We start from the raw sequence: 144,179 nt of genomic DNA on the forward strand, positions 1-144,179 counted from the left end.
GCGCATTCTGCCTCGTCAAGTGACGCGGCTGACTCTTTCGATCTCAATTCTATTGTAGCAAATTGAGGTATTCCGGTAATTTCTTTTTCTGTAGTGGTCGAAGTTAGGGGGACGATCGCCTGCGTTATCTTAGAATATTCATTGGTCAGTAGATCAGCAGATGATTTTTTTTTCTTTTCTGATAACGCCGGGGCAATAGTTTCACGATCACCAGTCTCTGTTGGACGCATCAGACTCATTAGTATGGATGATTGCTTTAGGCAAGCAGCAATCGATGTTATCAAGTCTTTCTTTTCCTGATTTTCTTTTGCCATACCATCGTTTACTTGCTTTTGTATCTGTGAAAGCACTATTTTTTCAGTTTCAAGATTGTTTTGTAACTGTAGAATAAGATGTTCTTGTTTGGCTAATTTCTCCACAATATGCGAAAGCAGCCCTCCGTTTGATTGAAGCGCCTCATGTAAATTTTCATATAGTTTGGTGAATGGTAATAAGGCGACCGACGCAGCGGCTAGCACATTGTTATGTATTTGGAGAGCAGCGGCAGCCGACAGGTTTGATTTGAAGGCTGCCGCTGCATCACCATCTGTGTTTCCATCAGATAGAATCGACGGAGCCTTTTTCTTCTTTGTCCCCGTGTCTCCCGATCCCACCCTTTTGTGGATCATTGGATCAAAATTTGACGGGGTGCTCGGGGTCAAACAGGGAGATGTAGTTATCAACTGCGAATTTTGGCAGTTACTGTAGGCACTGTCCCCCCCTAGGGTCTCGAGCCATGATACACTACTTTTGTGATGGCTTGTTACTTCAACTGTGCTCCTCTGCACCTCTCTTGGCACATGATGAAACAATTGTGGAGGGGAAACCGTTATGGCGTTGTACGTGCCGACGGAGCGTGACTTTGTGTTATAATTGTCAAGGGGCTCCGTTTCAGTTCTTGAAGAGCCTATAGACAGGCGTTCCTTCATTGTTTCGAAGTCGACTTTGAGGCGTTCCGCGAGTCTGGCTTCCCGCCCTGCTAGATCTAACACCTGAGTCGACTTTGTGTTGCATACAGGAGAGTTTGCAAAAGAAATTTGTGACTCAGCAGTAGCACGTCTCTCTTTCCGAATTGCTTTGGCTTTATTCAAGTTATTCGCAATTTCAGCACTTGATCTTGGCATGATTGTCAGATTGTCTAAGGTATCTTTGGACGATAAACGACCAGATCGCTCTTTCACAGGATCACGGTGTTCACTGCACATTACGGCCTCAAGTTGATGATTATCGCAGTTAATCACAGGGTTCTTGACTTCAAGCGTTAAAGCATCAACAGAAACCAGCACCATTTCTCTCTCGTGCTCGATGAGTTCGAGATCTGTCACGTCGCACTCATACAGCGGCTTTTCTCTTTTTTCTTCAACCGCATGATAAGAGGCGTTCATGGGGGGGGTGAGGGTGTTTCTCTTCAGTTCACAAGCTTCAGGGAGCAGAGTTTCCTCCTGGCAAACCACATGGTCAGGCGGTACTGCCAGTGGGGCCAGGGGCAAGACTGTTGCTGACTGTATAGATGGCGCATTCAATGAAGAGATTACACCCGGTACCGCTACCAAATCTATTGGTAGCGCTATGAGATCGTTCGCTCGTTCAAGTGCTAGTTCGGGTGCTAAATGCAAACCTCGTAGTGTAGAAGAGCAAGGATTGCAGGAAATTCCGCTAGTGCTGCCGAATTTCTGTGAGTTGGATGACACGTAAGGGCTCGATGGACTTATGGAGCGGACAACGCTCGAACATGGGCTAATAGGTAATATGTCCTCAGTGTTTGACCCTCTCAGCCTCTGTTGTTCCCATTCATGACTCGCTGTGGATCCAACTGACGACCCCTCTTTTATCATGCATTCTCTCTGGGAGGAAATAACAGTCAATGAGTTGGGTTCTAGAGAGGCAGCCACTTCCGTTAGCTCAAGCTCAACCAGGCATGGGGACTGAATGTCTTCCACTCTGAGTAAATCTGACTGTCTATTGGCTTGTAATGTTTGTCTAGACATGGCACGGGTCAGTGGCCCTTGCTCTGCCATAATGACAGCTCTCTTACCTGCTCTCCGGCAAGGCTCCTACCGCCTGGTGGACTGCCTGAGTTTCAACTGCAGCCTCAGCAACGTTCAGCCGCGGACTGCCGCAGACTGAACTCTGCCCGAACTCCGCGCGCGCTCCGCGCTCAGGGCTAGTTTTTAAGTTGGGTTGGGCTTCTTTTCTTAAAGGGGTAGTGTGTCGAAGCACAAGACACAACGCCTCCAAAACACTGAGTGTAGCTGCAGCTCCTCACAATGACCAACCGCTCCAGCGACTGCCGCAGACTGAACTCTGCCCGAACTATTGTAGTATAAAACCTGAAGTGAGCCCCTTTTTTAACCAATTTATGTAACCACGTTTATGATAAAAAGTCAAGGAACTGTAACCACGGGTATAATAAAAGAAATGTTTCTGTTTATTTTATTGTATTTGTCTATTTATATGTCAAAGGTAGTCCTTAAAAGCATTGTTTTGGGGTACACACAGTGTAGTATTTTAGCACATCTGGAGCACTGTTTTGATGTTTTGAAGGAACACTGCATTTCCTTCATCAGTTAGTTGTTCTCTGTCTTGTCTATAGAAATTGGCCCTGTAGAACTGTATGTTGTTGTTCGAAATCCATAATTGTTTGTGTTCTGTCATGAATGCTGTAACTGCTTAACATTTCTCCAGGATTTATCAATTTTACCATTAACATGGTGAGAAAAAATAGTTCCATTAGTTTTTCCAAGTCTTGTTTCATCATTAAAGTAAGGGCACACATTGTATATTCCCCAAATCATTGCCACCACAATGAATTAGTATGATGTCTGGCTGCCCTGTACTTCTCAGACTTTTTGGAAAAACTTGGAACCAGTGCATTCCGCGAAATCCACACCATTTAATTGTAAAATCTCCCAAAACAAGGTCCATGTTAATATTTAGGTTCTCACAAAAAGCCAGCAACCAAAACGGCCAACTGTCTGCAATTAGCCACACAGTTTTCAAGCCAGCCATGATATCTGCAGTCTTTCTCTGTTTCCAGAAAAATTATTCCTAGTTCGAATTTTCTAATAGTTTGTATGAGCAGGGTGCGTTTGATGTGTGTGTTTTGAAGATTTTGATTGGTTAATGGTACTGTTGTGCTCATCCACGGCAATGTAGCAGCCAATCTGTGCGCTGCGTTTTTACCCACATGTAAATGTGTACAGTTTTGCAGCCGCAACTATATCATGGCAAACGGGATGTTGTGTATTTTTAGACGTGTCTATTGAAAAGCACGTTTGTAGGCGCATCATTCCTATCCAGTGTTTTATTAGTTGTGGCTGGAACCGCAGGTATATTTAAAGCCATGCCTATAAAGATACATTTACTGTGCAATAATCATATTTTTATGTGGATGATACAATACAGAATTTTTATTTGGTTGTGTTATTTTATTAACTTAGTTATTCTCTTATCTGGGTTGAAGGGCAATTTAGTTTGATTTTTGGCTTGCAGAAAAATGGACGTATAGCTGCGGATAAAAAGCAAGGTCTGCAGCCGCGTGAAATAGTTACGGCTATAAAAGAGGCTGGCTGGGGAACAAAATAGATTTCTGTGAGTTTCATTGTTTGTTATTGGTTGTTGTTGCTGTTCTATTTGTGTAGCTCTTTGTGATTGGTTGTAGTGAACATATGTCATCTATTTTATTACATTTATTGGTATATAGTCCTCTTTTTTTGGTATTAATTTTCAAAAGTATAAAAGCCACCATCTTCTGCAGTTGTATCCTTTTGATTCCAGAAATCTCACTGTGCACATGGCAGGAGTGTGGCTGATTTGAAAGTAAGTATTAATAAATATTTACATGTTTGAAGATTTATTTGCAGTGTTGTGTGTGTTAGTTATATTGGTACCCGGCGAGGGCACAATCAGAATGAAAGAGCCATTCTGATTGGCCCTCGCCGAGTTATTACCAGGCCAGGAATCCCTCTGTCGGGATTCCACGGCCTTTGTCCCCGGCGGGGGGGGCATGGCAACCCCTCAGCCAATGAGAATGCTCGAAGCAGGGCCATCCCCGCTCCGAGCCTCCCCACGGCTGAGAGGCTGCCTTTGCCCCCGCCGGGGACTCAGGTAAGGCTTGAGTCGGTAATGCCCCGGCCGTGAGGGGCATATTGCTTAATTTATTAATGCTCTCAAATGATGTTTATAATTTTTTTCATCTGCTCTGATTGTGTGGCAGGTATTTTGTAATCTATTTTTTAACGTTCACTAACATGGACCTACAAAATTAGGTTTGTCAATCAATGCCATTTATATGTAGATATTTAGTTTGTGTATTCATGTTAGGGAGGTTGAAGGTTTATTTGATTGTATTTGTTGTAATTTTAATGCAGTTTGAGTTATGAAGCACTTTTAGCTGTTTTGAGTTTTCTGTGAGGTAGTACAATTGATGGTGTTTTGTAAGTTTATTTTAGTCATTCATTATTTTTATATTGTGTTTTAGCTGTATCGTTTCATCAACCGAGTGGATTTGCACCAGACGTTGGACAGTTAACTTCAGTGAAAGGTCAATCTATATTCAAATCATAGTGGTACTGCTGGAGATGGGAGCAGCACATTTGCAGACAGTTTATGAAAGCCTTCTTTTTGAACCTGTCTAGCATTTCTGATGATTCTTGAAAAGGAGTGCTGCAGGTGTTTCACGTCTCTGGTTGTTGTTGGCAGCACCTTTAATGTTTGGAGTTTGATTATGCACAAACACTGCTCACACCCAGATTTTTAATTTCTTTTAAAAATCCAAGTTGGATTTCTTTTTCCCAATGACCCAATGATTAGTATGTGGAAAGAAAACAACTGTGTTGTATGCACAACTGTTGTGTCTTATATAGAGCATGAATGTAACCAAATCCTTAAGAAAACATGTAAGCTGCAATTATGCACAAGATCATGACTAAGCACTTGACACAGCCTTAGCCACCCTAGGATTCGTCAACACCATCACTGACCCCACACACGCCCTAGGCAGTTCACTAGACTGGATCGCCCACCACGATTGCCCCATCACAGTCACAGGCAATACCCCCACCCCATGGTCTGACCACCACACCATCACCTTCAACATCCCCACCACCACAACCACATCCCACCCCCCATACCCTTACCACCAGCCCTCACCAGAAGTGCCCGTCATCTGACCAAAGAAAGACTCTTACCCTTCTTACAGGGACCTGCCTTCAGAGCCCCCTTCACCAACGACCCAGAAACCCTGGCCAAAAACCACGATACTGCTATCACGGCAGCTATCAATGCCATCGCCCCACTTAAACCACGCAAAACCAAACCCACTAGACATGCCAATGTGTGGTTCACCCAAGACCTTCTAAAACTACGCACTGACAAACGAGCAGCATTAGCTCTATGGGAAACTTCTCGGGATGATAAAGACAAATTTAACTTCAAATCCCTTGCAAATGAATACAAGAAAGCCATCATCAAAGCTAAAGCTAAATCTTTTGAAGATAGAATTGCGGAGGCCAAATCGAACACCAAGGAAATGTTCGCCATATTCAGGGAACTTGAGACCCCTACACCCACCCCCCAAAACTTCACCAAGGATAAAGAATGGTGTGACAACATCCAAACAGCCATGCGTAATAAGATTAACTCCCTCCAAGCCAAAATCCTGAACACCAAACTAGCACTTTCCACCCCCCCTACACACTGCCCATCCGCACCACTCCCCCCACCCACAGAGGCCCCACCCACCTTCTCATTTAAAACCATCCAAGAGAAAGACATGATCAACATCATGAAAAACATAAAACCCTCCAATTGCAAAAGTGACCCCTGTCCTGCCTCCATCATCAAAGACTGCGCAGACACCCTGGCTCCTTTCCTAACAGCCTTCGTCAACGCCTCCTTTACCACAGGGAGAGTCCCCTCATGCCTCAAGGAAGCATGGGTCCGACCTCTCATAAAAAAAACACACTTGACCCCACCTCCCCTAATAACTTCCACCCCATCACCACAGTCCCATTCCTCCTCAAGATTCTAGACAAAGCAGCCTACCTGCAGGTCCAGCACTTCCTTGAAGAGCAGAACCTCCTTGGACTGAGACAATCCGGCTTTCGCCCCAGGCACGGGACAGAGACCTCCCTAATCAACCTCAAAAACCAAATGGACGACGCAAGGGACCAAGGCAAACCTGTCCTGCTCCTTCTCCTTGATCTCTCGGCAGCTTTTGATCTTGTAGATCACAACATTCTCTGCCACCACCTCTCCTCCACAGCCAACTTCTCACAAGAAGCCACAACATGGTTCACCTCCTTCCTCCAAGGCAGATCCATGCAGGTCTTCTCTGGCCTAGCCACTGTGTCACCCACCATCATGCTATGTGGGGTGCCCCAAGGCTCCTGCCTCTCCCCTACCCTTTATAACATCTTCACCCCCCCCTCTTCCTCATCCTTGACGCCATGGGCATCTCTTACACCAACTACGCCGACAATACCCAGATCCTTCTCACACTGACAGGCGACTATGACACGGACTGTGCTACTCTCAACAACATCTACAACACAATCCAAATGTGGATGGCTATCAACGGCCTCTGCCTTAACTCTGACAAAACCGAGCTCCTGACACCCTCAAGAAACTTAACGCCCAGTTTAGTCACTTTACCATTGACTCAATCAGAATCCCAGTACTAGACACAGTAAAAACACTAGGCGTCTCCTTAGACTCCAACCTATCCATGATCAGACAAGTAAACGCCATCACCTCCTCTGCTGCTTACCATGCAAAACTCCTCAACGCAATCAGACCTTATCTGTCAAAAGACACATGCACTAACATAGCCAGGGCCATAACTGGCTCGCGGCTGGATTACTGCAATGTTCTTTTCCTAGGGACCTCCAACAAAAACCTTGAGAAGCTTCAAGTAATACAGAACAGTGCCCTGCGTGCTGCACAAGGCATTGCCAAGAGAGAGCACATCACCGCTGCTAGAAAAGCTTCCCACTGGCTCCCCATAAAGGAAAGGATCTTATTCAAAGCGCTAAGCATCACCCACAAATGCATCCATCTCACCGCCCCAGTGTACCTATCTCAGAGGATCCACCCGGGCTCCTCCACAAGAACCACTATGTCACCCTATGCCAACATGCTCTCAGTACCCAGGGTAAAAAGAGCCAGAGCAGGGGGCTCCAGCTTCCCGTACCTCGCTGCCTTACACTGGAACACCCTTCCTGCCTCCCTGCGCTCTGAACCCATACTGACTGCTTTTCGTAAAGCCATGAAAACTACCCTGTTCACCTAACCAACACCATACGACCAAGCCCTCATGAATATCATGTATGATGTATTATGTTGTATGATACCACTGATATCTGATCACAGGTCACCGCCTCACTGTAACCCACGGCGCAACTGTACCCATTGTAACTAAGTCTCCTTACAAGTAACAGTGCCACAATGCCCCTGGGCTGCCTGCGCGCTATATAAATGTAATAAATAAATACATAAATAAATAAGATGAAAGTAACCGGATGTAACCTACTCCCCAAGCAATTTCCTATGAGCAAGTTTGAAAGTAACTGGATATAACCAACTTCTTGATGCCCAAGATTGTATTTGCACCTGTAACCATATTCTTAAGAATGTAATAAATAAATGCACAGCATACAAAATATGAAGGTCATAAAACCTTGAGTATTAAATAGTGTTTCTTAAAGTGTGTGTGTTTTCTGATTATATTTTCTTTTTTTCAGATAGAAAGATATAATTTATTTTTTAAATATAGGTGGATAACCGCATTTATGGCATAGCCCAATGGACTGTCGAATATTGGAGGCACGGTTAACCATAGCAATGACTGGGGAGGGTTATAGCCGCGGGTTTGTTGCATCATACGAGTGGCTATAGGTCTCAATGTGCAAAAAAGTACACTGTTTATACCTGAAAGAGTCCCTTCTAAGACTAATCTATTATGTATTATATTTCTAAGACTGATCTATTATGTATATATTTATTTAGAAAGGCAATAATCAAAACAGCCAACGGTGTCCAATCAGCTACACAGTTTCCAAACCAGTCATGATATCTGCAGTCTTTCTCTGTTTCCAGGAATATTATTCCTAGTTTGAATTTCTAGTAGTTTGTATGAGATGGGTATGTATGTTTTTGAGTTTGTAATTGGTTAATGGTACTGTTGGAATTATCTGCTAATTGTGCGGCATTGCTACCCGTGGCTATATTGCGGCAAATGGCACATCGTGTGTTTGTGGACATGTGGTAGCCACGGCTAACCGACATTTTGGGTGTAGTGGCATCATGGATGTATTGAGGTTTTTGGGGGATTGGGAGAGACCAGGGGAGTGGAGGAAGACCATTGGGAGTGGAGGGAGGGACGGGTGATATGTGTGTTAGGGACACTTGTTTGGAGTTTGGAGGAGTGGAAATACATTTTTTAAAGTCGTCATTTTTGCAAATAGCCGTGACTATTGGTAAAATGGTCATGTATGGGTTTTCTATAACCGCGTGTATAAAAGAGCACGTGCGTTAGCGCTTAAACACTTTTCGTCTTTTTATTGGTTGGTTTCGTGGGCGTGGTTATATTTATAGCCGTATATATAAACATGCATGTTTTGTGCTATAATCATATTGTCTTGTGGATGATACAGCACAGAATGTATCTGTGTTTGTTATTTTGTGTGCTTAGGAGTTCTCTTATTTCATTTGCAGTTTGGAAGGCCGGCTTAGTTTGATTTTGAGTTTGCAAAAAAATTACGTTTAGCCACGGATACAAAGCAGCATCTGTAGCAGAGTCGAATAGCCGCAACTATGAAAGATGCTGGGTGGGGGGAAATAGATTTCTGTGAGTTTCATTGTTTGTTATTGATTGTTGGTTCTTTCTTTTTCTGTAGCTGTCTGTGATAGGTTGTTGGAAAATGTGTCATTCATTTTAGTAGTTTTATTAGTATGTAGTCCTCTTTCTTTTGTGCTCATTTTGAAAAGTATAAAAGCCACATTTTCTGCAGTTTTATCCTTTTGATTCCAGAACTCTCACTGTGGAGAGGGCAGGAGCGTGGCTGTTATATTTACCAGTGCTATCAGTTGGTCATTATGATTGTTTTAATGTGCTTTGATTGTGTGGCAATTATTTGATATATTTTTCAAGTTTTAGAAATATGGACCTATAAAATTTGATTTGTCAATTAATGACATTTTCATGCAGGCATTTAGTTTTTATATTTATGTTAGTGAGATTGAAGGTTCATTTGATTGCATTAATTGTAATTTTAATCCACTTTCAGGTATGCAGTAGTGTTAAGTCTTTTGAGTGTTTTGTGAAGTAGTTGAAGTTACAGTGGTTTTAAAGTTCATTTTAGTCATTTTGTGTGTGTATTTTATTGTAGCTGTATGGACCTCATCATCCCAGTGGACTTTCACTAGACGTTGTACAGTTTACTTCTGTGAAAGTTCAACCTGTATTCAGAACATAGTGGAATTGTTGGACATCGGAGCAGCTGGTAACATTGAAAAAGTGCACTTCAGACTGCTGCAGAAGTTGAGTCTTCATTCAGTGTTGGACATGACTTGTGGATGCAGGTACTGGAGATGGTGCTGATTTCTGTGCATGTAATGCATGAGCCCCATGCATTTTTATTGGTGGTGCTCATGTGATTTTTGATAGCCATCATCTACATCTTTGGAGTGGATTCACATCAGATTGTTCTTCATTATTTATGTTCCTAGGCTTTGTGATGGAACATTAGAAGGGCACTGTCGTAGAGTTGTATTGCGCAATGTTCATAATACGTCATTTGCCACTTTTTTGTACAGTCTTCTTTTACTTCTGCAAACATTGGGAGATTTTGATTTCTGAGAGTGCATTAAATAAATTACAATAGATATTGTAATACATTTTTGCAGTCTGTGTTCAATTTTATGTATTTTGTAACTTAACTTAAAATGTGGGCTTTAAAAGGGCCATTTTGGGAGCTGGTGCAGTTGAGACCGCTGCTGAAGTTGAGGATTCATTTGCAGTTGGTGATGTTGCTGCACTGTTGTATGGAAGTGCTGCAGACGGAATATTGGAAGGACTATGGCGTAGAGTTTTGTTGCAGTATGTGCAAACTACCTCCTCTGACTCTTTTTTTTAGAACAGTGTTCTTTGAACCTAAAGAAGAGCCAACTGTCAGCAGCGGTTTTCATCTCGGTTGCCTTTATCCTCAGTGATGATGGATTTGGAACCGAAATGATAATGTCATCACTGCTGTTTCTATTATGGTTGGACATGCTGGAATATTAAATAGGGGCGGGGGATATGTAACACAATAAAAATGGAAGCACAAAAAAGACAATTCTTCAATATTTCCAACTATTTATAATGGTCTTCATTTTTTTACAAAAGTATAGTACTAGTGTTTCTACCTGTATGATTGTTATCTTTCCCTTGTTCTCCAAGTTTCCTTATCCTTTTCTATTCTCTCTTGTTCTCCAAGTTTACTTAAACTTCCCATCTGATTCTGATGGCGCAATGACTGGGGGGCTTTTAGGAGCAGCTTCGATGAATTATACCCGTGGCTATTGCTGCGATGCACAAAAAGTTCACTCTTTATGGACTCTTTTTTACTGTTTCTTTTGTTATTCATATTATACACTAGGTTAAGTAAATGAAAAACACACTCAAGTCTTATAGCCACGGCTACAAGATGTGGCGCTTCATAGGGTTATTTTGTAACCACTGCGATACAGAATTTCTTTTTTTTTTAAATTAAATGTGGAACATTTTTTTAAGGTGCGTTGAGTGTGGTGTTTGTAAATAGTTATTGTAACATATTGAGCACTTTTTATACATTAATAATTCATATAAGTGTACATATTTGAAAAAGGTAAATAAATATGCAAACAAAGTTTGCTCAAAACAGGTTTATTTGGGTGGGGGGGTGGTTGTGTGTTTTCGTTTCATTTTAAGTGGAACACATGATACATCTTCTCTTAACCAATTATCTGCATTCTTACTGTCCATGATTTGTTTTAAATTTTGAATGTCCCTTTTCATTGATTGTATTTCTTGTTGAACATTAAGTAATAGTTATTTTAGTTCTGTTAAGTAATCCATAATAATATTTGTGGGTACTTGTTGTGGTGCTTTCCGCGTGAAACTTGAAGCATAACACACTTTAAAAATATTTGCGTTGGTTGTATAAACATTTGATAGTTTAATAGTAGGTGGATAAATTATATGTGTCATATTTGTTCCTTTAAATATAATTGTGTCTCATTTTTAATGAATATATACATTGTACTTACAAAATCCTGATTGTGCTGTATTTTCTTCTGGTGCATTCTCTTTGGCGTCTTCTTTTTTAATTTCTTCCTATGTAGGATAATTGTCCTCCAGCCATTGCATGTAGTTTTCCATTTTAGTGTGGTAGATAGAAATATTGCTTGTTAGTCCAGATATTAGAATTAGCAATGGAGGAAGGGTATATGAGGAGTGAAGGTGGAATGTTTGTATTCACTTTCTGATTGGTTGTTCATTGTCTGTGTGGTGTGTGGCTGCCAATAGGATGTCAAATACTTCAAATGCTGTTGAATTGTTGAACCTATGAGAGAATGCTTTTTAGTGATCTTTCTTTATGCCAATAAAACTGTATATTATACTGTATGACTGTATTAAGACAGACTTTTTCTACATAGAAATATTTTATTGATTGAGAGTAAGGTGTAGTTCTAGTAGATTGTGGTATTTTGGGTTTGTATTGTTTGATTGGATATTGTGAATATGTAGCCAATTTCAGAAGGTGTGTATTGTGATTGTTTAGAGTACTGTGGAAAATTTGAGTATTTTGAGAATGGAGTTAATAGTGATGTTGAGGACATAGGTGATATGTTCTTAAAGCATTCACTTACAAAGTTTGAGTGTTTGAAATGAGAGGTTCATGCTGCAATTGTGGAGAACTATTGTTGACAGGGAGTACAGGTTTTATTCTATTCGAGAAAAGGAAATTAATTAATCATCTAAAGAAAGAGCACAGAGAAATGCTCCAAGATTTTTTTTTGTAATAGACTTGAAGAGTATTTCTCTGATTGAAAATATATTTATTTGGTTATACATTGGTAAAATAACTGAAAGGCTCTTTTAAGAGCCACCCAAAGAACTTTTAAAGTATATTGGAAAAGGAAAATACTGTTGATGCATTTTTTGTAAATAGCCACGGTTACGAGAGCAGCCAATGAAACGTGCCCTGTCAGGAGTTTTATAGCCGCGAGTACCCAACTGGCGGATGGATTATGGCTGTGAGTACCATTAAGTCAATGGGACATTATATATTTTTGGTGGGTGTAGCCGCGTCTATGACTATTATTTTAGCCATGAGTATGGCGATTCCAATTTTTGTGCATTGATCATGTTGTTCCATTGATTTTACACTACACAATTTCACATGTGTTTCTGATTCCATGCCATCATGTGTACCTTTATGTTGTTTGAATTGTTTCACCCCATTAGTATTTCTTTTTAGATCTGTAAAAATGTTACGGGTAGCCGTGTTTATTGGCGGTTGACTGAGGCTATGAACACTGCAATCGTACATCATACGCGGATGTAATGTGTAGGTTTTACCCGTGTTATAGCTGTTTGTCTTTTGGCGTCGTGATCATATTACATTGTGGGTGTTTTAGCACATATTTGTACATGTGTTTCTGTTTGGATGTTCTCATTTAAAGGCTAGTTTGAATTAATTTAGAAACCTTTGTAATATGTGTTTTTCAGCACATTTGAAAAATGTACGTTAATCCGCGTCTATAGGTGGGTTTTCATTTTGTAACCAGGGTTAAAACCGCGGTTATGTAATTTGTCAAATTAGGGAGGAAAACTGTGTTTATATAGTGTGTAATTGTTGTATAAAGTATTCTTTGAAAGGATTTTTTTGGGGTTAATTGATTGATATAGGTTGTAATAAAAATGTGAGCATTTTACTTGTTTGCTTTCTACAGTTTTCTTTATGTGCTATTGATTTATGAAAGATATAAAAGTGACCTTTTGCTGAACATGACACATTCTGGTTCCAGGAGTGAGAGTGTGCACATGTTCTGTTTTTGGCTATTGTGAAGATCTATTTATGAATTGAAGCAGCTGAAGGTGAGTGATAGTGTGTTTTTATATGTATATTTTTATTGTTGTATTTGTAAAATAAAAGAACTGTGTTTAGGTGTCTAATTTCGTCAAGTTTATAAGTATTTTTTGAAAAGTAGGGGTTTCTATATTTTACTTCAGTGTTTTTAGGAGATTGGTGAAGCAGTATGACATGGTATGCTTTGCTTATGTGTGACAAAAAATATATTTCCAAATAAAGATGTTTTCACACTGACATTGGAAGATATGCATGTGTGTGCATAATAAACTTTACTGTGAAGCAAGTAGTATAGGTCTCCACTTGAAAAATTTGGTTGCTGTGTATGTGCTTTGTAGTTGGATATTAAGCTGTTTTTGTATGACCTTATATTGGTGATGTTGTACTGTTTTAGACGTTTCTCAGGTTAAGAATGCTATATGAGCTGTTCAATAGTATTCCACATTAGTCAAGCACTTAGAAGAGCAGTGTAGATGGGGCATTTGTTTATATTGCAACATTTCCACTCTCATGTAATTGTTGGTAGTAGTTTAAAAATAATCAACAACCATATTTGGCAGTTTTACAATTTGTTTGCAAAAGGTGTTCTTTGGAAGGGCAGGAATCTGTTTGGGTTTCATGATATGTAATGCAATATGTTGTTAGGCAATGCACTGACATGGGAAGATGTAAAATAAATAAGGGTGCATAGTGGGTTGGGGAAACAGTATTATAGATGAGGTTCGCTAAAATAGCTTTCTGGGGCTGCGCAGGGCACTTGGTTATTGAAACCCTATTGGAGTGGGGATGGGCAGTGAAGGGCGGACGTGCATGCTGATATATTTTGTTGAGTAGTAGTAGTAGTGATTAGTTTGTAGGTAAAAAGTAGAATGGTGGGTCAGGCCATTGGCCCTAAAATAGTTGAGTAGGTGGAAAGAGGTGAGGCGCTTGACTTTACATGTTATTTGATGAGGATGACTAAGAATGACTGATTAAATGGGTTGTAGGAGAAGGAAGGTTGTGACAGGGCACAGTTATCCGACTAGCAGTAGACTGAAAGCTGTGTCTCTGGAGTTGGCCTACAGTTCTTAAAGAAAGGCTTATAAGGTGTTAAAACTGGAGTTGGGTGAAACAACTAAGTGGCAATGCATTATTTTGCAGCTCTTTTCTCTTATTAGCTGGTTCATTAATGGCGAACACAGTAGAGATACATAAATGGTTGCTGCATCAAAGGAAAGATATGTTAGAAATCATTTTGTATCACCTTTATAAATGTGAATGAAGGGTATTAACCTGCTTTGTATGACCTTATATTGGTGATGTTGTACTAGATTATGTATGCTATATGAGCTGTTCCATACTTAGAGGAGAGGTGTAGATGGGGTATTTTCTTTATACCATAGCATTTTCACTCTCATTTAATTGTTGGTAGCAATTTAGAAAAAATAATCACCAACCTTATTTAGCAGTTTCCCAATTTCCCTGAAAATGGTGTGCTTTGGAAGGGTGGGAATCTATTTGGGTTTCTTGGTATGTAATGCAATATGTTGTTACGTAATGCACTGCCATAGGGATATGTAAAATGAATAAGGGTGCATAGTGGGTTGGGGAAACAGTATTATAGATAAGGTTTGCTAAGATAGCTTTCTGGCGCTGCCCAGGGCACTTGGCTATTGAACCTCTGTTGGAGTGTGGATGTGCAGTGAGGGGAGGACATGCATGCTAATATCTTTTGTTGATTAGTACTAGTAGTGATCAGTTTGTAGGTGAAATTTAGGATAGTGGGTCAGGCCGTTGGCCTTATGATAGTTCAGTAGGACAAAACAGGTGAGGCCCTTGACTTTACAAGCTATTTGATACAGATGACTAAGAAGGACTGATTAAATGGGTGGTAGGAGAAGGAAGGTTGTGACAGGGCACAGTTATCGGACTAGCAGTAGACTGAATGCTGTGTGTGTGGAGCTGGCCTACAGTTCTTAAGGAAAGGTGTCAAAACTAGAGTTGGGTGCAGCAACTAAGTGGCAGTGCTTTATTTTGCAGTTCTTTTCTCTTATTACTGTTCTCATGAATTGAGGGTACACTAGAGATGCGTGAATGGTTAGTTTCTCCATGAAAGCAAACATGTGTTAGAAATTGTGTTGTATCAACTTTATGAATGTAAATGATGAAGTGATGGAAATGTATATCATGTTGTTTCTATTGAACATTTCTTTTCTTTAGAAGTTGTTTGGGAATTGTAGTCTAACGTTATGGTTAGAGTATGTGAGGTATTGCTGAAGAAAATGTATAGTGGGACGGGGCAATGATATTATCCATGAGGTTTGCTAGGATACTCTACCGAAAGTGGGTATGGGCAGTGGAGAGAGGACATACATGCTGTTATGTTTTGTCGAGTAGCAGTAGTAGAAATTAGTTTGTACGTGAAATGCAGGATAGTGGGTCAGGCTATTGTCTTATTATGCTGAAATAGATGGAACAGTTGTGGTGGTCTATTTTACATGTTTGTTTATGAGGATGGCTCAGGAGGACTAATTACATGGGTGCTGGAAGAAGCAAGGTTGTGGTAGGGACCAGTTATGTAACCAGCAGTATAGTTAATGTTGTGTGTCTGGAGTTGGCGTAACAGTTGTTAAGTAGTGGTTTCGAAGGTGTGAAAACTGGAGCTGGGTGTATCAACAAAGTGGCAGTGTGCTATCTTGGTGCTATGTTCTCTTATCACACTACTTATACATTGAGAACATACCAGAGATTAATGAATAGTTGTTTGGTATATGAAAGCAAAGATGTGTTGCATATTATTTTTGAACACCTTTATGAATGTAAATGAAGAAATTACAGCCATTGTTGTCATGTTTCCAGCGAACATTTCTTCTATTTAGAAGTTGTTTGGGAATTGTAGACTGAAGTTATGTGTAGTGTATGTGAGGTATTATTTAAGAAATATATAGTGGTATGGGATTACAGTATTAATGATTAGGTTTGGCTGGTAGCTTGATGGGACTGCCCAGGGGACTTGGCCATTGAAACTCTAGTGATAGTGGGGATGGGTAGTGGAGGGAGGATAGATATGCTGATATGTTTTGTTGTGTAGCAGTAGTAATGAATATTTGAAGGTCCCTTTTTGAATTTCGTTGGTCAATTTGGAACAGGTTTTTCATGGTCACTGTCATCCAAAAAGAGACATAGGGGGTCATTCTGACCCTGGCGGTAGGGGGTTAACGGGGCCAGTAGAGGAGCCGGCCCCATTAACCCCCTACCGCCTCATTATGAGTTCCGCTCACGGGACCCGCTAAGGATGTCGGGCCCCACGAGCGGTCCAGCATGCTAACAATGGTCCTGTCGTTAACGGGCCCGTTGTTAGCATGCTCCCCATTCCCATCGAGCCCTATGGGGGCTCGAATGGGAATGGGGATGGGTTCCTGGAATGGGGAAATACCGGGTCCTCCAAGGTCAGAAATGCCAGTATTTCCCCATTCCAGGAACCTAGACCTGGTACCCGGAATCGGGGTTGCCATGCCGCAAATAGCGGCATGGCTACCTCCAGGGTCGTAATGACCCCCATAGTCTCTTTTTGATTTAAATGGTGGTGGCATTTATTTTAATTTATTTTTTTGATTCGAGATGAGCTGTACTTGAGCACATCTCCTGTCAGAAGAAAAAAAAAGAAAGCTATCCGCTTCCCAGGCAAATCCTGGGGTGTGAATAATTATTACATTTGGGCTCACGGGGCGATATAGGATTTTATGTCCCGCAGCCTTGACCGAGGCCCTTGTTTCACTTGGCCTTACAATGCCTGGTTTGGCAGGCTGTTAAACCCTGTCTCCGGCTGCCAACCTGGCCATGAAAGTTATATTATACATTGGAAATATAAAGAAACACAATGCGTGACCTTTACCATTTTAATATTTTCTTTACAGCTTTTTCGTAAGATGCCATCAAGAAAGCAAGAACAACGAGCCAGAAGAAAGGATCGTCTGCAGGAAAGTACATTTGTAGAGTATAATTTTTCAAAAAGTAGTATTGTTAAATCTGTAGATAGAAATCCTGGATAATACAACAATACCTATTATCGATAATACTTTTGAAAATCTGCAATTTCAAATAGGAGATGTGCCAACAGAATATATTGATGGAACGAAAATGTTTTTCTTGAAAGTAAAAAAAGAAAAAATATATCAAATGTGTTTCTAGCTAGTAAAAAAAGAAAGATTTTCAGAAGAAAACGTAGCTAATGTGCTATCAGTTTGAAACAGAGGAATATAGATATATATAGGAAAATGTATCACTCTCGTGTTTTTACAAATCTTTGGAGAAGGGTGAAATCAAAATCTAGATTTGTGATAAAGCGTTTTTTGCAAAAGAAAAAAGTAGAAATAATAAAGAAAGCTGTTGATATGAAAAGAAAATTGTAAATTTTCTTATTGAATAAACTTAAGAAATTACTTAAGGTGACTACATCATTCTATAAAAAAATAGAAACAGTTCCTGTACTTTCACGTGAAAACTTTTGTGCTGTGTTTGGTGCAGAGTGGAAACACACTTCTCATAAAGAAAGATTTTTTAATGAGGAGAGTTAAATTCAAAGAAATAATGTTCCTCTAGCCATTAATGAAAATGGATGTAGCTACGAAGTCCGAAATGGTGTGATTTCTAAAAAAGAAGAAATTTTACAGTGTAATAATACGGAAATAGAAAGTGTAGATCAGTCAAAAATAAAACCGAAGAAGGATTTTGAGTTACTGACATGCAATTCTTTAAGCAATATCGGTACGTTTTCTTGTAAAGTCTTAAAGAGATTTTTGCAGGTTTTGCACAAAAATGATAATTTGTAAAGGCATACCAAGATGCTATAAAGGATAGATGACTGTGAAGTTCATGAAATAAAAAGGACTTTTGGGTCACCCTCTAGCTTGTCTTGATAAAATAAGATGTAAGAGTCAGTTTCATCATATACGGATGCTGGCTGCACATCATACTAACATGAGATTCCTTCTAGTTAAACGGTATGAGTGCAAACAACCAAATATGTCTCTTACAGTTATAAATCAAATACTTATGACTGGAACTGTAGAAAGTGTTGTTTCTACAATGCAAATCATAAATATGATGCATTAAAAAAAATATGTGTATGTAAATAAAACATTTATAGTAAGTCGAAATGATAATAATAATGATAATGATGTGTTATTTATAAATGATGATCCTATGCTTTCAAAGGATGTGGTTTTTCAGCAGTATAAAAGAAGTTACTGCAATATTTGAGTTGTCTTCTAGTGAACATTGTTTGTGTATCTTGTCAACACACTTTTTATAAGTCTCAAGTGCAACTAGTGTACATTGAGGATAAAATTAAACACAGTGTTGAAGATGTTTGGAAAGAACTTTATCTGTATTTGTTTTTAGAAGAACAATTTGATACAAGAGAGGCACTATATGTTTGTAGACACTGGGCATCATTCCGAGTCCGGCGGTAACACTGCCGGTGCTACCGGCGGGTTGCTGCCAGACTAAGAATGATTTACCGGCACCAAGCTTCCTGGTATTACTGGTACATTACAAGTCCCAGTGGACCGGGAGCTAGGTTGGCTGTAAATTGTAAATCCCCATTACCTTGGAGTCTTATAGGAGTCACACAGAAGCACAGACACTGTTGTTAATGGTTCCAGTGCTTCTGTGACGGTCTGCCTATCGTGGCACAGCGGCTCCGGAAGGCAGACCTGTATTATGATGGTCCAGAAACAACAATGTCGGTAAGCTTACCGGCACCATTGTTTCCAAACCGGCATACTTGTAATGAGCCCAACTGTGTTGGGTTTTATAATCAAAGAAGTAATCCTCCAAGAAGTGTTTTGAATGACATGGTAGTGCCTGATATCCCTTCTGTGCTTCAAAAATGTAACATGTTTGAATTGATTGCATTGCAAACTGTTCATCCTTTCCAAGTTATTGTTAGATTGCAAACAAAGATGTCAAATCTGCCTAATAAATCATTAGTGCAAGATACGAGAGGCAAAGTTGTGTATTTACCTCTAAATTTGGAAGAAAATTAGAATACTGTAGGGGTGAAGCATGACATTCTTTGTTTGCATTAGTAAATGGTGCTTCTACTAAAGATAAGAGCATTTGGCAACAGCTTATAGATATTGGAAAAGTGAAAAATGCATTGGCGTTTCTATTGGAGGACAATGATTTTTGCAAAGTCAGTCTGACTGTACCAGACTTGTCTATGCTTGATGTTGAGTCAACAAACAAAATCAGTGAAGTACAGTTTCAGTGTCTATCTGTTGCAGAAGGGAAAAGTTTGTATGAACATTACACTATTCATCCTTTACATTCACGTGAAGTCATGGCCGACAGTTTAGAATTGTATCGAATGAAAGCAATGAAAGGTGCACCAATCAGTATCTGGGAAAAGACATTAGAAGCACGTTGTTTCCCTATACTTTTTTCAAATGGTACAGGAGGGAGATTGATCGGAAAGGTGTGAATCTCTGCTTCAGAATATCGTTGTGCAAGAATGTATTCAGAAGATTCACGATTCTACACCAATGTTGAATATATTTTTCACTGATTGCGTGAAAGTCAATGTTCAACATGTTATGCTGTTGCTCATACACTTTTTCTGAGAGTATGCAACAGGCAGAAGAAAAAAATTAAGTTTTAGATGGTAAACGTACACATGTTCTTGCTACAATGAGAGGAACTAAAGAATATTGGTATAGGAGACACTCCGAGGTTAGATGCATGATCAGCAACTTAGGCTCTCCAACTTGATTTGTGACTTTAAGTTGCACTGAGTATGGTTGGGATGATCTTGCAGAGTGGATCTGTGAAACTAATCCACGGAAAGAAAACATAGAACACATGACACCAGGAGAATTGTGTTCCACGGACCCTGTAAGTGTATCATGGTTCTTTCATCATAGATTTTTAGTCAGTTACACTTCATATGTAATAAAGAAAATGGTCCTTTAGGCACTGTGGAACATTTCTTTTGCAGGAATGAGTATCAAGAATGTGGGGATCCACATATACATATGCTGCTGTGGATTAAAGATGCTCCTCAGTTTGGTAAGGAAAGTGATGGCTGTGTGATGAAGTTCATTGAAAAAGATGTTACTTGTTCCATTCCAGCTCAGCACATGAATGCTGATCTGGAACAAGGTGGAAAACTTTCAAAAGCACTCCTGGGGAAAGTACTGTCAGAGAAAATACAAAAGTGAACACAAGTACTACAATAACTGCAGATTTGGCTTTCCAAGTCCTCTGACACCAGTTGGCTGAGGTGAACAGTTTAATGTCATCTATTTGACACCATGTTACAGGTAAGTCACCAAGAAATATGTGTCATTTAAAAAGAAGTTTAACAATTTTGAACAAGGGTTTTTCCTCTTTAATTTTCGGGGACTAGAGTGTGTGAGGAAGAATATATGTTTAAATACCAGTAATACTAGCTACCCTGAGATGGGTACTGCTTTGAGCGGTATTTAGTTACACTCAGCTGTATTGATCACAGTCACATCGGTATCAAAAAAACACACATTTTAATTAGTATACACATAATTAAAAAGACCATATGTAAACCAAACACTTCAATGGTCTAGCTAAAATGAAACAGACATCAGTGTTTTTTTTTGGATACTTCAGAATGCAAATCAAAGAGGACATCACATGCGTGATAGAGAAATAGTTGTGACAGCTTTCATTTTTTAAATAAATAAGCATCTGATTATTTGTATTGAGGCGGATGTGATGTTAGTACCATAGATGACATTGGTCAACATGAAATCATAACTCTTTGTCATGGCACATCTACACAGACTTGTGTTTCTGGGGGTGGAAAAGCACAGAAACCAGATAAATCTTAATGTTAGGTGTGTAGTCAACCCCCTTCTTCAGGACGCTATCAATCTTTAGACATACGGACAACTAAGCAGTTTGCACTGGACCATGTGCACTGCTTATTCTACCTTATTCTACCTACAAATGAAACATTAAAAACCACATTTAGAAACAAGGATACCTGTGTCATGACTGTGACCAAAATTATTTTAATGAACAGCACAAGGGGTAAACACCCCACTAACCTGCTACTTTCGTAGCTTCTTTGATGTGTGGGAGTCAAATCGCATTATTTGGCATCAGATTTGAGCCTCTGGATATATCCCCAGCTGAAAGACAGCAAAAGGTAGAGAGGACTGTATTTACTCTCTCCTTATTTTCATCTCTCATCTAAATCTTAGTATATATAATACCTACATAAACACTAGTAGGTATACCTTTCATTGGGTTGAAGTATCGTATACTTCTTGGTGCAATGTCGCCATGTAGTATTTTGTAGAGGAGGGCCGGAAGCATGTTATCTCGCCCATCAGGTTACACCACCTTATCTGTAGTTCTACCAGAAGATAAGAGGGGGCTGGGGGGAACTGTATCAAGATCTCAATTAGAATGTATGCATAGTGTAAATAGTGTATTTGGTGAGGTGACAAACTGTTGTTTTTGTTAGGCGCTGGCAGTTGGTGGTTGTCCAATGTTTTTTGGTTGTGTAGAACCCCAGTATAGAATTGTGTTTGAAAAATATAGACACATCATTCATGGGTTATTTCTGTACATGTTTTTTAATGTACAAGGTGATACGTGATAAGTTCTGGCAACATGAGCCATGTATGGTGAAACAAAAAGCTGATGCGCGTTTCGACCGTAGTCTTTATCAAGGCAAAAATAGGTACATGGCATGGATGCCAGATGAGAGGAGGTCCGTGGTCCACCCTGTTATGGGTGCCAACTGCAAGCTGGATAGCTTATCTGAGAGAGGTCTCTCTGTTGCTTCGTCCAACATGAGCAGCCTAGTGTAAATAGTGCATCACTATCCGGCACTTACTGGGTCAATTCGTAGTGCGTAGGTGTAGCACCGCATGTGAGCTTATTATAACTGGAGGATCAAGGCTTTACTTCCTTGCTTTCTGTGTCCTCTTAGAATCGAGACTGGCGACTGTCCATTGGTGTATCCTCACAATACAGTGGAGAGACCTATCGACAAAGAGTGGATCTGTGCCACCAAGAGATTAGCTGTTATCAATGTCCCATATTTAACTATTAGTCCATATTGCACTTACTGTTTTCTGGGCAATGGTCTTTGCTGCAGGAGCTGCTTCTTGTGTATAGCGGCAACCCGTGTTGAGCTTAGCGGTGCACATCTAGCCACCATATTGAATGGATGTGATCTTTTACGTCTACTCCACGTTGACGTCTGCGTGCATGCGCGTGCCATCGCCATTTTGGATAGGGACCTGCTCCATGTTGTGAAGACATCTTGGTGCGGGTCCTGGTTAATCACTGCCTTCTTTTCAGGCATATATTTCCACATATCCAATCTTAAAGTGGAGCAGCTCCTTGTGATGATGCATAACCGTTGATGCCCGGAGGTGATCAACAGTGTGTGTCTTTCGCATCTACTTTATGGTATGGAAGGGGCAGGAAGATGAATTGATTACCTTCTTGGCATGGCTGAATCAACAAGCCTCTACCATCAAATTCACCATGTCTTTCAATAAAGAAAGGGCAGCCTTTTTAGATCTAGTCATCTTTAAAAAAAAAAAACAACACCTTGGGAACCACACTCTATAAAAATCCCACTGATAAAAATAGACTTCTATTATATAGCAGTTTCCATCCTTTAAGTATGCGAGAAAATCTACCATACGGGCAGTTTCTTAGGATTCAACGTAACTGCAGTGATATCAATGATTTCAAGAGTAACAGCAATGAATTGAGTAAGAAACTCAAAACTCGTCAATACCCCTCAAAAACGATCAAACAGTCAATGAAACGAGCCCTTAATACCAATAGAGAAATCTGCCTGACAAAATGAAATAAGTCACAAGATGACAGAATGACATGCATCTCCACCTTCTCCCCTCTGAGTAATGATCTTAGAAAGATCATTCTCAAAAACCGGAGAATTATACAATCGGACGATTTCAAACCTACCACCCCAAGATTCGCATTCAAACGAATGCCGAACCTACATGACAAGTTAGTGCACACATACCCACTTGAAAAAAATCCAACCTCGGATCAGAATCAACTTTGGCATCTCCCTCTGGTATGTGGTCACTTCAAATGTGATCAATGTTCCGTGTGCCACGTGACGAGCAATATTAAACAAATAGACCTGAATGGACGCAATTGGAGGCTTAACACCTTTTCGAACTGCCTAACTAAGTGGGTCATATATGGCATTAAATGCCCATGCGGGCTTCTGTATATCGGAAACACAAAGAGAAAGGTCAAGACGTGTATATGTGGGCACCGATCCGCAATTAGAAATCACACTGCAGACAAACCATTTGTAGCCCACTTTGAGACAGCCAAGCACTCACACGATGATATGTACTGGTTTGTGATCCAAACAGTGAAGGCCTATCTATGTGGGGGCGATAGAGATCTGGCCCTTAAAAAAGTAGAACAAAAGTGGATTTATAATCTTGATACAGTCAAAATGGGTTTGAACCTGGCCGTGGAATGGAACTTATTCTTCCATTAAGTTGTAATGCCCTCCATGGACATTATCAAATGTAATGCTGAATTCAGACACAGCACTCACATAAAGCAAACCATCTTTTGTGAAGGCTGATGCTGCCCCTACTACTTACCATCCAGTTGGGGACAAGATGAGCAATATTGCCAAATACAGATATTACATTTGTATTCTGTTGATCATTTTCAGGCATGTATGGACATGTACCAACACAAGGAGCCATTTGTATCAACTTCACATTGGAAGTAAGTGATGCCGTTGACATTATAGACAGTCATTGCCACAAGTGCATACAAGAAACATTTAAACATCAGGCTGTGATCTATTTCCACAATGGACATGTGGAAACACAAACCCCAAAGGCAGGCAGTGATTAACAAGTACCCGTACTAACACGCCCCCGGGATATGAAGCTTGTCCCCATACAAAATGGTGACGACATGCGTACTCATGCAGATGGAAGCATAAAGTAGATGCGAAAGATCACACACTGTTGATTACCTCCGGGCATCAACGGTTATGCAACATCACAAGGAGCTGCTCCACTTTAAGAATGGATCTGTGGAAATATATGCCTGAAAAGAAGGCAGTGATTAACCAGGACCCGCACCAAAATGTCTTCACGACATGGAGCGGGTCCCTATCCAAAATGGCAACAGCGCGCGCCTGTACGCAGACGTCAACGTGGAGTAGATGTAAAAGATAATATCCATTCAATATGGCGGCTAGATGTGCACCGCGAAGCTCAACATGGGCTGCCGCTATACACAGCAAGCAGCTCCTGCAGCAAACGCCATTGCCCAGGAAACAGTAAGTGCAATATGGACTAATAGTTAAATGTGGGACATTGATAACAGCTAATCTCTTAATCGGTGACACAGATCCACTCTTTGTCCTTAGGACTTTCCTCTGTATTGTGAGGATACACCAATGGACAGTCGCCAGTCTCGATCCTAAGAGGACACAGAAAGCGAGGAACTAAAGCCTTGATCCTCCAGTTATAATAAGCTCACATGCGGCGCTACACAGACGCACTACGAATTGGCCCGATAAGTGCCGGGATAGTGGTGAACTATTTACACTATGCACACATTCTAATTGAGATCCTGATACAGTCCCCCCTCTTTTCTTCTGGTAGAACTACAGATAAGGTGGTCTAACCTGATGGGTGAGATAACATGGTTCCGGCCCTCCTCTACAAAATACTACATGGCGACATTGCACCAAGAAGTATAAGATACTTCAACCCAATGAAAGGTATACTTGCTAGTGTTTATGTGGGTATTAAATATACTAAGATTTAGATGAGAGATGAAAACAAGGAGAGAGTGAATACAGTTCTCTCTACCTTTTGCTGTCTTTCAGCTGGGGATTTATCCAGAGGCTCAAATCTGATGCTAAATAATGCGATTTGATTCGCACATGTCAAAGAAGCTACGAAAGTAGCACGTTAGTGGGGTGTTTACCCCTTGTGCTGTTCGTTAAAATAATTTTGGTCACAGTCATGACACAGGTATCCTTGTTTCTAAATGTGGTTTTTACTGTTTCATTTGTAGGTAAAATAAGCAGTGCACATGGTCCAGTACAAACTGCTTAATTGTCCGTATGTCTAAAGATTGATAGCGTCCTGAAGAAGGGGGTTGACTACAGACCTAACATCAATATTTATCTGGTTTCTGTGTTTTTCCACCCCCAGAAACACAAGTCTGGGTAGACGTGCCATGTTAAAGAGTTATGATTTCATGTTGACCAATGTCACCTATTGTACTAACATCACATCCGCCTGAATACAAATAATCAGATGCTTATTTATTTAAAAAATGAAAGCTGTCACAACTATGTCTCTGTGACGCATATGATCTCCTCTTTGATTTGCATTCTGAAGTACCCCAAAGAAATGCTGATGTCTCTTTCATTTTAGCTAGACCATTGAAGTGTTTGGTTTACATATGGTCTTTTTAATTATGTGTATACTAATTAAAATATGTGTTTTTTTTATACCGATGTGACTGTGATCAATACAGCTGAGTGTAACTAAATACCGCTCAAAGGAATACCCATCTCATTCCCTGTGTGTAGGGAAGTTGGATAGCTGGTGGTGTTACTGTTCTTTAATCATTTAAAAAGAAGTAAGGACTGCCAATTCATTAATGATTACAATCCTGTCATTGCTTAGCTATGGAATGCAAATACTGATTTACAGTTTATTGCTGATGATACAACAGCTGTTGCTCGTTATGTTACAACATACATGACGAAAGCTGAAAAGAGCAACAGCTGAAGTATGGGTGGATTTATCAGCAGATAACAGTCTTAGAAACTGTTAAGCTTTGGTGTGAAGATGCTTTCACATAGAGGGTGTGGTAGCTATGAAGCTGTAGATTGGCCAACTAGTCTGCATCTGTATGGACGTAGCATTAATGTAGTTTGGTAACATTTTCAACTAGCTAGTACTACAAATCAGGTACTGAAGCCTTTGAGTGAAATTGAGCAGTTAGGTGAAGTATTACCTGACAGTACAGAGATTTTGAAAACCAACTTGATTGATACATATTATCCAAATCAATCTGAAATGTTAGGGGATCTTTGTTTATATGAAGTAGCCCACCGCAACTCATAACAAAATATTGAAGCAAAAAGGGACAGAGGAAGGTTAAAAATACATGGATGTAATGGTTTTCTAGAGAGACATGAGAAGTCAAGTCTCATTAACCACATGAAACTGTTTTGTCAAACTGCAGAGAAAAAGGAATTCTTTTATTTTTTTTCTTTTGCAGTTGTTCTTCACATGGCGTGCAGAAAGTGATTTGCTTGGAAGTTTTGAAACTTTTGAAGAATAATTTTTTACAACAAAAAAAGCTTAATTACATATCCAAAATGTGAACAGTACTTGGAGTTACTGGAGAAAGAACTATGTCAAGAAGAACCTTTGGCAGCTGAATTGTCAAAAGAGACTCCTGAGGGAAGCCAAGATTCTGCAGTAGAAAGTCAAAATATGCTTGTTGAGCCCATTATGCAAACTGATGTTGAACTTGCCATGGAGGAAGTAGAAAGTGCAATGCAACAAAGTCAAGTTGCAGATGCAAATTGTGATGAAATTGTTAGTCAACTAAATGTAGAGCAAAATGAAGTATATTATAAAATTAAAGATAGGTTCATATATGGTTTACTGCATGACAAGCGTGAATGTTCTTGTGTGCAATACAAAACAGTATTGTTGTATGTTAGTGGACAAGCAGGAACAGGTAAATCTTTTTCAATTCATGCAATAAGAGCTATGATCCAAAATGCAGGTGTTACTTTACATCCTCTGTTGATGTTACCAGTGGAGCATGACAACAAACTAGAGTAGCGAAAATGTGTATCAAATGCATCACAAGAAGTAGGAAAAGTGCTTAGAAAATTAAATACATTGATTGTTGATGAAGTATGGTTGATTAAGTATGGTTCTAACTTAATGCTAGCTTTCATTCACTTATGCAAGAAGTTTTGAAGATGGACTACATTTTGTTTGGAGGTAAACATGTACTTGTTTTTGGAGACTTGTTACAATTAACTCTGTGGAAGGTCAATCCATTTTCCAAATTTCTGCAACATAAGGATACTCAAAAAGGTATAGGCAGTATTGGTCATTTTAACCTTTGGAATTGTTTTGGATTCCAGGAATTTACCATTAACATGAAGCAATCTGCAGACTAAGAGTATTCAGAAATGCTTACTAAGACTTCTATGGGTGTTCTTGAGGAAATATGAAAGCTTTCTTAAAAGGAAGATTGATTTCTAACATGTTTCATGCAGATAGCAGTCCATCTGATGTCATGTTGACTCTTAAATTAAGAAACATTTACTGTGTTGCTTTGATGTGATGTGCCCACTTGCAGAGTGTAGCAAGTTTAACTCTACATAGCTACTGTCAGAGAAGTGAAATGTGGAGATAAAATCATGTGATGTTTTAGATGGTCATTTTATGCCTTTAGAGTTGGATAAGAGAGCAAAAGCTCAATTAGGTCAACTAGAAAATTAAATTTCTAAAACAGCAGGACTGAAAGGAGTTTTAAAACTGTGCATCAATGCACAAGTAATGTTAAAGAGGAACTTGAATGTAGGAATTGGTCTAGGCAATGGAGCGATGAGAAAAGTGATTGTATGTCACACTTTTCCTCACAGTACAAATATTGAACATGTTGAAGTTAAGTTTGATCATGTAGAAAGAACTCATTTGATGTCTAGGACCTCTGGACATTTCATGCTTTTTAAGGATACCTTTGTAAAAAAAGCACAGTTTTCATTGTGCTGTGCTTATGTAATAAGTATTCATAGATCACAAGGGTTGACTTTAGAAGCAGCACTTACTGATATTGGGCATGCATTGTTTAAAGAAGGAATGTCATATGTAGCTTTGTCACATGTGAAAAATATTGAAGGTTTATTTTTAATAAACTTTGATGAAAGAAAAGTGTCAGCTGACATTTCTTGCATTGAAGAATATAATAGATTGCGTGTACTGTATGCTCCTCACCTGTACCTGCGAAGCACTCATCCAAGAAACATAAGGAGCCAGTGAAAGCTCATTCAAATGAAATCAGTCCTTGTAATACTAAGAAACAACAGAATTTAACAAAGTTGGAGAGTTATTCAAGTATAACATGCTGCCATTGCAGATTTAGTAATGAAACTGGAGTTGAATGCTATTGTAATGCAGCTTTGTTTATGTTGTTTCAAATGACTCCATTGATGCAAGAAATAGCTTCCACAGTAGATAAGCAGGTATGTGTGGAACTTTCATTTCTTAAAATATCTGTAGATGAAAATTGACACTGTTTACATTCGGCAATGTCAATCTGAAATGTAGTAGCTGTTGTGAATGGAAAACAACAATTTTCTCAAAATACACAGGAAGATAGACCAGAATTTTTAATGACTGTCTTCGATTTATTAATGAAGAAAACTGTTAGTGTAGATAGGTATGTAGGAATTAGTTACAAATGGTATCATATGTGTCCACAATGTAAGAAAGGTTATTTTACTGCAGATCTTTGTGAAAGATTAATTTGTGTATGTGCCTATCCCTGATCAAAAAAGTGTAAATGTTTCTGATCTTGTAACTAAAGCATTCCATGACATGCAATGCAGTGACTGTAGTTATATTATACAATCAATAATGCGAAATCTAGTTTTAAATAAGTATGTTTTGATTAAGATACAGTGTAGATGGTGGGAAAATTAACACGTCAATAATGAATTTGAAATTTGGTCAAGTTTCTGTTAGTAAGAAAACATTTAAAACACGTGCCATTATTTTTCATGAATGAGCATCCGCTGAATGTGGACATTTCATGACATGGGTGCGTACAGAAGTAGATTGGCTTGTTTGTAATGACTCTATAGTCACACACTAAACTAGATTAGCAAAGGGTTTAAAGAATGCTTACTTAATGTTGTTAGAACCAAAGTTTTAAAATATATGCATATTATTCTTTCTGAATATAAACATGTAAAATAAAACTATAAAATGGAAGAATAGTGTAATTCGTGTTTTATATAATGTAGGAGATGGATTGTTACTAGGATATACTTTAAAAACAGTATGATATAAATGTCGAGGTACTATTCTGAAGAATATATAAAATAGAAGAGAAAACAGCATTCTGCAATTTTCTACTTCTGTTTTATTGTGTAAAATAGTGTACATTTTAATATGTACAAGTGTCACCTATAAGTGCTAGGTTACATAAATGGTTCCATGTACATTATTATGAGTGTGAAGGCGTGTAGAAAGGCATGACTGTTTACATATGAAACAAGTAAACAGTAGGTGTAGATTAAAAAACCATATGGTACAATGTTTGAAAAATAAATAAGATGTAACTACTAATAAGAGTTTTAGGGAACAATTTAGATATACTGGGCCTCATTACAAGGTTAGCGTAAAAACTATGGTGTTACTGTGATGGCGGTAGTACCATTTCCATCACCGCGTGGTGGCAGAAATAAGGTAGAATCACGGCTTGGCAGCCGTGCGCACCAGCAAAGTGCAGAACGGAGCCACTGCCATCACAGTAACAGCAGCGGACACGGATGTACCGCCACCAATTGTGGCGGTACATCTGCCTCCGCCGCATACATGCCAGACATAGCGGCACCGCCTATGCGGAGGCGGATACACCAGACCCGGAAATACTGTTATCACCGAAACTGGAAAGAGAGCGACGGCCATTACAAAAATCACAATCCACTGCAATCCTCTGATTCCTAAAGGCATCCAGTTACTAGCTGTGTACAAAACCACTGAGGGAGATGTCTTCCAGAATTCCACTGAGCTGTCAGTGCAAACCCCCCTTCAGTGAAGTGGAACTCACCCTGCTTGTGGACCACATATTTGACAATGCAGGGGAGTTGTTCACATCGGACCAGAGGCGCAGCACGCAGCTCAGGCGGAAGGCCATATGGGCTGAGGTGGCCCAGAAGGTCTCAGCTGTGGGGGTCACAGCACATTTGGTCAAGGACTGCCACAAAAGGTGGGATGACATGCGCATAAGGGTGCGCAAGGTACTGTCACCACATAGACAACAGGGAGGTGGACTAAATTCCCCCCTGAAGCTGCTAACATGGGAGGAAAGGTGTAGCAGTGAGCTGCACCTCGAAGGCATCGAGGGAGTCAGTGCAGCAGAGGCTGGAGCAGTGACACCTGGTGAGTCTGATGAGTACAGTAATTGCGAAAACATGATTGTGAATCAAGGTAAACCTGCCCCCCCAAGCCACAGCAAGCCACGTATCAGAGTCCCCATCAACCCAAGCACACCCAGTAATGCCATGGACCCCCCGGAGGCAGCCAGATGGAGTGCACCCAAGTATGACCCCATACACACCCACATGACTGCAGCAGACAGTGCATGTAACCACAATGTGATGTTGCTTGAGGAACATGTTGCATCTAATCGTACTATACACATCCTGTGACACCACTAACAGCATGCCTTTCAATCTCCTAGAGGAATACCATCTGAGACTGATGGGGGTCAAATGGGGACGTCAAGGGGGACTGGATGTGCCCATCGTCGAAGATGTTAAGTGACATCAGGTGCTGGCACCTCGCCCACCCATGTCGAAACGATGGCCCACGTGCACCACATTGAGGAAAGCACCACCCCTGAAGCACCAGCAACCGAGCAGGCACCCCAGCCAAATACATCTGCTGCCACAGCAACCCAGCAGGTACCCCAGACAAATACCCCTGCTGCCACAGCAACCTAGCAGGCACCCCAGCAAAATACCCCTGCTGCCACAACAAGAACACAGGGAAGTGCAGCACCACCACCAGACATGTTGAAGTCAGATGGCGTAGACAGTGTTCGGGAGGAACAGTCCGGTGAGGCACCGGGATCAGACAATGAGGATAACCCCCACACCCCAGATCAACTGGGCACATTACGCCTAATGCCCCTCATGAGTCTTATGCGCTCCCCAACACAATCGCTGCAGGAGATAACAAGCCGTCTCCAGCGCATAGAGCATCGGCAGGACACGCTGGCCGCACTGGTGGAAAGACACATTGAGGAGACCAGGCTCCAACACGAGGAGTCCTGATTGCAGCGGGAGAGCAACTAGAGAATAGGCCTCAGGGTTGCATGTACCATTGGACATTGTGCCACTTCGAACATGTTGATGTCCCGAAGGGTCCGTGAGGACAACAGCATGCAATCCAACATCGCAGAAACAATGTTGCTGGCCCTGCAGGCCATCATGAGCCACCTACCCCCACAGAACCTCACTATGCCCTCCAGCAGCACCACTCCATCCAGCTTGCAGGCAGGCAGCCCCAGGAGGATGTCCACGCGTCTGTCTGGGGCAACCCAGAGAGACATATATGGGCCCAAGTGTTGGAAGATATAGAGTGTAGTGTCATATATGAAAGTCAAACATGTTGCCATATTGTGTCTTGGACCTGGGCGGTCGGTGGGTGGGTGGGGGTGTTCCATAGTGGGAATAGGTAGGTGGGGCCTGGGCGCAGGGGGGTACGTTTGGGGTGGGGACTGTCCATAGTGGGAATAGATAGTTCGTGTTGGGGCGGTGGGTGGGTACATTTGGGAGGTGGGGGTGGTCCATAGTGGGAATAAGTAGTTGGGGCCTAGGTGGTGGGTGGGTACGTGTGGGCTTGTATTCTTGTTGCACCTGTTCCTATATTACTTTTCATTAATACACTGGGTTGCAAATATGATTTACAAGTGGACAATCTTCTTTCGTGTGTGTATCAATCATTTAATGTAAGTGTTACAAACTGATGTGCTCATGTGCAGTAGAATTGAATCAGAAATAATTGTTGCTAATGCTCCCCGTGCATGTAGTCCATCCATGGCACCCCACCATGCTTGTACACCCATCCCATCATCATCGTCCTCATCTTCTTCATCCTCATAAGCTGGCTCCATGTCCAGGGGCAGTGGAATGTTCCTGCGTATACACATATTGTGCAGCATGGCACATGCCAGCACAATTTTGACAACCTTAATGGGCTGTACAGCAATGCCCCTCTGGATCGGCCGAGGCAGCGGAACCGGGCCTTCAGCAATCCAAAAGTCCTCTCTATCATGCCCTGTGTCCATATGTGTGCCCGGTTGTAGGCCTCCTCATGCCTGTTCCGTGGTCGTCTGATGGGTGTCATGAGGCATGGCGTGAGTGGGTATCCGGCATCACCTGCATGGGAGTGACAGTAAGGTGATAGAATGTTTGTGATTGAGTTATTTTTTGGCCAATGATGGCATGTACACAGTCTCTGTATTAGATCAGCACAATTTGCACTAAGTTACATTTATTGACTTTGAGCAATTGTTCGATATTACCCACTTGGGTCACACATTCCTACAGCGAATGTTTTGCCTAATGTCTCCATTTGTGATGTGCTGCTAGACAACATGTCACATTCATTTACATTTACTCAATTGCGTGTTCCTATGCACTAGGTGCCTCATGTAATGTAAGGTGCTGGCAGAATCTGCATCAGGCAGACGCAGCTCACACGATTGAAGTGAATACTGCGCAAACCATGATTTAAAGGCATCGAGCACGTGGGTGCACCTACTATTTGATCAGCAGTGGAGATACTGCCTTCCACATGTTGGCATTGCATGGTGTGCCACTCCATGGCTAGGTCGTTTTACATTAGCCAGTGTATGTAGTCCCGTGACATGGCATACTGGCATTTACCTATTGCAGCGGTAAACTGGGTGAACTATGGTGAGTGTCTACTGCCCCCCCCAATACACAAAGGTCATGCATTGGTCGTTCTACTCACCCAACAGCCAGGGACACTGTGGTGAGTGTCCACTGCTCCCCCAATACACAAAGGTCATGCATTGGTCGTTCTACTCACCCAACACACTGTGGTGAGTGTCCACTGCCCCCCAATACACAGAAGTCATGCATTGGTCGTTCTACTCACCCAACAGCCAGGGACACTGTGGTGAGTGTCTACTGTCCACCCATACACAGAGGTCATGCATTGGTCGCTCTACTCACCCAACAGCCAGGGTTATTGTGGTGAGTGTCTACTGTCCCTCCTCCCCCAATACACAGAGGTCATACATTGGTCGTTCTACTCACCCAACAGCCAGGGACACTGTGGGAAGTGTCTACTGCCCCCCCTATACACAGAGGTAATGCATTGGTCGTTCTACTCACCTAGCAGCCAGGTCCTTTCTCCCGCATAACGTGCCATGTAGCCTGGCAACGTGGAGTTCTGCGATGTAGAGTCGTGTGTCGACCCTGGCAAACATGCACAGCAATGCGTGATCAGTTGTTGTACATCATAGATAATCTGCACATTGAGGAAGTGAAATTGCTTCCGATTTCGATAGACTGCCTCAATTACATGTCTGACAGTCAACTCAACATGCATGCAGTCTAATGCACCATTGCAATTGGGCATGCCAGCAAGGGCATGGAAGGCCACTTTGGTGGCAATGACCTGTGCAGGCGTTTGGGGTAGGGCAATGTGGTCTGACACATGGCGCAGCAGCACATCCAGTACCTGGAAGAGGACCCTTGAAAAACAGGGTTGTGACAGCCCATGCAGCTCCTCAACAATGTGCTGATATGTTCCAGTTCCAAGAAATTGCATTACTGAGACTACCTTCAGCAAGGGTGGGATTGCAGTCAGGATGTTGATTATGCTGCTGATGTCTTCATTGATGAGGTTGACAATTGACATTATTGTGCCCTGTCAAGCTGGAATAATGTGTGGATTTGACTTGGGGTCAGGTTCCAGGTTGTGGCCCTGATGTGGGGTATTGGTGGCTGCCTGAGTGGTGGTACCTGTTGTACATTGATGTTTGGGATGGCCACCAGGTTTCTCATTTGCCTCCTGCGCCTACGCCTCCTCCTCTGCCTCAGTGCTGCTTCTAACTCCATTGCTGCTTGCAGGTTCCCGATCCCAATTGCTGCTAGGCCGACTGCCAGCATGGTTGTGTTGGGAGGTGGGTTGGGTGTGGGCCTTTTGTAGGTTACCAGTGGCCAATATTGTGCAGCTGTCCTACTTGTTCACACCTGGGGCTTGTTGCTGCTCACCTGGCACTGTTTAACGCCTGGTCCACGGTGGCAGTATTACAGGTGCAGCGTTCACGGTGCTACCGCTATTTTTATGGCGGTGTTTCCGTGTAGATGGTACTCGTAATATACCCGGTATACTGATGTGCCGGTGATTCAGGGAGGTCCGACGAGTCGTCCCGGTGTTTGCGGTCATGGGGCTACCGGGTTTGGTAGCACCACGGGGGTCACTTTGCACTGACGGTGTTAATGCCACTGCGGGTCCGAATGTACCGGTCCGGTAAACAGTGCCGATATGGTGCTACCGGCACCGTTGTTTCCAGACCAGTAAAGTTGTAATGAGGCCCACTGTGTTTATTTATTATGTCTATAGGCGGTGAAAATAAGTATGCATAGAACGTTTTTAAAAAAGTATTCTAATTGAAATAAAAAATGAAAATACCTTAGTGAAAGTGTTCGTTTGTTAAATGTATAAATATCTTCTGTATGCAGTATGAAGTTTTGAGAAAAGTTGTCCAAACTATTCAGCACATGTTTTTACATTTTGTATGGTAGGTCTATGAACATATTAGCTTCTTAGGTGTTTAGTTGGCCAGAAAAAGGATGCACACCAAATTATGAAAGAAGTTATCAAATAGCAATGTAGATAGAAAAATAATATTTTAGAATGTATATTCATATGGTAAAAAAATGTATTGTACACTGCGTACAACAGGGGGAGTGAAGTTAAGGTGGCTTTGGTTGAATTTCAAGGGTTTTATTGCGTTAAGTTCTCACCTTAATGTCCCTGCAACTAATGTTTTTTCCTTGAATGTCAAAGCTTTTGTTACAATGTATTGCTCACCTTAACGTCCGTGCAACTAAATGTTTTTCCTTGGATATATACATACATGTGTGTGTGTTTACATTATAGTGCGGCGACTGCCGCACTATCGTTCAAGTGTGTAGCTAGTTTCGCAGGAAACTCGAAAATGCAATTGCTAATAACTTTTGACTTGCAGGACAGATTTGGCTTATATTTTGCAAACAAAATGTTTGTCACCCCCCAAAGGCCCCAAACCCTGATGGAAATATTGGGAAAGATTTGTTAAAAGATGAAACCTACTCCCATTCATTTTCCCATAGAGAAAAAGTCAAAATGGCTGCACAGCACAGGGCAAAAACAGCTGGATGGAATTGGACCAAATACGAAACAATTTGGGCACGAAGCGTTGACTCGATATCTGGGAAGGGACTGGGGTTATTCCGTCCAGAGGTTGCTGTGCTCAATGCGAGAGATAGCCGCGGTTATATCAGGATTAGCTGAAAATGAAAAGCACTGAAACAGCTATTTGGAGTGGGAAAAGGGATTTTAAAAAAGCATTAGACTAGTGGTGGGGAGGAGTGAGCGAGCACCATGTGAAATTAGAGAGTTGGGGAGGATCTGGGGACCAAGTTGCCGAATGTATTTTTACGGCTTATCGAGGCAATACCGCGGTCATCTCACGAGATAACCACGGTTACAACGGAAGACGTGCTCGGAAACGAAAATGCTAACACGAAACAAAGAAAGAAAGGGAGTAAAGGGAGGTGTACAGGGAGCTAAAAACAGCTGGAGGAGGTGGTGGGTCCTCTGGAATGGGAAGGGCCTGTGAGGATGGAGAAGACTGCATTTTCGAGCCTAATTGCAGTTATTGGCACTTGATAAATGCAGCATAATCGCAGTAATGCAAAATGAGTTTTACTAAAAAGGAAGACTTGTTCAAAGAAAGGCAGTGTTTTAAAAGATATAGAGGGCCAGAAGGAAACCTATAAGTGGAATATGTTCAGTAGCCACAGTCAAAGGCCATGGCTACTGGCCATGGCCAAATTCCATGGCTAGTGGGACCCAAAGAAACCTCTTGGTGGAACATGTACAGTGGCCATGGTCGAAGACCTGTCTAATGGGCCCCAAAGAAAGTTCATGGTGGAACATTTACATTTGCTACGGCTGAAGCCTTGCTAGTGGGCTCAAAGGAAAGATATTGGTGGAACATGTACAATGGCCTCGGCCGAAGGACATGGTTAGTTGGACCCAAACAATCTTTTTGGTGGAACATGTTCCGTGGCCACGGCCGATGGCCACAGCTAGTGGGCCCCAAAGAAAGTTATAGGTGGAACATGTACAGTGGCCACAGCTAAATGCCTGGCTGGTGAGCTTCAAAGAAAGATATTACTGGAATATGAACAGTGGCCACGGTCTAAAGCCATGGCTAGTTGGACCCAAACAAACTTCTTGGTGGAACATGTAAAATGGCCACAACCGAAGGCCACGGCTAGTGGGCCCCAAAGAAAGTTACTGTTGGAACATGTACGGTGGCCACGGCCAAAGGCTGTGGCAAATGCTAGTGGGCCCAAAAGATCCCTATTAGTGGAACATGGCTAGTGGGCCGTAAAAAAGCTATGGGATAACAAAGTTAGGGTGCACTTAAGGTGATCAGATTTAACTCAACAAAACCCTTGAAATTCAGAGGATGTGGGAAGTCATGACCATCTTAACTTGGCACACTCCCATTGCAAAGCCCATGAGCACATACATATTATAAGAAAAGGGAATCACAATGACAAAGGCATTATGAGGGGGGCATCAATGGTCCATGTCGATTTAAGATGATCATGACCAGGGACATCTTTATGGGGGGCAAACGGGGCATGTGCCATTCTGGTGGCCTTGGAGGAGGCCCCCATGGATCCTGGAGGGGGGGCAGGCCACCCACTGTTGGTTGGGTAACTGAGAAACAGTGTTGGGCTGAGGACGGGTGGAGAGTGAGGAGGTGAGAGAGACCACGTGCCTGCAGGCCTGGCAAGGCCAAGGCTGCAGCAGGAGGCATGTGCCACACAGCTCCTCCTCCGGTGACTTTCAATTAAAGTTCAAGTAAAAACGTAATTGAGCAAGTGAGTTTGATTCTGCTGCTCTACTGTGCTCTGCCACTATGCCTTCATCCTCACCGGGCCGGCTTTTACAGATTTCAACAACACGTGACGTGGATCTAGTGCCAGTGTGCCTAGCTTCAACGGAACACTTGACAGGAAAAAAAATAATTGTGAAGGATTGGACTCCTGTTGTCCTGGCTCTACCTCTGCGGCTGCCCACCCACAACACAATCAACCAATGAAAGTCTGTTGCCATGCATGCAGCAGCTTTTGTGAGCCAATCGGTTGATGATTTGAATTTGTGGGCGTGTGAAGGGTCTTTCCTTGCAACAGCCAAGCTGAACCTGTGCACGAGCGCAACGCCCCATGTGCTGCTCTTCTCGTCGAGGTCGAGGCCTAGGTTTTATCACCTCTGGCTCTTACGGGCCGGCCGTCCCTCACCTTACGCCACGCCGACGGGTGTGACCCCCTTCCAGCCAGCCCTCCCCAGTGTACCTCGCTGGCCCTGACTAGGGGGGAAGTTGAAGTTCTGTCTGAACCCGTTACCCAGAGGCTAAGAGCTGTGATGCTGCCAGCGGCGCCCTGCCGGCACTGGTAAGTACAATTTGCCTTATTTTCCTCTTCATTCCTTGATGCATTGCACTAGGGAGCACTGAGCAGCAGTGAATTGTGGGACTACTACTCGGTTTGTACTGGTAACATGTGCCTAGTTGGAAGAAGTGAAACTCCTTGTATTGCACATTTCGGTTACAATGCATGCTTTCAGATATATGTGCCCTAGTCTAAACCACTAGCCTGCTGGTTGGAATATATGTTAGGGCTCATAGTTGTCATTGTTCAGCATCACTTGTCCGGAAAATATGGAGCTTTGTGGCATCTTCGAGTCTTGGAATGCAATTACCACAATTGTATAATCCGAGAGACCCTCTGGCTTCTGAAGTTCAAACGAACAGACAAAACGTTGTATAACGGAGAAATGTTTCGTTTAATGTTTCTTCCATAGTTGGTGGTCAGCGGTCAGGTTTCATAGCGTTTCAGAATTCCTTATATGTACTGTACACACGGCCATGCTGCATGGCCGTGTACATATACATCAATCTGACGCTGCTGCAGCGAGCAATGCCCTTTCAGCGGGGAGTCCACCTCGCGTGCCCATTTTCCCAACCCAGTGATTGAGAGAAAGTATCCACACTGTGTGGACAGACAGCTGTGAAGCAGGCGTGCTTAAGTAGCTCTTCTAACCCAAACATTTGGACTATTATGCTGAGAAATTGAGTTTTTTTAGTTACAGGCTTTTACGCAGGTGATGATAAAAATTATTTGCATATATAAATCTATGTAAAGTGTGGTGGAGTTAACAGCACCGTGGCTATAGTCACTAGTAGCCACTGCTGATAACTTTCCTCATTACCAAAGGGGCATTTACTTCCTACTGTTGTTACCACAGTTTACTCTTTACTAGCAGTGCTATTGGTAACTGAAAAACCACTAGACTTTCCATTACACAGAAAAACATAAACCTCCAAATGCTAAAGGCCCTTTTCTCGCCAATATCTGGTCGCAAATGCCACAGTGGTATTTTCCACTGAGATGAATAAGCACAGCGTAAACATTAAGGTATTTCTTACCGCCGATGGTAACTTCCACACCACCTGACTTTCCATTGCACAGAAAATACAGCTGGCAAGTATGTTAGACAGACGAAAAATTACAGACTTCTTAAAGAATGAAAGAACACTTTAATTATCTTGTAATGACGATAGCTTTATCGCGGAAGTCATATTTTTGGTTCCTAGTTTTCAAGAGCACACACGTGACGTCTGTTCCTCCGGCAGACATAGTGCACATTACGGTGTGTGTGTGTGTGTCAGGTGAACACGCACAAGGAGGAAGCATGTTTTCATGCTATCGTGTGTTGAAGGTGAATGCAAATTTAGTGGCAGCAGGGATTCTGCGTGTTCCATTCGGTTCCAATCAGTATGAACGATTCATTTGAGCAGTATTTTATGGCGTGTAAGTCGAAGATGCAGGTTTGGTAAAGGATTTCAGCTGCTGGGTGTTCATTTTAGCTGCCCTAGAGCTGTTGCCTGGGCATATCTACAAGAGAAAAGCAACATCCTAAAAACGTTGACAAAAATCAAACAAGCACCTTTCATAAGCCATGAAAAAGTCATGGCGCACTCTAGATTTATGTAGTTCATTACATGTGTCGTGTTTTGTTATTTGCCACATGTATACAAAATACAGAGCACTTAAACCCCAAAGGACTGACCTTTTTATCTACCCCCTGGGCGGAGTCTGCAGCAGGTGAGGAGGTGCCTGCTGCATACTCTTTCTAAGCCTGCTCTGAAATGACCATTAGAAGCTAGGAGCACGCCTATTAGTGTTAACACGATTTTATTGAGTTTTGTATGCTATAAACTTCAGCCTGCGAAGCTGCCACAGTCTTCCTCTTCTTTCCATGGCACCGCTGACGTTAGGTTATGTGGTCGTGTGCAGTGTTTGTAGAGCCAACGTCTGTCATTTACACGGCCTCTTGTCACTGAAGGCCGCAGGGGGTGGGGGAGTGGCCAGTGTCCACTGGCGATTGTGTGATTGTCTACCAGCCATGTCCACAGTGGCCGCTAGACCAATAGGCCAGGCTCAAGTTGGGTTGGTCAGGGAGGGACTGACTGGAGGGAGGGGTAGGGAGTGGGCAGGGGTGGGCGGCTGTCTCAGAGCATGGTTTGGGAGTTGGGATTGCATGGTGTGTGTGACAAATGGATACAGCTAAGTGCAGGTGCTGGATTCTATTTGTCAAGTGCAAGTACTGGCTGAATGAAGGTATTGAGAATTTCCTGAGAAGTGCCAGTACTTCTCCAATTGATGCAAATATGGACTCTTTGAGACTACAATGGTAATGATTAATTCGGCGCAATACAAAAGCAGAGAAATGCATGTTGGAATGCTAGAATAGGCCACAAACATGTGGAACAAAGCGTGTGTGTGTGTGTGTGTGTGTGTGTGTGTGTGTGTTTGTCCGCGCACACATGGTGTGTGTTGTGGAGATGGGGGAGTTGGAAAGTGAGGGTGGCTTAGAAATTGTAGTACCTCATTTGCAAATAGTTTGTTGCTGTGTTTTTTAGTTTTTTTTAACTGAGAGGATGATTACGTACATCCATACTTTGGTACTTGGGTGTGTGTGACAACACATTAATTTAAACCTTCTTCCTTCATTGCCCCAGTGCCCAAGGCACCACTTCTGAAGTTCCTGTACTTGATGGGTTGTGCTGAAAACGTAGCAAGGTGTCAAAGGCAACACCAGTGTCAGCAAGCCATTTACCTTGCACAGAGAAAGTCGAGTGACACGGATGGTCACTCCTGGTGCCATGCGGGTGTAACGCTCACCTGGTATCCACGGGAACGTCACTCAGCCTGTTCTGACCTCTTACGACCTCAAACCCTTCCCTGGAGTCTACTCGACTGGAGACTGGGCCTGAAACACAGGATTGGTAGAGTTTAACTCCCTATTGTCTCTGTGTGCTTGAACCCCTTCTTACCCGGGCTCCAACCCCTCCCTTTGATCCACAGTTCACCTTGTTTTCTTGGAAAGTATGCTCTCCATCCTGCTTTCTGCGCAGGGGCGCGTTGATTGATGCGGGCTTGTTGCTGCCTAGTTACTTCACTGGCAAGAGTCCGACAGGTAAGTATAATGAGTCTTTTGAACAGTTCTCTAACTTCGTTCCTTTCCTTCCTTAGATGATGGCCGGCGTTCAGGGATGGCGACGTGCTGCTGAGATGAGTAGCGCTGAAGGTGAGTGAGAGCGCGATGCGCAATGCGACCCTTTCGTATTTGGATTGAACTGAGTTCTTTTTCTGTGTCTTTTAGGTGCCGCGACGTTTTCAACGTGGATGACGGTTATGAAGAAGAAATGCGGTGAGTAAGAGCGGTATGCAGCACCTCTAGATGTTTCCACGCTAACCTGGAGTGTCTTTTCCCTCTTGCAGATGGATGAGAAGTTCCGGAGACAGAGTTCCCCCAGAGCGGCTGGGATTCAGGTAAGCTTTTGAAGCTCGTACAGTCTTTAAAAAATAAGCGAAGATTTGCTGAATGCTTACTAATGCCTTTTTTCTGTTCTTTTCCCTTTTTCTTAGGAAGCGGTGTGCCGGGATGGGAATGACACAGCCGAAGATGCCCGCAGAGCAGAAGGAGCGATGAATGATGGGCAGAAGCACCGCAAGGTAAGGCTGTTCCTAACGGCGTTCTTGTTCTTGCAGGAGCTGAGCGCAGAAGAAAGATGCAGGCCTACTGGGGACCGATCCGAACACGGTGAGTGTCACGCTGCAGGTGCAGAAAACACAAAGCATGTTTCTCAGCCTGGGCGTGGCTTAAATATTCTCTGGGTATCCCAGGTGTCTCTGGGCTGAACCACACCGAAAAGACTAGACTGCACATGCAGTTCTGGGAACCGAAATATGTGGGGGCATCCATCTTGTCCCCATCAATGCACTACAAGTCCAATCCACAATGCTATCCTATGGGAGTGAGTGAGTCTGGTGCCACAAGCGCCAAGTCTGACTCCAAGTGGGTCTTTGGAGGGATGGAGAGGCCCTTGAGGGCCATGTAGGTGATCGTGGCCTGGCTCCAGCCTGACATCTTGGAGGGCTGGGGTCATGAGGGGCAGGAATCATGACAGCGGGCCTTTGTTAATGTTTACCCTCACACATACCCAAGGAATCTTGCAGTGCTGCTCAGCCCATCACGCATGTCCAATTGTCCCTGTGTGTCCAGCTGTGCACAGACCCTCACACATTCCATGTTGGTGGTCTAAAAAGCATATCCTCACTGTCATCTGATTATTTCTGGGATTGCTGGAATTTGTTTGCCATGTGGGCATGAACTGAAATGCCAAAGTGAATTTTTATGTTTGTGAAATTTTTTTGTCATTTCTGTACTGCCTTGTCATTTCATTTTTTTACAAGTGCTTGCACTTTGGACACATTTATACAGGAAAAAAATGTCATGTTGAACTGTTAGGTTTTCCTTTTGTTTAATAAATGCTTGCTTAAAATCCTTTTCCTTTATTTTCTTTCAAAATTAATGTATTATTCGAAACAAAACAAAAACAAAGTGAAATGTCCTTAATATAGGATCCTCTTGGGGAAACAGATCACAGAGATGTATAATGTTTATATTTTATTAACAACTAGATAATCCATTTAAAGCTTAGAGGAGTACCTGTTGAATTGAACTCGAGATATGTAATCCCTTCATTTTTCACATTGGGAGAGGGCATGGGTATTGGGGGAGCGACATGGGTTTGGAGGGGGGTGGGAGTAGGAGATGGGTTTCGGGGGGGCAACATGGGTTTGGGGGCGGCAATGATGTCTGTGAGGCCCCCAAAACTGTTAAGATGGCCCTGGACATGACTCCCCACATCTGCTGAATTTCAAGAGTTTTTTTGGGTTAAATCTGCTCACCCTAATTAATGTTTTTTCAGTGAAAATATAAGTAAGTGATTAATACTCCTGAATGTGTTTTGTCTGCACATCCGGCTGCTGGTAGTTTATGCGACTGCGACCCAAGTCTGACTTTGCGAGGTCCTGACCCACCAGTCTGGTTTACATAAAGGCATAAATATCTGGCAGTCTTTTGGCGAGAGAGCTGAAATATATACCCTAAAAATGATCAGATTTTAATGAGAGGGAAAGCCGACGAAGCAGCATGCCGTCATTAGTCACAGAACACTGCACTAATTATCTACAGCATGAAAGTGGTTGGATCTTTACATGTTTTACAGCCCAGCACTGTATACATATGTGCTGCCTTTCACTTATCTGCTTGCGTGCTTTTTTAAAAAAAGACACTTCTGCTCCAAATCAGCGACGTGAAATTACTAAAAGTGACAAAGGGGGTCAAGGAAGGATTGAATCCAGGCCCTTCTGAATCCAGTCACATGCTTCCGTGTTCATAATCCTTCCGGTGCACTTCCTTCAAGTGAAAGAGCTTAAGGGCAGTTCCGTGCGCAGCGCCTTACCGGCCTGTCGCACGTCTTATTATACAACTATTTCAAGCAATGTCCATTTTCTCTGATTCGCTTTGAAAACTTGAAAACTTGAAATCTCGGCCTAATCGCTGCTGCTAAATTTTTCCTTCAGCGTCAGTTTTGTTAAAGTTCAAATGTTCTTTTGCAGGTTATTATCAAATTTGAATGCCTATATAAAATATATATATATATATATATATATTTTTTTTTTAAATATCAAACGCCTTGATGTTACCAAACCACCACTCTTGCCTGTAAGGGGGAGCCCCACTTCTTTATCCAAACTGTTGTATTTTTACAGTGACTGGCATAGCCACAGTCTTCTAGAACTCGGATAGTTCTGACATTTATTTGGAGAAAAAAATCAGTACGATTTCAGTACCATGCATATGTTTTTGTTGGTAATTGTTTTCGTAGCTATTCCTTTGAGGTTTCCCGTAGGTTTTAATTGTGTTCAGCCATTTTCCTAATTTCAGATATTTCTGGCAAATATAACGCTGTTATGCTTTGTAATCATTATGGCGGTCCAGGACTTTAGGGGTGGCATGTTTGCAGACAGGCTGCATTCATAGGTGCTAGACCTATGGCAGCACGGCAAAAGCCACATGGATTTGAAATGGGAGTTTTGGCATCTTTCTTGGAGACTAGATCCAGGAGACCAGCGCTGGTTCAATTAATCAGTGGTGTAGGCCACTCCAAGATGTCTGCCAGTATTTCTAACCTTGCTTCCAAGCCATTATATTGGTCATGCAGCTTCTTACTGGGCTCTTGGAAGGGTGCTGGTGTGGCAGAAAGATTAATTGCAACTCTTCTGTCCTGTCTCTTGCTTCTTTCGTCCAAGAGTGTCACCAGTATCCTTCTTAATTGCTCCACAGTTGTTTAGCCTCCAACACTTATTACAGAGCTGATTACCAGCTGGTGTTTTCTGCCTAAGATATGGATCTCGTTCTTGCATCACCTTAAATGCTTGTGGGTTTAATACAGAGGCATGGCTTTGGTGTCAAGTGAAGGCAACCTATAAATCAATGAGAAGAAGGACCAAGGATCTTTGATGCAATTCTAGCCTAACAAAGGGGAAACCTGCAAAGTAGTGCAAACCACTAACCACTAACATGTCTGCCTCCTGCCAGTGCCTGATGAGTATGGCAGATGACCATGATGTAGGCATTGCATGAAACTCTACCCACATCCTGTGGAACATAGGCTAGAACTTCTAGGAAGGCCCCTCTCACCTGTGCAGACATGATTCATAAGCGCGAGCGTCCATCAATCCAGATTCTGTTGCAGCTAGTCCTCACAGTCTAGTACCAGAGGATGGCTTCAGTGCCAAACATGTCACATGGTGTCAATAGAACAAAGAGTACTCAGTAGGCACATCCACCTCACCAGAGGATGGGCCTTGCTACCTTTCCCATAATGTATTAGCTTATGTTAATGGATGTTAGTCCCAGCCTATGTGTTAACAATATAGAAGTCTTGAAGTCAGGCATCATTTCACTGGTCCACAGTACAGAAGAAAACATTGCTTTGGTTTTGTTGTTTGGCATGAACCTAAGATTAACCCCTTTTCCTGTCATATCTACTGAATTCACTCGTTATCTAGCAGTGATTTGTTTGCCTTCATCTCGTCCTAAGTGTGAGCTGGGATCTTCTTAGCATCGCAGCCATATACATATGCTTCACAAGGGTCTCGTGCCTTGTTCTTTCCCAAAGTGATCTGAGACTTCCACACCAGCCAGGAGATCTCACTCCCCACCTCGTTTAGGAAAGAAATATTTCCATCCTTTGAGATTAGAGGCGGCCTGATATTTATTTTTAATAACGGACACCAGGAAATGACCCACGCATTTTGCCCCTATCGAAAAATAGTCCATGCCAGGCACGTTTCCATGGAATCCATTGCACGGTGGGTAGAATGTTCCATGAGATGTCCTTTTCAGAACTGTCCACCCTTCTATCATCACACATCAAGCATGATCAAGATGCCATAAAGTTGGAGCATGCATGGAGGGACTGGCCTGAGCCAATTGTGATTTAAAAGACCACAGGTCTTTTTTCTGATTTAATAACAGTTAAGTGGGTACATCTTGGCAATAGGACGCTACTTCGACATGGAAAACAAGTCCTTTTTCAGTTACCCTTTCAAAAGCACATGAGGGCAACGCTGCACTGTGGTCTTTTGAGAAGTAATTCTTCCAATGAGTGATGCTATTGTGAAGTAGGCTTACATTTTGTGTGATAAACCTTTCAAAAAGATGCTAGCAGGTGGCAAAAAAGGGTGGTATAGAGCACCGTCCCACCTGGAATACCATGACCAGGTGTCTGAAAGCTGCAAGAGACAGACCAGGATGGATTCCTTTGTCACTCACTCTTCCTGTAAATGGGACCATGAAATACTACTACTAGCCTCAATAGCTCAATAAGAAGAACCTATCAGTGGCATTAAAGAGATGGAACCCTATCACAAAATAACAAAACATTTGCATCTTTGACCATAGCCCATTGTAAAGCAACCAAATATTTCTCGTTCAGCCCCTACTGTAAAGCACGTTGACACCCTAATGCTGCAGGAAGGATAGCTCAGGGGCAACACGTTTGTCTTGGAAGCAAGACAACACGCAACGCAACACTGGTCCAAATCCCAATCCGGCGCAGATTCGAATCCCGATCCCGTGCTTAGAAACCACTTGCTGGTTTTAAGTGCATTATAAATAAAGAATAAAATAAATAGTAAACCATAAAACAACTCAATAGATATATCAGCCATTGTCAACATGTGTTGGTGGAAATGTAAAACATTTCTGATAAAGGTTACTCATTTGTTGAGCAGGAACCCACAGAGGCAAGGACACATTCCAGTATCTCTTGCGCTGTGGTTTTAGCTGCTCTTAGTCCAGTGATAGAATGTGATTTTAGATGGCTTCCATTCTTGGTGTCATGGAGGATATGTTCTGGCAGCTAGCTCACTAAAACCGGCACACTCAGTTTCCTCCGAGGTCGAATGATTGTTCTCTGATTTTAAGAACATGAATAATTTAAAATGTTATGGTCCTATAAGTGGCTAGAAACCAATACCCATGAGATGTTTTCTCACTTCCTATTTAGGGTGACTAGACCTCTCGGTTTTGTCCATAGAGTTTTTTAAATTTAAAAACCATGTCCCGGTTTTGGGGAAAGGGAGGCTGACAGTCTCTGTTTTGGGGAAAGGGAGGGAAGGCAACAATTATGAAGTAAATAAACATTAGGTTACACTCAGAATGTTGCCGTGGCAGCTGGGGCTGAACCCCAAACCCTTACAAGGTACCAGCCTCACCCATTAGCTGATTGTGCCACCAGACCAGTTGGTAAACTAATGGACAGCAAGGCCTGTAATAAGTAGCAGAGCAAAAGCTCTGTTGTATGCTTATATTCTCTGTCAAAATCGGCAGGTTGTATGCTGGAGCAGTGCTGGAAATATTGCGGGTTGGAGGGGTGTGTGGAGGTCAGGATTGTTTGGGGGAAGGAGGGAATGCAGGGTTGGGAGACGGGGTGTTAGGACGGGTTAGTCCTTCTTTTATGTTGCTGGCCATTCTGTTTTTGGAAGGCAGTCCATGTATTTGTTTGTAAAAAATAAAGGGAATGTTTTCTACAGAAAATGTGTGCTAGAAATAAGGATAAAGCAGTTTAATCTGCAGTTCATTTGCCTTCCAAGTTCATTGCAACCATTCTAATGAGGGATTTTCTAGATGACAGCCAGACTGGCACGTGCCTTTTTACAGGCACTCAGTGTATTTGTATCCCTGGACTCGATGACGTAAGAAGACTCTGGCAGCAACACTCATCATGATGGACCGCTCTGCTGACTTCAGCACTTTTACCGCCTTCTCCTTTTTGTTCCTTGCACATCTTCTAGAGTTGATGGCACAGAGTTGTACTGATTCTCCTCTGACCTTTTCATGCTAAAATCATCCAAGTCAAGCCAGTGGTCAACCCTTGCTTCTTCTACCTTGCACTCTAAAAATAACACTGTCTTGCTTTATGTTGCCAAACAGTACCTAGGCCTTTCCATCTTCCTCCTCACCCTGATCCAGAAAATCCAAAATCTGGAGGCTGACCAGCTACCGAGAATTCAGAGATGCCAACGCATCTCCCTACTTAACTCTTCCTAAACGTGACTTCTGGTGTGCCTTCTTTCTGTGAGCCCTTTTTGACTCCCCCATGCCAGTTCCAAAATGCAAGTGGTAAGGTCCAGCCAGATATATCTGTACATGCTTGCAAGTGCCCTGCAGATTTGCAACATTGCAAGGTTTGGGACGGTGCCTGTGCCTTCCCCATCCTCACCCATCTCCTTCATACTGTGTCATTGTCCACGAATACCAACGTTTTACAAATCCCTGAAATAAAAACAAAACCCAGCTAAGAATTATCACACAAATCTATTGATGCAAGCCCCCTCGGCTCATTTAGTGGCCTCAATGCCCAATTCCCCTTGGCAACCAAGAGCTTAAATAGTCGCAAAGATTCCCTCAGGACTAGAATATAGACAGTGCCTACATTAGCTCAGTAGACCATTTTCATACACCATTGAGGTATCCATACAACCACAATGTTGGGTGGGTGCTTGCTTTATATGGACTCTGGGAAGTACTAGGTGCGGGAACCCTCCCTTGAAGCCCCCATAAGGTAGATGCCCAGAGTAATCACAGAGCTGCTTCCCCTTCTGTAGAAATGTTTTTTCCTTCTCAGCTATCACCCTTTAGTGTGACCTTTCCACCCCCTGGTAGCTACTTCAGACATATCTCTGCAAATACCAGGATTAGATGCTTTGCTTCACAAAATCTTTTTGGAGTTGTAATCTACAAGAACTTTATTTAACTTGTCAGAATGACATTTCTTGTCGTAAAAAAAAGACCTTATTGTGCTTATTGTGGAAATTCACTTAATTTCCTAGAATGCAATGTCTTTTGAATGAATGGACTTTCTTCCACTCACAGTCACGTACAGATGATTTGATACTTTAACTACTATTACCAGAATGCAGCATCATACTCTTTCTCAATGCCTCTTTGGCGCGCATCCGTACTTTGACTACATTTACTGGAACGCATGGTCAGAATCTGCTCGCTTTCACAATCCCTCATGGATGCCTCAGTACTTAGTGTACGTTGCCCAGGATGCAGCGTCAAAACTTGTCTTTTTTCCATAATCTCCTATGGATGCCTTGAACCTTTAGCTACCTTTAGTTTACTTTCTTGCAAAAGAAAAGAACCCAGAAGATGCTAGTATTCACGTCACAACTTTCTCGTTGGCTTATGCTGTTACTCTTTCCTTAGTATTGTCCTGTGTTCCTTCATTTTCCTCAATCCTTCATTCCTCCTTCCTTCTGGCCTCTGCCTCCTCTGTTCCTATCCAGTTCCAGTGCCTTTATTCCTATTTTTGCATTTTCCATGACCGTTACTCTGCATCTTATTACGACCGCTGTTTCTTTCTTGAAACATCTGCTACCAGGGACGTCATTTAGGGATCACCAGGAGACGCAACTGCGACACCTGAGGTCTCCCAAGCTACACCTATGGTCTCCCTTGGTACCCCTAAAAAAAACAAATTTGCACCATGTGGCTCTTCATTTGTGGAGTGGCTTGCTTTCTTGTTCAGGCCTCTTAAAAGAACAAAAAAAAACGCTTCCACAAGTTTAACCCTTTCATCAGTGATCCTAAATAAGAAAGAATAGGAATAACAAATAATGTGTCTTTCTGGAATTCTATACAATAATTTCTAAACTCATTAAAGGTTTATTTCAGGCGCACTTCAGAGAGTGAGTCACTGATTTAGTCTGTTCTTAAACACCTCATCTCAGCTTTTCAGTCTTCTGAAGTCGAGAAATGAGTACCAACACAGGTTGAGTGATATTGTATGTATATTTGTTCTATAGAAAGCACTTAAGCGTAAGTGCTATATAACACATCATTATCATTTGGTCATGGACGTCTGCTTGCTTCCACAGTAATTTGGTAATATGGGCCTGTACACACTGATCTTAATGATACATATGGTGATCCATTCTTGTATAAACTGTATATCACATTATAGTGATATCGTAACCATATTTTTCGTAGTGTACTTAGGAACAATTCTATGTGATGCAACGTCTTGTTTTGTCAAGAGGTGAAAGGTCATGTCCCATCGCTTTCTGCGATATCACTTTAGGGCGGGGTCAAATGACATCACTTCCCATGATGTCATCAGAGGTCAAAGGTCACGTGATGTCACTTCCGCTACCCTTGGGATGTTGGTGAAATGACGTCCCTGTCTGCTACTGTGCTTCATTAAGCAAACTCCTTGCTGCATTTATTTCTCAACCTGTGCCTCCTCAAGGTTTTTTGTCCTCTTTGTGAGTGTTTCCTTGGGTTTGGTGTAAAGATTGGAAGGAGACGGTAAGTGTAGCTGAATATATTTAGTTTAATACGGCGAGCTCGCCGATAATACACACCTTCACTTCATAGCTTTCCAACTGTCACTGCCGCCACGCGAGTCCCTCCGATTGGAATCATCACAAAGGGGAGGAAACTCACGTGACGGTGCACGTTACAACATTACTATTTACTACATATCTCCCCCCTTAGGAAGGAAAAAACACTTCAACATAGAATGAAATACATAACTTAAGAAATGAAATACCATGCACAACATCAACAACAAGTAACATTTAAAATTAAGAACAACATAAATTGTATAGCATGTGCATAAATTAAAATCTTTAGATCATACACAACTAACTTAATATTCACGCCATATAATCTCTCATCCAGACTGGTTTGGCTCTCATCCTGCCAGAATTTCTAAATTTGCTTCTAGCCGACACTTCTTCATATTCACCACTTTTTACAACTTGCTTCTCTGCACTCTCAATTGTCTCATTCTTTCCATACACCTTCGCAATTCTTCCTTTTGACCACACTTCACCCCCTTCCAAAATTACTACACATTTCTTAACAGCAGATATCTTCTTAGGCCCCAAGTATTTACTCTTTAAGCATTTGTTCACCAATCTAGGATTCTTTACATACACACTCTCCCCTACATTCTACTCACGTTCCTTCACTTTTTCACGTACATTGAAATTGACTATATTTTTTTCTTGACTGGCATTTATTAGTCTCAAAATGTGCACTCTATCCACATGAACCACTTTAGCTACTCCTAACCAACCCGGACACATTTTAATTCCTGGCTCCCTTTCTTTCAGGGACACGAACGGTGACACTCCTGTCACTGAATGCGGGGTAGTGGCATAACTCCACGTCAATAAGTTCAAACCTCTCTCCAGGGTTGCCCCCCTCTCATTGCCAATTGCAAACCTTCCTTTAACCATCGGTTAACTCTCTCCACAATCACATTTGCTCTCGGATGATACAACGCTGTTTTGATGTGCCTTATGCTGTAACTACTAAGAAACTTCTTCATCGCTTCTGACACAAATTGAACTCCGTTGTCCGAGATAAGTTCTGCTGGTACACCTTCTCTAAGAAATACCTTCTCTAAAAATGTTATCAATTCCTTGGCTGTGACTTCTTTGACCGCTTCCCATTCAACCCACTTTGAATGAAAATCAATTAGCACAAACAAAAATCTCAGACCTTTTCCTAAACCTCTTATAGGCCCCATGATATCTACTGCAACTTTGGACCAAGGTTGAATAGGAACAGGATTAAGAACCAATGGAGTCTCACGTACCACTTTAGTCTTGTCACTTGCCTGACATATCATGCAATCTTTCACCCACCTCTCAGCCATCTTGTCAATCTGTGGCCACCAATAATACTAACGAAGTTTCCTTTTCGTAGCACTTTCTCCCGGGTGACCTTCATGAGCTAGTTCTAACAAACTAGACCTGACAGACTCTGGTGGAACTAGATACCTCCCTCTCCTTAGTTTACCTTCAAAAATATTCAACTCTCCCTTGGGTTCCCACCATACATCAAATTTCCTTTCCAAATTTATCTTTTGAGGCCAACCTTTCACCGTCCACTCCTTAACCAACTTTAGTTCTTGATCAGAATCTTCTCCTTTGGACCACATCTCCTGACTGACCGCACTCAAAACCTCAGCCACTACTGATTTCTCTATTTCATGTTTACCACCTTCAACTTCAGTGTCTCCAATCGGCAACCTGGACAGGCAATCTGCCACTACATTTTTTTTTCCTAGTAAAAAACTCACTTCAAAATTATAAGCATGCAGGCCCAAAGCCCACCTGCTTATCCTTGAAGAGCCTAAAGCCTATCTACCACTCTCAAATATTTGCACTAGTGGCTTGTGGTCGGATCTAACTATCAAACGCCTGCCCCACAAAAAATACTTAAAGTGCGTAATGGCCCAGAACATAGCCAATGTTTCCCTTTTAATGACAGAATATTTAAACTCCGCTCCCTTCAATGTCCTAGTCCTATTACACTTGCATCAACTACTACTACTGTTTTATCTGAAGGATCACATTTTCCAATTGAGGGAGCTTCACTAATCGCTTCCTTCATTTTCTCAAAAGCTGCACTACACTCCGAAGTCCATTCAAACTTGGCACCCTTCTCATTGGGTTGGACACTATCGCAAAATGTTTAACAAACTTATGATAGTATTCAGCAAGACCCAAAAAAGATCTCACTTGATCTTTGTTAGACGGCACCGGTGCATTCTTTATCGCATCCACCAAGCATCTTTTTGGTCTCACCCCACACTCATCAATTTCATGCCCAAGGTATTCCACCTTCTCAACCCCAATCTTGCACTTATCCCTCTTCACTGTCAAACCTGCTTCAGACAGTCTGCTCAACACATTGCTTAAAACCTCATCATGTTCAGCCACATTTTTTGCATATAAAAGCACATCATCTTGAAATACTACAATGTTCTTTATCCCTTCCAATATTGTGTCCATCCCTCTCTGAAACAACGAAGCTGCAGAAGCAAGCCCAAACGGCATTCTGCAATATTTGAAAGTGCCAAAAGGCGTTACAAATGCAGTCAGAGTCTGGCAGTCTTCTTTCAAGGGAATTTGGTGGTACGCTTGAGAAAGGTCGATCACCGGAAAAACTTTTGTTCCTTTCAAAGTTGATAATGTGTCCCCAATTATTGGCAACAGATGTCTGTCCACAAGTATGTTTCTATTTATATCTCTCATGTACACACAAAGTCTTATTTGTCCATTTGGTTTCATTGTCACCACTATAGGAGATAACCACTCAGAACTTTCACTTTGTTCTATGATTCCTTTCTGTAGTAAAGTCTCAATTTCTAACTTCAGTTTCTCTCTCAACTCATGAGGTATTGCTCTCACTTTGTGCACTCTTGGTATTGCACCGGCCTTCAATTGTATTTCATGCTCAAACCCTTTGAGCATCCCCAGTTCTTCTTGAAACACCTTAGGAAACTTATTTTCCCACTTGTCCTTTATTTCTGCAGCTGTAACTGGCTCCTCCGCATTTGCCTGTATTCAAATTCCTAGTTTGTGTTGCTCACCCCACCCCAACAAAGAAGATCCTTCACGTGTCACATATATCTCTGACTCACAACTTCTTCCTTTGTACTTAATGGTCGCTTGGAACTTTCCCAATATCTCAATCCTTACATTTCCGTAAGCATACGGTTCTATGTTGTGCTGTTCATTTCTTTGATTGATCCTTGTAAACAATTCTCATAAGTTCTTTTTGATACTAGAGTCCAGGGTGAGCAACTATCTACTTTTAGTGTAATGACTCTTTCATTTACCATAAACACATCGGTAGGTGCACTTCCTCTATTGGAGACTTCTGCAATCTCTAACACATGCTTGGTTGGTATGTTTTGGACTGCAACCACACTTTCCTCTTGTTCTGGGATTCTTGTTCCAGGTTCAATGTATTGCACATGACTCAAATCCCGGCATACTCTTGCAAAATGTCCCCTCTTTTTGCATTTTACACAGGACATGTTTCTCGCTGGACAGAATGCACTCGTGTACATATGACGATTGCTGCCACACTTATAGCACTTGTTCTCCTTATTCAAGTTCAATTTCCTGGTTCCTCTCACAACTGCCATTTCCCCTTCTTGTTTTTCTCCTTTCATGGTTGACATGTACTTGTGTGTCTGCTCCATGCTTCTGGCAGTTTCTACTGCTGCATCTAAAGACACATCCTTTGTCAAAAGTATTTCTTGAACTTTCATGTTGTTAGTACAACGTACTAACTGGTCTCGTATCAGTGAATCTGTTAATTTGACCAAATTCACATGTGTGACTCAGAGATCTTAATGCTGCTACAAAATTCTCTACAGGTTCATTGGTGTCTTGTATCCTCTGAAAAAACTTGTGTCTCTCGAATGTTATGTTTTTCTTTGCCTCAAAATGAATCTCCAGTTTCTTCTCCGCCAAAGTATACTGATCCACTTCTCCTTGACCTTCTTGTGGAGGTTGCGGTAAACCATCATATACACTTCTACCTTCTGTACCCAAATTGTGTAAAAGAATCGCTTCTTTCCGTGCAGCAGCAAATATATCCCCTCCAATTTCCACCAAATAAGTATCAAAAAGCTTCTTCCACCTATCCCACCTTATTGGTGGGATCCCTGGTTCCATTAAGAAAGGTGGAGGTGGGGCCATGCTAGCTGCAGCCATGGTCAAAGTGTTCAAATGCTATGGCTATAGCACTCCTTACAGATCGATCAGAATACTTCTTCCAGTTGTCTTTATACATTTTGTAGTAACTATATTTTGCTGTTAAAATGTTACTTTAATCCAACTTGGAGTCATAAAAAACAAACTTTTGCTTGTTTCATTCTTTGTCATCGTTAGAACTAAAGCAAATGTAACTTTTCTTCTCCTTCCAATCTGCTTGTAACTGTTCTACTTTTCTTTCAGCAATGAATAAGTCCATAGAAAATTAGAAAATGTTTGTTTACTGTTTCATATGTTTTGAAACAGTTGGGCTTTTTTCCCCTATATCTTCTCAGTTATGGGCGTGTCAGAGGAGGCTTGAACAACACGAACGCTCTCCAGTACTCAGCGTTGTCTCCGTGAGCGAAACGCTCGCCTGCCTCCTATTTGGGCCGGTCTCCTCTACGATGCCGTTACAGCAACTAGTAGGCCCGCCGACATCCTCGTTAGTCTGGGCCCCTCCCCGCTCTCCCCGTGCCTCTCCTCACCTCAATGGGGGCTGGGGCTCACGCGTACAGCTGCTCCTCTCCTGGTGTGCTAAGGAGACTTTTCCGTCGATGAGGGGAAAGCTGGTGGCAGGGCCCTGCGGCGCATCTCACTGTACTCTCTCCCCGATTCTGGGAGAGCAGGAGGTGCCGGAGCCCACCAGTGCTCTTTGGGGCTCGGCAGGACGCGTGTGCTGAGACGCAGGGTTCCTCTCATCGCCGCTGGCTCGCCAACCCCCTTCGTCGCCAATGTAAAGATTGGAAGGAGACGGTAAGTGTAGCTGAATATATTTAGTTTATTACGACGAGCCCGCCGATAATACACGCCTTCACTTCATAGCCTTCCAACTGTCACTGCCGCCACGCAAGTCTCTCCAATTGGAAACATCACAAAGGGGAGGAAACTCGCGTGACAGCGTGCGTTACAACATTACTATTTACTACATACAACCTCCTTTGTCGCCAATGTAAAGATTGGAAGAAGACGGTAAGTGTAGCTGAATATATTTAGTTTATTACGGCGAGCCCGCCGATAATACACGCCTTCACTTCATAGCCTTCCAACTGTCACTGCCACCACGTGAGTCCCTACGATTGGAATCATCACAAAGGGGAGGAAACACGAGTGACGGCGTGCGTTACAACATTACTATTTACTACATTTGGCATTCCTGTTAGCCTGGGCATTCTGTCACCAACCAGGCGGCACAGGCTTCCAGGGAGGACCGACCTTATCTCTTCCACCAAAAATTGGTCCAGAAGACGCAGGTAAGGCCAGTCGCTAAAACTTTCTTCTACAATTTCCCCTCGAGACTTTGATACATATCCGGTGCTCACACGCACCTTTGACTCTCTCTACTCTCTCTACTGACTTGAACTTCGGTTCCCAAGGACGTTCAACCTACCAGCACCTTCAGACCATACCAATGGTACATAATGCACTATATAAATGCAAAGTAACATAACATAACATAACTTTAACTCAGTTTCCCAGAATCCAGCATCATGGCATGTTTTCTCCTCTAGATTCTTTGGTACGTTGACTATGTTTACGAATAGGCAGCATTGGGCCCCAATTGTACATTCTGAGCTCCAGGGTCCCTCTTCTACGTTGCTCTATCCTCATATTCTCTTTCAGCTTTGTTGTTGGGTTCCCAGAGTTAGTTGCTTTACCTGCCTCTCGCAGAACATCCACTCTTGCTCTGGCTACCAGACACATTTCCTCAGTTTGCACTAACTCAACACCTTCTCTTGCTCCGACTACTAAGTGCATCTCTACACCGCTCACAGGATATCTCATGGATCTTCTGGTGACATATAAAGCATCCACACCTACTTTTCTGAGGTGGTTTCCTGGGCTTTTGGTGTTTCTATCACCATTCATTAGCTAGTCCCTCTTGTATGAACCTTCTCTCTCATGTTTTCCCCTTTTGATATCTTTCATGCCATCCCCTGATTGGTGGGTAGTCACATGATATATCTGCTATGGTTCTATTGTTCTATTTGATTTTAGCCACAATAGCGTGTTCGGTTTCTGTCCTCTAGTCACCTTATCAGCGTATTGCGAACCACAGGCTGCCATTTTGCATTTTAGTCATTCCTCTCTGGAGGTATTAGGCCAGAGGTTGCTACTCTCTGTTCTCCTCAGTTAATGAAAGGGATGTGTGTGTTGGTTCTGCCACCTTGCGTTGCATGCAACAGATCATTGCCTTTTTAGGAGTATTAGGGTCATTCAAAGTATGCACTCCGTCGCAATGCCTTCTGTACACAAGTTGCACCAGTGGCAGGCAATTTAGCACAAATATTTGCACATATAAAAAACTGCAAAATGTGCCCCTTGAACTTGTCAGTCAGTGCAGATGATGCAGGTGTTGTTTTTTCACTGGGCACTCAGTTCCATGGCATTTTCTGCATTGGTATGGCATTGCAAATGTCAGCTTAAAAATGCCCATCACCCTGGCAAAATTGTTCTTCAACTGGGCTTAATTGCCAATCACTTTTACACTGTATATGATCCGGACACGGGACCTCAATACAGAACAGTGTTAAGGGTGCAAGTGCACGTTTGCACACTTATAACAATTGTGCACGCATTGCCTTAGTGCAAAAACATATGCATTCAACAAATGTTTCCATAAGGGAACTTGAGCTCTAGTGCTAATAGCATATGCTAAGGGCAAAGAGAGCACTTGTGCAAAAATGCATTGAAAGACTACATTGTTTTCAGTGGTGCAATTTTTGTTCTATTACTAATACTGTGCAAAACTGGGCTTACACAAATGCAGGGGAGTTGCTAGGTCTGGAAAAGACCCGGGGCTAAGCTGATGTCGGAACTGTTGGGACTGGGGGCTAGCTAGCCTTTTGGCTGTAGCTCCTGAGATTCTATCCGGGGCTACAACCAAAAGATCAGGGGCTATAGCCCCCCTACCCCCCCTAGCAACGCCCCTGCACAAATGCACATTGTCTTTAATGAGAGCTCTAATTCTAGCTTACCATTCGTTGGGGTGCATTTTCTTTCAGAGTGCTCGATGACAGCCACCGTCAGTCAACGGACTTAAGTCTCTTAAAGTCAGTCATCCAGCAATTGTGGCCGAGATTCCTTTTGGCCTGGAAAGCAAAAAGAAGCGAGTTAAGCTTTCCTGTTGAGAACAAAAGCTTCGTATGTCACAGAATTCCAAGGAAAAATCAATAGAGGACATTGGCACTCCACCAACTTCTATGAACAGTGTTGCAGGATTTCCAGCAGTTCAGTAAATATGGCATAAAATAGTTATTTGCTACAAAACCTGTGAATGTATTTTAAAAAGAGGATTAAAAGTATTTAGAACAACATTTTTCCTTTACATTGTATTAATTAGCAGCGTGGTTGCGGAAGTAAATGCGACCATTGGTCTTTTTATGCTTTTCAGACTTGCGGTGTGACATTAGGAAAAAAAAAACACTAATATCCTTGTAAAAATAATCCTGCTATTTTGTACTCTAATCCACAATTGATGGGTTACAATACTATAATCTTGAAATGAAAGCGACTTAAACCTTTAATGAGCAGGTCTTATTTTGTGTATTTAATTCAAAAATTGAAAGAATTAACATCATTTTAAACATATCTGTATAAGGAAGGTGGATGTCTGAAGCATCTCGATTCAAATGTACAAAGAAATTAGAGCGCAGGAGGGTTTCCCAAACTGGAATGCCATGTTTAGCTCTGGCTCAGATCAGGTTTAGCTCTCAGCCAGAGCGGATGCAGCAACAAGGAGAAAAGCACAGATTTAAAAGGATTCCGTAGTGCCAAAAGCTAGTCACATGATACCAGAGTAAGTACACGAGGTTGTGATGGTGGATCCGTGAATGTTCTTCCGTTGAAGACTCCCACAGACGTTCTGTAGGGATCCGGCTCTTCTGCAGCCTCCATATCTACACTCCTCCTCGAGCATCATGGGAGGAGTGTATGTATTTTTACAGATGAGCAGTGCTGGTAGCGGGCACAGCTGGCTTCATTTGCAGTCACTCACAGGCCCCCAAACGGCAGCTGCGTTATGTAATATGAATGTGTTGTGTGACACAGATTGAATTCTGGGACGTGCAGTAAAAGTCTGAGCAGACCTGCTCCTCCGCTTTACCGCACACCACCATGTAGCCGATTTCCACACCTACCCCACACCCTTTGCTTGGCTATGCTGCCCTTTGCCGTTTATTGGCTGCTCTTACCTGACCTTCTGGTCCACACATCTTCAGCTCCCTGCAAACAGTGTTCCATGCGAATGCACTCTAATATACAAATACATTCACTGACCCACTGTGTGCATCTTCAATTCATTTCTCTCTCTATAGAGATCCACCTTCTAACCTCCTTATTCAATCCAAAGGGGTCTACCACAACATCCTCCTGTCCCTCTGCTTATGTTGAAAAACTCTATTTAGGGTGCACTGTTTGAAATGTGATGCTGCTTGCAAGGCTACAAAGTCCCTTGTGACTTGTCAGAGGATGGAGCACAACTTGTTCATACATTAAACATTCAGCTTTCCTGAATAGCTCAAAATGGCCGCATTTTCCCCATACTGACTCGCACTGCTTTCACAAATCTCTTGTAAATTTGTGTCATGTTTGGAGAGCTATTTTTATGGGACCACAGCAATGATACATTTCCAGTATGTATTTAGGTTAGAAAAGACACATAAAGACTCACACACATTGAATGTTATCTTGATGTTCTGTGGACCTACCTTTGACATTTATCATTCACAAAGATATTAAATTGGCTTCTTGAGCCTTAAAGTCACTCCCCATAAGTGAAATTCTGAGCCCTGCTAAGAGCTCACGCGAGCGCCTACCGTCGTGTGCTGCCTGCATGTCTGGCATCTCCCGCGGCAACAAACACCAACGCCTGGGAGGGCGGTCACTGCCGCCAGCCAGAGCCAGATGGCGCTAGCAAACTCAAAGGACAGTGCAACCAGGAAAACAGGAGTCCTGCGACCACCGAGTGGACGCGGCACTGGAAAAGAAACATATACCAGGTGCAGCAAACAGGAAAGTCTGCTCTGTGTTGGAAGAAAAAAATAAATAAAACAATAGCCACAATTAATAACATACTTTATGGAGCACCACAATACCAACCAAAACAGGTGGCTCGTACAGCACAAGATAGCAGACCCAGCCTAAAGAAGTTCCAGCGACAACCTGGTCACACGTCAATGCACAATAAATCACCCGAAGGGCTTAGATACAACGGCAAGCCATACACAACACTATAAACATGGCAGATGACCAGTTGGCATCACCAGACAGAGCCAGGGCCATAGGACTTGCAGGAGGAGGGGCAGAAGCACAAGACTTGCCCACAGATGCACCCACCTGGCTTGATTCATCACAAGGAACGTTCATAAAGCCATTTGACCCATAAGCAGCAGGAGCAGCCCTAAGGTGGGAACTGTGGTTGCAATAGTTCGAGCTACACCTCAAGTCCTGGAAAATAGCAGCAGAAGAGGACAAATGCACGTTCCTCATGTTGAATCTAGGTACGCTGGCACTGTGACGATTTAACGCCCTGCCTAACCGTGGTCAGGAGGATAACTATGACGTAGCAAAGATGGAGCTAAACAAGTTTGAGCCACAGCTCAATCCAGACTATGAGAGTTTTCAACTAAGCCTAGCAAGGGAAAGGCCCAACGAGAAGATTGATGAGTTTCATGCCAGGGTACAGGAATTGGCAAAAGGGTGTGAGTTCCTGGACGAAGAGTTCACTCTGCGGCAACAAGTTATACATGGGATCTCGTCAGAAAAACTCAGAAGTGCCATTCTGTCAGAGATCAACCTAACGCTGAAACGAATATTTAGCATTGGGGCGAGAATGTGAAAGAACAGATGCCCAGGTGGCCCACTTGGAAACAGCTATGAGCCGCCTCCCGGTGGACCATGAAAAGCATGAAGCAACAATAGCGGCTGTGAACAGATGACCTAGAGGCCAGGGCAAAGCACCCAACTCACCAAGGCAGCAAGAGGCGTGGCAACAAACCTGTAAATCATGCAGAGGCCCCTGGCACAAAAATAAGCCATGCCCAGCTTTAGGCATCACCTGCTGCAAGTGCAGCAGTTTAAACCACTTGCCATATGTCTGCCTATGCGCAAGGACCCCGAAAGAAACTGTCAGGAAAAACTCTGGTACGGCTCAGAAGAAGAGCAAAGGAAAGGCAAGAGCCGTAGCTTTGGAATGAAGGCAGAGTGACAGGGATAGTGAAGATGACGACCAGCGAAGGATGACTACACACCCGAAAAGTCAGCCGGGCACCGCAAGAAAAGAAGAGGAAGGGTGCACATGATAGCAGCAATCAAGCCAACCAGATGGTAGCGTAACTCCAGACAAAATTCTCCCAGCTAATGGTGCCTCAACATGCATGCTAATTGACACAGGAGCAACAGTAAACGTCATGCCAGTCTTGCAGTTTGAAAAACTCTCTACTTAGCCCCCAACTACAACAAAAAACAGTACAACATTTTGTGTGTGGATGGAAGAACCCACTACTTGTGAAAGGTTCATTTAAGGCCACCGTAGAAAACAACCGAGGCATGCCGGATCGGCATCTATGTTGTGGATGCGGGCAATTAGAGATTTAAGCTTCCAGACAGCATAAAAACTGAAACTGATCCATTTTGCATTCAGAATCCAGACCCTGGAAAGTGACAAACTACTGGAGAAACACACCAAATTATTTCATGGGATTGGGTGCCTGAAAACCTTTTCAGTGACCCTCCATATAGACCCCACCGTTGAACCAAGAGCGGTACAGCATAGGAGGGTATCGTTCCACATGAGAGCAGCCCTGGAAGCTGAGCCGAATAAATTGGAAGACCTCCATATCATAGAGAAAACATTGGGTCCCACTCCCTGGGTATCCCCCATGGTGGTCATGAGAAAACCTAAGCAACCAAATGCTGTGCGAATATGCATTGACATGAGACTAACAAACTTGGTGATTGGCAGAGAGTGGCACATAACAACAACAATCGATGAGCTAATGGTATACCTAACGAGAGCAACAGTCTTCAGCAAACTCGATCTATGCTCAGGCTACCATCAGATCCACCTACCCAGAGTCACGCTACATCACTACCTTTACATCACATCTGGGGCTCCAGACATATTGCCGGCTGACCTTTGGGATCTCTTCCATGGCAGAAGTGTTTCAGAATGAAATACGGAAGTGGCTCCAAGACCTTCCAGGAACCACCAATGACATTTTGGTGTACGGGAAAATTGCAGCAGAACACAACACGTGACTAGCAGCTGTACTTCAATGCCTGGAAGACTTGGGGCTAACCCTCCATGCTGAGAATTGTGAGTTTGAAAGAAGCAAGCTTGCGTTCTTCAGCTATGTTTTCAATGCCAACAGGATATTGCCCGACCCAGCAAAAGTTGGGCACTTGAAGGGAGCAGACCACCTAAAGAATGCATTGCAAATAAGGAGCCTCCTGGGTATGGCCACGTACTGTGGCCGGTTTATCCCAGGCCTGGCCACAGTAGCAGTGCCATCAAGAGACATGGCACAAAAGGATGCCCCGTGGGAATGGGGAAACCAGCAAGCAGAAGCATTCTGATGAATAAAAGATTCTCTCATGACGGGAACAACAATGGCTTTCTTCAACACTGCAAGAAGAACCGAACTACATGTGGACACCAGCCCAGTAGGACTAGGGGCAGTCCTCATCCAGATAGACCAGGAAGGGACAACCCACCCCATAGCATTTGCCAGCCGAGTGCTTAACAAAACTGAACAAAACTAGGCGCACATAGAAAAGGAGGCACAAGCGATCCCATGGGGTTATAGGCAATTTCACGTGTACCTAATGGGACACTCGGCCCCAAATACACTGATCATAAGCCGCTGCTGCCCATATTCAAAGGGTCAGCACCCCACTACCCTGCCAGGCTGGAGAAGTGGATGCTACAGCTGCAACCTTTTGACATTGAGGTAATCTACAAAGCAGGAGCAGATAACCCAGCAGATTATCTTTCCAGTCACCCACTACCAGTGACACCATTGGAATGTGAAGCGGCCCAAGAGACGGATGAACATGGCTGCCATGTAGTGGCATGTGCCCAACCCAAAACAATGAAGTTTCAAGAAATGGTGGAGGAAACAGCACAGGACACCTGCCTACAACTGGTGAACGGCTCCATAGCACTGGGTGACTGGAAGAACTTCCTGACGGCCATAGCCCAAAAAACAGCAGTGGCCCAGGAAATGCTACATGGGTTATTTGGCACCTGACACGTGCTATCAATATCCCCAGAGGGAATAGCATTTAAAGGCCACTGGATTGTGCTACCTGCAACACTGGAAGAATGAGCCATTAGGCTAACCCACAAAGGCCACCAAGGGATAGTGAAGACTCAAGCATTTCTGAAGTCAATGGTCTTGGTACCGTACATACAACAAGGGATCCTGCGCAGCATGCCAATCCTCCCAGTGGCTAGGACGCCTGGAGCCGATTGCCAATCCACCCCGCAGCCACCTGAGGTGGGAAGCTATCAGAAAAGACTTTTGTACCATAGCCAATGAAGCTTACTTACTAGTAGCCGTCAACAAATTCAGCCGAAACTGAGAGTCGGAGCCTGTGAGATCCATGGACGTGTCGTCAATCATAAAGGTACTAGAAAAAATGTTTGCGGTCCATAGGTACCCAACAAGATAAAGAGAGGCAATGGACTGCCATTCAAAAGTCAAGAAATTAAGGGATTCTTTGATAACTTAAACGTGCGCTATCATTGATTCACACCATGCTGACCACTGACGAACGGTGACACAGAACCTTTTATAGCGTCCCTGAACAAGGTAGTCCGGATAGCGAAAGAAATACAAAAATCCTGGCTACCTGAGATACACCGGTTCCTCTGCTCATACTGATAGATACCACACTCATCTACCCAAGTGAGCCCCGCGGGACAGATGTTTGGGGTACCGATACAAGTGGGACTTGCACTACACCACAATTGGATGAGACCAGAAATCGACAATCAACAGGTAGAAGTAGCAAGGCAAACCCGCAATGACCATGTGAGCTTAACCCAACGAACACACCATCGAATCATGACCTCCAGGCTGGCGACACTGCACTAGTAAAGAACAGGTCACTCGTGAAGAAAATGACATTGACGTATGAGTGGACGATAGTGGAGAATAAACACAGGATGATCACGGCAACACAAGAACATTTCCCATTTCTGAAAAGTGCCCCCACAATGTCGCCTGAAGATGAAAGACTGACCACGAAGGAAGCCCCGAGAAGATACAATACCTTGGAACTAGGGCTCACTAATACGGCAGTCGAGGTTGCACCCGGTCTGGTACCTGAAACCTCTCCCGGAAGGGCTACCCAACAGGAACAGATTGTGCTGGAGGACACCCCAAAAGCGTATAGAGGGAATCGATCTCAGTACGCCCTGCAAGAGCGTCCTCCGCCATCAACGCAGCTATGATGGTTTGTCCTTCATGTATTATACCAAAGAACCGTGAGCTGATTACAACAGTGAACTTGAGTTTGTGTATTTCTTCTACATCCAAGTTTGGGAGGGATGTTGTTTTGCTGACAAAGGAGGAATGTTGTGTTTCCAACACCAGTGGTACCCGTCATGACGCTAAGTCATGAAAAGTGTGTAAAGGAGGAAGGCATTAAAAGGCACATTGACACGGGCCCCGGAAACGGAAGGCATACTGAGCGTGTGTTTTCTTTGAGCTTACGGACCTAGGAGACCCCGGGTCGGCTCGGTCACAAAAACACATGTGCTAGAGCACTTTATTCTGTGGAGCACCTTCCCACCTTCTCGTATGTCTGAGTGCAGTCAGAGGAGAAGAAATGAGCAAAGCTCTGTATAACATTTCGATGCACAGTGGCAGCACCCATAGCAGGATTGGCTGGCTGTTGTTGCAAAATGTCTTTTTTGAAGAAGGGTGAGTGAGAGACAGAAGGGCATGGCAGTCCAGAATGCAGCAGTGGCTCGATGAACAGCCATGTCACGTACAGACAGGAAAAAAAGAAATGCACCTGCAGTGCGGAGCGTGGCGTTACATGCATCTGCTCATCGCCATTTGCAATATTCACACTCCCGGTTGGTGTGAGATGTGGAAACTTCACAAAAAATAAATGTACAGAAGCCAGTTCTTTCCAGCAACCTTCTTTATAATCTCGTTTTTCTACTCTTCCTTCCTTACCTTTCTCCACGTTCTCTTAGCTTGTGTAACCTAAAAAGGATCCCTCTTTTATAAAATGATGTGGATAGAAGACACAATAAATGCAAAGACATTACAGGTGGGTTGTTACATTTCATAAAGGGGAAACAAAAAAAGAGTTTCGAACATGGGAAATTGTCATTTCTGATATACAACCCCTAGCAACATGTTCTTATTAAAAGGATTTCCAAATCCCAGGTGCACAAGCTGCCCGGGTCACCATTTCTCTTTCCTGTGGGTCTGTTTTGGAGAACATTCTTGGCACCAACCCAATGGAAAATAAAAGAGATCCAAAACTTTGAGGTGTCTGAGGGCAACTTATCCAGGCATTGGGAACAGTTTCCCTTTATCTGATGCTCGCTACAGCCACCATGCTCTAAGGGTTTCTCACCAATTTGCCAACTGTGTGGCTGGCTTTCACATCCGGCTGCCCATACAACCCATGTTTCAGCAATCACAGGTGCCGCGTTACCATGAACTGAAATTAAGGATCACTCTTGAGAGTTGTCTTTTCAGCAGTCCCCACTCTTTGTCCCTCCTCTCGACCCTCGGCAGCTTCAGAACAGCTTCTGACGGGCTAAGGGAAGATCAAGGCATGGGAGCATCTCCTCAGGACCTTCATTGGTTAGTAGGACGTTGCTGATGCGCCACACAGGAAATGGCACAGCCTGAAAAATAAGCACAGGTGATTAGGCCTGGTTTCAGAGCACAGCTCGTTAACAGAGCTAAGAGCCAAAGCCTCCTCACCGGTAAGTATTTAGGGGGGAGGAGCATGGCCGAGCAGCAGAACCTTACATATGGTGACCAGGTGTATATGTCTGCACCTGTGTGTATCGGGAAAGGCAGGACTGGGGGAAGACTGTACTTGAAAGGTGACAGCAGAAGCTGCTCATGAGAGGATGCACTATACAGAAGGTGAATCTGCCATGCATATGAAGCTTTACATGACATTGGATGGAATTACTGGAGCATTAGAGGCTTCTTTTGAGCATATGATGGCAGCATGTGCGGGACTATACTTTACATTTGGGGGCTGTACCATACACATTCAGCATTATCTGACATTAGAGCCCGTTTCTGGGGCATTGGGCTGCCTTTGGAGTATATTGGCAGCCCCTGCCTATGTTAGACTGTGCCTCATAAATGGTGAATCTACCTTGCATATGAGGCAGCGGTTTTTGCTAGAATTCGATGGCATTACTAAGGCAATTGAGATTGCACTTGGCATATGGTTGGAGCTCTGAGACATGTGAGACTGGGCCTGGCCTACGGTGACTAATCTATGCATTAAGGCATTAGATGGCATTTGTAAGGTCTGAAAGTCTGCTCTTGACTATGATGACATTTCTAAGAAATGAGATGCTGTACTTGTCATAAGGTGGATGTGTGCTATATTTCATGAGTATACCTGTCAGTGTGAGGCTATAAAAGGGAAAATATGGCAATATCTGCATATAGGAGGATACATTTGCACAATATCTGCATATAGGAGGATACCACACTTGCAATTTTATATCAGCATGGGGTACTATGTGGTTGTATTTTTCAAGTAATGACAGTTTATCTGACGTGCAAGACTATGCTGCTTTAAGGTGCCAGTGACTGGCCATTTGAGGCTGTGCTGTCATAGGACAGCGGTCCCGGGCCACTGTTGGTTCTGCAATGTGCATCCTTGTCATATCATGACCCCACGTATGGCATATCAAGGCAGTGCCCCAGTTAAATATGTTTGCCAAGTAAAATAGTATTTTTCCTGCTTTAGTAAATTGGTATTTTATTACTATTAAGTTGAAGTTGTTTACATCTGTGACATCACTTCCAGCAATGACATCAGGGTCATGGTCATGTGACATCCCATCTTGTGGCATCATTGGCATCAATTTGGTCCAACTTGGGCCCTTCCTCTCCAATATCTTTTTCTCTACCTGTGGTGTCCCCCAGAGATCTAACCTCTCTCCCTGGCTGTTCAACCAATACCTGGCACTCGTTGCCCACCGCATCGCCGCTCTCTGCCCCAATTTTCAGTGCTATGCGGATAATACCCAGCTCATTTTCAGGCTACCCTCGGCCTCCTCCTCTCCCTCCCTCATCTCTGACTGTCTACTATCCAGGAGTGGTGTCAGGCAATGACCTCTGCCTTAATGTCAGTAAGACAGATTCTACTCATCGACACACCCACTCCCTCCTTCCCTGCAGCTCTCTGGCCGGCCTCTCTTGGCCCTCTCCCTGCTCCCACCTGCAAGGCTAAAAACCTCGGGGTCATCTTCAACTCCACACTCTCCTTCTCTCCTCATATCTCTGAAGTCTCTAAGAATTCACACTACCAGCTGCACCTCCTCAGAGGTATTCTTCCTTTCCTCTCCCCAGAAGCTCACTGTCTCCAGAGCCCTGGTTCTCTCTATGCTGGACTATTGTAACAGTCTCTATCTAAATCTGCCTGCATCTACTCTCCGCTCTCTGCAACTTATCCAGAACAGGACTGCAAGACTTGTCCTTGGCCTCAAGCGCAGGGATCGTATCTCTGCAGGACTGAAATCTATGCACTGGTTCCCAGTGGCTGCAAGGATTAAGTTCAAAACCCTCTGCATCGTCCACAAGGCCTTCTGGGGCCTGGGGCCGCAATACCTTCAACTCTCTTTTCCTAAATACCTTCCTTCTCGAGGTCTTCGCTCATCTGCCTCCAACTCCTTCAGGGTCAATCGCTTCTCCAAGCAACGAGTTGGTGGTACATCTCTCTCTTCGGCAGGGGCCTCCCTTCGGAACATCCTTACTGCCTCCAGGAAACTTGAGGAGAACCATCTCCAGTTCCAAAAGCACCTCAAGACCTTCCTCTTTGCTTCTGCTTTCTCTCCCCCTCTGCCCTGCTGAATTCCTGGCTGATATTGCACTGGTTACCTGGCCCCCCTTTCTGATCTTGGGCCCAGGCCCCGCCAGTTGCACACCTGCACCGCCTCCCTGGCAACCGCTGCACCTGGGGACTGTTTTCTGTATCCCTACAGTCCCCCCTACCGGCACTTATGTCTGCACTTACCTTGCACTTGCCACCATCTGGCCGTTTTTATTATCTTATTTATTCAACTATCCCATGTACTGCACTTTCCCCTCTCCCTTCCCCCACACACTTATCCCCTTCCCCCTTCCCCTGCGCAATCTGAATGACACCCGGCCTAGTAGGATCACTGTCTGTCTTCCCTCTGTTCCCCCTCCCTTGCCTTGTCACGCCTTGAAACACCTGTGTACAGGGGCGTTATAAATGCAATATCATATCATATAACTGTCATGGGACATCACTTCCTGTGATGCCATTGAGTGAGGAATGGTAATTCTGCTATCACTGTCGTGTTGGAGAATGGAGTCCCTGCACGCTCATAGAAACACGTAGGGCTTGGCACACTCCCATTGAAAAATGATCTGTGAATCAGGCCCTTAATTCTTTTCTAAAAGCAATGGGCTAAAATGTTTACTCTCAGCGCATTAAGGGAATATATGGTTTCATATTTTTAAATGTTATATCGTGAACATAATGTATGTATCTCGTTAGTGCAGGGGCGTTGCTAGGGGGGGCTATGGGGGCTATAGCCCCTGATCTTCTGGTTGTAGCCCCAGATAGAATCTCAGGAGCTACAGCCAAAAGGCTAGCTAGCCCCCAGTCCCAACAGTTCCGACATCAGCCTTGCCCCGGGTCTTTTCCAGACCTAGCAACTCCCCTGAGTGCATGGCAGTTTCTTTTTGTGTGTCCGGGGGAACCCCACACCACTGACGTGGTTAAGTCTTGGCCTCAGTCACACTGCCCATAGGAGAGCAGAGGGGATACTATATTGAGAAGGCTATGTCTCCTCTGTTCACATCGTGTACTCGGGACACGTGTGTTTTGGAAGCTTAGATAGAGAGTTTCAAGAGCTTTCTGTTCGCAGGGGCTTTTTCGCAGCACCTCCCATAACGCAGCATTTTAATGTTTGATAATAGCGAAGATGGCGCACTCCATAGAGGATTTCTTTTTTTAAATAAGTAATGCCTTCACGTGCCTCGTGAGTCATCTTCCTCCCCATGTTTCTAATCAGTAAATCCAAATCCCGAGCCCATGGCATTAAAGCGGTAGGTTTGCCTTGGTGATGGCACGATAATCCCAGGCAAACACTACTTAGAAATAGCTCCCACGCTTCGCAAATGGGTGCCATTGTTCACGGCTTGCCGAGACAAGCTGCCCCGTCCACGCATGCAGCAGCAGCAGGGGGAAAGTGTGCACTGTAACTCGCCTCGGCTGATTTATGACGCCTGCAGTTCCTACCCAGGCGTCGGAGCTTTGGCAACAGCGTGCGACGTCCCTTGAGATTTCTCCAGCCACTCTTTAACGTTATAACAGAGATATTTATATGAATGACAGTTGAACCGACTCATTTCCTGCCCCTGGTCGAACAGTAGAATCGCAGTTACAAATCTAGCACAACAATAGCACCGCAAACAAAACAACGCCTGACCTCGTCCTCGCCGACCTTATCTCCACCATCCAATTATGAAAGAAGCGAATTTGAAATCACTCATAAACGGACTCTGTAATATTAGGCTAACATGTAGAGAAGCAAAAATACAAATCACTCTGAGTGAGGGTCCCACAGTGGGCATGGAAACATATTGTTATAATGGGCATTGCTCTTGAGTGGAATTCTACATGTAGCATTCCACTCTGACTCTGATGTCATGTTTACTATTGATGAATGTTCTACATTCCAAGAACAACCGTTGAGGTTTTATGGAGAGCTGTAATGTAGGCTGAGCACTGCTGGGCTCAGGCTAGTTGTCATTAAAGAAGCTTCACTTACCTCCCGTGTGTGCTTCATTACTACACATATCCGGCGGTTTTCACACCTGTTCAACATGTGCCTATTTATTTGGTAGACTTGACTTTCTCTCTGTGAGCCATAACAATACCAAGCAGCAATTAAACATTCAGACATCTTTAAATGTCACATATTGCAAGATAACCACTTTAATTCAGTCCCTCAAATACATTGTGAAGGCAACATCACACCGTTCACCCCAGATTTTCACTAAAGCAAACAGTCCTATTGGGGGAGGTGAAAGATTAATTACACAAGACCACGGGGATAAAATGAAGAAGAAAGACCACAAAAAAGACTGTCCAAAATAAATCAGTGTGTACCACTACTCCTTCTGTGCCTTTACTGCACAATGACTGCATCCACAACCCAAAAGGGAACATCTCTCACAGGCTAGAAGAGATGCGCACTGGCTGCCAGTTAAAGAGCGCATTCTATTTAAAACCATGGCCATCACACACAAGTGCCTCTCTCGCACTGCCCCCCATACCTATCATAGAAAATAATACCAGTCACCTCCTCTAGACCCATTTGAGCTCACCACTCCAACCAGTGGATATCCCCACATTCATAAGAGCCAAAGCGTGTGGTTCCAGCTTCCAACATCTAGCACCTAAAAATGTGAATGCCTTGCCCACATCACTCAGAAATGAAGCTTCATACACCATCTTCCGTAAAGCTCTTAAGACCAAACTCTTCAACTAGTACTAGCATGCTAGTCCATCTTCACTAGACCCTCTGGCACGCCACCTGAACTATAGTGTAGCATATTTCTTGTAACTGCCAGTGCGGCTGACTTGGTTCCCCTGTAACCACAGAACCGTTAAGCCAACACCTCACTGTAAATCATATTATCTTCGTTTTTCTCTGTTTCTCCCCCTGCACTGAAGTCTTCCCCACTGCATAAGCCACTACGATCTGATTCCAGTGTAAACAAGGAACAGAGAGCAAACACCACCATGCAATTATAACTCTCACTGTAAGTATTAACCATGTTTGTCATCATTATCCTTATTCTGTATTCCTCCCGCAACTAATTAAGCCTATTGTAACAGTGCCACGTGCCTAAGGGCCATTTTGTGCGCTTTAAAAATTTAAATGAATAATAAACCCCTACAAATCGCCTCTCCATAGTTCGACCCACAAATGCCCAAAGAAAATATCATTGAGCATTGCTGAAAATCCCCACAGAAAACAGAAGTTCATGTGGAATTACCTCCTCCAGCACCCGAAGCACTACCTGTAGATACCTCTTACATCTCATTCCAAGGTGCCACAAATACAAGGAAGGCACCTTCGCCTTGACCCATCTACAGTGGCATAGCACAAAATGTGGACCCCCGCTGTGAGCCATGCTGAAGACCACTCACCCTCCAAAGTTCAGGAACAAATCACAGGTCGCGCCACGCTCCTGGGCGGCCTGGACTAGCACACAATAAGTGTTTTAATCTAACCTTAAATCTTTCACCCAGCCTAGAAACAAGGGGGCTGTGTCTGTCTCCGGGCACCCAAATATACCAGCCAACTCTGTGTATGGCCAGTAATATTTCGTAAAGTAAAGATACAATAAGAAAACATGTTCATGCTGGCTCTGCCAGTATCCCCATATATGAAAATTCTCTTGTTGGCTTTGCCCTTAATGCCCTTAACGCTGTGAAAAATCTCCTCCCACAGGAATAAAACATGTTATTGCTGGCTCGACAACTGCCTCCTTGTTTGGCTGCACAAATACCTCCGCCCACATATAAGAACACACATCATAGTGGTCTTGCCCCATATGTGAGTAAAAAATGCCATGCCACAGAAAATGTACAGTTTGCCTGACCCCATGTGCTATAAACACAACACCCCAAACACCACTCCATGCAATAACATTCATCAATTTGACTTTGCCCAAAAATGCCAGTAAAAACATGTAAGAAAACATTAATGTTCCAATGATCCTTGCCCAGGTTCCAAACTTGCACACACACATTCATAACCATTCACCCACCAGTCACTCACCCAGTGCCAGTTGATGATTTTTATAATTCAAGGGGCATAAACAATACCCACAAATATACCAGGGTGACCAGGTGCAGCGAGAGAGCCCAACAGGGACATCATTTAGGGGTCGCCAGAGGTTGTAACTGCGACCTTTGATGTCTCCCTTGCAACCTCTGTGGCCTCCCTTGCGACCACAAAAACGAAAAAAATAGTTTTTTGGGGGGTTTTTTGTAATGCAAGCTCCTGGCTCCTGGGCGGTGGCCAGCACCATGTGGCTCTTTACTTCTGGAGTGGCTGGCTTTCTTGTTCAGGCCCCTTAAAAAAAGAAGTAAAATAAGAACCAGAGTGCCACAAGTCTAACACTTTCAGCTCTGACCCTAAATAAGAAAGAATAGGAATAACAAATAATGTGTCTTTCTGGAATTCTATACAATAATTGCTAGACTCATTAAAGGTTTATTTCAGGCACACTTCAGGGGGTGAGTCACTGATTTAGTCCGTTCTTAAAACGCCTCAACTCAGCCTTTCATCCTTCTGAGGTTGATAAATGAGTACCAGCACAGGTTGGGTGAGATTGGGTGTATATTTTTTCTATATAAAGCTCTCAAGTGTAAGTGCTATATAATAACACATCATTATCATTTGGTCATGGACGTCTGCTTGCATTCACAGTAATTTGGTAATATGGGCCTATACACACTGATCTTAACGATGTGTATGGCGATCCATTCTTGTATGAAATGTACATCACATTATAGTGATATCGTAACCATATTTATCGTAGTGTACAATGCTATGTGATGTCACTTCCTGTTTTGTCAACGGGTGAAAGGTCGTGTTCCATCGCTTCCCACGATATCACTTTGGGGTGGGGTCAAATTACCTCACTTCCTGTGATGTGATCATGGGTCAAGGGTCAAATGATGTTACTTCCACTACCCCTGGCATTTTGGTGAAATGACGTCCCTGGAGCCCAAGCCATCCAAAGGGGATTTGTGGGTGCCCCAAGATGAATGTTTGAATAATGGTTTAAAACAGTGCATTATGCAGCAAACTTTCTGAGAAAAAATATCTAAATAGCCAGAGAGTTTGCAATTGTTTCGTAGGGTAAAACAAAAAAAGTCATGCCACATTATAAAATTACAGGACTGGTTGCACCAAAATGTCAGTCTAGCCACTAAAAACACATATCATGCCTCCTTACCCAGGAAATGGATGACCATTACTATTTAGCGCACCCACCTGCCCCACCCCCACACATCCCCTCTCCATTCCATTCCCCTACCCCAAACCCCCAAAACAGCTCCTCAGCCCAGAATTGCTTCCATTTCCCTCTTCCTCCTCCCAGTACTCACGAATGAGGCACCTCGCCTCATTGGTAAGAACTGGGACGAGGAAGAGTGGGACTCTGAGTACTGAAGATTACAGGTAGCTAAGCCAGGTATTACCTCATGTCCCTCTACCTCATCCCAATTCTTGTGTATGCAGCAAGGTGCCTCATACAACAAGTACTTCGGCGAGGAAGAGCAGGGCTAGGAGTAATTAAGATTATCACTTACTTAGTAATCCAGGCATTAAACACAAGCACACGCACATTCACACACCATACACTCACACACCCACGAACACCCAGCCACCCATACATTAACAAGTGCACCCATTCACCATACACTCATAAACGCACACCCAGGCAGCCACCTCACTCATTCAGACTCATTACATTATATACATACACACACACGCACACACACACTTATATGCACGTATGCACAGAAATGTACACAACATATATTTTCTTACCTTTTTGAATCCGTTGTTCCGAGGAATGAGTCCCCCAGCTCCCTGCAGCAGGAATGCATGTTCCCGACACGCGAATAGGAGCTGGAGGCTTCCATGTCATAGGCTGAGGGTAGCCCTATTTGTTAAAAACGAAATCATTTCTTTTTGAAGTCACTCTGACTTTACGGGACCGAACCGTACCAGAAAAAATGTCTTTATGAAGTCAGAGTGACTTCAAAAGAAACTATTTCCTTTTCAAGTCTGAGGGCCCCTGCCCTCTTGGACATTTGGTGGCAGGACCTCACGCACCGAGAGGGCTACAGGACCACTCTTTGCCAATGCCCAGCCATCAAAGCTGCCTACCCATTCTCCTTCACAGCCAGGATCAATGGGTGGTACAAGCTGGCGGTCCAGCTGCTGCGCTCTAACACTCTTTTCTCACCTTACCTATCTACATTCTACAGTAAGATAAAGATAATGATCCAAGCAAAGCATATCACCTTGAAAGCATTCAGCCATACCTTCTGCACAAGTTCACAGTAAGGAGCTACCGAACCAGCAAACTAGCTCAAGAGCAGTGGTCGGGAGCGGTGCTCCTCTACTTTTTTAAATGATCTTTTACAGCTCCTATACTTTTATTTTAAAAAGGAACCGTTCAGTAATGGTTTCGTTTTAAAATAAAAGTGTAGGAAGATGTTGAAACTTGCACTTTCAGCGTACTGCACTGAACGTTCCCTTAAACAGCAGGTGCAAGTGTTTGGGGGGGTGTATTGTGGGTGGGAGGGGACGTGGTGATGGGGCTTGTGGGAGTGGGTGCAAGCCAGCAGGGAACATAGTTCCACTACTTCTTTTCGTACACTTCGACCACTGCTCAAGAGCCATCCTCCTCCATACCACCTATGTTGATACCTAGTGTCCTCCAAACCAGTGCTTTAAATGGGTCGGTCCTACCCGGCCCTCAGTACTGCACTTCTAATTTTTCGAGAATGTGAATACCTGCACTTCTCATAGCCGAAATAGATGTCTGGCACTCAACTGAGTAGAGAGGTGAAAATTAAGCACTTCATTTAACTGTATCACAATGAAGGGCTAGGCTCCTCCAGCCTGTGCCCATAAGGCCTCCGTCAGGAGCCTCCCCCCAGCAGAACAAAAGGAGAACCAAACATGCAGATCCAGAGCCTCTAGCGGAACATCATTTCACTAACAGGGCTACTTGTTAGCTATGGGAAACCTCGAGGGTATTCCTATGGCGCACGGATTGATTTGGAAAGCCTGACCAATTACTTTTTGGAAACATTTCTTTGTTATTGACAGTGCATTTTCTAATATGTAAATGGTTAAGTAATTGGAATTGTGATGCAATGTTTGGGACTGAAATCCCACACACAGTTCCAGTTACCTATTAAATTCCTTATTAGACAATGAAAGAGAGCAATAATAAAACTCCCCTTTTAAAGCACAGTTTACATCTCTGATGTCCGCTAGCTTCACAGGCAAAAAAGAAAGCCTAATTGTATATGTATATGGATATGAACATTTTCTTAACACAATGCATAAGAGCAAACTGTTTGCGTTAAAGAATCCCATATTCACTGGTTAACTTGTATTATTTTTTTTTAATGTGTATTTTTGCTGTGGAAGCAACTTCACACACAGTAAAAAGAAAGGAAATAAAAAACATGACAATACATAAAATGCCATACAAAATGATACAGTACAATTAATTATTTACAAGAGCTAACATGATAACTCTAATAATCAAATATTTAACATAAACATAAAAAATATGACAGGTAAAAATCAAGACAATTTGAATATTAGTCAAGTATGTTTTCGATAACATTTTAGATAACATTATGATCACTCATAAAAACTTTAATTTTGCTATATAAATAACCATCAGAGGGATTCCCTTAGTTGATATTTATTTATTCTTTTTTTTCTTTTTAGGATGAGTTTTCTATTTCTATTCTAGAAAGTCAAGTTCCTTTAGCATTTTGGCTACCTCAATCAATAATGCCTGTTCATGACCTGATATTAGACGTTCCCAAAATTATTCTGAGTCTAACTTGCCATTCTCCAGCACTTAAGGGTCTGTATTTGCAACCCTACAGTCCCTCTCTGCACGTATAAGCCAACTGCTGCCTGCACTTGTGAGCTAACTGCACTTCCCCCTTTCCCTACCCCCTGGCACATATCACCTTCCATCTTCCCCACACTTGCGCAATCTGAATGATACAGGGCTTAGTAAGATCGTTATTTTGTCCACCGTTTGTTCCCCTCCCTTGCCTCGTCGCGCCTAGAAACACTTGTGTACAGGTGCGTTATAAATGCCACATCATATCATATCATATCATTATGATCTACAGAAACCCCTTAGACGTGTTTCACAAAGTTCTCTTGTGACTTTACATGCTATTAGACTATGATATAGGGTTTAGTCACACCATTACATAAATTACATTAATTTAGAGCTTGAGGATGGATACGTACAGATGTAATTTCAGCTACTTTTCCAAGATTTAGTTGAATTCTTAAAAAGTCCTTCCTTATAATTGGATCCAGGAAACCATGTTAAGTTTTAGGAAGGAAATGTTTTGGTTTATCGAATTTGGATAATGATTTAAGAATTTCTCATATGTGCTATAGTTGTTATCCAGTCTGTACGAGATGGTATGTTTTACACCTGCGGGATTATCTTGTAGATCTACTAAAGTCTGGTCGCAGCTTTCCAATAAACATGGGGCATATTGTTTTAGGTCATTCAGGAGCATGTTTCGATCGCTATTTAATTCATGTAGCGCATCACTATATAGAGTTTCTTTAGTGGAGGCTATTATATTCGAGAATAGATGTGACATTTTCCAATCCACTGACATCTTTCATGATGCAAGGCCTACTTCATACCTTAGGCACCCAATCAAATAACTCATAGGGACGTGGAGCACACTTTTCCATATAATTCTTCTATTTGATCCCAGTGGAGTAATTGCGAATTACTGGTTAACCAAAGGGTGTGATCCATGGTAAATCATTTAATCTCACTGTGCATTGCCTGCAGAAATGGGAGTTCTGAAAGCCTGTCATCTTTTTTACATCACAATACTGAGGGCAAAACAGGCCCATCAGTTCTTGATGAATGTCTGTCCGAGATGGTTGCATTAGGCTGACAGAATCACATTTTAAGTTCATAACTTAACAGTAAACCATTATACTGAGATTTTGGTTGAAATAATTGAGCTTTTTCTGTACAACATACGCCCAAGGCCAGGCTCAGAAAAAAATATGGATTTACACAGGGAGTTAAAAAGGGTTTGAGAGCATGACTGAAGTGGGAGTGTGGGGAGGGAGACAAATAGAAATGGACACACATACAGAATGGGTGGCACATCTTAGATTGCACATAGGATCATCACGAAAAGTTAATACAACAACAGAATAGCCAACATATAGGGACCTACAAAGTAATTGAAGGGGATCATATGAGTGGGAGACATGAAATAAAACCAAAATATGGGGTGGGATACAGACAGCAACAGCATGTAGTACTTAATGGGTTTCACGCCCACAAAAAAACCACTCTTACATAAATAAGAAATGGAATGAAAAGGCTAAAATTCACTTGAAAAGAATTTTGCTGCTGGGAAATTTGTTGAACGTGCAACATAACCTTTCTGTTAGTTTTTCGTTAGAGTTGGGAAACCTTTTTTCCTAGCGTGTTTTTTCTTGTATCCATTTTCGGGACAGGGAAGCTGACATTTGGATGAAACATAAAGTTCCAAATACAGGGAACTCAGATATAGATTGGTAAGAGGGAACTCAGACTAAGAAATCCAATCCAACTACCAGCAATAACCATATCAAAAAGCAGGCTCGGCTACAAACGCCATCGGCTCCTCCACAACCAGCCTTTACAAGTTTCTTTGACACCATCTACCACCCATCAAAAGCACTCAAGCAGCTCGACTGACACGCCGGAACCAATCCCCTTCACACATGATTGATAACAATAACTCTCTGCTGAAAATGTGTGGAGGTATTCAGCGCGCTTTCCTTGACAACAAAACTGTCCTTTCACTACACAAAGACGAAGAAAACATAATTGATATAAGCTTATCGAACTTACCTGATCTTGCGGCTCTGGCATCATTCTCAGACCACTTTCAATCGCACGATACAAGCACTGGTAGTTGCAATGAAGGTGCAATTGCTTATGAAACTGTCACCAAAATTGAAGGAAACTTCTCACACAACGTGCTCGAAATACTAATATCAAATTTGGGCCCCTTGACTCATTGCTACTATAGCTAAGGACCAGGCAGTTATTAAGACTACCTGAGCAAAAGTCGCTGCTTCTTCTTGGCCACTCCGGAAAGAACCTAGCCCAGGGAAACTCACAAAAAAAGTTTCTAAATCTATGGCTATAAAGCCCACTCTAACTCCATCATTATCAGCGAGTGATAGGGCTCTTTTAGCCCCTTGTCCTTTTATCCATTCTCGCAAAACCGAAGAAGGTATGGAGAACTGGGACTTAGAAGAGGTCTTTTTACCATCTGAACCAGAACCGACAAATGTAATTAAACTAAAAAAAAGACTGTGGCGGAAAAAGCCAGCTAAAAATGTTTCATTTGAACCAAAGCACTTAAATTAACTTCCCGGGAAGCAAGACTGCTAATACGCGTAAAAAAGCATAACCTGAGCTACATGATCGTGGAGCTTATGCAGATATGGAGAAAAAAAAACTCAGAATGAATACATTACCAGATGGCACCACCCGCCAAGTGTCACTCCATGGGCCGTTGGATGCTTTCTGTTCACCAAAACCACCTGTGACGTCTGTCCTTCCTGCCCACAACCTTCTATGCTTAAAACCAAACATGATCTCTTCATGTTGCTGCCTAAATCCTAATAATTGTTATTGGACAGCTGGCCTAAAAGAAATTGAGAGGAAATATCCTTGGTTGAGCAGCAAAACTGATCTTTCACACAAAAATATGCAACATAAGATCAGCAGCCCTATGACAGCTGATCAAGGATCAAGGCAATGAGTCATTCCAGTAGAATTGAATCAAGCAAACTACAGCCAATTTTTAAATTAACTTCGCTTTTTGACCATTTGAAATCAGCTACAACATCTTGGTTTGATAAACTCCACTAACCTCTCCTGCATTGAACTACATAGGGTTGGCAGCAGCACAAATTGGGTGCTGATCGAGTTCTTGTCTGCCCTAACTGTGGAACTATTAAAATCAAACGCTGCCGACCTATCAAGAATGGGCATGTCTCTTACCATTTGTCTCAAAATAAAGAAAACAATAGACATCACTGATCGACCACAAGCTCTAAAAAGGATGATAAAAGCAAAAAGCATTGAGAAACCTGAAAAAGCAGCATTACGAGCTCATTGTTAACAAACCCTTGTCCATGGTGGCGGATGCCTGGATACCTGAATGTATAACAAACGGGGCAAGTTGACTGTCTATTTCTGAAAAAACCTTGAAGTGGACCTCGTGGAACACTCGTGCCTATCTATCTTTTTTGGTTCACCCTATTGGTCTTGAGATTATTGTAATGGGTGATGTTTTCTCATTACAAGAAACGTGGTGCACACAACCTTTCACTATAAACGGCTTTCAGATTATACATAATTTTGCCACACCACCTCATAGAGGACAAGCTAGAGGTGGTCTGGCGATTGGTACAAAAATGTCACACGAACTTAAAACATCTTATGTGTTAGCAGCAATATTTAAACTCAAGCAAAATAAGCCTACTTATCAGAAATGTCTATGGACTGCTGGGAGGTTCCAAAACCAAACTGATACAAGCTGAAATAGAGGGCATTATACGAAGATGGCACACCATATGAACATCTGGTCTGGGTATCATGTTCCCATGGTTCTCCAAACTACATACCTAGATCGTTATGGTCACGTTTTGTAATGGCTCACAATCTGATACAACTACCTTTTGAAAATCTTTCTATGGGACAAACCAACTACACATGGACAAATGGCGTCCACCTATCACATATGGACCACGTCTTGGTGGACTCTGCTCTAACATTCAAGTGTGGTCTGATACAAATGCATTTAAATAAAATGAGTGATCACGCAGTGCTGAGCTGGGATCTTAACCTCGACATGGCATATACGTAAACATGATACATTTCTCTGAATCTATGCCTAACAAACAGGGCAATAGGCTTTGATGGGCGACAACCACCATTAGGGAAATACATTTTTCCTTAGGGAGTGACCAAAAAGATTTATTTTAATTTTATTTATGTACATATAGAGCGCTGAAAGCTTGCAGGCATCGGGGCACTGTAACAAAAACATGAAAGACAATCCATATATAACGATAGAAAGAAGAAACTGTTAAGGGGAAACCAGGTGCAGCAAGATCGGCTCAAATAATCTCTGTATCGAACTGAGATTAAGAACATATGATTTGCATGAGAGTAGAAACCACCAATAAAATGTGAATAAAATGGCAAACTACAAGGGCACCACAACTAAGCTCCTTTTTGACCCCATGTTGGCGGAACAAACATAAGCATACTGCAAAACGCCAGCATTAATAAAAAGAGACCCGTTGATGAGTGATGGCGAAAAGCTGTCTCTCATTAAAGAAATCAGCCACCAGATATAGAAACTGGATAAAACAGCACAAAAAGTCCACCAATACTGCTAAATGGACATTATTGTTTGGATGGCTCGAACCGCACAACACCCAAAAACGTTGGTCACACTTTAATGATTACAAAAGTAGTCTGTCCACTGCTGACCAAAATCAAGTGCCTGAGGACACATGGTCTGCATATATCATCGAAACTTATACTGAATTCAATTCTACTAACACAAAAGAGATCTTGAAACATGCTGATATAGAATTGACTAAGCTAAACACTGAGGAAGACACTTTAATGAATATAATCACCAAACTAAAGAGTTCTCGTGTTCCGGGGTCAGACGGCATCCCTAATGGTGTGATGAAAGCACAACCTTCATTATGGACCAAAATCTTAACAAAACTATACACACATATAAAACAAACAGGCGTGATACCGACCAGCTGCCGTAAATCTGTGCTGGTACTGATCTTCAAAAGAAGCGATAGACTGAATTCCACCAACTATCGCCTCCAGGCCATGATCGACTCCAGCCAAAAAATGTTTGCAACAGTTCTGGTAAGAGAACGCACGAGCTAGGTGGAAAAAAAATATCTTTTAATCCCATGTCAGACAGGCTTTTGAAAAGACCATCACACACTCACCAACATCTGCACCCTCCAGTATTTGATTGCCGAAACATGCCACAAATTTAGATCTAATTGGTATTTCTGCTACATCGATTTCAGCAAAGCATTCGATTTTGTATCCCAACCCTTACTTTGGAGGAAGCTTACGAACTCGGGCATAAATCCAACACTACTATTATTTATCCAGCAATTATATACTGACACCTCAATCACAGAATGTCTGAATTGTGCTGGATTACATTCAAACCATTATTGCACAAATCGTGGATTGAAGCAAGGCTGTGTCCTTGCGCCCATATTGTACAACCTATACACAGCTGACCTCGCCCAAACTCCTCGCGCAACCCTAAACTTCCCTCCCAAAATGAACGGGGCACTCATACCATGGCTTTCCCATGGTGACAACATCATATTGTTCGACCAGACACTGATCAGACTCCAGCATTCTTTCTACGCTCTGGCCGATTACGCTGCTAGGAATGACATGGTAATCAATATCAATAAAACAAAACTTATGTCCCTGGGGAAAAAAAACATTGCAATGAAGTGGAACAAGGGATGGCAGCTAAAATAACAACCTTTGGAAAATGTTAGAGAATATATCTATCTGGGTTTTCCTATCAGAGTAAACCCATCTCTTCATTACTATGAGGAGCGAGACACAGATAAAATCTGGAATAAATGGCTGGCCATGAGACACTACGTAATACACCACTGCCCCCATAACGTGCAATTAGACCTCAAGATTGACATTTTCACAAGTAAGCCAAACTTCTAAATGTTTAAAATACATCAAAGCTGTGGTATAGGTCTAGAACCATCCCACATTCTACACACTAAGAAAAGGTATAATGAATTCTCTCATCAGAGTTTCCCCATGCATAAGCCATGCAGTTACTTGACTAAACTTTGATCCATTGAATTAAAACTATTCATATTGCAACTACAATTTAACCTTTTACCAACAATGGAGTATATGTGTTGATGGCAAAAAAAAAGCATTTTGCTGCGAATACTTGCCGCCATTGTCACTTGTCTGTGGAGACTAGTCGACATTTATTGACAAACTGCATAACTTTAAAAGAACTTTATCATAAAGGTTATACTGATTATGTTGCACAATTTGAGGATATTAAAAAAGACCAGTTTTGGTACACGCTAGTTGGAGCTGAGTATATAGTTATTTCCCCAGCTGGACTGGCAATATGGAAAGAAGCACTTGAGAGTTTTTGATTTCCTATACTTCTGATCATTATTTTTAAGGCTTTATACATCTGAAATGTACATGTGTTTTGTCTTTATTGTCTTCTTGTTGTTAATGTATGAATTATGTATATGGTATTTCTTGTGTAATGATTTTTCTACACTTGATAAAAGTTTAAAATAAACTATTGCACAATAAAACAAGTTTACTGTTGCCCTTTTAAACATGTTTAAAAAGTTTGTATATTTTTAGCAAACTTTTAATGCGAAAAAGATTACATTTTTTTGCAACATTGACATCTTGTACATCTGGTGTATTCTTATATTGAAAGTAGCAGTATTAATTTCATTTAGACAGATTTCTTCATCAATAAATAAATCAAATTATTCCCATCTCATGAAAAAGTAACCAATTGTTGGGGGTATCACTTTAAATAATGTGTGCCCTAACCTTTTAAATGTAAAAATTACTCATTCGTTTGATACATTATAACTGTTCCTCTATGCCCCAAACAACAACGCCTAATTTATACAGTTTGCAACTGTGTTATTTACATCCATATATGCTGCTCTTAGAATTATCTCGACAGCATCTTTAACTAATTTAATATTATATTTCATTAGCATTAGTCCTTGTTCCTTCTGTCTTAAAAGCAAATACTTGTCAGAAAACAAAAAAAAACGAACACTTGTAAAATCCCTGGCTCCTGCTAACCCACAGCTTTACCAAAAGTCAAATCTTGAACTTTCGTGTTCTATTCACTAACATTATACTTTGAATAAAATGTCACTTATTAATCTTATAGAAATGAGGAAATTAATTTCACTCTATGCTCATATTCAAAAGGCATAGAACTAATACGCCCAGCACATTACTTTCCTCACAGTCACTTGCCATGGATTCACGATCAGCCTGAGATCAAAATGTCACCTTAACCTCAATTTATGAGAGGTTCCGATAGTTTGTCATCAGCTTGATTAATTCCCATATGCGTGCAATTCTTTTCAAAATTGCATGCCAATGGAACCTTCTCTTGTACTGTGGGATAACTCCCAAAAACCATTTACGATTTTTAGCTTTGTGGTTTTTTCACAAAACTATCTAATAGGTGTCACATGTGCACAACTGTTGCATATCAGTTGAATACCAAAGTGTAGACACATTGCACATGCAGGTGTGAAACTCAGCATCCACAAGACAGCTTATTTGATACAACCTCCAGAATGTTAACCAACAAATATTCACTAATCTCCAAATTCTCATAGATCCTGGCCCCACACAGCATGGCTGAGATCACTTTTACTCTGTTAATCTCCAACTTCTCTTTCAGGATTCGAGTACAATTCTCAATAAAGCAGCAGAGTGTTATGTCACTGAGTTATCAATACTGCCCTTATGCAAATTCCACAAACTATTTTTGGGGAAATGCAATGTCTATATAGTCATATTGTTTGTTTGATGATTGCAACCTAAGTTCGATCCAGACTCCACTTATAACAAAAGTTGCAATTTACCATGTGAAAAACCTTACCTTATAGTAGCTTCAGTTCCAAACAATGCACCCTGAAATATTTCCTGGGTTAGATCAAATATTGTTGCAATCCTTGTGGAATAACTCTGCATCATTGACATACATTGGTGTTCTATAATTGGTGTCACTTCAGTGAAGGTGAGGCTGACCTTAAGCTATTACATCGTGTTAGTTTGACAAATGAAAAAACAGCAAGGGTAAAAGCAAAATTCCCTGTTTCATTCGGTGGGAGAGCACAGGCCCCATAAATCGAATGACAGTAAGTGCCATGAGAGGCGATTTATTAAAGTGCCCTATTCTATAACCCCGATAACAGACCGCTTCACATCCATGGGGGAGAAAAATAGGCAATAAATGCAGGATTATTTTGTGAAGAGCAGTCATGCCTTTCAAAATAACAGGGATTTCATTGTATGTGAAATATTGCGATTATTACCCAACGCAGTTGGACAAGATGAGATTTATTTGGATGGCCAAAAATGAGAATGGACCAAGCTGGAGAGTAAGGGGGTAAGCAATTGAAATGTTCACATTAAATGTATGTAACAATATTCAAATATACTCAAATGAAGCTATCTTGAATAGCCAACAAGAGTTGAGAGCCTTTATTAAAAAGCCCTTTCGGCACACATACTGCAATTGTAAAAGCACATTGGCAGTGATGTCTAGAAAAACACCACAGAGGATCTAAATCAAAGAAAAATTAATGCCCAGCTGGTTAAGTATTAAGGCTTTCAGGAAAATGTATTATATATAGTAAAATATCTGACTTAAATCGCCCAACCTAAGTTGCAAAGTGGAAAATATATGACAGACCAAGCTATTGTTGTAGGGAAAAGTCCCAAAAAGAGAGATTCATGCAACCTGAGAGTTTACATTTCAATACATTGATTGAGCTTAGTAAATTACCCAGTGAATGATTTGTTGCTTTCAACAGTCTCCTCTGTCATGAGATGGCTATCGCAAAGCACAGAGCGCATATATTTAACTTAACATCTTTATTTGTTGTCTTCAGGGAGAGGTTGGCGGAACCCCGTAGAAGGACGGGAAATAACCGAAAAGGGGAAGGCTCTTTGGAAACAGTGTCACAAAGGAAGAGCAACGTAAAGTCAGTGAAAAAGGGGTCATAAGCAATAGGACCTAAGAACCACTGTTCAATGCCTACACTAACCCCACAACCCTAGGTGTTTGCACCCATGAAAGAGTCCTTCAGTTCACTCACAGTCTCAGAGTGGTTTTGAGTTGCCCAGAACACATCTGTACCTAATCCTCGCAAATTATCACAATGATCCACAATCTATTGGGTTGCATTGCCCTTGTGAAGTACGCCTACCGAGGCAAGACCTTGAAGAATGCCCCGTCTTGCTGTAGCGGTCTATGGATTATTTACTGATGCAAGCTGTGTATCTTTCTCCCTATAGCCCTAGTAGTCTCTGCAGATTCTTTGCAAACAATATGTGAGACAGGCATGGTATCAGGAGATGACACAGACAACAAATTAAGAATTCAGCAGTAGAATCTTTATTAAGTATCAGGATGGGTGTAATGCCTAACTTGCCCTTTAGCTATGGTGGGGATTTCCCTATCTAAAGAAACTAGGGAAAGTTTATGCCTGGAAGTCCAAATCAAAAGTCTGTCTGTGTCAAAACCTATGCCTGCCCTCACATCAAATACAAAAATGTAGTGTAGGGGTATTCTAGCTCAATAGTGTTCATCACATAGGGCCTCATCACGAGTTTGGCGGTAGCCCTTAAATGCAGCGGTAGCGCTGTTACTGCCGCATTTAAGGGTCTGCCAAATCATGGCTTCGGCTGATTTCCCCGCAGCTCTGAGCTGGGGGAAATCTGCCGAAAATGTGCCGATTTTTGGCACGTTTACCGCCGGCGGGAAATCCACTGGTGGTAAAAGCGTGAAATTTCCCCATTGAGCCCAATAGGGAATGGGGAATTCCCGAATGGGCTCAGTGGGGAATGGGTAATACCCGTTCCGCCAAACCCGTGATCTGGCGCTAATAGCGCCGGTGGGTTTGGCAGTAGGGCTAATAACGTCAGTGCTATTAGCGCCGGCGTTACCGCCCAACTCGTGATGAGGCCCAAAGTCTGGAGCAGCCTCTAGCTCCCTTTCCCAAGTTTAGGATACAGCTACAACAATTAGGGGTTTCAAATGATCCGTCAGGACTTGGGATTCTCTTCTCTGAGTTTCAAGTATACTTGGTTTTAGTATAAAAGTTTGAAAGGAGCTCAGGGTTCCCTTTCCCAAGCTTCAAACACTGGTTCACAAAACAATGTTCCATAAGACCTCAGGGTTCCCTTCCCCAAGCTTCAAGCACTGGTTCACAAAACATTGTTCCAAAGGAGCTCAGGATTCCCCTCCGCAAGCTCCAAGCACTGGCTCACAAAAAACAATGTTCCAAAGGAGCACAGGGTTCCCTTCACCAAGCTTCAAGCACTGGTTCACAAGAAACCCTCACAATGTTTAGCTTCATCTTGTTTCAAGGTTGTGATCATAATTCTCCAGGATGTGTTGGGGCTTCCTGGTCTAGGCACAGATGACAGGCCGTTCGGTCCACCCATTACAGGTTACACAAGTTCCACTTTATTAGCTTTCATTTACAGCCTTCACTTCCACTTATTCAGCTTACTTTTGCTCAGTCGCCATTTTGCTCACATTCACTGGCTCCCCTCAGCTGCTTGTTCACTGCTTTCAATCTTGTGTTCACAGCATAAAGAGTTCATATAACTTTTTTTAGTATCATTGATTGCTCAGAGACCTTTAAACATGTTAAGTTCCTTCAGACTTGACCAATCTGATATATTGCTTCAACAAAGTCCACTTTTAGCATTTCAATCATTTCGAGTAGCTCTTCTTCTTTGATCAGAGGCTTTCGAGAACATGCCGATCACATGCGACCACTCCAATACAGTACAACTCAACCGGATTTCTTGCATTCTCTGAACCTCACTGCTCACACTGTTCTTTAGCTTCCTTGAGGTCGGGGTCTTACCGCCTGCCCCTCTGACACCCTTGGACTTGTACTTCCATTCAGGGGAATGAGCACTGTTAGGCCACAGTGAAGGGACTGACACTCTCCCCAGTTTCCTTCTCCCACCTTCACCGGCTCCCTGGATACACGGCTCCCTCACCAAACATTTCCACTCTGCATCACTGTGCAGTCCTTCAGCCTCTCAGCATTCCATTCTCCTTTGGCTTCTTGTGGATTCTGCTGGCCTTCCTGCTGCTCTATCTTCTTCAACCAAGGCAGCTCTCCCACTGCCCGGCATCTCCCTTAGTTCTCTGGTGCTCCACCTTTGATACACCTGAACCCCATCAAGGGGTTTCAAGTGTGATTCACTCTCCTGGTTTGCCTGATTCCAATCAGGCCAATTACTGGTACATGCCTGACCTTCAGCCCTGTAGTCATCAGGCTTCCTCCTCTTCATCCCAGTACTATACCGGTGTTTCCTATAGGCAGTATTTATTACTCCTAGTCCCTTCTTCTTTGTCATCTCAGTACCAGGTAGGCGTGAATGGGGAATTATGGGTAGGGGATGTATATAAACCATAAAGGCTGAGGAGGGGTTAGATAGGTCAGTGTTAGGAAAGAGTAGGATATGGTGTCTCACCCTCAGGTCCCCTCTCCCCAATCCCCAAGGACCCTTCACCCAGGTGATCCTCCCTAGTCCACCCTCAGGGTCAGGATCCAAAAGCGATGACCCTTCCCTGGCCACCTGAACAGAAGATCCCTGGGGAGTCGATGTGAGAGTACCTTTAGGTTTCCAACAGTATCCCTTCTTGCCTTAGGAATTCATCTGGGTAGTATTTCTTTCCACTCTTCCTGGGTTAGGTTACAGTAATGTTAGCCCCCCCAGCTAAGGGTAACCCTTCTGTATTTCAGCAGGTTACAGGCAGGCTTCAGGACCAGTCAGGTATCTGGGTCAAAACTTTGCTTAAACTCTGTTGACTTTGCAGTCACTACCACGAGCTGGGATAGTGCCCTCAGCATTTTCAATGAGAAAACTGGCTGGTGGGTCACTTTCCCCCTTCATTCTGGGCAAGGGGATTAGTGTGAGGCAGTTGGTTTCACCTTTACCCTATTTGTGTACCCTGTTTTCACATTTAGGTTCAGTTGTTGTCTTTATTCTGAAAAGCTAATTCAGCACTTGTCCTGGCGCCTGTGTTCCCAGGCCTCAAATGGGTTGTCCCCTATATTTGGATGAGGCAGCGCTGCCAAGGATGCTGCACAATCTAGTGTTTCAGCTGGCAATGGTGCAGGCAAGTTAATTCCCTCTGGGATAACATATGCATGTGGAGCGCAAATACTTGGTTATGTGTTTTCCCTTCTTGTCCTTTATTTCTGCTTGGGCTCCTTGGTCCACACAGCACACCTGATGTGTGACTGTCACAGAGTCCCGCTCCACTGGTGGATCTTCGGTCGGGGGCCCTGCATCCTCTGCAGATGTCCACTGTTTGTTGTAATCATAGCAAACTTTTTCTGGGCTGGGTTTGGCTGGTCCCCATCCCCCTAATTCCATCTCCCTCATTGGATGGAAATAGTAAGCACCCTTCAACACTCCGCATGAGAGCTATGTCCTGTTGAGGGTTACTATAGCTATTTCCATGCAATGGTGAATGGAGGGTACAAGAAAGAGGACTAGTGTGGGGTGTAGGATATGGTTCAGGGATCCCCCATTTAACAGCTCCACAGCTCGCATCCCGTATCTTCAGGCTTCCGATAGCCCTCAGAGATCCCTAGTTCCCTAGAGGTGAGTTAATCACACTGCTTTATGAGAAATCATTGGGCCTTATTACAAGTATGGCGGTACAGGAAAAAACTGTGCTAATGCAGTGGTAACTTTGTTACCACTGCATTACGGTACTACTGTACTACAACTTTGGTGGTAAGGAGGAGGATTTTCCTCCATCAAAATGCTGAAGCTTATAGGGAAGTGTAACTCATAAGGATAGAGGCAGAGCAAGGCGTCATTTTAAAAGCAGCACATAAGTTGCACCTTGTGCACAGTGTTTGGAAAACACACCTGCATACGAAATGTGCAATGCTTTGCAGTCACTCAGATAGAATTATAACTGACAAGGCCTGAGATGAACATTTCAAGTACCAGAAAATAATTTGCAACTTTTGTTCAAATGGGTAACTGCTTAACCTGAGAAGAAACAGAATGGCAGTTTCAAGAAAGAAAAATAAATGTATATTTTATGCTGCTGTGTTTTGGGGAAAATGTAAAATCAATGATGAGAACAGGAACATTTACATTTTAAAAGCTGAAAATGTGAATAGGATCACATTAAAGGAAGCCAGAACTGAACTCTGACATCTGCTTTTTGCCCAGGCCAACCTCCCCCAAAATGAGATGTGGAAACAGATACCATGCTTTCTCGCGGAGATGAATTGGTGGAGGATATGGGCATACAGATAACAACTGTACTTGACAGTAAATCCTAAAATGGCAATTATGGGTTGCATCTGTGTATGATGGGTTTAGCTAATGAGGGTTCAGCATGGCCAGATGATCTGTTATGCCTAATCTGATCCCCCTTGACACTCGTGAAGGCAGGAAAAGAAAATACCTGGAAAAATAAAGGTTAATCTGGAATATCTACAGACGCAGGAACTGTCTAAGGAGGGCAGCGACAAAAGTCATAAAGCTCTGAAGATTAATAAAGTTGTCATATGTGCGGAAATTACAAATGTAGAATGTGGCAAAATGTAATGTAAGAAATCCCTGAGATGACATCACATTAAATGGGAGGGACACTGGGTGCAGAGGTTGCTCCCATCAGTCTGTCTCCTTCATTAATATGCCCAATGGCTGCAGAGGGGTATGTCTACTGTGATGTCACTTTTGGAACACTGTCCAATCACATACATTGACCAATTAGACTGGGGAAAGTACTGACACCTCAAAAAGGTGGGGTTACTGTTCTATGTAAGATCCAACACACACTCACTCTGGGACAGACACTGACAGAATCACTCGCTCACTCGCTGAATAATGGAGAGAAAGAAGAATTGATAACAATAGGAAGGAGAAGGAATCCTCTAGGACTCATTTTTGATTATTGCCAGCACCCTGAAAGTGACGTCTAGCAGAGGTTAAAGCCCCAGGCCTTCCTAATGGATAGAAATAGCAGACAGGCTGTGGTAGAAAGCTGATCCCATCTTGCTGACTGATGACCACCTGTTCCTAGAGGGGGGGGGGATTGAACCAGTCTTTAAGAGGGTGCCCACCTGTCTGTGATCCAGACAAAAAGAAATGAATATGCGAGTGTGATCTAAAGGGGAAAGCATCCTGAGGGGAGTGATACTATAAAGAGAATTTGATTAAATCCTGATTCTGTTACTGGTAAATACTGAGGTGCAGGGCTATAGAAACTGACTGTACATCCGAGGAAATTAGAAAATATTTCATAAGCGTATGTGCATTTGGAATTATAGATCAACAAAGTAGTATCTATTGTCTGTATATAGTGAGATCTTCTGACTCCTTCTCTGTGCATTGCGCAAGCACAGAAGAGCAAAGGACATTTCACGGTAGGCATACCTACAAAAAAATAAAGTCACTTCCTGGATATGCCATTGAGCAGAATACTGTTATTAAAGCTAAGTGTTCCAGACAAAAGGAAGAGGGTGATTATTGGCTATCCAAGCTCTCGCTGTTTAAAGTTTCCCATTGAAAGTGAGAAAGGTATGCTTTTACATAATAATTAAATAGAAACAGCACTGAAGGGATCAAGCTGCTATATAAGTTGTACATACTTTTCTTTTTACAAGCCATTTACATCTCTGAAGGTCCAGTAGTTTGTTGCAATTGAGTTTAAAATGTTATTGCAATGCTGACATGTATTTTGAGTAAGGAGGTGGTATTTTAAGTAAATGGGAAGTAGCGATAATTGGAAAGGCAGGGATATTTTCAACTAATTTGGTGTTTTTCACAAATGAAAGATTCCTCCTGCACTCTCATGCATTCAATCCATGGTGCTGCATGCCTATGGTGAATTAAATGCACATAAACCTATTGTGATTTGTGTGTTACAAAAGTCTCTGTTTCCATAACTGTAGCATTGAAAACTGAAGTGACCAGTGTGTTGATTATTTCTTATCATGCCCTTTTATGAAGAAACAATTTGTTTATCTTTAATCTGATTCCATTATTTCTATTTTGTTAATAATAGGCCTTCTGTGCAACCCTGTGTGCTGTCATGACCACTGTGAGGGGGCACAAGTTGTGCCACAAGCAGGCTCCCACCAGAACCCTGAGGGCCTTAAAACCACTGCAAAAGTGCTCCTGAAGCCAGTCCTGGCCCCTTTGGCACCAGGCTCATATGGAAGGAAGGGCTGTTCAAACTAGGTCCCATTTATGTACATGGGCCTTTACATCCAACATGGAAGCACCCACACAGTCTAGTTCTAAGAACCAAGCCATGGGGTCTAGTGTTTTGGGTGTGGCAGGCCTGGAACTACTTTCCCTGGTACTACTTTACCTGGGCTATATAAACCACACCCTGACTGCAGAACACGCTTCGTGTTATTCTGCAACCAGCAGCGTGACGCTCACCGTGTCCAGCTCCTGGTCTTCAGCATCTTCCTGTAATCCTGCAAGAACAACAACAATATTATTCTGTTTTACCTGAGAAAACACCATCCAGCACTCAGTATCTCAACTGGGTTGCAATCTGTGGAAACCAAGAGAAGAAGAAACATCACTCACCTGTGGGTACTAGCTTAAGGACTTCCGGCGAACCACTACCACAGCTGCTGTTCGCACATTGCAACCTGCAGTAACGAGAAAGGGAAAAACAATATTAGAACGCGCGCTTCCAAAACATGGAATTCCAACAGTCTTACCTGAATTCCATCGCATTACGCCACACTTCCATCCGGAGCACCACAGCAACATCTGCAAAGGAAAACAGACATATTCAGGTTCGCTTTCAATATTAAAAAACCGCACAGCACTGTACATACCTTAACGGATTCCGGGGGCCTGTTTTTCATCGCGCTCTTATCCACTCGCAGCACCACAGTGGCCTGTGAGGAGAAGAAGAAGAAAACACAGGTTAGCTTTAAAAGGCAATAAAGGCGCTGCGCTTCGCACTTTCTCTTACCTAGAAACGTGCCTCTCCATCCGGCACGCCAGCATCAAGACCTTTGCACCTGAAAAGAAGGAGATAAAGACATTAACGAATTCCCACCATAAACAGAACAAAGACTTACAATTAACAAACCTACCTGCCTACCAGCAGACTCGGGGTCACAACAGCCCTGGGCCGAAAGAAGGCGTACTGCACCAGTGAAGCAATTCGGGCAGCTCGCCAACAAACATCAAGCGCCCCCTGCACAAGAAACGCAGGACGGATAGCTCACCCTACAAATAACTAAGATTCATTATTCAGCACTGGGCAACTACACATCCAGGGTTCCAGATACCAGAGCCTTCCAGACGCCCCCGGGGATATCGGATGAGCGTAACAGTGTGTCTTCTCCCAAAAGGGGAGGGAAGCTAAAATGTATCAATGTTATTAAACTGTGGGTACCAGATTCATAAAAAGAACTTGATTAAATAAAGGAAAATTGTGTGTGCCTGGTTTGGGGCAGGTGGAAAGCTCCCCTGAGTTAATGGCCATCCAACTAAAACCTCCTACAAGGTAAATCCTCCACCTTACCGCCAAAAAACAGCACAATCAACAGAATGACCACCAGGCGGTAAATCCGCTGAAATCCCCATGGAGTCCAATGGACTCCAAAAAATAGGGATTTCCACCACCTTCCACCCCTTGTAATCCTGCTGTAAATCAGTGGGACCTGATTTACAGTGGCCAATAACAATAATTATTTTTTTTTTGTTTTTGTTCCAGATTTACCACCAAACAAATGCCAAACTAGTATTGAGGCACATTATCTGGATCTCTAGGAGGGTATCATAGGTAATTCTTTTTATTGCACAGATGGCAATTAGGAACTGGCTCCAGACTTCCCTTTGTTAAAAGGGAAAACATTCTGTTGATGTCGGAGAAATATGCAATAGGTCTTGTTTCGTATAAACCCACTATAATCTGCCTCTCCCCATCTGTCATTCCTTCCACAGGGCTGCATCTCAGCAGGTGTAAATGGTGGTGGCAGCAAGCTAATTAGTTTATTGATTCCATAACGTTTTGATCCTAAATCAACTATCCCATGATGCCATGAAAATAGGATTTTTATCCTTAAACTTGATCTTATTGTGCTTGGCTTGCAACTCAAGATGGACTCCCATTGTATTTGGCCACTTTGTAGTTACAAAATTGATCATATTTGGTAATGACTTCTTTGCACAAATGTATATCTAACAATTTAATCAAAGGCCAGATGTTTGTGTATCCCTGTATGTGTGTCCGATGCAGTAGCTTCGCCTGTTGTCACCGCTACAGGGAGCTGTTGCCTTAGGATGTATAGAGAAAACGCCAATTTGCATAGCTTCGCCTGTTGTCACCACTAGACGGAGCTGTAGGCTTAGGATATATGGTGGTGCTACTGTGTTAATGAAAACCTGCACTTTGACCCGTGTACACAGTGGTGACTATGTGCATAGCCACCCTTACCATGCAACCTGTCTAAATCTCTGTAAGAAGAAAGACAACATTATCTGCAGGCAGCCCTTAGACCGCCATGGAGTGACTGATGTTGCAGACATTTTATCCTCATAACAAAGCCTTTTTGTTATCTGAATCAGTATATTATAACAGTAAAGTTAATTTGAGAAAGTGCCATTAAAGTTATATTTAATAAATTAGCAAACATCTAAAAATACATTGATCACAATATCAATCACTGATAAAATAGTAACAATGAATAATGATTAATACAAAATTACTTTTGTTTCCATCTTGCGTTCAATATACATGGATGTGAGCATTTCCCGAGAACTTTCTAACTTCTCTATATTCCGCCTTCACATATCCACCTAGACATTACTTGAGCAGCCACATACAGGATAAAAATACCACATGATATAACATTTCATGGTAGGCATTACCAAGGCATAATACGCAAATAACAGAGGTCCCCAATTCATGCAATGGTTACACATTTAGTCTGCTGCTTCTTCTGTAAAATGCCTGTCACATATACCGTAATAGGCTCCATGCCAACTGCAGCGACACTGCAGAAAGCAAATAAAACAGTGCTGGGCATCACTAAGTGAAACGAAGCTCTCTGAGGAAGATCTTCAGGGTTTTTCACCTATGTCGTTGTTTGCTTTGCAAAAAGACTAAAATTGAAGCAGGTTTTCTTCTTCTGCTAGGTACAAAGGGCAGCGCTTCTCATAGGAGTTTCCTCTCCACAGCGCCATTACCGACGTGAGTGGAAAACCGTTAAATCTTGCTTCAGTGATTCCATGCCTTGCAGATGGGTTATTTGCCCACATTAGATAACCTTGCATAGTGGTTACAGTTATAATGGCATGCTGCCTATTCGAGGGAGTGACAAGTTTGAATGCAATAATCGCATTAGTGCCAATAGCGAGGATTTGTGACCACAGTTTTACTTCGGACCTGAATTGGTCAGCGGAAATACCGTCCGAACCTGGACAGTGAGACCGTTTTTGTTTAGTGATAGCAAGCTTTAATCCTAACACCTAGAATACAACTTCAGGTGTAAAATGGAGAGATGGCCCTTCCAACAGAGTCTTATCCAGTCGAGCAGTGGCAGTGTCTGAATTATAAAGAGAAGAGAAAGTTGCTTCCAAGTCCTTGTCCAGTACGAATGAATTGGAGTTACTAGGCTTCATCCAATAACTAGGATTCATCCTATATGATGGTCCAAGCATGATTAGATCCCAGAATGTTTGGGGATTGAATCCTCTGCTGCTTCTGCTAGCTCATTCCATGCCTGATTTTATCATTCTTTTTTGCACGATTGGCGAGCCAGTTTGTATTTGGCTCTAGCCACAACAATTTCAGATCTTGAGGCCAAAAGATTTTTGAGTGAATCAGTAAGGAGTTGTTTAGCCCTAGTGCAATCTTTATTAAACCACCCCTTTACCCTTACTCATTAACTATTGCTAGGGCCTGGATGGAATCCAGCTCTCTGATAGGATTATGGTGATCACATTTAAATTCTGTATTATTAGTCTTTCCTGCTACTCACGATTATTTTTAGAGTATGGGTTGGTTGCCCTCTGGAATGACGTTCTATCCAAATGCAAAAACACAACATTCGGATTTCTAGAGAGCGGGGATTCAAACTACAATACAATGGGTAGGTGATCACTCATTACATCCTCTGCAATGTAAAAGTTATTAATGAAATGCCAGTATGCAGCTCAGAAGCGGAAATAGTCTATAGTTGAGCTGCCCATCTCTGGGGGTGTGCCCGTTAGTTGATCTGAAACCTCACTCATACATGCAAGACAACAGCTGAAATCCGCACATATACGGGGGCAACATGGGGGGGTGGCATAGTTAGTGATTGATCTTCTGCTGGATCGAATAGATCAGAAGGCAGCCCATTTCCTATCTTCCCGTTAAAATCCCCACCAATAATTATACAGAGATGGTCCATAGGGCTGCTAATACCATGGTTGTCAACAAAAGCTTTAAGGACAGCTAACAGTTTCTGGAATTTTATTTATGTAAGCTGTTACAAAAAATTAATAATTACCATATTGTGTGCATTGGGTAGCCAATGAATGGTATATAACGTTGAATGTTACGAACATTTTAATGTTAGGGTGAGTGTTGTGAAAAACAAAATGAGCAACATGCCCACCATGCATGAGGTATCTAGTGTAGTGAGCAACAAGCCCACCATGTGTGAGGTATCTAATGAGCAACAAGCCCACCATGCATGAGGTATCTAATGAGCAACAAGCCCACCATGCATGAGGTATCTAATGAGCAACAAGCCCACCATGCATGAGGTATCTAATGAGCAACAAGCCCACCATGCATGAGGTATCTAATGAGCAACAAGCCCACCATGCTTGAGGTATCTAGTGAGCAACAAGCCCACCATGCATGAGGTATCTAGTGTAGTGAGCAACAAGCCCACCATGCATGAGGTATCTAGTGTAGTGAGCAACAAGCCCACCATGCTTGAGGTATCTAGTGAGCAACAAGCCCACCGTGCATGAGGTATCTAGTGTAGTGAGCAACAAGCCCACCATGCATGAGGTATCTAGTGAGCAACAAGCCCACCATGCATGAGGTATCTAGTGATTCAAGCAAACAACATTTTACCACAGACGTATTTGTCACAAAGAAAGGTGGGTGGTCATTCGTATTCCAAAACTCTCTTTGATTTTATACAAAGCAGGATGGAACTGGTGCTATTCATCCCCTTCCCGGTAGGGTATTTCGAAAGAGCACTATATGAGTCTAGCTGACTGTCCATCTTGCTGCCCGCCCTTCTGCTCCCTGTCACCCGGTACAGCTGTGCCCCTCCTCCATGCCCCTCTGTATCCTACCTGTGCTGTATATCTGTTCTGTTGTTACCTCTGAAAAGCACTCCGTTATGCATCTGCACTGTTGTACACCTCTGTAAACATCTCCGTTATGTATCTGTATTGGTCTATACCTCTGAAAAGCGCTCCGTTGCTCCCCGAAGCTAGGTCTGCCCTCAATAAATACCATAATAATCAATAATAAATCATCTCTTAAAGATAGCACGGTACCAGAAATGTATTTATATTGTTATTCTACGTTTTGATAAAAAAGCTTTGCTCTGCAAAAATAACTGTTCTTATTATGACTAAAATATATACTGTAAAGGATCGTAAGAAAAGAAAATTTTAAAAAGCCAATTTACAATCTTAATACAATTAGACATTTTTATAGCTGCTTTTGCACACAAAAAGCAGATGCCTGCCTCTTCTACCCGTGTCTGCATCTCTCCCTTTCTCCAACTCTCTCAGAGACATGTGTGTTTTTCTCTGGTCTCAGAGCGGTCAGCATCAGCTGGGGTGGCTGCATCAAACGTGTACCTTAAAGGTGGCTTTCACCCAAATAGATGGAACAGATACAGAGTCAGACAGAGAAAGAGACACAGAGGGAGAGAGCCAGAGAGAGAGAGAGAGGGAGAGAAAAATAACGAGAGAGAAATAGAGAGAGAGTATGTTAGTACAATTAAAGAATTTATTTTTTGAATAGCTGATTATGTAAAAAATAACAGTTCCTCCTCAGGATATTGATTTTTTTTTCTCCTGGCATGGAGCTGTCAGCAACGGATTGGCTCTAGCAAAACGTGCAGCGAGCAATGTGACTCTAACCCACATGCAAAGAGACAGGCCCCCATCCTATGCAAACTGCATTGGCTTTCGCTCCAAGCCAGGATACTGTTCAAAACTGCATGTATCATCTACAAAGCAGCCACGAGTAGGACATCAGCGTACCTGGCGGCTAAGCTCCACATATCTGGTGGTGCACGCTCCTCCCACAGAAAATCGACCTACCGGCTTGAATCACAACTCATCCGCAAAGAGAAGACCCGCTAACAATCATTTTCTTGTCATGCACCCACCCTCTGGACCTTGATCCCGGTGTCGGCTCGGAATGCCCCCACAATTCTCCATTTTCGCTAATCTCTCAGAACATGGCTCTTTCAAAAACACCTGACCAAGGACTAATTCCAATGGACATTCATACCGATGCATAGACGTCACAGTACTGTGCTACTGTTAAACGATGGCAGCTCACTGCTCTCGAGCTAGGTCTGCCCTTTAAACACAGTGTGAGAGGGAACGAGAAAGCAGAGAGAAAACAAGATCACAAAGAGTACGAGAAATTTAATTTGCGGGGTACACCCAGTGGAAGAAGCCACCTCCTTCTTAGGGATGGTGGGGGGCGACGGCAGGCCCGAGACCCAGACCAGCTCATGCAACACAATGGGCCTCATACAAGTATGGCGGAGCGGGCAAAAATTTGCGGTAGCGGAATTACTGCCAATATTCCCGCTCCGCCATGCTACAAGTATGGCCTTGGAGTGGAGGATTTACCTCCACCATTATGTTGGAGGTAATTCCTCCAAGTCTCTGCTGAAAAATCGGCAAAATCGGCAAAATTACTGCAGTTGAATTACCCCCACAGTAATTCCTCCAGAAAAGCCCCATAGAATCGTATGGACCTATAAAGAAATGGGGATTTACAGAGCCACTGCCAATTCAAGTGGCGGTAACGGTAATTCAATTGGGTGGTATTCTGGCAGATTTACCACCGGAATACCGCCCAACTCGTAATGAGGCCCAGTATCGCTTCATGGATCCCAAACCTGGCAATCTGCATAAAAAGAAAAAGCATTTTTGGAACATATGAATGCACACAATTTTACATTTGAAACCTGTATGTGATATTGATTGAGCATCAAACCCTTCTGGGCGAGTAATGGAAGGTGAGCTCTGCTCTTTTCATTCATCCCAATACTCACCCTAACATAAAGTGTCTGTAGCAAGCCATATATACCAACGCAGGCAGTTTCCGAGTAGGATGTGAGGCTTTGGCTGTTCTGCATTCAGTCGTGTGTGCCACCCTTTTGTGATCAGATACGGCTGCTCGAGAGTGAGATCCTGGATCTGGGATTTCCCTGGGCTAGCCCCTGCTTCTCAGGAAGAAGCCCTCTGTCTTCTTCAAGCAGGGTGGTAATAAGTGCAGACCGCGAGCACACGCCGGTGTTCTATCTTCAGCTCTTGAAGGGAGCCGTGTTCATTGGGTGCCTTCAGGGCTGAGGTATCTGGGAATCGCATTGGTATTGGTCGTATATATCTCCGGGCAAAGGTCGTGTTTCGAAACTGGTAGTGCTGCATTTACACATGTACTCACGGAGAGACATAGTTGCCTGTTGAAGTATATGGTATCAAGTGGATGCATCATATTGAAAGCCCTGGGGGTGTGGCCAGGGCCTTTTTTTCAATGTGTCTATGCCTGATCCAATTTTATAATGAGCTGTTATCTCTCTGCCTGTATGTAATCCCTTATTCCCTGGACGTGGTTAAGGCTGAACAGGGAGTGAAACATCCCCCAATAGTGTTTAGTCACTTCAGTGGCTGGCTTTTCTGGTCACGTGACCGCACTGTTTTCTCAGAATGAAGGCGGTGGCACTTTGAACTTCCTCGGAACAGCTCAGTGGTTTCTCACTTCTGCTTCTTATTTTATCATGTGGTATGCCTGCCCAATCATTTTTTAAAGAGTTGAGCCCTGTTTTTCAGCGCTGTGAACTTTACAGCACAGCATATAATCAATTAAATGTTATGAAATGAAGAACGGAATAAATTAACCTACGCTTTTCTCCCACATGATCCCTTTTAAGAGCACTTTAGCCACCAAACAGTCACGCACTCTCCTTCTGCAACTTCAGCGTTCCTGGTTTCTGCTGGCGTTCTGGTGCACTGTGCCTGACTTCAAGCACCAGGCGCTGCTTCTGAATAGTGCACTGCTGCAAATGCACGCTTAATTTCAGCCAGGGTATTAGAGAAGTCATTTAATAAATTAGCATGGCATGATTGCCATATGGGGCCAGATTACAGAAACTTTGCACCAGTGCAAGTGCAAAGTTTGCACGGTATTAGCACTAAGGCAAAGTTTGCCCTTTTAAAAAAAAAATGGGACACATTAGAAAACTATTGCACCATAACAAGTGCAGTTTGGCGTGGTATAAGCACCAAGACAAACATTGCCCTAGTGCGAAATAGATACATTTTCTATGCATATTTACACCGGGGCAAAGTTTGCCCTAGTGCTAATTCCATTCCGTATAGCACTAGGGTAAACTTTGCCCTGGTGCAAAACTTCAGTGCGAATGTATCTTTTTTGTACTAGGGCAATTTTTACTCTAATGCTCATACCATGAAAAATGCACCTGTCATGGTGCAATGGCTTTCTAATATTTCCAAGTGTTTTTAAAAATAGGACAGACTTTGCCCTCGTACTAATACTGGTGCAAAGCTCCTGTAATCTGGCCCATGGTATCGAACGTGGTGCTATTTTAGATTTAAAATCCCCATTCTGTCTGTCCTTGCTAGAGTGCCCTCACCCCAAAGCTACTCCTCACATAGTTTAAAGATGCATTCCTGCTCTCAAAGATACACGCCTGTGACGGGTATTCGGTTAAAGATGCATGCCTGTCCTACACCGCTGACGCGACTGACCAATAATTTAGAAAATGCCCAGACAAGTGGGGTGCTGCATGCACAATTAGGCGAGGGGGAAGTCACTTGTTTACCTGTGCCTACCGCTCCACACGCCTTGCCTTTTCTCCAGTGTGCAACACTGTGCAACACTGTGCTTACTCCCAGTGCAGATACCTTGTTTGTCCTACACATGCATTGAGTCACGATTGAGGCAAAATATCTTGGTGAAATGTGGCAGTCCCAGTGGGGTGAATTTGTACAGTAAGGCTCAGAATAGTGAACAATGCACATTGCAATACAGGCTCTACATTCTCAAAAGGCAATACAGACTCTCCATTCGCCAAAGGCAATACAGACTCTCCATTCGCTCGAAGAAGAGGGCTCACATCCAAGCCTGCATCTCCGGTGCCACTAACAACTCTGGTGAACTGTTTCAAATCTGCAAGGAACTCGTCAATCCTTCTGCAGTCTCCACATCTCCACCGCTGTTTCTGACCCTCTGTAACTCTCTGGCCTCCCACTTCCTTTCCAAAACTCAGGACATTGTGTCCCTCCCCAGCCGTCGTTCCTCCCTTGACTCCCCTCTCCCCTTCCCTATTTCTCTCCTCCTTCTCTCCCATATCACTGGATGAAGTCTCTAGACTAGTCCTCTCTATGAAAGTCCCCTCCGAACAGGTGCTCCCCTGCTCCTCCAGAACTATCAAGAACAACATTGCCTCCCTTGCGCCTTCCCTTGCTGATTTCTGTAACCACTCTTTTGCCACGGCTCCTTCTCTTTTCCCCTCAAGCACTCATGTGTGCATCCCATGGGCTTAGGACATTGGAGGGAACAGGGGGGACAAATCCCCCTCACAATTTTAAGTGGGGGGATATAATGGCATATGTCCCCCCCAGACGGTACACTGCCACTGTCTGCTGCTGCTGCACATAATTCCTGGCTCAGCCAAGAATGGCTGTCAGTGCCAGGCCCAGGGCCATCACAAGGGGGTGCAGGAGGGGCAAACTGCCCCAGGCCTCGCACTTGGGGGAGGGGGGCCTCGCACCGCATTCAACAACAGACCGTCATTCCACACCTATCGAGGCCCAGGGAACATGGTCTCAAGGAGATCTGGCAATACTGAGCGAGCTTAGCCACTATTGGACAGTGGCCCATCGTTTGGCTTGACTGCTTTATATCCCTGATAACTAGGGCGGTAGCAAGTAAAAGACTCTGAGAGCTTGTATACTGTGACTGAGGTGACACATAACACACAAAAACACACACACATACACACGCGCGCGCACTGTGGGAGATAGACCCGCAGGATGGCATAGATTTTATTAATCGATTACGGAACATCATTTTCAGAAGGAACAGCATCTCCTATTCAGCTAAAGAACCAGAAAAAAATGTACCTGCTGCTGGCATTCCACACCACGCTCAGAATGAGTATTGCCGACCTTCCAAAACTCTAACAGGGTGGGATGCACTCTTGCCAACCTTCCAAACCACACTCAGGTTTAAGGCGCATTTCTCCTCTTATAAAGCACAGTTGAAATGGGTAAAATATAAACTTTCCATCTTCGAATGCATTATAACATGGAAAAATTATAAGCTTGTCATGAACCCACAATAACACGGAAGAGTGATATGTACTGCATGAAACCACTACAAACGAGCATTGATAAAGGCAACAGATTTGGCTTTTGTGTAACCATGGTATAGGTATTTGGCATGCACTGACTGAATGGTGATACTTGACCATGATACGACAACGGCTGCAAAATGGTGTGAACACCTGGGCAAATGATACCAGTACTAGGTAAACGCCTATGATTACTATACACAATCCATCCAAAACTGTTGTGTTTGAGAATGCTTGATTTTCATATGACTTCAGTGCAAGGATACACATTTACAGCTGCAATTATTATTTGTTTTTCTATTATTATTGTTAGGGTATTTATTGAGTATTTATTGAGCACAGACCGTGCTTCAGCAAGCAACAAAGTGCTTTACAAGTCTTAGGAGAAAGTACACACTGAGGAAAGCAGAGATTCAATGGATAGGGGAGCGAAGAAAGGGGGTGGGGGAGGTTAGGCAATTTGGCAGCAATGGATATGCAAGCAAACAGGGAGGAAAAAGGAGAGTGCAGATCCCCCGTCTCAGGATAGGTGGGGAGTTGAGCCAATAACTCTCAGAAGACTGCTTAGAAATAACACTGTAAGGCCCTCTACTGCACAAAGTTTGGTGTTACTGTTTGATAGAGATTGCTCAAAGAGTTCTCATGAGGATATGTTTTGGTTGGGAAGATGCAGGTAGTGGGTTTGTATGGTGATAGGGATTATTAGCATGGGGTAGTCAATGGGTGAGTCAATAAACAAACACCCACAAGCTGTGCGCCTCTCCTGATATCCTATATCTCCCCTATATGTAATCAAGTGTAATAGTTTTGGTTCATAGGTGGCGTTTAGGCCCCACCTAATATTCAAAACTAATAAGGGGTGCCTCCTACCACTCTGAAACAGAGGGAAGAATCCACATATTGCATTAAGAACACTGATATTGAAATTGGCTATAGCCTTCCACCTTTGCAGCAAATCTGAAAATGTAAAATGTGCCTACTTCAAACCTCCCAGGCATCTCACTCTGTGATCCACTCTGAGAACAATCAAACAAGTTCTGGAATAAATATATTGACAGCCCAATACCTCTGAAAGACTTAGAGGGCTGTTCCAGAGTCTATCAGTGGTTAATCAGAGCCTGGCGTGAGACTGGCAGAGTCTATCACAAGCCTGCTGACGTCTAAGAGGCACAGACCCTTTGAGAAATGCCCGAATGTGTCCAGCGGTGGGGGAGCCAGCTTGCCCCCATACTGCGCTCCACAGTGCAGAAAACTTCCCATGGCTATGCTAATTCCTATGGCAATTCCCACCCAGTTCTTGCCTACCCCCACCCAAAACACCTCATCTTTGGAACTCTTTGGGCTAACTTCAATCAAGCCTTACCATCAAACTTTCCCCTCAAAGTGTCTGCGAGTGGTTTCTCAAACAAGTCTTCTGATAATGACTAATTGAAGTTGTAAACACACTACTGATGTAATAAAAATGCCTTGACCATGTCTGCCTTCAGCTACTTGATTTTAAAGCACCACGTGTCTTTCACTGAAGTCCAGTTAAAAACAAGCAATGTCAAAGCCAACCGTTTTGGCTTGTGCATAAGTATGAAGCGTTTGCCAGGCACTGCTATTAGATGTTCAGGTACTCAAACCATTTTGCACCTACTACCATCAACGGCCAGTTAATGCCTACACAAATTCCCAAACTGTTAGCATTGCCAATGCTTGTTTTGCTTTGCCCTTGATTTACAGGACCATGCATCAAGGGTAAAGCAAATATACTACTTGGCTAAACTGAACCACATTGAATATAGGTCAGTCTAGTCAATAATAACATTTATGGTGCATAGTAAGCCTGAACATACTTTCTTTTACTGGCTTGGAGTCCTTATATGGTAATAATGGCATATATTGGTGCAGCCTGAATGGACATACATGGGTACAACCAGCACAAATATATTTTTATATTAGCATATGTTGTGTGCAAAAACGGCATGACATGCATTGGAAACTGTTCCTGTGCATGGTTGGTGACTTGCAACTATTGGGTTTTTTCATGTGCTTCCGTAAAAAACCAATTGCAAACTGTATGGATTTCTACCCAACTTTGCAAAGAAAGTGCCGTAAAATGCATCATGTTAACCCAATGTTTCAAACATTTTCTTGGGAGTGAGGCACCCCTCAAGCTTCCCTTGTTTGGTTTGGTCTACTTCACTGTGCTTTGTTGATCCTGCATAATTAATGCAAACATTTAAGCCTCTTCAGTTCAGAAATTCACCAGCCCCCACTTTACATCATCTATCTGTCACTGTTTATGATGTGTGTTTTAATGTGCACACAGGATCAGGATGCTCCTTAATGCTGCTATGATGCACCACACGCCATCATACCATCCTATATATCTTTATGCAAATGATACATAATTCAGTCTGGCATAAACCTTTCTTCACTACAGAAATTTAACTTTGCTGGAATTGATTTTCAGTTGTAATAATTACCCATATTTGGTTTCCTTCACAAACTCTAGGAGAGATTTCTCGTGTCTCCTGTTTGCGGCGGTGCCGCCGTTGGCCCACTGCAAAAAATGGTAAGAGGGCCTCACCCAATTTTTTGCCCCGGGCCTCACCACACCTTGTGACAGCCTTGGCCGGGCAGTTGTTTGCAACTTCACTTGCATGCAAAGATGAAAGTTCTGCTCGTGGCATGCCACAGCCCGAGCCACGCGCATATGACTACAGGCACTGCCCGGGCGATAAACAAACTGCATGTGCCCCTGCGCAGTGCACTCTGGAGTCCAGTCACAGTGCTGCTCACTACTGCTGTCGAAGCGAGCACCGAGCATGAGCGAGCAGGCTGACTGAGGCAGCGATGCCGCGTGCTGAGTCTCAGGCTGGACAGGGACGGTCACATCCTATTTGTTTTTGCAGCAGCGACCAGCTAAATTCAAGTGGTTGCAGTCCCACTTGCTGCTTGCTAGGCTGTCTGGTGTGGGCAGAGGTAGCCCTGCAGCAGGGATTCTGGTTTTGGACAGAGGTATCCCTGCAGCAGGGGTTCTGGTGTGGGCAGGGGTATGCCTGTAGCTGGGATCTGGGTGTGGGCAGAGGTCAGTGGTTGTTCATTGGATAGGTGGACATGTGTTTAATTTGGATCCACCTTTAAAAATATTGAAAACGCTTTTTATTTCTTCCACATTTGCTTATGTGTCTTCCGGCCTTCTCTGTCCCAGTTTTCTTCTATCCTGCCTCTTATTCTCACGCCACTGTGCTTATGGGTGGGGTGATGGGTCGGGTCGGCTGCCTGAAAGGAGAAAGGTTGTACTCGTACCGTAACCCACCCTGGCCCCATGCCACATCAGGGACCAGGTCCCAGTGACCCGGTCACCCTGCAGCTACCCTTAAACGCAGTAGGGGAACTGCAGCACAGTGCAGGTATTAGGGGAGGGGTGGTATTCGGATGATTGCTGAAAGGCTTACCTCTGGCCACTGGCTTAAGAGGTGCTCTGTGTGTCTATTCAACACCCGTGAAACTGCTAAGGCAAAGAGGCCAGCCGTTAATCTCGCATCAGCCCACTGGTTTGCACCCCTTACATTCTTTGGTGTGCATGTGCACCAAATGTCAAAAGGCTGCCACCAGCCACTAACTGATGTGCGTGCATAAAGGGGGCCTAGAAAATGTCCAGGCTTCGAAGGCTCAGAACCGCCCATGTCTCTTGTTCTAACCATTAATGGTCAACAATGGGAATCGCCAATGGTGGAAATTTGGGAGAGAATTGGAGGTTAACTACCTTTGTAATCAAGGCACATTGGTGGAAGGGAACTTCTAGCTGGAGGGATGTTGAAAAGAATACATTTTAGGACTAGAAACTCTTTTTAAGTATCGTAAATGGGGAAAGTGAACAGAAGCAGATGTGTTCTGCAACTTGGCAGAACTGCCACCCTTAATCCAAAGTTTACCACGCTACACAGGACAATGTTTCACTGTAGCATGTAAGCTTTCCCAGGCTATGCCACACTTTCTCGACAATAGTAAGGAATTGCTGTGTGGAAAAATCCCTGACAGTGGCACTAAACCATTCCTTGCCTGAATGGAAGATTCTAGGAGTGCCCTCGCAGTGCTACCCACATCCAACCCAGACTGAGCCAATCCTTAGAATGCTGGCATTCCTCACTTTTGGGGTTCAGCATGTGCTGGGTTTGTCACATCTGCTGAAAGAATATGTGTTTGCATGGAATCAATAGTTCATTAATTACACACCACGCTCCTATTTCCTGTTATGACATCAAGCAGCTTTAGGTGCTCTCATTGTAGCCTCTTTCACAAGCACAGTTCTCACCTGAGTGCCTTGATGTGGGGAAGTCGCCTCTGGGGGCTACATAGGTAGGTTCTCATGCTGTGTAACATTCACTCTCTATGGATTACCCTGCATTCCTGTTGAGGCGCTCCCTTTGTCTTCCTATATTACCTCTCACAGTTTTGGGTGTTCATGCAGACTGGACTAAATAAGGCAGGACAGATCTGCCCTCCTCCCCCAATGTGCTCTGGCTCTCTCTGCCAGATTCTCTGCCACCATTCGAATTTGCTTGCAAATATTAAAGCAGATAGTGGGGTGATCATGCATTTTGAGCGGTCGTTACTCTGCTATGACACACGAAACAAAAGTATAGTATAGTGTATGTTTCTTGACCTTGATTCGAGCTTCGGCTTCATTCATGTATGTGGTCATGGCTCACCTCTGTTACAAACGTGATTAACCTTGGGCACACGAAACACTCGTGTCTTTTGTACAAGTCTGTCTTTTGTATCGCTTGCATCCAAAATTTCACAGATGAGCTGAGTGTTTGTCTTGAGCCACCTCGCCAATATTCACATTACACATTAGACTCAATCATGTTTGTGTGTGCAATATACACAAAGATATACTGGATCTGGTTGACATACAAACAATAGCAACAGAATTGAACATGCGTACAGAACGTGCAAAAGAAATGTGTTTTTTTGAACAATTGTGCGTGATCATCACTCACTAAGTGTCTGTAGCAAAGTCGGCAAGGCGTCCCCTGTCCCCCCAGATTTTATGTGTCTCCTATGCCCCTGGTACATCCCCTTCTTAAAAAGCTCTCTTCTGACCCCTCCTGCCCTGCTATGACCACCCCCCCCCTTACTGGGCAAACTCCTGGAGAAGCTGGCCATCTCCCTACTGACCCAACCAACCAAATGTGTTGGCTGTCTCCACGACCACCAGTCAGGCTTCAAAGCTGCCAGAGGCATGGAAATTGCCCTACTGAACATGTGTGATGACTTGCTCTCTAATCTTGACTCTAACTCTCCATCCGTTCTTATCTTCCTGGATCTTTCCCCTGCCTTCGACACGGTCAAACATGCCATCCCGACAAATCACCTCTGTGACACTCTGGACATCATGGGCCTGCCACTGGTCTAGTTGACCTCCTTCCTCTCCAACCGAACATCCCAGGTTCAACTTGGTCATTTTCTCTCCCCTATCATTCTCTCCACCTGTGGCATCCCTCAGGGCTCTATCCTCTCGTCGTGGCTTTTCAACATCGACCTTGCCCTTTTGTCCCACTTGAGCTCTTCCTTCTCTCCTCACTGCCAGTGTTATGCAGATGACACGCAACTCTCCTCCAAGCTTCCCTCCACTTCCTCCTCACTCATCCCCAACTGTCTGACTGCTATTCTGGCTTGGTTTGCTGCCAATGATCTCTGCCTTAATGCCAGTAAGACTCAGATCCTTTTCATTGGGACCCCAGCTCCCACTTTCCCTCCCTCCATCTGATTGCCCTCTATGCGTCCCCACCTCTCATCCTCTTGTGAGGCAAAAAACCTTGGTGTCATCTTTGATTCCTCTCTCCTTCACTCCTCACATTGCGGAACTTGCCAATAAGGCCTTCTATCAGCTGCACCTCCTCAGAGGGATTCTCCCTTTCTTCACCTTCCCCCAGAAACTCAATGTCTTCAGAGCTCTGGTCCTCTCTAGGCTTGACTACTGTAACACCCTCTTCCTCAATCCTCCTTCTTCCTCCCTTCATCCCCTTCAACTACAATAGGACTGCAAGACTTGTTCTGGGCTTCACACACAGGGGCCGCATTTCTCCAGCCCTAATTTCTCTCCACTGACTCATTGTTGCAGCTAGGGTCAAATTCAAGACCCTCTGCATCATCCACAAGGCTTTCTGGGTCCTGGGACCTTGCTACATCCAACTATCTCTCCCTAAATACCTCCCTGCTAGAGCCTTTTGGTCTGCTAGCTCCAACTCACTGCAAATGTGACGCTTCTCTAAGCAAAGAGTGGAGGTAGATGTCTCTGCTTCCACTGGAATGGTCTCTCTGCCCTTCTCAGGCTTGAGCCCGATCGTCTCAAGTTCTGGAAGCTCCTCAAGACCCTCCTTCTCTCCTCCTCTTTCACTCTCCCCCTCCCATGCTTACACCCTCTTCTGTCTCAGTGATTGGCTGCCTGCTTCCCTCCGAGTACTACAGGGGTCCAGGCCCCCTCAGCCGAGTCCCCCCCCTGTACTTACCTGCATTCCTTGGCACTTGCCCTCTGGCCTCCCCTTAGCTCTTGCACCTTGCCTCTTCACCCTTCCAACCTTAACGGTGGTTTTGTGCAGACTGCCCCCCCCCCCTCGCACTTCTTGTTCTGCAGGTGCACGCTCCGAATGTCACAAGGTCTAGTAGGACCGTTATTGTATCTTTCTCCCTTGTCCCCCCCGCTGTTTTCTGGTGCCTTGAAAAACCATTTGTTGTATAAAAGCCTTACAAATATCCAATCAATAAATAGCTTACCTGTTGTTGAAATAGCACAGCCAGATACTATCTTGACAGCAACAAGAGATATTACATTCTTTTTGTCTATCTTTCACCAAGGAGTGCCACCACAAAAGGTGGGGATATTCAAAGAACAATACTCACCATATATTATGTCACATATACACGGATTTCACAGTACATGATGGATGTCGCAAGACCCTTAAGTAGAGACAACCATGTAGAGAACGATTCTCATGACTGTGTCTCGATTTGAGCAGACTGGGTCAGCCTTCAGGAGCAAAGGCCTGGTGGATACAGTTCAGTTCTCTGCTCAAGCTGTGAATGAATAAATCTGCTAACATACCGGAGCAGTATAAATAGGCAAAGCTACTGGTAACTTCAGCACATATGGCAAGACATTGAATACTGAGTTGCGAATGAGGAGTGTGGTCTATCCTTTGGTTTACATGCTCCTATAACATAGTGGCTCAGCTGGAAAGTGAGTGCAAGTCCTAATACCAGGTAGAAAAACATGATTCTGGTAACCAGATGTGATGTAGGATCAACAGAGCAAATAGCAGACATTTTGTCATTCCACACCTTCACTCGCAAGCCATGTAGTGGGGGGAGGGCTTAAACGCTTATAGAGTCTAGAATTCCAACTGAAGCTTTAGAGGGATAACTGTGCTAAAGGTGTCAGAATGGGTTTACTCAAAATGGCACAAGGGCTCATCGAAGAGCCACCAGTCCTATCAGACATTACCAAAATAGTACGCAGTTTCAGAGATATAGAGTCCAGCTCACTTCTTGTCTCAGATGTGCAGGCTAAGGCATACAATGCCCAGAATGCAGCTTGACTCCAAGGGAAAAAGCATGCATCTCACTTTTTGACTTCACACTGCAAGGTTCGAAATTGCTGGGAGCAATGTAGCTCCTGGATAGGACCTAGAATAGCCTGGTTAACTTGACACCAACAGCTTCCAGGAGCTACATTTGGCTCCCACAGACAAATGGTGTCATGCAGGTATACCCATCTGACATTAACAGTGGGTCCTGGAATTTGCATAAAAGGTACAATAACAAACCTCTAGAAGACATATAGAACATGAATGTCCATGTGCACTAAATACAAAGTTATAGTTACATCTCATTTGTGTGTTAGATTTGTTGCTTACTGTGCATTGGTGCCTCATTCTGCTGGAGCCACTGAGAGAAAGAAAGTGAGCAAGGTTGCATCACAGGAAAAGAATTGGCAGCAGAGATACAAATGTTGTGGCAAAATAATTCATTAACGGATGGTGGAGTTATGAATTATGGGTAAAGATAGGTAATGACTAAATGACAGGTAGCAGCAAGAAGCAGGAACTGACAGAAAAGACATGCAAAAGGAAGAAAATGGAAAGCAATTTAAAACAAACTTAAAAAATGAAGACATGTTAAGCAACATGACAAGAGAAATAGGATTCAAAAGAAAGAGCAATAGAGTTCAAGACATAGAAACACAGAAATAGAAAGAAGGGTTCAAGGAATGTGCATTTTTGGGTGCATGCCACAGTTTGACAAAAAAGCAAGTTCCGCCATCTTTGAAGAGCATCATTCATGAGGATGGACTTTAGTAGCTCCTGGGTCATGACGAGTAACTCCTGGTCAGAGGAAAATTATGATAACCAGGAGCTACTTCCAGCTCCGGTTCCATGAATTCCAAATTTGATACCCTGTAGTATAGAAGGAAACAAACTCTGAACTTGAATATTGGGTGAAGTTAGTTCTGTAAATCTTTAATAGCAGTCCTGCAGGTGTACACAGAAACGACATTTGTTAAAAACGTATATATGTTTTCTAACACATTGGGTCTAATGCAGCCAAAGAAATATTTTCTGACCGCATTGTTGATGATTTTGCTTCTTCACATTAGTACAATAGATCTCTAATAGGAGGCCTCCAAGGTCACACTTGCTGCCTTCAAGCGATATCAATGCAAATGTGCATTGATTGTTCAATTAAACCACACACTCTCTTAAATCACTAGTCATTTGAAGAAGTTTGAATTTATAAATAAACATCCTCCAGCAAGGCAAGCAAGGTTTATTTTGTAAATGTCTGTTGAGGCTACAGAAAGCTAGCGTGTGAGTAAGATACTGTACTGTGAGCCAAGTTTCAATACTCCATTCTAAAAGCAATCAAATATGATTACAAATGGTGTCTACACCAGGCCGGTGCATTGAACATAAGGCATAGTTCTCTTAAATCCATATATTTCTCATTTTATTTTTGAATTCACTTAAAGTAACACTTCAGTTGACACTCTTTTAAACCTTCATCACGTACAACTCCATATTTCCTCCACAACAGTCCCAGTGATGTAGGCCTCAGCTCATTGCTTGACTTTGCTTACCAGCAATGAATTCTGATTTAGGATACAGGTCAGGCTTAGATGTCAAGCTCTAGTGACGGATTGCCATCCTGGCTCTGCAGCAATACATTTGCTGCACTACTATCATCAAGTATTTCTTCTCTCCCGGCTTACAGTGCCAATTCTGCATAGATATTGTTACCTCTAGCTTGGAGTCACTATCCTGTGCCAAAAACACTACAGTTGACATGCTCCTATTAGCAGGTACTTCTTACCTTTGTTTAATGCTTTTGCCTGGCTGGGATATGTGACCCACCAGCCACGAGTCATCCTTCTGGGTCAAGGTCCACTCTGGTTTTTCTCCTTGCAAATTATTTCTTCCCATTGTCTATAGTTTAGACCATACTAGTTTCTCATGGTTTTCCTTCTCTGTATCTGGTTCCTGCCAAGACATGACATATAGCCATTTTCAGGCATGCAACCTCCTCTCTTACTCTGGATCTGGTCCCTGCAATATCTGACATAGAGCCTACAGCAGGCTTTTACACTGTTCTCTTCCCTTGGCTCTAGTCTCTGTTAGTGTCTGAGCTATGGCCCTCAGCAGATGTTCAACATTCTCTCTAGAGCACATGTAGTCCTCTTCTGGATCTGTTCCATTTTATAGAGTTCCTGATTGATCTCCTTAACTAAAACTGTCCTGTTTGGGCCGGGAGGATCGCTCAGGGGCAACATTCTCATCTTGGGAAGAAGAGAATGTCGCACAGCCTGGGTTCTACACCCGGTCCCATGCTTAGACGCTGGATTCCGGCATAAAGCATGACAAAAATACCCTATTTAATTTTGTTTTAAATGTTGGTTCTTCCCTAGACTCTTCTGCCTCCCCTCTCAATATTAGCTGCAAGCCGCTTTTCTGTGAACTTTCTCGGGTGTACCCTGCTTCCCCCCTTTATTTTTCAGCCGACTCTGCTTATTTGCTAGCTGTTTTCAATGGGCTTCAATTATTGTCTACCTGGTGGAGAACGAGGGTTTAAACCCCAGGCCCCCAATCTTAAAGTCAGGCAGAAGTGCCTGTTAATCCATGGAGGCTCTGCGGCATGCCACACAATCTTTGCATCGGTTCTCTATCAAACTACAGGGTAGCTTCATCAGTGGAGTGCTCAGTTTTGCCCATACACAAGCTAGCTTTTTGGCATACATGGGAACTCATGGTTGGAATGTTAATACACCACAAGAACGCTTGATGTTCGTGGGATTGTCTTGTGGTCCTCATGGGGAGGTGTATGTGAGAACCTTTTAGGTCCTTCTTGAAGTATAGTATGGAGAGAAAATCTGATTTGCATTGGTTACATATCGCAGTGACAGGGTGCATAGCAGTACAATGGCTTGCTTCCAAGTGTGTTTTTATTTTTTTTTCTCTCTCTCTCTCTCGCTCTCTCTCTCTTCTTGTTATGTGTTACCAGTTTGGTGATTTGGCTTCTGGTGGTGCTGGGCCTCCAGTGATGATGAGTTTCACAGCCTGATGCAATGGTGTCTTGGATGGGACAGCTTTAGACACTATGCAGACGGCCTTGAACGTGATACATGCTTCATGAGGCAGCTAGTGCAGTTCCTTCAGAATGAGGGTGATGTATTTAAACTTTATTAGGATTGTGAAGGCATGCTGCAGAGTGCTGGGTGACTTTCAGAAAAGCCAAGGTGGCATCTGGGACTCTTGCAAGAAGAGTGTTGCCACAGTGCAGATGGGAGATTTTATTTATTTATTTATTTATATTCATCCGTTTGTATAGCGCCATAGCCCACAGGCATCAGGGGATGGAAGAGAGAGAAGGAGAAAGGAGTTTAAAACCTGGGTTGAATCACAGAAAGTCCAAAGCTATTTAGATAGCAGCGTTTTCAGCCACTTTCTGAAATTCAGCAAATTGGATTCGGCACGCAGTCCTTTCGGTAGTTTGCTCCAGGCTATGGCAGCCTGCACAGGAAATGATCTACCATAACCTCTGACTCGTTTGTAACTAGCAACTATTATATGCATTTCATTACCGGATGTCGTGGCTCTTTTAGGGACAGTCACCTTCATGTGATTTTTTAAGTATCCTGGAGTTTGCCCATAGCTGCATTTATGCACCATGGTGAGTGCATTAAACAGGGTCCTGGCTACCACCGGGAGCCAATGAAGATTTTCTCCTGTGTTCCGAGGTGGGCTTGTGTCTGCACACATTTTTTACCCGGCGCACAACATCATTCTGCAGAACCTGTAGGCGACCGAGGCTGCCCTTACTAGCACCAATGTGTAGGGTGTTACAATAGCCAATCCTCTGTAAGATTAATCAAAAAATAGTCCATAGGCGCCCCTCTGCGAGAACAAACACGGCCCATTGACCTGTTCTTTGGGAAGGTAACCACTCGAGAGTCTGCAGCCACACTTTACCTCACTGTAGCTTTCACAGATGGGAAAGATCAATTTGCATATTAGACTTTGTACAGCCCACATGCGCAGTCCAGCACCGAAATGCTATGGCAATTGCCTTCTGAACAAGAGTACCAACAGTAACCCCATACACGAGTTTCAGCATTGTTGGTCCTCATCAGTGAGATGGAGCTATGCCTCTCTGAGCACAGTGAGCAAGGGGTCCACATCTGGATGACCCTAGGAAACATAGGGTGACTAAACCTAAGTCCCTTAAATAATCAAAAAATAGTCCATAGGCACCCCTCTATGAGAACGAGCACGGACCATTGACCTGTTCATTGGGAAGGTACCCACTCCAGAGTCCGCAGCCACACTTGAGCTCACTGTACCTTTCACAGATGGGAAATATACATTTGCATATCATTCTTTGACCGGCCCACATGGGCAGTCCAGCACCGAAATGCTATGGCAATTCCCTTCTGAACAAGAAAGAGTACCAACAGCAACCCCATAGACGTGTTTCAGCCTTGTAGGGCCTCATCAGTGAGGTGGAGCTGTGCCTGTCTGAGCACACTGAGCAAGGAGTCCATGTCTGGATGACCCTAGGAAACTTAGGGTGACTAAACCTAAGTTCTTAAATAATCAAAAAATAGTCCATAGGTGCCCCTCTACGAGAACAAACACAGCCCATTGACCTGTTCTTTAGCAAGGTAACCACTCGACAGTCCGCAGCCACACTTTAGCTCACTGGACCTTTCACAGATGGGAAAAATCTATTTGCATATCAGTCTTTGTCCGGCCACATGGGTAGTCCAGCACCGAAATGCTATGGAAATTCCCTTCTGAACAAGAGTACCAAAAGCAACCCCATACACGTGTTTTAGCCTAATTGGGCCTCATCAGTGAGGTGGAACATTGCCTCTCTGAGTACAGTGAGCAAGGGGTCCACGTCTGGATGACCCTAGCAAACCTAGGGTGACTTAACCTAAGTCCCTTAAATAATCAAAAAATAGTCCATAGGCACCGCTCTACGAGAACGAGCACGTCCCATTGACCTGTTCTTTGGGAAGGTACCCACTCTAGAGTCCCAGCCACACTTTAGCTCACTGGAACTTTCACAGATGCAAAACATCTATTTGCAGATCAGTCTTTGTCCGGCCCACATTGGCAGTCCAGCACCGAAATGCTATGGCAATTCCCATCTGAACAAGAGTACCAACAGCAACTCCATACACGTTTTTCAGCCTAATTGGGCCTCATCAGTGAGGTGGAGCTGTGCCTCTCTAAGCACAGTGACCAAGGGGTCCACGTCTGGATGACCCTAGGAAACTTAGGTTGACTAAGCCTAAGTCCCTTAAATAATCAACAAATATTCCATATGTGCCCCTCTGCGAGAACAAACACGGCCCATTGGCCTGTTCTTTGGGAAGGTACCCACTTGAGTGTCCGCAGCCACACTTTAGCTCACTGTAACTTTCACAGATGGGAAATATCCATTTGCATATCAGTCTTTGTCCATCCCACATTGGCAGTCCAGCACTGAAATGCTATGGCAATTCCCTTCTGAACAAGAGAACCAACAGCAACCCCATACATGTGTTTCCGCCTTGTTGGGCCTCATTAGTGAGGTGGAGCTGTGCCTCTCTGAGCACAGTGAGCAAGGGTTCCACGTCTGGCTAACCCTAGGAAACTTAGAGTGACTAAACCTAAGTCCCTTAAACTCTGTAAGATTAACGCTCGAGCAAGGATCGTGAAGTTGGATTCTGATACATAGGGTTTCAATAACCTTAGTAATCTAAGGCGATACTGGGTTTTGTTAACCCCATTTAAGATGTGAGCTTCTGAGCTAAGAGACACTTCTAGAATAACTCACAGAGTCTTCACCTTGGCAGCTATAGGGATGCGATGTTTATCAATGATGAATCCCATGTATGAGTTTTCCAATTTCCCTCTGACCTGAGATGAACCAAACAGTAACAGCTCTGTCTTGGTGGCTTTCGAGCACACACCACTGCATTTCATCCAGTTCTGTATCACGTTATAAAGTAGTGAAACTCTTTCAGGGTCTTTTTTGTATACTCCACACAGCTCAATAACAAGCTGTGTGTCATCAGTGCAATTAGTGAAACAGACACCCAGCTCCTCCAAAAGAGAGCACAGCAGTTGTCAAAAGATGTTAAACAAGGATGGTGAGAGGCATGCTCCTGTGGGATGCCACACTTCATTAACTCAGGGGGCGAGCAAGCATCACCCCATACAATCCTGGAAGATCTATTCTCTAAGAATGACTGACGACACACAAATTCTCATTCATCTAACCGGAGACTATGATACAGACTCTTCCATCCTTAACAACATTTACCAGATGATACACTCCTGGATGGCCCAACATGAACTTTGCCTGAACGATGACAAAACAGAGTTACTCCTGGTTGGCACCCAAACTCACTTTAAGAAACTTGACTCAAAATACAAACAATTCATAATTGATGGAAATACCATTACCATCTCTAAGAAAGTTAAAACACTGTTTTTTTTCCATGATCTCATCAGCAGACTACACTGCCAAACTGCAGACCATACTTATCAGCAGACAGTTGCCTAACCTTAGCAAGAGCCCTCATTCTGTCAAAACCCGACTACTGTAATAGCCCCTTGCAGGCACAGCGACTAGCAGTATCAAAAAATTACAGGTCACTCAAAACAATGCCTTAGGGGCAGCACTAAGCATACCTAGAAGAGAACACATTTCTGAAATCAGACGCAAAGTACGCTGGTTACTGGTTCAGGACCGGATCAAATTCAAACCAATGGCAATCACCCACAAATGCCTTTCTCACATAGCTCCCAAATATCTTACCAACTTGCTTACTCCAACCAAAACCACAAATCCCACATGCTCCACTTCAGCATTCCTTCTCACATTCGAAATTTAAAAAAAAACCAAGGCTAGGGGACGTAGTTTCCCAGTTGTGGCAGCCAAAGGCTGGACCCCCCTACCTCTAGACATCAGAACTGACCCTTCTCACACCTCATTTCGAAGGAACCTAAGGCCTGGTTCTTCACCTCCAATGCGTAGCCTTCACTGCCTCAATGCTCACAGTGCCTCATTATACCATATGCTTCTGGAAATACTTCTGCTCTATGTCATTGGTAAATTATCTATGCAAATAGATTGCACATGTATATATTACTGATTATTATACTTACTGGACCATTGTACTTGTAAATATCTTATGCCTGTAAATATGTTTAATATGATATATGCCAAACTATTGTTACTATCATTGCCTGTACTGTATTACCTGCTTTCCAGCACCCAGATACCCATGGGCTTGGCGCGCTCTACAATTGTTAAATAAATAAATAAATAAATAAAATGATGTGCTCCAGGTGGCCGCTTCATCAGAGCAGCATCCTACTGTCTTCATCCTACTCACCACAGCATCCTTTCCACGGCATCCTTTCAGTGCCATGGTGGGCTCTAAAGATGTATCGCCTCCAATGCAAAATCTGTACGCTTTCCAAATGTTCATGTAAATGGACTGTTGCCTTCATATCAATTATTTTCAGAAGAAAGGATGCATTAGAAATAGGTCAATAATTCATAGGGTCCAAAGCAGATTTTTTTATCAACGGCCGGAACTTGTATGAATGATCTGAAACTCAGGACAGGGATGACGGGCTTCATGGTGTGGAGGACAGCAAGCTGGTACCATACAGTTTGGGCCTTCTTGCCGATGTGTGTTTTGAATGAGAGTTTAATCTGAGATCATTTGCATTGGGTGAGACTAAAGGTATTATTCTGTCAGGCTTCATTTCCAGCAGCCAATTCAGGACTTGGCATTCTTAGAGGGGTTTCCGGGGACTATTCATTTGGTCTTTGTCAGATGGAACTTTGTGTAGGCACTTGGTATCCTGGCTTGGATGAGGAATAGACAGTGCTTGAGATGATGGATGTCATTGATGCAAATGATCTTTTGGCTTCATGTTTTCTGCGTATTGGTAAATCTTGATGTCAGTGTTGGTGAGGAGTTCCCCCAGAGGTTTCATGTAAGGGCTGATGATGACTGGGGACAGGATGGAGTCTTTAGGCACTCCACAGGTTACTCTGTACATTTGGGATGTTTTCTAAATGAGTTGGTGTCTATTTGAAAAATAGGAGGCCTACCACAGCAGCAGGACTGTTCCATCGAATCCCATGTGAATGTCAGGGATGACGAGGAAGGCTTCATCACGGTCAGTGCTATATAAGACGCTACGAAGGTCGAGTAGGAAGGGGTCACTTTTGTCCAGGTTGTGAGGTTGTTGTGAATAATGTGGATGGTGCTGGCCTATGTGCTGCCTCTCCCCTAGTAGGAGATTGTGCCGTGTGATCCCTTTGTGCAGTGTTTTGAAACAGTCTTCTCGATGGCTTTGCTCAGGAAGGATAGATGCGTAATGATACAATAGTTGGCCAGGTTGTCTAAGTCAAGTGTGTATTTATTCTGCCAGGGAGGGGATTTCCCATTTTCCGTGTGTCTGGGAAAGTGCTGTCCTGACGGATGCATGATGATAATGTTGTGATTACATCACCAGTGATGACCTTCACAGTAGAGGAGGGGGCTATCTTTGTAGGTGGTGTGCTTGAGACTGGGTCAGTGTTGGATAGGTCTTCTGGAGTAATTGTCCTGGATTCAGTGCAACTTTGTATCTTGCTATCTGTTATGAGCAGGATAGCTGTGCTTTGTTTGGAGATGTCGGTTTGTTGTCTTATCTTGCTTACAATTTTATGTGAATACGTTGTTGATGTCATTGCATTTGTCTGTGGATAACAGTATTACAGGATCTGCTTTCTTGAGGTTTGTTTCACAGTAGTTTGCTTTGACTGTGGCGATGAGGGCCCTGCACGCTGTTTGGAGGGTTCTCAGAGTGAGGTATTTTTGTTAGGATTTCCTCCAGATCTTTTCTTGTCTGCCAATGGTACACTAGCTGTCAATCAGCTCCTGCGTGTACCAAGATTATTGCATATATGCACTGAAGAAAGAACTAGCACAAAACAAGAACATAGCGATTTTCCCTTTGGACTTTAGCACCAAACACAGAAGCGAATTTTAGAGTGATATTTTCTGATAAGTAAAATTAGAAAACAATCCCATTGCTTTTTTCGGAATCCCTTTTTAGATTTGTGCCAGGATCTAGAAACTGGCTCTAATGTGGCCTGCCACTGGAAGAATGGCCCTAGATAGCTGATGATCCGGTCACTTGATCTAGAATTTGAAAAACACATGTGCAGGTTTGGAAGAGGCAATAGATTTTACAAATCTATGTGATTCCACTGAATGTTTTTTAAAAGACATGTTGCCACAATTGTATGTGGGGGAGACCCTCTGCAGTGCCATCATGTCTCCCACCCACATTTATTATTACCCTAACCCACGCCTCACATACATTTGCTGTGAAATTCAATGGGAAACATTTGATGGAATCGAATTAGATGAAATCTCCTATGATGGATTTTACCTATACTGATATTCCACCCTAGATACAAACTGTGACGCACTATTTGCAAATAATCAATAAATGACTGAGCAAACTCATTTTTTAAAATAAAGTATCCTCATCTGTTGTTTCTATTGACCGTTATGGAGGAAATTGGTAACACATACCTTAAAGCGAACGTCCTTTCAGCAATTGTATTGTCCCAATGTATACGGCATGTATTTTTTAGCATATATCGATCTGCAAAAAATTCTGTAAAGGACTGATCAAACTCATTTTTTTAATTGAAGTATCCTCATCTGTTGGTTCTATTGACCGTTCTAGAGGAAATTGTTAACAAATACCTTAAATAGGACGTTCTTTCAGGAATGTTATTGTCCCAATGGATAGGGAATGTATTTTGTAGTATATCGATCAATCCTAAAAATAATTCCAATGCATATTACCTTCGATTTTGTCAAATTTACACATGCAAAACCTCCACAGTTCAAGTGCACCTGAGGCAGTATATAATAAGACCCGCCCCTCAAGCTGACATCATTAGACGCTTACGCCCCTTGCACGTGTATGTCTTATGCATCTCCCATCCGCAACCAACCAAGGCCAATCCTGCTTAGCTTCACAGGCGGCAGGGTGAAGCCCATCCAGGCTGTAAAGCTAAATACAATCAGTGTTTCATCTCAGCACCCTGAATGAAACTAATCATTTGCCTGCCGCCCATGAAGCTAAGCAGGATCAGCCTCAGTTGGTTTGTGGATGGGAGAGCACTGGGGCAATACCAAGCTTAATGATTTCTGCACATTGATTGTGTTTAGAAGTTTAATTTCATTTGATCACGGCTGGCTCTAGAGACCCACTAGCTGATTGGTTAGAGCCTGGGTTTACCAGGGGCAGGATGCAGGTTTCAGGACATGCAATGACCTATCTGTGGGGAAGTTCACTAAAGAATGTTAAGAATTTAAAATGTTGGCCATCCATGTGCAGCAATGATTAAGCTTGGAATTTCTCTGTTGCTCTCCCATCCAGAAACCAACCAAGGCCGATCCTGCTTGGCTTCACAGGTGGCATGGAAATGATCAGTGGCATTCAGGATGCTGAGATGCAACACTGATGTATTCAGCTTTACAGCCTGAATGTGCTCCACCCTGCCACCCAGGATCAGTATTGGTTGATTTACGGGTGGGAAACCGAGACGTGCAATGGCCTTGTGACAAGGGGTGTAAGCTTTTAATGATGTCAGCTTGAGGGGCGGGTCTTATGATTTACAGCCACGGGGGCACTTGAATTTATGGATAACATTAGCACAAGATGGTGGTTTCCAAAGAGTGAGTTTTGCATGTGTAAACGTGACAAACTCTAGGGTAAGATGCATTGGACATTATTTTAGGATTGGTATAGGCTAAAGAAATACATGACAATAACATTCCTGAGAGAACTTCCCTTTTAATTTGTGAGAAGAACATTATACTGAACTTGACAGGACTAACCATTATTGTAACTATCCTTCACAGCTTGTCTATTTTCAACAGTTTTTATTATAATGTGATTGTATTTATTGGCTGCTAGGTTCCTTGATTTTTTTTAATTATTAAAAGTTACATTTTCCATAAATGTAATTGTTTTTTAAGTGTGCTTCATTGGCAGCTTGTTCTGTCATAGCTATGGTTTAGTTTCTTCCTAGATCAGGTACTCAAAATAAAGTCAACCACGCTAATGGATGTGCAACCAGTCAGCAGCTGTATACTAAACTCATTTCCACACTCCACATGGTTCCAGGACGCAAATATTCCTAGGCAATTAGGCAATTGCTGCAATCTTTCACTTCGGCGGGAGAACTTTTCCGTGCATCTGTGTAAGTGTTCCCACAGCACAATCACTCGACATCAGAAAGCTCTTGTTGAAATAAGGAGTGAATAGAAGATTTATTTTCTTGGTAAGAATACAAAAAGGAGAAGTTGGCTAATGTTGTCCCGCTGCGTCAGAGCTAGCGAACCAGCAGAGGTCATCCTTTCTCTGCCATAGCCCAGGCCTTCTTCCACCACCTGCTTCATTGGACGTTCCACAGGACTGGGGAAAGATGGTGGACACGGATGCTGGTCCAAACATGTGTTCAAATGCCTTGATGTTCTCATAGTTGCTAGAGATATGTGTGACATCTCAGGCTTCTATTAGATAAGTGAAGCGAGAAAGGGCCATGTAGGATGAGGAAGCGGGGAGAGATGTAGAGTACTCTGGTAAAGTTGTATGTCAAGACATCATTTCAGCAACTGAGATGAGGTCAGTACTGGAATCCTGAAGAACAAAATAATAAAATCTAGGATAGCCAATGTGCACCAAGGAGGTAGACACCGGCCAATCCAGAGCTGTGGAACGTGGGGTTTATTTGCCAGTACAAGCCCAGGCTCACTCAAGACAACTGTAAGGCTTCCATTGTAAATCTCCCCTTCTCTTCCATACACCTGACCCTGTCACATGTTCCCTGCATCCACCCACTCCCCCATGCTCCTACATCCTCCTCCAAAGCATCACTTACTTTCCTGACCTCCCTTGTCAGCCCTCCAGTATGCTGGCCATGCTCACCAGACAGGCCCCACCGATCATAGAAAAGTAAGGGGGGCAATGCATAGAGCCACGTCTTTCATTTTTCTGATGGCAATTTAGTTTTTTGTACTCAAACAACCACTATCAGCACCCTGGAGCTGTGCCAGGTGCCAATAGATTTAATCACCAGGTTCTGGAGCAGGCTGGGCTATTAAGAGCCTTGAGCCCTTGCAGAGGCCATCTCTACACTGCGGCCAACCGTGGCTTGGGCTGGAGGGCCATTTCTGGCCAAGCCCGGTCCAGACCATGGTGATTAATACTACACAATGACACTTGGTAATTCTGTAGATGTGAACGTCATATCATTCTGTAATATTGTGTGTCCAAACAGTGCAAGTAGACTTTAGGAGACACAATGCAACTCAAGACACCACAGTAGCCTCTGCCAAGTGGGTGAGGGGGGGTCGACTTCCCCCCAAACTTTCTCCAACTCCTTCATTTGATCCTCTCTCACCTTCTGATGTTTCTTTACTATCGCCTGTCCTGTGAGCTGAACACGTTCTCTTGAAGGGGCAATATCAGTCAGTGGGTCTATTCCCTGAAAGGATAGATGCCCAAGTCAGGAAACCAGGATGACAGTATCTCACTATTATTATTCAAACTCATATCCTTTGAAACACATGCTGCATCTTTTAAAAGGGTAAGGTCCTTATGGGTACTGTGTCAATCCCCTGCCATGAGGGGAATAACTGGGGATAAACAGTGGATTTTTCCCATACCTCCCCTGGACCCATCATCACTAGCTTGGGGAGGCCCTAGCCTCAATGGTCACCCCATTAGATGTCCCTGGAAACTGTAAAGGAACCTCATCACACCACCTACGAGTCTGGGGATTTACAGATGGATTGCTTGTCAGTCATTCTATATGTTGACTATGCAGAGAAAATCTATTACAAACAATATTGGCTCATCTAGAGATGTGTGGTCTGGGAGCAGTAGACCTGTCCCATTAGGAGTTGCTTGCCTTCTTGGCACAGGACCATGGTGTAGTGCAGTGGTGGGCAACCTGGATCCCCCTGCATGATCAACTCTTATGATACCTCATCATTGACTCTGCTGGCTCTCGTTGAAGGCCAAAATACCTGGAGACTGTAGGTTTCCTACCACTAGCGCAGTTTATCAGATGAAAGAGCAACCATTGGGGGCACCCCAGAAAGGAGATGATGACGCAGGTACAGACTAGATTAAATATAGGGAAGGCATGAGTTAAGTCAAACATTAATTTAAAGTTGGTTTGTGAGGGAGGACATTTTGAATTACTAAACTGTGTTTAGGGTCATGCTTCAGTGTGCCTGGATGCTCCTGATTCTGTACACTTGGTACAATTATTGAAGAGAATTATTTAGTTTGAACAACAAACTGACATTCGAATAATCCTTTGTGGACCATTAGACCCTTGGGCTTCACCTCTACTGTGCTCATTGTGAGAGGCCTAATGGTGTAGACATATCCCGACATGGTATATATGGGATAAAGTAATCCCTACTCTACACTACAAGGATATTGCAATTAACTGACGAGCTGTGTTATCAAATAGAGGAGCAAGACCCAAAGCTCTGTTCCTTTATAAGTTCACAGGACTCCAGGGTGACTTTCCATATCCTTTTAACATGTGGTAGGGGATATTTTATGTGGCAATAACCGCCTAGCCGGTGGCTATTACCTACCTTTAGGCAGTAATGGCCGCCAGCGAGGCCTGTATTGCCATTAGTATTTCGGGGTCTGCAGGCTCGGGATACTAGTTTTCCGATGCATTTCTTTTGCCGTTTGAAAAGGTTTCGTCGCGAAGGTTCTAGGAACACTAGAACGCGCGTACTGCTTCATTAGCACGGAGCAAAAGGGCGCCATTTTAAGCCTACTTGCCCTGTGCTAATGAATGGGGGAAATACTTTTAAGTATGCAATCTGCACGTGCATGACAGCAGGTGAAGTGTTGTAACAACCATTTCACATATTGCCTTACATGTGCAGAATGCATACTCCGTGTTGCATTTTGTAGCATTTATGGGAAGAAAAATAAGTTCCCAACAAAATTAATGTGCATTCTGGATGAAATAAATGAGCACCACTTTTGCAAAACAAAAAATAAAAAAAAGAATTGAAATTATTTTCATCGTTCTTTTAATCAGTTGAAATGCATTTTTAAGTAACTGTTACAAGGAAGCATTGGTAATAACAAGTTGAAAAAGGAAAAAGACACAGAGGTGAGATTTCAATTTCAGATTGTGGATCATTTCATTTAGGGTTAGAATGGTGGTACGTTATAGGTGGCACTAAACAGGTGCAAGAAAACATGTGAAAATGTGGCAATTACAATTGCAGGCAAGAAAAGTACATTGGCAAATAAGCAATGCGTAGGTATCATTCACTACTAAAGTGGACATTTCTGTGCAAAGTGAAAGAGTGATTGGAAAATTGAGGGTTTGTTTTATTTGTAGAGAAGTTGGACATTACAGTGGTAAAGGAAGTAGAGGAGGTGTGAGGAGACTACAGTTTGCAGCATTGTGAACTGGAAAACTACCATGGAACGTGGTTTGGACATTTTGTGTGGATTGCCCTTGGTGGAGTATTGATGACCAGGCATTACGTTGTATGGCTTGTGGTTGCCAGTAATTAGAAATTGATGAGGCATTCTTGTGTCCAGTCACTGACATAATTTCTCTACAGTCTAGGCCAGCATTTGAAAGAAGTTGAATTGCGGTGCCACGAATGCAGTGGTTGGTATATATTTTACTCAGATGTGCACGTTCGCTAATACGTTGCATGAAAGATCCAAGAGTGTTTTTTTCCAAGTGGTCGATTTGTGTACCAAATTTCTTCATTTTTGCATTGGTTGTGCAGAAAGTGTCACGGCATTACAAAAAATGATGAGGCGTCAACAGGTAATTTTGACATGTAGAGAAGAAGGGATTTAACAGGGCAATTGGAATCAGTGGCAATGGCGTACATTCGTCCACGGAGGTAGCTTCGTTGTTGGTCAAACAATTTGTGATGCTTTTTAGTTAGTTCGTTGTATGTCAGGGTTGCGAATTGTTTGCAATTGTCATCTGTAACAATTTGGAATGTATTGGGTGGTAGTAAACAAAGACCTTCACATCCGCGGCGTGCAAAATGGATTTGTATGTCAAACCATACTTTGTACTGTAAGGTTTGAGGAAATTTTATATAAAAAATGCTGCACGATTGTAGCTTTGGAAGATCACTGGAAGTGATTGGTGCTTTGTGTTGTGCTTGAGCCTTTCCGTTTCACCGTAGTTTTTTAATTATGGCAATGAAGATTTTGTTGGCAGCAGTGAATTCAGGAGATTGCATTATGTTCACTTTTTGGCTGAAGGGTGGATTGTTAAGGTGTCGATTAATACCAGATCGCAGAGATATTAGGCTTTGTGGTTGGTATTCAGTTCCCTGGACTGTGCGCACATCGGCATAAAATGCACAAAGTTATGAGGCTAGAGTTTCAAGTGATTCCATTTCAAAGGCAATGGAATATCCTTTCTGGCAAAGCCAACCTTTCAAAGTGTCAACTGCCCATTTTGTTGCACTTTGAGTATTTTACTCCCACTTATTTAATTCCAGTACATCCAGCTCCTCATCTGGTACTGAAAGATGGAGCTTGGCAAAAGCACATGAGGCATTGCTGCTTATGTAATTGCATTTGTCTGATGAAATAGATATTCCTACTTCTCTTTCCATGCATTCCTCGTTAAGCCACTCCTCCATCGAAAAGTTTCCTGTAATGGAGACATTTCTTTTTGTCTCCAAGGCTGACATTTCACTGGAGCGTGAAGGTGGATTGAGCCTGGGGGTTGTTTCCCGACAGCGTTTACGGTGGAATGAAAGTGCTGCTGTGTTCCCTGCCGTGTCACGTTGCTTTGGGGTCGAAGAAACGGCATGCAATGAGGGCGAAACGCCGGCGTATCAAGATATGTAAAGTAGTGTACCCGGCACGCGAAGCATGTACGAAATGAGCCAATCCACTTTAAGTGTATCCCGTGGATTCGCAATGTCGGGTACTAATTCCTTATAATGCACATCCATACACTGTAATCACCTTTACTGCCTTTTTTTAAGAGATCATCCAATTTCTGATACATATAATCAATGTAGAATCTGTTTGAATTAAAAAAACAAACCAATATGTAGTTCTAATGTATTGCAGAAAAATAGTATAAAAGATTAAATAAAATGAATCTGAAAATCATTTTGTGGCACACACAATACTCCAATTTCGCAAATCTCTCAAAGCATGGCTCTTTCAACAACACCTAACCAAGGACTAATTCCAATGGACACACCTACCGCTGACACACAGACCTCACAGTGCTGCGCTACTGTTAAAACATGCCAGTCCACATGCTGGCTACCCACACTCTGTACATTCCTCTGCTGCTATAGAGCTAGTTCTGCGCTTTAAACAATAAAATATTAAAAAATTAATTTTTGTTTTGTGCTTTGAAAAATGTAATAACAGATTCCTGCTCTCATGTGTTAAACTGTAACAATGCAAAAAATAAACATACTACCAGAAACAGTTAATTATCATTTAGTGGCTATAAAGTGTCACAGAATCATATTTTCAAAGTAAGGAAATTGAAAAGCGTGTCACATTTAATGGAGTCCTGCAGGGGCAGCTAGAATTTTGCTCTGCTGTGGCTCAGGCAAAGTAGCATTGTGACATCACAAATGAAGATAATTCATTGCAGAGCAGTAGTGATATCATTTTCTCATTTAAGCAATAATCCCTGAGCCATGGGGCCATTACGGAAAAAGAAAAAAAAATGGCCGCCAGGAAAGGAAAACCAAGTCCGTTTTCCCTTTCCATGGCGGCCATCGGGAGCGGACACGCTGGAGACAGAAGTGTTCCCAGCGTGTTCGCGCTTGAAAACGGAAGAAAAAAAGGTAAGTCAGGTTGGGAGGCAGTGGTCGAAGTGAGCGGGAGCGGAGCTCCTCTACTTTTTTCAATTACTTTTTACAGCTCCCATACTTTTATTTTAAAAAGAAACCATTTCGGAATGGTTTCGTTTTAAAATAAAAGTGAAGGAAGAAGTTGAAACTTGTACTTTCAGTGCATTGCACTGAAAGTTCCCTTAAACAGCAGGTTCAAGTGTTTGGGTGGGTGTATTGTGTGTGGGAGGGGACGTGGCGATGGGCTTTGTGGGGGGCGGGGGCCGGCCAGCAGGGAACATAGCTCCACTACTTCTTTTCGTACACTTCGACCACTGTTGGGAGGGGTTTGTTTGGAGGGATGGGGGCCCAGGGGTTGTGTTGCTTTGTAAAGCCTACAAGCGCCTTTCCCTGAGTAACCGACTCCCCTCTAAGAGTTTACTACCACCTTACACTACACACACAAACCCTCCATTTTAGCATATCAACACTTACTGCGCCACAACTAAGCTCTCCTGTTTAGCCCTGTCACATTCTCCAACATCGGCAGCTAACCAGGTCCAAAGCGCTGTAGACTATCAAATCTTAGAAACCAGGTACTTCTGACCTGCACCCATAAACATCACAGGTTTCGCATCTGCCTTTCCCACTAATGAACCGCACCCCCCTTTTGTCTTACAAAGCCAAGCACAGTGAGGCCACCACTAATGGGAGACAGATGCTATACAAGACCACTTACATTACATATGACAGCCAAAACCTTTTGCCTTGCCAATGCTTGTTTGTGAGGATCCTGTTGCTCAACTGGTTCTAATCCAGTAAATATATGGTTGGGGGCAGGGGAGGCAGGTCTGTGCTGGGAGAGCATGCCCCCATGGGAGTGAGAAGTCACTGTCTCTGCAAATATGTTGTTTACATGGAACAATTATGACAGGGCATTGACTGGTCAGGGTTTTTTTCATTTACCTTTTTCATTTTGAAGTATACTTCTTTATGTTGTGAGTTGGTTCATCCTTTTTGCTGTCTCATTCAATGTATTCTTATCGCCTGTACAGGCTAGGATATGACCCGTGCTAAATGCGGCCAAATGTTGTGCAGAAAAATAACACAAATGTTGAGCGGGCACACAGTGCCTGATCTGCCTCGCACTTCTTCGGGCAGGATTTGGCTTTGCTGTAATGCGACTTCCACTTGCAACGCCCTGCCTGGAACCCTTATGCTGCAAGAAGGCATGATTCTGGGTGAAAATGTGAAATGCATGAAGGATTGCGTCATTGCGCTGCGCGGTCCGAGGACAGCTGGGGAAATGTCACTTTCGAAGCGTGCCGACACCATGGAATGTAAGAAGGGGCTTGAAGCTATAAGGTGTGCCCTGCCTAATCTTTTAATTGGAAGCAGCTCTCGCCGGGCAGCGAGCACTCAGTTTACATGTTGTAGGCCATTAAAAAGTTTCCCACTCTAACAATGCTGATGGTTTGCAGTTACCAAGCGTGGATTTGCAGTTTACCCTGTGGCTGGACGTGCAGCAGCATCCTGCCTTCCCACTGAATCGCACTGAAGAGCACCTACATGAAATCCAACCCGCTGAAAAAGAAACTCTCTGCAAGGACATCTCACAACAAATTGTGCTCACCGAGGTGTACGTCAAGGTCACCGAAAGTTCAAAATAAATTGTATTTAAAAATACATATTTACACTCAACATGGCAATATTACATACATTGTACGGTAAACAGTGCATACAGATATATTCACGAGGGTTCCTTGAACACTCATGGGTAGCAGGGCAGCAAAATAAAAACAATTATCTTCGTGAAACATTTTTTTACAAAGACACATTTATGAGGGACGTCATTTTACCAAAATGGCAGGGGTAGCGGAAGTGACATCGCATGGCCCGCAGTGTTGCCAGGTCGGAAGGAAAAAATAAGCTGAATGTCCTTCCAAAACAAGCCCAAAACAAGCTGACTCCCATCCAAATAAGCTGCAAAACAAGCGTGCACCTAAAAAGTTGTGGAAAGGTCTCAAAAGTAAGAAACATAACACAACAAGAAAAACATACATAGACAGAACACTACATAGTGTGTTAGAACAATATTTTATTGCATGGTGACTAGAAGTCCCAGATTGCAAAATAATACGGCCCTGAAATACATTGCATTTGTATTTATTGTTTTATATAGCGCCTTAATCCAAGGCGCTATATAATATTGTAACATGGCCAATTGGAAGCTGAAAAGAAACATGGCCTTCCTGAATACATATCTCTGAGAAAATGTTATATATAGATTCCAATAATCCTCTAACCCAGTCTTGCAAAACAAGTTTTCAATAAATAAATGATTTTAGTGGATAATGCGTCAGCACTAGGGATATCACCAAGATAATATTGCTATAGAGTGACACTTGCTAAACTAAAACAATCCCCTTCTTTACATGTCAGTGTGTCTGTCTGCATGACAACACTTTTAAAGTGCGCTTTCTTTTTGCATACGTTTAGGCATTTGGCATTGATGGGCCACCTGGTGGGCAAGTAACGATCCCATCAGTGCCAAACACCTATGCATATGCAAAATACAGGGCGCACCCGAGAGCAAGACAAAGCAGCAATTGCCGTCAAGTGCTGCCAGCAGCCCAGTGCAGGACGCTCTGTGCGACATGTAATGGGCTTAACTACAATATAAACAAGCCCAATTACACGCGCACAGACTGTCCAACAAGCGGACAAAAACCGCGACAAGCGACCTCCAAATATTATAAGCGACTTTGGGCAAAAACAAGCCCAAAGTCGCTTATAATAAGCGGACCTGGCAACACTGATGGCCCGTGACCTCTGATGACATCACGTGAAGTGATGTCATATGACTCCACCCCGATGTGACATCACGGGAAGCGATGGAACACAACCTTTCACCCCTTGACAAAACAGGAAGTGGCATCACATAGCAGTGTTCCTAAGTATACTACGAAAACTATGATTACAGTGTTACTGTAATGTGATATATATTTCATACAATAATGGATCACCATATGTATCATTAATATCAGTGTGTATAGGCGCATGTTCCCAAATTACTGTGATTGCAAGCGGATGTCCATGGCCAAATGATAAGTTATATATCACTCATGCTTTAGGGCTTCATATAGAACAAATATACATACAATATCACCCAACCTGTGTTGGTACTCATTTTATCAACCTCAGAATGATATGATATATTTTATTTATAGCACGCCTATACACAAGTGTTTCAAGGCAGGACAAGGCAAGGGGGGGGGGCAAGGGAGGACAAGACAACGATCTTATTAGGCCAAGTGAAATTGAGATTGCGCAAGTGCAGAGGCGAGGGAAGGTGAAAAGTGCCAGGGGAAGGGGAGGAGAAGTGCGAGTCATAGGAGAAGACAAACAAATACTGTGGCCAACAAATGGCAGTGCAGGGGGGGGTGGTGGTTAAGTGCAGACAGCAAGGGTTAGATATGTGCAAGTAGGCAGATGTAGGGTTGCAGATACAGCCCCAGTGCAGGGGAGCCAGAGGCAGTGCAGATGTGTAACTGGAAGGGCAGGGACCTGGGCCCGTGATTCAGAGGGAGCCAGGTAGACCAGTGCAGTATCAGACAGGAGATCAGCAGAGAAGTGGAAGATGGAAAGCAGAAGCAAAGAGGAAGGTCTTGAGTTGCTGGGTTGAAGGCCAAGGACAAGTCTCACAGTCCTGTTCTGGATGAGTTGCAAAGGACAGAGAGTAGAGGTGGGTAGATTTAAAAAGAGGTTGTTGCAATAGTCCAGCCTAGAGAGAACCAGAGCTCTGGAGACAGTGAGCTTCTGGGGCAAGGAGAGGAAAGGAAGACTACCTCTGAGGAGGTGCAGTTGGTAATTTGACTTCTTAGACGTCGGAAATGAGAAGAGAGAAGGAGAGTGTGGAGTCAAAGATAACTCTGAGGTTCTCAGCCTCACAAGTGAGAGGGGGAAGAGGGCCAAGGGAGGCCGGCCATAAAGTGGAGAGGAAGAGGGTTGCAGGTGTGCTGGTGAGGAGGATCTCTGTCTTACTGGCATTCAGTCAGAGATCATTGGTGGCGCACCACTCCTGAATTGCAGACAGACTGTCAGGGATGAGAGAAGGAGAGTAGGTGGCAGAGGGGAGCCAGAAGGCGAGCTCGGCATCATCCGCATAGCACTGGAAGTTGGGGCAGAGAGCAGCAATGCAGTGGGCGTGAGGATGAAAGGCTGAGTTGGCCTTGCCAGGATTCAAACCTGCAACCTACAGATCATACACACAATGAAGCAGTAAGCGCTCAACCCCCTGAGCTATCTTACCATCTATAGCTAGCTTTCCGGCTATAGTGAAATGAGCAATTACATGTCTGAATGTTCTCAAAGTCAGAAAGCAAATTATACTCTGGATTGATTGATTGATTGATTGATTGATTGATTGATTGATTGATATTTTATTTGTATCACGCTCGTACCCGTGTTTCAGAGTGCGACAAGGCAAGGGAGGGGAACAGGGGAGAACAAAACAGCGATCTTACTAGGCCCAGTGACATTGAGAACGCGCAAGTGCATGGGAGAGGGGGGAGGGGAAAAGTACATGGAAGGGCGGAGAGGTGGAAAGTGCGAAGCAGAGGAGAAACAGATAAATAACAATAAATAAATAATAAAGGCAACAAACAGTGGTAATGCAGCCAGCAATTTGCAAGTGCTAGTTTTAAGGCAGCAGACAGGGTAGGTCTGATAAGTGCAGGAAGAAAAAGGGGGGCTGGATGGGTACAGATACAGACCCCAGTGTTAGGGGTGGCCCGGAGGCAGTGCGGGAGGGTGGCAGGATGAGCAGGTACCTGGGCCCAAAAGACAGAGGGTGGCCAGGTGCACGGTGCCAAGAGAGAACAGATCAGCAGGGGAGAGGGGGAGCGAAGGCAGAAGAAAAGAGGAAGGTCTTGAGGTGCTTCCGGAACCGGAGATGTTCTCCGCAAGTTTTAGAGTGGCAGGGAGGCTGTTCAGACGGGAGGCCCCAGCCAAAGACAGAGATCTACCCCCAGCTCGTTTCTTAGAAAAACAACTGACCCTGAGCGAGTTGGAGGTAGAGGAGCGAAGAGCTCGAGAGGGGAAGTATTTGCGGAGGGATAGCTGAAGGTATTTTGGACCCAGGCCCCAGAAAGCCTTGTGGACAATGCAGAGGGTTTTGAATGTAATCCTTGCATCCACTGGGAGCCTATGGATACTATTAAACTGGTAACTGAGATTTAACAACAAGCCAGTACATCTGCAGATCTGGTGCAACGTTGGCCACATGTCAAGCCTGCGTGAATCTTCTTTTCAGGCTTCAGAGGTTGGCAAAATACATACCATTGTGAGGATTCATAACTGTTATTAAAGAATTTAGAGTATGCAGGGAAAGCAGTGGACTCACATGGCATCCTGTACTCTGGGCACTCGTTACCTCCTACATACAAACAACCATCCTGAACAGCATGCCGTGGAGATAGGAAAATAAGACACATTACAACAAAGCATTAATTGTGGAACAATGAAATCAAGGGTCACTTTATGTGATATGGTCAAACATTTCGACACTGTAAACAAGCTTTTAGGCACAAGGATATTGTCAAGTAACCGAGGACACTGATATGGAAGGTCTTGTGATGATCGTAACAGAGACAACGGCAGAAAAACACATGCTATAACTGCAACCTTCGAAAAAGCAAAATACATAGTCCGAAATCGATGCTTATTCTACTCTAAATGGTGTTAGGAGGTTTTTGTCTGCATTGTGAATTTGAGGGGTTCAACAACAGACTCACCCTCTAACCCCATTCCAGTGACTCACCCCCTGAAGTGTGCCTGAAATAAACCTTTAATGAGTCTAGCAATTATTTTATAGTATTCCAGAAAGACAAATTATTTGTTATTCCTATTCTTTCTTATTTAGGGTCACTGATCAAAGTGTTACACTTGTGGAACCCCCTGTTTTCTTTAAGAAGCATGAACAAGAAAGCCATCCAATCTGGAAACAAAGAGTCACATGGCACTGGCCACAGCCCAGGAGCTTCAATTTGTAAAAAATAAATTAAAAAAATAAATTTTTAGGGGTAGCCAGGGAAACCACAAGGGTAGCAAGGGAGACCTCAGTGGTCGCAGGTGCGTCCCCTCGTGGCCCCCAAATGAAATCCCGGACATACCTGCCACAAAGACCTAATCTAAAATAATCACACTTACAGCCATTATTTCATCCAGGTGAGCTTGTAGTGACTGCAGTGAAAACGACCCCAATATAAAAGATGTTCATTATTTCTTGAAATAATGATAAATAGTGCAGTACGGCAGTGAGTATAGTCACTCTGCAGTATCTGAGAGTGGTGGCTGTTGCACTTTCCTGCTAGGGCTGATCGTGAACACTGCCCTTAAATGAGTGAGAAAACATGTAATAGCAGAGCTGGGCGCGGAGTGCCAGCGTGGAGTACTGCAGTGAGTACAGTCACTCTGCAGTATCTGAGAGTGGTGGCTGTTGCACTTTCCTGCTAGGGCTGATCGTGAACACTGACCTTAAATGAGTGAGAAAACATGTAATAGCAGAGCTGGGCGCGGAGTGCCAGCGTGGAGTACTGCAGTGAGTACAGTCACTCTGCAGTATCTGAGAGTGGTGGCTGTTGCACTTTCCTGCTAGGGCTGATCGTGAACACTGCCCTTAAATGAGTGAGAAAACATGTAATAGCAGAGCTGGGCGCGGAGTGCCAGCGTGGAGTACTGCAGTGAGTATAGTCACTCTGCAGTATCTGAGAGTGGTGGCTGTTGCACTTTCCTGCTAGGGCTGATCGTGAACACTGCCCTTAAATGAGTGAGAAAACATGTAATAGCAGAGCTGGGCGCGGAGTGCCAGCGTGGAGTACTGCAGTGAGTACAGTCACTCTGCAGTATCTGAGAGTGGTGGCTGTTGCACTTTCCTGCTAGGGCTGATCGTGAACACTGCCCTTAAATGAGTGAGAAAACATGTAATAGCAGAGCTGGGCGCGGAGTGCCAGCGTGGAGTACTGCAGTGAGTACAGTCACTCTGCAGTATCTGAGAGTGGTTGCTGTGGCACTTTCCTGCTAGGGCTGATCGTGAACACTGCCCTTAAATGAGTCAGAAAACATGTAATAGCAGAGCTGGGCGCGGAGTGCCAGCATGGAGTACTGCAGTGAGTACAGTCACTCTGCAGTATCTGAGAGTGGTGGCTGTTGCACTTTCCTGCTAGGGCTGATCGTGAACACTGCCCTTAAATGAGTGAGAAAACATGTAATAGCAGAGCTGGGCGCGGAGTGCCAGCGTGGAGTACTGCAGTGAGTATAGTCACTCTGCAGTATCTGAGAGTGGTGGCTGTTGCACTTTCCTGCTAGGGCTGATCGTGAACACTGCCCTTAAATGAGTGAGAAAACATGTAATAGCAGAGCTGGGCGCGGAGTGCCAGCGTGGAGTACTGCAGTGAGTACAGTCACTCTGCAGTATCTGAGAGTGGTTGCTGTGGCACTTTCCTTCTGCGGCTGATCGTGAACACTGCCCTTAAATGAGTGAGAAAACATGTAATAGCAGAGCTGGGCGCGGAGTGCCAGCGTGGAGTACTGCAGTGAGTACAGTCACTCTGCAGTATCTGAGAGTGGTTGCTGTTGCACTTTCCTGCTAGGGCTGATCGTGAACACTGCCCTTAAATGAGTGAGAAAACATGTAATAGCAGAGCTGGGCGCGAAGTGCCAGCGTGGAGTACTGCAGTGAGTACAGTCACTCTGCAGTATCTGAGAGTGGTTGCTGTGGCACTTTCCTTCTGCGGCTGATCGTGGACACTGCCCCTTTAAGGAGCAAGAAACTGTATAATAGCAGAGCTGGCCGCGATGTGCCGGTGCGAAGTACGGCAGTGCGTGCAGCCACTCTGCTGTCAGCCGGCAGAAGAACGCTTGATATCATGATGGATGAGGGCTAAAGCTTGAGAAGTCATTGGGTACGGATAGGAGCCGGTCCTGTGAGAGAGCAAAACCAGGACCTGGATGAGGACCAAGATAACATGAGTCAAGGTCCGACACTGCCAGCCGCGATTCCACCAGCGTGAGCGCAACAGGCGAAATATCAGCAACACACAACGATGTATATTATGGGCACGGTCGGCCCTTTGAACTGGAGAAGAGAATGGTAATGAAAGCTCTAAAATCGAAAAACAATGAAATCATGCACATACTGGGTGCCGATAAAGATTTGGAACTTGTTGCAGTGAAGGATGCAGTGACAAGGGTTGGCAAACCCAGAGTCAGTAGTCAAGGTTGGCCCAGAGGCTGAACCGGAGAGCGTTCAGCCCTTAATTTCACCACCAAAAACTCCTGCGGCCTTCACGGGCTAGTCAACTCTTCCCAACTAAGACAATTAAGCCCACAGTCACGGCCCTCTATTGTTCAAGTTGGTGATCCAACCCTGTAGTCAGAACAAAGCAGGACTTGAATAAAATAAAAATGTATTTTACCCTAAAGAAGAACCAAAACGAAATTTGGATAAGTGGTTGCAGTGAGGTCAACGATGTAGAAATCAAATCGCGATTGACCATTGTTGCTGGACCAGCCATGACCGCCTTCTCTACAGGAGGTTAGGGCTGGTGGAGAAGCTGTTGAGTGGCAACGTGCCCGATCGCAGGCCGTAATCTCCTCTAAGGACACTCACATGGCACCATATACAAGCACCCCTGGCTCAATGAAACTACCATGTGAGAGAACGTTGGACAAAAATGCAGAAACAATATTGAAAATGGATATTGCAAGGATAGAAAAGATGATACAGATAGAGGATTACAGCCTCCTTACCTCCATTGTTAAAGCAATGAACAGCAAAGTTAGAGCAGAGGACACTATGGATCCACGAGACGTTTTTGAAAGAACTTTGTGTGATCTGGGTAAGGGTACATCATCGTCTAAAACTGCCAATCTGACTCATGGTACCTCCCGAAAGTCGGCCTCTTCCGATAGATCAGATTCTATGTTCTCAGAGCCAGAATCTAGAAGAGTAAGACCATTGCAGGAAAGGAGAAGCGCAAACCCTCCAAACTCTGAATTCTTTAATACAATGTCAACACTAGCTATTGCAATGGCCCTTTTCTTGAAGTTACATGATATAATGGGCCTCATTACCAGTCCAGCGGTAAGTCTTCCGGTGCAACCGGCGGGTTGCCGCTGGACTCGTAACATTTTACCAGCACCTGACTTCCCCGTGCCACCGGGAAATACCAAGTCTGGCAGCCCGGGAAGTCAGGCTCCGTTAATATGTTACGAGTCCCCATTCCACAAGAGTCGCATAGGACTCTATGGGAGTGTGGAAACTGAAGCACCGTCACCGTTGCTAACGGTGCCGGTGCTCCGGTGACCGATCTGCCTACCATAGCCGCTGCACCTGGCAGGATCAGACCTGTTGGGCACAGTGGCCACGTCTGGCAGACTCAGAGGTTGCCGATCCAGAAACAAGGGTGCCTGTTAGCTTTCCGGCACCCTTGTTTCTGGAACGGCAAACTCATAATGAGGCCCAATGAGTGATAACAAGATCATGCAACGCTGCTGGCAATGCTCCATTCTAAAATTATATTCATTGAGGGCTTTGTGACAGCGATTAGAAATGAGGCAAGTTTAAGACCTAACCAAGATATAGAACCCTTGAGGGAAACACCTCAAGAGCAGAGTTTAGGAGCTGCATACTACAACATCCGTCTGAATGGAGATTTGCAAGACAAGTGCCCGGAGCCATCAGGCTTGGTGGAATCTAAGGTTGCTTGGGCCAGTGTGGGTTGCCAGTGGGAGGTGGAGTGGATGAAGGAATCCAATAGGGATTTGATATTTAACAATATCCAGGAGGAGGTTCTACCACAAGAAGCCCTGGAGATAAATGCTCTACCAGAGCCCCAGGGGCAACCTCTTCCATCACGGCCTGAAGAAACGCCTGGGTTAGAGAGCGGACACCAAAAACCATGTGATGAAGGACTGGCATTATCTGCCAGGATATACTCAATTTTCAGACAAAGAAGAAGGAAAACACATGGTAGAAAACAAACTTCCACGAAATCAAAAAATCAGAAAGTTCAACAGAAGACCAGATCTAAAGATTTGTGGAAATCCCTTCGCAATTTGTCTGTACCACTACTATCACCAGGACCCACAAGAAAATTGAGGAAGAATAAAAAACAGAAAAGAAAGGCACATTAAATTGGTGTCCCAAATCTAGAACTTTCAGTGCTTGAGGAAAGTTTAGCCGGAGAAGCAGAAGGAAGTTCTTTAGATCTTTACATGAACCGGTCGGTATACACAGTGGAAGAAGAGGATATTCAGTTTGGTGCTGCCTCAAATCTGACAGAACTTCTCATTAGCAAAGATAAAGAATTTACGATTGGGCCTAAAGACTAGCAGGAAGTTCTCCTGCAAAACGGTCTGACTTTGGCCCAAAAAAGGAAAATGATGGATGCTAAATGCAACCAAGATAATAAAAGGGCCTTAACCCGTCCAGTGCACCATCACAGGAGATAAAGGAATAAGGGCCCTAGTGAACACACAATCAGTGAATGAAACAGATGCATTATCTTTGAGAGGCTGGTGGACAATCAAGACATTTTAATTTTAAATTGGCAAAATGTCCTGGCTTGTTGCACTGTATCCCCAAACTCAGGCAAACCCGCCTCACAAGTGACATAAACTTAGTTGAATTTGTGGACAAGGTGTACCTGGATTGAGTCTTTTCACACATACAATCCACCTTAATGAAGCAATTGTTACTTGAGGTGGCCCCTACTTTATTACCATTTGGATTTCATCTAACATCAACAATGTGTGCTCTGGCACCTTGAAGCATCTCTTGTGCTCAATGGAATTACCAATAAAGATCTCAGACCAAATAACCAGACACACTTAAGGAATATGGCACAGTATTACTGTGACTAATCAACATGTGGGGCACCAGTGGTCCAGGGATGAATATCGTTTTCTAAACCTCAATCAGCCCCACACCGCTAGTACACAAGAATGGATCCAAACAGATTGGAAACACAAGTAAATTATAAACCTCTGTGTCCAATTTTGGTAACATGGACGGAACAGCAGGCTTATCCCCGCAAGGTTGTGAATCGTTGGTTAGTTGCAACACAGTGAAAATACAATTATTACCCAATGATAAAAGAGACTGTCTAGTCAAGGTTGCATAAAACTGTCTACTTTATTATTATTACAACAGACAGTTCTAGCGCACTACAATATACAACCCACCCTTTAAAGGAACACAGAGGACCTACAGTTTCATGAAGGAAAGGGATGCACTCTGGATACTGACAGGAGGGTAGTCGGTAAAGCAATCAGTAATAACTGTTCAAGGTTATTTGGTTTCAGCACCAAGGGAGCAAGGGATTGTAAATGTCATAAGAGGCCTTTGGAGGAGGACCAGGGGGTCAGAACCACAATGTACCTGTGCTTCAGATGATCTTGATGCTCGACAGAGTTGAGTCAGTTCCAGGATACTTTTCAGCTTCTGTGACAGAGTTCAAGACGGGAGACAGCTGCAGATATCAGGCAGCAGGTAGTTCGGCAAGCAAGGCTGGACGGTCGGCTGCAGGTTGGCCTACACGGCGGCTCGGGGTCAACAATACTTGTCTCTGTGCTGGTTGGCAGATCTGGAATGCTGGTTGATGCGTCTCGGACAGCTTTAGTGACAGTAGCATAACAACAGCCAGTTGTGCAGCCGGTCACGGTTCGAGGGCTTGACTGCCTCGAAAATGTTCTTAAAGATGGATGCTGGTTGATGCTTGTTGTGGCACTCTTCCTAGCTTCTTCGCAGGGCTTGTACGTCCTTTAAGGCAGGCAGCCCAATGCTGAGGTGAGTGTTTGCAAGAAAAGGGCTTTTCCTTTGTTCAGAGACTCTCTGGCACTTCCCACCTAGTAAGCTTGCTGGCAGAACCTAGCAGGGCACACTGTGTGCTGGCTGGGTACTGGTTCTGGAGCTCCTGGATGGGTCCTCTGAGGTCGGTATCTCCCTCTGTTCCCTGGGAGATGTTTAGGGGAGGGATTTTGCTTCCCTCTTGGAAATCCTGGCCTTCCTTCACCGGCGGAGCTGTAAGGCAGACTGTACCTTCAGCCAGGGTCCAAATTTGTCCTTCTTGCTCCCTTTGAAGTCATCAGATATCTGTCAAAAGAGGAGCTCAGCCCTCTTTTAAAGCTAAATGGTCCCCGGTGATTGGTGCAGGCTAAGCCTACCTTAATCAACCAATCCTGGGTCCCCACCAACAATTGTCTGTCATGTTTGAGGTCATAACCAGAGTGCTTTGCAACAGGGAAGGTAAGAGGTGACAACAAGTACTAGTAAGTACCACCCATCATCCTGTCTGTTGTGGATCAAAGTGTGTCTCTGGTTAATTGAGCTCTCTGTGGCTCCTGATAAAATTGCAGGTCTTCCTTGAAGTTTGTGGCGAGAACAGACTTTCTGTTTCCCTCAAATCACATCCTTCATCCCTCTGAAAGGGACTCGCTGTGCAGGGATTGCCTACTGTAAATAGTTGCCCCTGACATGACATTCACTGCCTTTCATACAGAGGGGTGGGAGCTAGCTTCAAGCTGACACATTCCATATCTAAAAGGTGCTGGGGTTTCCTGCCCTTTGATAGTTCTGTGAGAAGGCCTCTTCACAGGCCTACTTCAATTAACTTTCATCAGTAAGTGTTACCACCAGACAGAACTTAACAATAGGCAGAGCGGATCCATGGAGCCTTTGATATTTTAATTGGGCTGCCCTGGCCGGAGGAAGGTGTTGCCTTCCCACTTCTTGAGATGCTTTGATGTACTCGTGGCTGTCACATTCCAGCTGAACATGACAGGAGGACTGCGCCAGTAGGCTGTGTCTCCCAGAGTACACTTGACTAAATGTTTGTTGTGCACTGAGCATTGGGAAATGTGTGTGGAGTAGTCCCACACATTTCCTGGAAGTTTATCGACCAAACATTCAATTTCTTTAAGAAAATAGATCAAAACACACTCCCCATGCAGATGGTCGAATTCCTCACAAATGCTTTATTCTCAGTTCAACAAAGCAGGGTCAGCTGGCAAACATCAGACGGATGCTTGCACACTCACACACAAACTTGATTACACAGGGGTTTTATAGCCCAACATGTGTCATCTATGACATCATCCTATGTAGCAAACCATAATACCTATTAGTGGGAGTGATTGGTTAGGGGAACATATTTACCTATAGAATATATATGGGTGAGTACTTCATTGGCTCTCTCTTATCTGTAAGACAACCCTCGAACTACCTCTAAGCACGTATAAGACTGATTATAGCAAACAAATGACACCTACGGGCATGAAAATTCATAACTGAAAAAGAGTTGCTGCTCACAGCAAAGAAGGCTATTCGCCCCCGAAGAATGTCCCGATATTGAAAACATATTGAGAAGAATGAAACACGTTGGGTTGTTAACTTACACACCTATTGGGAAGGAGTATACCATTAGGAGTTAATTGTTTTTTAGAGGTTGTGCAGAACACTCGATAGCACCCAGCACAACATGTCGTTTAGTGTTACTTATTTGTTTTGTTTGTGTTTGAGTGTATTTGAGTCCTTCGTTTTTGCTGCTTAGTTAACCTGATGTATTAATTACTAGATGTAACATTCTAATTGTATATGTGATTAATTTATATTCTAGATGCACATGTCACTTTATGCATTGCATTTTATACTTACCTAGCATTCTAGATTACATTTTTAAGGTTTCACTGAATATATCAATAAATTGAACTTATTGTGAAAATTGCTGATAGGGTAATATATTTTTTTATCCTTGTTGAAGCTGTGCTATTCTCCTGCATCACAAAGACTTTGTTACACACATATGCTCAAGGTCTGTTGGATTAGCGATGTTTCATTTTGTACCAGGATTGACCTTGCCGCATTATATCGTGGAGTCCCTCCTTTTGTTTTAAGACTAACATCCTTAAGAACCATGCACTTTGGAACTTTTCTGGGAAGCGTTACCTCTTTAACCCCTGAAGAATGGTGGATTGTTTTAATGAGTGCTGAAATTACATCATTGGTTTTAGCAACTGTAACATTTTTAGGTACTGTATTTTTAAAGGAAGTTACTAATTTGTAAATTATTAAATACGTGTATTGTGATTTTATTATTTTCACAAATAAGGAAATGATTGTGAGAAATGTATATTGAATGTATTACTGTTAATATGATGGAGGTTATTGCTAATAGGTTTGATATAAACCAAATGCTAATAAAAAAAGAAAAAAATATATAATAAATAGCCCCTGATTCACCATTAAAGTGCCATGTGCTTCATTTCATATTGCAGTAGAAACTGCATGTTTCATGTCATATTACAATATACAGAAAAATTGATCGACAACCACATATAAATTCATTTTACAATGCAAACACATCAGACTTAATAGTCTTCAAAAAAAATGTTGAAGGTTGCTGGATCAACTAAAACATCATTCTGACAATTAAAATGAAGAAAAGCATATATATACAACGCAGCACATTAAGTTCACTTCAAACTGGCAAAAACAACTAGCATACACAATTGGGTATTCCTATTGGACATCATCTTGTAATATATTAATTGACTAAACCCTCACTGGCTGGAAACATTTAATGTTTCAACAATTAGTTTAACTTTAATTGCTTTGGGCAGGGGTGCGGGGGACTTTCTGGGCAGTTTGGGTCTCATACTGCCCATAGTTGTAAGAAATGAAAGAGGGAGCCCTTTTCCATGAGGCTAGAGAGGTGAGGCTGCTAACCAATAGTTCCCCTAGGGGTGGTAACATGTGGGAGGACCTCATCGGGAGGAACTCCTCACCAAGGGACAAGGACATGAGTCTGGGGTCAGGCCTCATAGTACCCCAACCTCACAGGCCAATAATAACACCAGATCCTTCTGAGGGGAAGAATTCTCGTCCCATGATGGACTCTAATTACTCTTTCACCCTAGAGACCCCAAAGCTTATAGGATCTGTCAAGAGCTCTCCCGAAAGTGCCAATGTGTACTATTTTCATACCCTTTCTTCTAAGTCTGTTGTTCATAATGTTGTTAGGAAGCCTAACCCAGAGCGGTTAGCTAATTCTAGCGTTTTTATTAAGAGTGCTTCCAATCATAGACCAAAATTGACTGGAAAGAAGAGCAGTGATGAAACAACTAATTTTTTTAATATTAAACAGACTGAGATGAAGAAGAGCACCAGAACATTAAAGGGAAGTATGAAGAATGCTGAGGAGAAGCCGATGCACACGTCACTCATGGAGCCCACCACCTCACCTCCGTCATATCGGAAGAACAGCAGGAAAGCACTGTGCATGACACCTTGTATCGTCCCAATTCCACATCGAAGATAGAAAAGATGTTATGCGCTCAGACAACCGTACCGAATGTACCCTCAAACGGATTGGGTAGAAGGAAGTCTGTATACACCACTGAACTAGAACTATAAGCAAAGTCTGGTGGGTGTAAAGGGACGTTATGAAGTAGACGCACTGAAACGATATATGAATACTTAAAGAATGAAGATGTAATTGAAGTAATGAAGTAACTGAATATGCAAATGTGAAGAGATCATTTACATTGAGAAAATAAATAAGAGGAGATGCAGTAGATGTATATGCAGAAATGCAGGGTAGATGAGGCTTACAGAAGCTTGCTAAACGTAGGAAATATGACGTGGCTAAAGCAGCCATGTTGAGAAGATGGACGTCCATTTGGTATAATAGCAAGCTAAAGGCCCTAAGGAGAGAGATCAAGACTGCAGAGCCAACAAGCACTAAAATACAAATTCATGCAAGAACAAAGAATATTTGTAAACATTTGTGAGTGTCAAGTATTGGACAATCAAAGATGCAGAAAGCATATGCAAGAAGGAGCAACCAAGTCTCCAGAGGCCAAGGAGAGTAATATAACACAGTATAATTGAATCAAATAGCACTAAATAGAAGGCTATGATGGACAAAATCACGTGGTGCAAGACCAGAAACAAGTCCTATTCATAACACTTCTGAAGAAGATAGCAATGTACCTTCACTCCTGTTAAAATTGAGAGGAAGAGAACAGTCAGCAAGGTCAACTACACAGAAGAGACCTTGGTTTAGGGCCTAACTGATGAGAGATGGTAGGCTAATTGGCCAAGTAGGCAGTTGTCTGACGTTGTTCCCTGCACCTGGGTTTAGTTTTGCTTACGTCCTGCTAACAAGCCAAATGTCCAAGGTTGGAGGAGAGTGCCAACCAATCAGGGTGCCCTATGCAATGATGGACTATACATTGTTTCAAAATCCAATCTGTTCCTATTATTCTACTATTATTTGTATTATATGTAGTTAGAGATAGTTCGATGCGTGCCTACTTGATAAAGGGCAGCCAATGATGGTACTCGCACCTAAACAAGCTATATGTATATATGTTCTCTTAACCTATCCCTCCACCCGATAGGTTTTTACTATTTGCTATGTAGGATGACGTGACAGCTTACGTACATTGAGGTATAAAGCCTTTGTGTAACTTAAATGTATCCAAGAGTGTGTGAGCTCCGATTTGTTATGCTTGCAAGATTTTCACACTTTATTGAACTGATAATAAAGTAGTGTTTTGCCATATTCTTTGAGTCTGTCTGGTTATTTGGGTGTGAATTCAGTTATTATGCTAATCCCATTGTTCATGGAATTAGCATAGTGTCATTCCCAGGGGCATTCCTGGGACCCTCTCTTCACTGTCTAAGCACTTGATATGCTCCAGGTGCTACTGTACATTTTGGTAGCAGTGCGGATGGCTCAAGATCCAGACCCTCGGATTCTTGACATCTTCCACCATCAGCCGGAAGACCACAGAATTTCCTCTGGAAAGCGAGAGAAAAAACACGTGTAACCAGAGACGGTCGACAGGTGACCCTTTGAAGAAATTCCTGTGCAGTCCCCGCAGGCACCCCATGGACTGAAGGCGAAGTGGTCGGTTGAGGAACAGTTGATACCAAAGGGCTCAAACTGAACAACGGACATAACTAGAAACATTGAAGGTGGCAAAATGAAAGGGGAGGGGTTGTATTATATGCTTATATGGTGGAGGAACAAAACAGGATTTGATTAAGGAGAAATACTTTGTTTCCTAATCACAAGGAGAATAGAAAGGACTGTATCAAACTCTGGAACAGAGTATATTTAAGGGATGCCTGTGACTAAGCCACAGACGGATGCGCAACATACTCCAAAATGGAGGTGAAATAGAAATGAGATACTTTTACTAGAGAAAGTAAGGAAGACGATCGTAGAACCTGTAGTGCACATTTGTTTGGGGTTGTAAAACATATGAGTGTTAATAGTTGACATGTTTTGTATTAGTTGTGATAATATAGGTTGTAGATTGAAACTGTAGAACAAAAGTAATAATTCGACTGATTATTAGACCCTAAAAAATAAGCGATTGGAGCCAATCATAGGAGGGTAGTAATTCAAGAAAAAAAATATATAACGAAAAGCAAGATTCTTAGATTATCAATAATAAGAGCAGGATAGTAAGAATCGATAGAGCCATAAATGAAGAAGTAAAAATAATATCATTGTGTAGGCTTGAAAATTGTTCAGAGGATGGTTTTTGGTAAATGGGCAGTGATTGATAGTGCTTGCCCAAATTGATTGTTGTGGTGTAATTGATCAAAGTAATAACAGAATATAAAATAACTGGTAAGTATTGACAGTTAAAACGACTTGTCATTATGGGGGAAACTCCCCTTTTACACTTGTATAAAACATTACCAAGGGACACACCCAAGATTATGAAATAGCATGCTACGTGGGTAAAAGGGACGGCTGACAAAATGTTCAAGCCTTGGCCGCAACAAGGTTCACTAATGAGAACTCTATTGCAACACATGACAACATACTTACATTCTGCATACTCAGGGAAGGAGTTACAGAAAAGGTTAGCTGTTTAGAGCTATGGAAAATGTGTCAGAGTGAGAGAGAAGACCCACCCAAGAAGCAGTGGATGCTTAATCAGCATAAAGAGGAGGGCACAGTGCCCAAGGCTTCTCTTTCTCCTCCTAAAAATGATAGTACAATTGAGGACAAACAGGGATTATATCCTTAAAAGGACTTAAAATCAGCCATGTGGTATGTTAATCTGACATATGTGCCCCCTGCCCCGTTTATAGTAGTGAATACAACATAGAAGAGAGCAAGATTAAAGAATGGAAATATATGTCAGCACGTGATGAACATAAGGAGCGTGATGAAAGAAGGGACAAACAGCTAGAGATAGAAGAGGAAGCCAAGAGACAAAAAGAGACAAAGATAGAGATAGCAAAGTGAGAATGGTATAGAACGAGTGGCTGGGAAGAAAAATACTAATCAAATTAGATGGAAAGGATAGTGACGATGTCAAAGAAAGAGAGGAACGGAAAAGAAGGAAAAGGAACAAAGAAGGGAATAGAAAGTAGAGACAGAAAAAGAGAGGAATCAAAAGGAAGAACAAAGAAGGTATGAGGAACAGAAAAATGAGAAAGAGAGAATGGAGGAGAAGAAACATGAAGGAATAGAAGTAGAAAGAACATAGGTTGCAAAGAAGGCGAGAGGAAGAAGAGACAAGGGAGATGAGGAGAAGGGAAGAAGAAATGAGAAGGAGTAGGGAAAAAAGGGATGACAAAGTAGATGACATCATTAATAGATGTGTAATACCAATTGAAGCATGATAACGATGGGAAGAAGAGAGAGGGTCACAACAGCCCCGCACAGAGTTGCAGGGGATACCCAGAATACAGACATGGGCTGTTGAGCATGAGGCAGAAGGCATAGGGAAAAGGATTGGGGATTTATAAAGGCAAATGAGGGAGAAAGGTGGTTACAAAACCAGAGGGCGTATCAATGGATCGCCACCAAAAGAAACAAGAGGTAGATTAGATGATGTAATTATGGACAAGCATAGGATGCTGTACTTAAGCAGACTATGGGCCTCATTACACGTTGTGCGCTAAAAATCGTAATTTACCGGCATGGCGCTATTAACGTGTCCGCCTTGGCAAGAGGCCGCTAATAGCGTACCATTACGAGTACTCGGACACGAGCATAGCGCCATGCCGGTAATGACCCTATCACCATGCCGCTAAAGACCCCAAAAAGATCCTTAGCGGCACCGATGAAAGCGCTGATAGCACTTCTGACCTCCCGCAACATGCAAACAGCGGTCACCGCTAATACCGCCCATCGCAATTAGCGGTCACCGCAATTAGCGGTCACCGTTAAATAGCGGAACCGGCAATAGCGTCATCGCACAGGAACGGGAAGGAGCACGGCGGCCATCTTTAAAAACACAATCCATTGCCATCCTCTGCCC

At 43.3% G+C, this 144,179-nt stretch overlaps 1 long non-coding RNA gene across 1 annotated transcript; it reads right to left on the minus strand.

Moving 5' to 3' along the window:
- Positions 1-31,934: 31,934 nt before the first annotated feature.
- Positions 31,935-97,429, minus strand: LOC138526565 (uncharacterized). The gene is made up of 3 exons (XR_011283622.1): positions 97,034-97,429; positions 56,784-56,897; positions 31,935-32,370 (listed from the first exon to the last, which is right to left on the minus strand). It is a non-coding gene; the product is annotated as an uncharacterized lncRNA (long non-coding RNA).
- Between the last annotated feature and the right edge of the window lie 46,750 nt (positions 97,430-144,179).

This window comes from Ambystoma mexicanum, chromosome 7p (assembly GCF_040938575.1).
Source record: "Ambystoma mexicanum isolate Mex_15411 chromosome 7p, UKY_AmexF1_1, whole genome shotgun sequence".
Lineage (NCBI taxonomy): Eukaryota > Metazoa > Chordata > Amphibia > Caudata > Ambystomatidae > Ambystoma > Ambystoma mexicanum.